General features: G+C 37.5%; 2 protein-coding genes across 3 annotated transcripts; one reads left to right on the top strand and one right to left on the bottom strand.

Moving 5' to 3' along the window:
- Nucleotides 1-19,216: 19,216 nt before the first annotated feature.
- plppr2a (phospholipid phosphatase related 2a) lies at nt 19,217-59,368 on the bottom strand. 2 transcript variants are annotated; one of them, XM_083565940.1, is made up of 8 exons: nt 58,860-59,368; nt 56,573-56,702; nt 37,213-37,401; nt 25,403-25,523; nt 24,185-24,435; nt 23,701-23,877; nt 23,441-23,584; nt 19,217-22,629 (listed from the first exon to the last, which is right to left on the bottom strand). In XM_083565940.1, the coding sequence occupies exons 1-8, from the start codon at nt 58,862-58,864 to the stop codon at nt 22,594-22,596; spliced, it is 1,053 nt and encodes a 350-aa protein (XP_083422066.1). In that variant the 5' UTR covers nt 58,865-59,368; the 3' UTR covers nt 19,217-22,593. The 2 variants fall into 2 exon arrangements, with proteins under 2 accessions (XP_083422066.1, XP_083422065.1); XM_083565939.1 differs by having other exon boundaries at nt 23,457-23,584; nt 58,860-59,343.
- Nucleotides 59,369-63,818: 4,450 nt separating this feature from the next.
- Nucleotides 63,819-88,238, top strand: LOC310739719 (uncharacterized protein). The gene is made up of 8 exons (XM_083565921.1): nt 63,819-63,859; nt 63,899-63,956; nt 79,820-79,871; nt 80,599-80,679; nt 83,554-83,666; nt 84,748-84,868; nt 85,424-85,451; nt 86,432-88,238. Exons 3-8 carry the CDS (start codon nt 79,827-79,829, stop codon nt 87,331-87,333), a joined length of 1,290 nt encoding a protein of 429 aa, XP_083422047.1. The 5' UTR covers nt 63,819-63,859; nt 63,899-63,956; nt 79,820-79,826; the 3' UTR covers nt 87,334-88,238.
- Nucleotides 88,239-102,217: the final 13,979 nt, after the last annotated feature.

Raw genomic sequence — 102,217 nt, 5'->3', positions numbered from 1 at the left:
ATCTGATCTCATTAGTAAAATATTCACTGTTTTACTGTAAAAAACTGTAAAAAAGTTAGTTATATTGTCATATTACATTATTATTAGATTAGATTAAATTAGATTCAACTCTGTTGTCATAGTGCACAATACAAGTACAGAAAATGAAGTGTAGTAAGCATCTAACCAGAAGTGCAAATAGTAATATTTAAAAGAATATCTAATATATAATCATACAAATGTATATACAATAACATGTTATATGAGTGCAAAGTACGAGGTACAGGTGCAGAGACCCGTTTAATGCTGTTGTTAAAAAATAAGGTACAAGGTGCAATATGCATTACAAATACATATAATACAAAAATATATATAAGTTTAAAATAGAGAGGTTGTTTTTTTTCTTACTATTGGAAAATGTATATAAATTATAATAGGCTCAATATTACAATAAATTACAATAGGCTCATATGCTGCTGATGCTTACGGATATTAATGTGGATAGATATGACATAAAAAATGGAGTATTAAAAACAGACGATCTGTTTCCACTTTAAGTGTAAACCTTTTAAGCATTTGGTGATAATAATAGCAAAGAAAATGTGGACATCACACAACCAGGACATTACACTTTAAAATTATATATGTATATTAATATATTTTTTTGGGAAATTAAAGGACATGTATTTTTGCTTTATTACTTAAGTACATTTAAATATGATAAGAACGACTTTGTTGCATAAATTCTATATAAAGCAGTTTCAGTTGGACGTCTACACTTCAGGTGCCAAATGCTTATTCAGCAGCAGTGTCCGAGACAGTGGAGACAGATGAGCATTCCTTGCACAATTTATCAGGTCTCTTCTATTCTACTTCTCAGAAAAAGCCATCTGCAAATTATGCCAGTCTAAACTCATGAAGATATTGGCATTTCACAGATCAACATCCGACCTGCAGGAACTTTCAACAGGTAAACCATTAGCTAACTGAGCAAACTAGACTTAACAAATGTGTGTTTACCGAATTAAAGTTTTGCATTAAATATAAGATATCATTTTAAATGTAGTAGTAGAATTTCATACAAAAGGAGCTAGCTAACTCTTGAAAACCCATGAGGGTAAGTTACACTATATGGACTAAAGTTTGTGGATCTGTCCATACAATTCGTCGGTGGTTTTTGAACATTTTATTCAACATGAATATCTCTTCTCTTAAGATGTTTCACTAGATTCTGGAGTGTGTTTTCAGAGATTTGTGCTCATTCAGCCACAAGGGCTTATAGAAGAGTCAGCTACTGATGTAGGGTGAGGAGGCCTGGGGTGCATTTAGCATTCCAATTCATCCCAAAAGGTGTTCAGTGGGGTTGAGGTCAGAGCTCTGTAGCAGGTTTCTCCACCCCATGTAAACCATATCTTCATGGAGCTTGCATTGTGCACAGGGACACTGCCATGCTTGAACAGTTTTGGATCTCCTAGCTCAATAGAAAGAAAAAATTCAATACTGCTGCATCCAAAGGACACCTTATACAATTGTGTGTTTCCAGGTTTGTGGTAACAGTTTACGGAAGAACCACATACGGCTGGAAAAGTCAGGTGTCCCAATACATTTATACATCCTAGCGAGATATTTAGCAATATGTTTTTTCACCTCAGCTAAAAGCTCATGTGTTTAGTTAATAGTACAGTTAAAAAAATGTGTTGCTTTTTTATGTATGTTTATGTATGCACACTATGTCACTGAACTCAGAGTGTTTTGTACACTTATCACCCCTGACGCCAAATAATTCAAAATTGCTTTAGTGGCTGCCTGACATCATTTTTCCTCTCACACAGCAAAGCATTTGGAAACAGTATAATTACCAGTGTTCAGTGGAGACATAAGTGTGCAACATCCAGCTGAGAACATGTATAAATAATATATACAGAGATTGTAGAAATAATGTGATGATGCTCTTAGTAGCAAGCAGTTTATAGCTTTTATACAGCATCTTGTTATCTATGTGCAGAGAAGACCGATTAGGTTCACTGTAAATATATATTATGAGCTTAAAAGACAGAAGATTGTTGGTCCTTTTTTATTATTGAATTGTTGAATTCATTATTATGCATTATTGAATGTACATAAATGAAACCAGTATCTGCGTATTTGTGTGTCTGTGGCCACATGGACCACATATATTTACTAAGAAGAAACAAGCTTTATTCAGACTGCAGAAGGAATGGACAGTTATGCTATTATTTTCCAGCCATGGATGGACGGGAGTCCCAATTGGGAGAAACTACTTTCTTCCACACTCGTGGTATGTTGATAGTATGACTTTAACATTCCACCTAATCTTGTCATGACTTCAAATTGTGAAATAGTTGACCATATATTGCTAATGCAGTTTTCATGGCAATGCAGCACTCAAATGATGAGCGATTGTCAACACCCAATCGCTCGGTTTTTCGACCCTAATGTCAAAGCTGAAAGGACTGAACCGTAAGGACAAACCCATGGCTCTTTTGTCTTGGTAATTTTTCAATCAGGGCATGTCTTAAACGTTTCCTGTGTCCTTTATTTATTTTTTTTTTTTTTACAATCCTACATAATTGTTCGCCATTGTAAAATAGTCTTTGAGTTTTCGTTGCATGAAGGGGGATAATTCCTCTATAAACATGACATGACATTCGTGACATTTCACGTCAGTGCCTGACAAACTGGCTGCAAACATCTCCCTCAGTGAGAGCATGATGCAAGCTGGGCATCACATACTGCAACAGAGTGAGAGAGAGAGAGAGAGAGAGAGAGAGAAAGAGAAAAAGATAGAGAGAATAAGTGAGCTAGAGACAGAAAGAAAGAGAGAGAGAAAGGGAGAGAGAGAGGGGGGGTGGACTAATATTTCCATTATTAACTAAATATTTGAGATATGACTTTATAATAGAAGAAATTCGAAATCAATTTAGAATAAATCTCCCAGATTATTTCCGGATTATTTCATTTCCTACCTGCCACTTTGTGAGGTTTCAACCTTCCTGAACTGTGATAGTTTTGTCTGCATAATATAATGTTACAGGTGCCTTCATGGATTATCATTATATGTTACGAGCAGGCTTTATTCTTCTGCTTTTTTCATGTGTGCACTCACACACATTATATGTATATATATGTGTGTGTGTGTGTGTGTGTGTGTGTGTGTGTGTGTGTGTGTGTGTGTGTGTGTGTGTGTGTGTGTGTGTGTGTGTGTTAAGGGCAGGATGACTCAAGTGTGTGACAATGGCTGATATTCAAACAGAATAATGATGATGATAATGAAGAGGATGATGATAATGAAGAAGACGATGATGATGACAATGACTGATTTGCAGAAGGAAAAGAGACAGACAGTGAGAGGTCGTTAAAGTGAAAGATCAAGTGAGGTTATTGCATGAGAAAATGATATTTTGCATCAGTCAGAATTCTACACAAGTGACAAAGTCAGAAGCAAAGGTGACAGCAAGTAAAATGAAAGTGTGTACGTACACACAAATTTCTCTCTCTCTCTCTCTCTCTCTCTCTCTCTCTCTCTCTCTCTCTCTCTCTCTCTCTCTCTCTCTCTCTCTCTCTCTCTTTCTCCTTTTTTTTCCTCTGTGGCCTTTGTGTCCACCCATCTTACTTTTTGTAACCCGTCCAAGCTCCGAGATGTAGGATGTCCATCTGGAAGTTTGGCCCTAACAATTCGGTTTCTCTCAGTCTTTGCCTCTACAAATGTCTGTGTGTGTGTGTGTGTGTGCGTGCATGCATGTATGTGTGTGCGCGTGTGTGTGTGTGTGTGTGTGTACTGTACTGTACACAATACTGGATGGCTGTCTGTTTGCTCTGATCTCATCCAAAGTACTGATGCCTTTTTTTTAATCACGATCTGTCAGTGAATATGTGAAAACTGTTTGCTTTCTTTGATTATCAAGGAGTTATGTTATGCTTCTCCTTTTTTCTTGTCCTCTAGTTTTTTTTCTTCTTCTGTTCTGCCCTTTCCTGCTTGGGTGTGTCCTGTCCTTTCCCATACTGTTCTGTCTTGTCCTGTCCTCTCCTGTCATTTCCTCCCTCCCTCTAATTTCTGTCAAATCTACTCCACTTCTCTCCTTTATACTTTGCTCCTCTGTTTTTTTTTCTTTCACATACTCTTGTCTTGTCTTAGCTCATCTCATCTGCCTTTTCTTCACATACTTCCCTCTACTCTAAGCCTAACTCACTCTCCTCTCCTCTTCTCTTCTCTCCTCTCCTCTCCTCTCCTCTCCTCTTCTCTTCTCTCCTCTCCTCTCCTCTCCTCTCCTCTCCTCTCCTTCTTCTCTTCTCTTCTCTTCTCTTCTCTTCTCTTCTCTTCTCTTCTCTTCTCTTCTCTTCTATTATCTTCTCTTCTCCTCTTTTCTCCTCTCCTCTATAATATTTGCTTCTCTCTCCTCTTTTCTCCATTATAGGGAGGGCGGCCGGAGTCCAGGGGCCTGCTGGAGATCAGGGTAATGGTCAATGTTGAGGAGGGCTAATAACATTACAGAGGCTTTAAAGAAAGAGGGAGGACTGATGGGGGAAGAAGTGTAGGGTTGTTGGATAATGGGGGAGGGGCAGGTGGAGCTCTAATGGCTTTTTAAAAAGGTTACAGCATGTCTCTCTGCTCTCATAATGGGGCCCTGCCTGTGCTGGAAATGCAATTTCCGGGAAAGATAATGTTGGAGTGAGAGGTGGGTCCTGAGTATTGAGAGAGAGATAAAGCAAGAGAGAGAGAGAGAGAGAGAGATGGTGGAAAGAACATGATAACTGACATGATAAGTAAGTAGAGATTTTAGACATTAAAGACATTTTGTCTATCTATTTTCCTAATTGTGACATGCCTACCAAGTGCCACAACCCTGGCTGAAAGTGGTGAGCTCATGGCTAATTGCTATAACGTCACTCGGGTTTAGGGGAAAAGCAAGTGGGACGTGAGTCATCTACATTGCATCTGCTTGAAAAAAACACTTGTCTTTCTGCATGGTTACAGTACTTTGGCTGTGCCCTGATGCAACCGAGCCCTCCTGCTCACCCCCTACTCACTTCCTTTTAAAACGATTTATGCCGCAGGTGTACTCACACTCAAGTTCATCGCTGGAGGTAGCAAATCTATTTAGCCAGAATTAAGGGCTGCAGATGATGTTTGTATAAATAGCTCCTGAAGTACTTTGTTTAAACATTGATTGAGATATAAAAGGGAGAATTACATGCTGTGTTGCACATGTAAAACTGAGCACCTGGTCTCTATGAATATTGCAAACATGTCGTAATCACGGGAGCTAAAGGAAGTCCTGGAAATGAAATCTTTGAAATGGTGCGACTGACTGCGACACATTTGATTACCGTGAATCTAGTTATCAATTTAATTAATAAAAAACAAATCCATACCTGTCTCAGAATACCCCTGACAGAAAGATTTCATAGCTTTCTAGATAGTTCTCACTTTTCTTTTTTCTTTTCTTTTTTTTTCACAGAAGCAAGTGCTTTATTATAAATGACAGGAACAAAAAAAAAAATTAAATAGAAAAAACTAAAAGGCCATTTCATGTAAGTGATTGCATCAGTGCTTCTTAAAAATGGATGAAAAATATAATTATATTACAGTTCTGTCATAAACGGGTAGGAGGATAACGACTATGTGTGTGTGTGCGCGCGTGTGTGCATACGTGTGTGTGTGTCTGTGAGTGTCAGTGGTGCTGTGATGTTGTTTAGACGTTTAGGTGCAGGGGTCAAAGATAATAAGTCATTAACTATTAAAAGCAGCTCTGCTCTGAGCACGTGGCTGGGAATTTTAATTAGCACTGAGATTGCAGTATCCCAGTAATACACACCGCTATATTTCAGCCAACTAAATAAAGGACAACGTATTTTTTTACCAGACTTTATATATTAAATTAAAATATAATCCTGCCACTTGTCACTGTAATACATTTAATATAAAAATTAAATTCCATTGTAAAAACCATTGTATCACATGTAGAGCAGATGAGTGATAAATACACTTATGAGGTTGGAATGGTGTAGCTTGTACTCATCTTTAGATGCTTTATATTAATAAGCAATAATTTTGATTAGTAGGCAGCCAAGGCCAAAGTTTACTGTTTATGGTTAGTTATGGATTGAAAGACTAGCTCCCTCCCGTGGCAGCTTTCCAAACAGCATGATAAACTGTGTGCCATTGAACCTCTTTCTGGTAATGCTTAGTTACTGTATTGGAAAGGTTTTCATCATTGTGTCTTTAAGAAGCCAATAAACAATAACACAAACTATAATAAGACTAGAATAATAATTGCCATTTTTTTTTACCTGCACTCTAACATTTAAACCAGCTAGGTAGACCAACATAATCAGTAGAGTTGCTAACACAGTGTAATCTATTTATGAACTACAGAGTAAAAACGGTTTTAAATTTATATGTTACTGATATATAGTTATATGATATAATATGTAAATATATATATATAAATATTATTACGTTAAATATTATGTAAATGGAAGTTGTAAATAAGATACAGGGCTATATCTCCCACCAGCCTTTGCATGTCACAATGAAATAGTCACACGAGACTTATCCTTCAGACGTGTGCTTCACCCTTATTTAGCCCTATTTATGTACAAACCCTAATTCCAAAAATGTTTGGGGGGAAAAATGCATAATGTAAATTAAACACAAATTAAATTATTTGCAAGTCTCTTAAATATATCAAGTATATACAATTATCAAATGTACAATTTGAGGGAAAAATGTTTTCTATGATCAATTGTGAATAATATATGGGTCTACCTTTTGCTTGAGGATGCCCCACAGGTGCTCAATAGCATTCAGGACTGGAGTTATACTTGGCCACTCCATCACCTTCACCTATCGCTTCCTCAGCAAGGCAGTTGTCATTTTGTAATAATATCTGGCAACAAAAGTGAGTACACCCTAAGTAAAAACAGCTGTACATTGTTTACCCATGCAAAGCCACATGTCGTTTTCATCATGTTCAAGTTTTTGTCTGCTTGACAGGACCATACAAATTTGTGTATCATTTATTAGATACAAATTAGTGGGTATATTCACTTTTGTTGCCAGTTATTTAGACAATAATGGCTGTATGTTGAGCTATTTTTAGAGGACAGTAAATCTCTCCCTCTATACAAACTGCACATTGATTACTCTAAAATATATCCAAGTGTCATTTCTATAGTATTGTCCCTTGAGAAGATATATTAAAATAATTGCTGAAATGTCAGGGGTGTACTCACTTTCGTGAGACACTGTATATGAATTTTAAAGAAAAATGTTAAATATAAATATATAACATATGTGCTCAATGCATTTAACTATTTAAGCCAGCATATAGAACTAGAATTTGCACTAGCTTGGTAACTCAGGCTTTTTACAAGCTCGAAAAGGCCCCATATAATTCCCTGGGTGTCAACAAATTCATACCTTGTGTGTATCTGCAAATTGGATCTTTCGATGTCCCTATCAGATTAGAAAGCATATGTTTTTTTTTCAGGTCTCCACCCATGTCATGTGTATTGTCATTTAAATCGTCTGTAACACTCTACCAGGCCAAGGCATTAAATTATGTGAAGCCAAAAATAACTGAGAAGGCTAGCTACTTCAAACTTGTCAATCAGTTTCAGCCAGGTTTCTATGGGTAGGACATCAATGTGTTTAACATCATTTACTGCTGCAGTAGTTCCCTTGGGCTTAACAAATACCACAGACAGAAATGTATCCTCTTATCAGTAAGACTTATTTGCTGCCATAATGACAGAGAATGACAGAGAGTGATGCACACAAATTTAAATCGTCAGAGGTGCATGAAATCAATGTAGCAGTGGGACAAGATAAATGTGTAGTTACTGAGCAAACTCACTTTTAAGTTAATAGCTAGCATGGTAATTTATGTACAGTCATCAAAATGACTTGCAAGATTTCTGTATTTATGAATATAAGTTTTATATCTCCTCATTTGTCAAACATTCCAATGTTAGCTAATTACAATACTTGCCATTTGCACTGAAATAAATGAAAATGAAATGAAAATTGGTTAATTCATTCCTGAAGGACCAGGTAAATGCTTTGCATAAACAATTAAAGCTAACTGAACTAATGATAAGCTAAAGAATTCCAACTCCAATTATTCAGATTTGTTTAGAATTTTATGTTTGCATTTATATTTATAATTACATTTAAATAATTTAATTTATTTTAACATTAAACATTTAACAGTTAACAGACCCAGGTAGCAGAATTACTGAGGCCCAGATCAGACCCACTCCTGACACACCAGATCCAACATCTTGTTCCGGCCCACATAACACATGGGATGATAGCACTTGGGCGGTCCACTCCTGTTTGCCAGGTTTGGGCCACAAGTAAACCAAAGGATGACTGGATGTCAGCCATTAATAAAACAAACCAACCAGAACTCTGTACTGAATGATGGCATTTTTAGGGCCTGCTCATGTTTGCCAAATTTGGGCTAAATGTAAGCCAAAGGACTGCCGACTGTCAGCCATAAATAAAACAAACCAACCAGAACTAGCCCAAATCTGGTCCAAATTAATACAATTTTGGCCCAGATGCATCCCAGATTCAATAACTTGTTCCGTCTCACATACCCTAAGGATTGATGGCATTGGGTGGTCCGCTCTGTTTGCCAGATTTGGGCCACAAGTAAGCCAAAGGACGGCCAACTGTCAGCAATGAATAAAACAAACAATCCAGAACTGGCCCAAATATGGCACACATTTATTTTAATTCTAGCCCAGATTTGGCCCCGATCCAACACATTGTTCTGGCGCACATACCACATGGAATGATCACACTTGGGGCAGTCCGCTCCAGTTTGCCAGATTTGCCCACAAGTAAGGCCAAATGACGGCCAACTGTCAGCCATGAATAAAGCAAATAAACCAGAACTGGCCCAAATCTGGCATACATTTTTTTTCATTTTGGCCCAGATCCAACGTCTTGTTCCAGCCCACATACTGCGTGGAATGTTGACATTTGGGTGGTTCAGTCCCCAGATTTGGGCCACAAGTAAACCTTTGCATTGCCACATGTAAGCAAATAAAGTTTTACAACTGGTGATCCATTAATATTTAAATATAAATGTTGTAATTTACATATTGATTAATATTCTCAATGAAAATCCAGTACATTATAACATTTCAAAACATTTCTTTATTACATTACATTACCAAGCCAAAAATGGCAGCAAAAAAACCGAATAAAAGACCATGTTTACTTAGCTATGCAAAGGTCCAAAAGAAATAAACTCATCTAACAAATTGAACACCACTGTCAGGCGTAAGTGAGCGAGGCGGAAGCCGAGGCACAGCAAACAGACTTTAATGCACACTAAACAAAAAGCAAACGTAGAGAACATAGAGCACACTCAGAGTCCAAACACAAGCGGTGTGAGTGAGCCGTTTAAATAGCTTCGAGGGTGATGAGGAACAGGTGTGTGGAATCAGTATGATGGCGAAGCGCTCCGGGCGGGCGGGGCGCGCACCGGAGAAGAAGCAGGGTGAACCCTGACACCACCCCCTCCCCCAGGGGCGGCACCAGACGCCCTGAACCGGCGGCGCGGCCTGCCCCTCGGCCGAGGCGCCGGGCAGCGAGGATGAGCCGCGTGGAACTCCGCCAGCAACGCCGGGTCCAGAATGTCCTGCCGGGCCACCCAAGACCGTTCCTCCGGGCCAAACCCCTCCCAGTCCACCAGATACTCGAGGCGACCCCGGCGCCGTCTGGACTCCAGGATCTCCCTGACCACGTAGACCCCGGGCTGGTCCACGATCTCCGGCTGGTCGGGCGCTACGGGGCCACCTGGAGGGCGAGAGACAGAAGAGGCACACGGTTTCAACAGGGACACGTGGGATGTGGGATGGATACGATACCTCGGCGGCAGTGCGAGCCGGTAGGACACTGCGCTGATCTGGTCGGTGATCCGGAAGGGCCCTATGAACCGGGGGCTCGGTTTGCGACAGGGCAGCTTGAGTTTCAGGTCCTTGGTGGACAGCCACACCAGGTCCCCAGGACGGTAGCGGGGGGCGTCCAGCCGCCGTGTGTCAGCGTGTCGGCGGGTGTTGAGGAGGGCTCGACGCAGCTGGGTGTGCGCTGACTCCCAGATCCGACTGCTCTCCCGGAACCAGTAGTCGACGAAGGGTACGCTGCTGGGCTCGTCCGACCAAGGGAACAGGGGTGGCTGAAACCCCAGCACGCACTGGAACGGGGTGAGCCCCGTGGAGTCCTGACGTAGCGAGTTCTGGGCGTATTCGGCCCAGGGCAGGAACCTACTCCAGTCCTCTTGATCCTGGCCGCAATAGGTTCTCAGGTAGCGACTCAACTCCTGGATCTTTCGCTCCGCCAGGCCGTTGGATTAGGGGGTGGTATCCTGAAGTGAGGTTTACCGAGATGCCCAGGAGTCGGAAGAAAGCCCTCCAAAACGTGAACTGTGGGCCCCGGTCCGACACGACCTCCTCCGGGAGACCGAAGTTCCGGAAGACGTGATGGAACAAAGCCTCCGCTGTCTCGAGTGCAGTGGGGAGCCCCTTCATGGGGATGAATCGGCAGGCCTTAGAGAAGCGATCTACCACCACCAGAATGCAGGTGTGGCCCTCTGACCGGGGGAGATCCGTCACGAAGTCAATCCCCAGGTGCGACCAGGGACGCTGAGGGACGGGGAGTGGCATCAGCTTTCCCACCGGCAGGTGGCGTGGGACCTTGGACATTGCGCAGGTCGGACATTCCTCCACGAGGCGCCTTACTTCTCGGGTCAGGCCGGGCCACCAGTACTTAGTCTGGAGGATCTGGATGGTCCGCTTCTCCCCTGGATGGCCGGTGCCTGGTCCCTCGTGAACAGATCTAAAGAGACGGTGCCGGCACGAGGCAGGAACGAAGGTGCGTCCAGCTGGGCACCCGGCCGGAACCGCCGCCCGGCGAGCAGCGGAGGCGATCTCTTGGTCGACCTCCCAGACGATTGGCCCCAGGATGAGTGCGGGGGGGAGGATGGGCTCAGGCTCGCCAGGCTCGTCCGGCCCGTATATCCGGGAAAGGGCGTCGGCCTTGCCGTTCAGGGTCCCGGCTCGATAGGTGATCTGGAAGCGGAACCGTGTGAAGAATAGCGCCCAGCGTGCCTGTCGGGGGTTTAGCCTCCGAGCCTCCCATAGGTATTGGAGGTTTTTGTGGTCGGTAACCACCGTGAACGGGTGTTCGGCTCCCTCAAGCCAGTGTCTCCATTCCTCTAGGGCCAGCTTGATGCCCAGGAGCTCGCGTTTCCCGATATCGTAGTTCTGCTCGGTGGTGGATAGCTTGTGCGAAAAGAACGCGCACGGGTGGAGCTGGGGGGGAGATCCGGATCTTTGTGACAGGGTGGCCCATACCCCGGTCGAGGAGGCATCCACTTCGACCACGAAAGGCTTCCGGGGATCGGGGTGACGCAGGACCGGGGCGCAACAGAAACGGCGGCGAAGCTTGTCAAAGGCCTCCTGAGCCTCGTGGCTCCACCTCAAGGTGCGGGCCTTTCCCCTGAGGAGCGAGGTGAGTGGGGCAGTGATCCTGCTGTAGCCCTGGATGAACCGGCGATAGAAGTTGGCGAACCCTAGAAAGCGCTGGAGCTCCCTGATAGATTCCGGAACCGGCCACTCCTTCACTGCCCTTACCTTTCGACTCTCCATCTGGATACCCTCCGCACTGATGATGTAGCCCAAGAAGTGGATGGTAGGGTGGTGGAACTCGCACTTCGAGAGGTTCAGGTAGAGATGCTGGGAACGAAGTACTTCAAGCACCGCTCGCACGTGCCGCCGGTGTTCCTCCAGATCCCGGGAATAGATCAGTATATCGTCGATGTAGACCATGACGAATCTCTGGAGGAAAGGCCGAAATACTTCGTTCATGAACCCCTGGAAGACGGCGGGAGAGATGGAGAGGCCGTATGGCATGACCCGGTACTCATAGTGGCCCGAGGGGGTGATGAAGGCTGTTTTCCACTCATCCCCCTTCCTGATGCGCACCAGGTTGTAGGCGCTCCGGAGGTCAAGCTTGGAGAACACCCGCGCCTCCCTTAAGTACTCCAGAGCTGCGGGCACGAGTGGGAGGGGGTAAGGAAGAGGTGCGATCTGCGAGTTTAGCTGGCGGTAGTCAATGCAGGGCCGCAGACCTCCATCCTTCTTTCCCACGAAGAAAAAGCTCGACGCAGCAGGGGAGGAAGAGTGCGTGTTGAACCCCTGACGAAGCGCCTGTTGCACGTACTCCTCCATGGCTTGGCGCTCAGGAACGGACAGGGGATACACACGACCCTTGGGTAGCTTTGCCCCGGGCAGCAGGTCGATACAGCAGTCCCAAGGTCGGTGAGGAGGGAGACGGGTGGCGGCCTGCGCGCTGAACACATCACCATACGACCTATACTCTCTCGGGATCTCCACAGGGGTTGCGGTTGTGGCTTCCTCCACACGAGTGGCTCCGATCACGGCTCCAGGGGTTCGCGTGGGGAGATGTGAGAGGCAGTGGGCCTTACAGCGGGGACTCCACTCCAGGATGTCACAGGGGTCCCAAGAGCATCTAGGCCGGTGTTTCTGCAGCCATGGCCTCCCCAGGATCACACTGACTGTGGATCTTTCCAAGACCAGGAACCGGATCACCTCTCGATGGAATAGCCCCACTTGTAAAGTCATCTCCGGCGTGCAGTACTTCACCCACCCCTCACCCAGCGGCCTTCCCTGGATGGTTTGGATAGCTAGATCCTGGGAGCTCCGTTCTCGGCGGAGGCGGAGGCGTAGTCGGTCGAGGCTGGCCTGGGAGATGAAGTTCCCCGCTGAGCCGGAATCGACTAGGGCATGCACAGAGATGGAGAGAGTGGGGGTTATGAGAGACACTGCGAGTTTAGGGAGAGAGGAGATGTCGGTTGGTAACTCGATAGTACTCACCGCGGCACGAGCAGGGCGTGTGGGGCACTGCGAGATGGAATGCCCCGAGGTTCTGCAGTACAAGCATCCTCCGGCTGCGAGCCGGCGATTCCTCTCCCTTCTGGACAGCCTTTGTGATCCTAGCTGCATCGGCTCGCCCTCCGGGGCAGCAGATGTACCTTGTGGAGAGCTCGGTGGGTGTGGAGTGAGATCCTCCACCGCTAGGCGCTGAGAGAGCCCGATCGATTTCTGGATGAAGCTTTCCAACCCCACCGAATCCTCATGAATGGCCATTGCCTGCCGTATCTCCGGTTTCAAACCCATCCGATACACTCCCAGTAGCGCTGACTCGTTCCAGCCACTAGATGCCGCCAGGGTGCGAAAACGGAGGCTGTAATCGGTGATGCTTTCGTTTCCCTGACGTAACCTGAGCAGCTGGTCGGCTGTGGTGAAAGTCCCGGAGGCGGCGCAGAAGACTTCCAGGAAGTGTTTGGTGAACCGGGCGTATGAGTGCGTCACCGGGCCGGCCGCTTCCCAAAGCGATTGTGCCCATGCCAGCGCTCTCCCGGAGAGGAGGGAGATGAAAAACGCCACCTTCGATCGCTCCGTAGGAAAACGCTGTGGTTGCATCTCGATGTAGAGATTCACCTGTAACAGGAAGCCGCGGCATTTTGATGCCTTTCCGGAAAACGCAGCCGGAAGCGCCATGGGGCTGCTGGTGAGCGCGGGGGGGTTTTGCTGAGCCGCCGCGGATGGGAAGGCGGCTTGGAGCGCGGCGATGAGATCTTGTATCGGCGAAGACTCGGCGACTGCCTGATCCTCCATCGCGAGGTAAGCGCGGGGCAAAGATCTCGAGGTTCTCCTTCCTTTTCTCTCCTTCTTTCTTTCGGTCCGTTATTCTGTCAGGCGTAAGTGAGCGAGGCGAAAGCCGAGGCACAGCAAACAGACTTTAATGCACACTAAACAAAAAGCAAACGTAGAGAACATAGAGCACACTCAGAGTCCAAACACAAACAATAACGGACAACGGAGCGGTGTGAGTGAGGCGTTTAAATAGCTTCGAGGGTGATGAGGAACAGGTGTGTGGAATCAGTATGATGGCGAAGCGCTCCGGGCGGGCGGGGCGCGCACCGGAGAAGAAGCAGGGTGAACACTGACAACCACAGCAGCCTCCTTGACCCATCAACGTCATGGCCATCCTGCACACCTGTAAAGAACCCACAACTTAATTAAATAACATCACATGACTTCCCCTTTTTAAATGATTCCTTTATATAACCAATAAACAATCCCTGCCACTTTTGCCTCTTTTTCTGTAATTCTGCTTACAATTTGCTGCAGGAAGTGTCAGAAATGTTTAAATAAAAGAAATAAATGCTTGCTAAATTAAAAAAAAAATTATGTTCCCTACTTTTTCTGTTTTGGGTTTTGAGCATTTGCTTACAGACATTGCTTTGTTTTGGGACTTGCACATGTGTGCACTAAAAATCTATGTTGTTTCAAGCATTGTAATTTTGTTCTCACAGATGCTACCAAATAAGTTTTTTGTTTGTTTGCACTTCAAGGAACAGGAAGTTAAGGGTACAGTTCATCCCAATTACAGAAGAAATTCATTTGCCCCTAATTTTCCCGAATTGCCCCAAATTTCTTTTTGACATATGTATCACAGTATACTGTATTATACATGGATAAATCATGGTTATGTACAATACATTTTATTGCACAATATAGATCCAAAGAACCACCTAACGTAAAGTGGAGTGCATTGAAATTTGTGGGACAGCACTGATAAGGTCCTGTTAACCTGAATGTTTCTGTGCTCAAGTGAGGTGTGTGTTTTGTGTGTGAGTGCGCATGTACTTTAGTAAAAGCATCGCATTAATACAAAATGGTGATAAAACTACCTTTGCTATTAGAGGTCGACCGATATGGGTTTATCTGGCCGATGCCAGATGTAAAAGAGATGAATCTACAATAGTGATGTATTACACTGTTGTGTTGTGTAATATTGTTACATTTCAATAAAAAGATTGTTAAAAAAAAGGAAAAAAAAGTTTTAATAGGCACCTTCCAGACTATCAGGAATGTGTATTCAGAAAAACCATGACAAAATAGTTACAAACATCGCAAAAATGATGTAACTGACTTACCGTATGTCTTTGTTCTCTCTTACTCTTCACCCTCCGTCTCTGTCACTTGCCAGATGAAGCCATCTTTTTATGTAGGCTTCCACCTTTTAGGTCTGTGGTATTTGCTGTCAGCCTGCTGTTTAAGAAAGTCCCTAAAAATTGAAAACATTTTAAAGCCATCAATAAACTACACAATTTAAGTAAAATAATAGTAATAATTTGAGTTTGTTAAACTGAAAATCAATATAAATTAAGGATAGTAAGAACCACAGATTTGCTTCGTTGCACCGGCATAAAAGTAACGATGTATTGCAAAGATTTAAAAAAGTGTGCATTGGATACAAGGTGACTTTACAAGATAATTTTAAACTATAATTGCATAGGTAAAATATGATTTATTTATATATTATTATTATTAGTAGATGTGCTATACTTTTATTATTTACAAAGTGGTCAATTATTTGTTATTTTATATGTAGATTGATTTCTCCTCCCTAAACTGTTTCTTAAGTGCGTTCTGTAAACAGCAAGGTAATCTGAAACAGAAATAAGATTCAATATTTTAAATTAATACCCTATTTTACATAAGTATTTAATGCATCAACAGCTTACCTTAATGGAAATAGTGAACTTCCCACTTTGCAATTTTAGCTCTCCAAGCAAATATGTTACATATCACATACAAAACATTACACCATAAAAGCGTAATGCAGGGCAATTTTATAATTCACAATTCAGCAAATTGTATGTATAAATAAATTTAATCTAGAACCAACTATATGTATGTGGAAATACATTATAATTATATAAATAATGTTTTAATAAGACATTAGTTAAACACCTATAGACTAGAATGGATTTTAGAGTATCAGGAAATCACTGAATATCTGAGACTTATGAACAAAGTTCTGTATCCTATACAGAACAGGCTGTTCATGTTAGATGACAAATAATAAATGAAAGAAACTTGTAGCAGAAGACTCCAAGATCAAAGAAAAATTGTTGATCCAAGAATACGTCCAACTTGGGAAAAATCATTGTGACCCAAGTTTTGCACAAGCAGCAATTCAACTGTTTCAGATAAATATTTAAAGACACATTCCAAAACTTTAAAAGCCGTTCTTACCTACACAGCAAGTCTGTAAGTGCTATCCACCTAATGCACATCTGTGTTTATGTTGCACAGTACACATATAAAAAAACTCCCGCATGAAATGCTTTTTTCAACAACAACAAAGAAAAAACTGCTGGGTATGTAGCCTTCTTCAGACTAACGTCCAGATCAGCCTCCATTAGTTAATTATGTTGCATACTACCAAAAGTAGTTAGCAGTTATAATTCTTTTACAAATATTCAGGCCATATTTACAATTTCAAACTTAAATTTCAATTAGCCAGTGTCAAAGGGCATTTGGTACCCGGGCCTTCAGTGTGGACTTACCTGACTTAACCACTTTCACGTCATGATTATCGAAACCATCAATACAATACAAAAACGCAATATAACAATGCGTGCATTACAGAGAGAGAGAGGCATCTCACTGTGGAGGGTGAATACCATTTTACTAAAGCAAGTAACCCAGTTAAGACAACTCCAAACCTCTACACTACCACCACAACTGTGCCAGCTACATCATCTGGCACAGTTCAGAATCAATATTTGTCTGATAACATAACAAAAACATGACAAAATTAAAAAAAAAAAAAAAATCTCTCGTCCTCCGTAGGCATAAAAAAGTCTAACTCTGATGTATTCATGTGTGCAGCGCACTACAGACATGGTTTGTCAGTCGAACTTGGCTGTAACAGTTTCCCTCTGACCAACCAATAAGAGGATGGAAAAATCTTTACACTATTTTGGGCCAGCTAGCTGCCCTGTGAGGCGAGTATTAAATCTGATTGGTTAAAGAAACAGACAAATCGGTAATATTCTCAATGGTAAAAGGGCCAGCAGGACCGATTTTGAAGGCCCTGGGCAGATTAGATTGACATGGCAGCACATAGAGGCTGAAATCTGATTGGACGAAAAATCTGAAAATGAAATGAAGAGAATAGACTGATGGGAATAAATTAATACATTTTCATGAAACAAATATTAGAATTTAGGTTGTATATTGTAGGTCAGTGCTTCTGATAGTGTTTAGGCCAGCAGAGAAGGCTTTGCTGGCCCTGACTGCCCGCCATTGTCCAAACCAGAAGTGGCCCTCATGCGTTTAATGATATATGGGGCATATTCCCCATGTCAAATATGGGACAAGTTTTACCATGATTATTCGATGCTGACTATGCCGTATATTTGCCATTAGTGTCCCAAATAGTTATTAATTATTTGGACAATATTTATATTTGTGCCACTTTCGGCTCACTCTTACATTAGCTGATGCTCACTGTGCCATATCTTTGCCAAAACTGGACCAGGTACGTTTTAGAATAACTGGGCCACATTTCTGTCATTATATGTGGGCCACTTTAGGTTTACTTCCACATTAGCTGGTGCCCATTGTGCCATATCTTTGCCAAAACTGGCCCAGATATGTTTTAGGATAACTGGGCTACATTTGCAGCCTCATATGTTTGCCAATTCTGGCTCACGCCCACATTAGACAGTGCTCACTGTGCTATATATTTGCCAAAACTGGCCCAGATATGTTTTTTTGCCAAATGTGGCCAACATTTGTTTGGGACTATTTGGCCCATATTCACTATTTACCACATGGGAAACATTAGGGTCACATTCGGATTACACATTGCCATGAACACCGTGGCTCACATATGATTTTATAAATTTGGGCTATTTTTGCTATTTTACTAATTTTTTAATTTGGGCCACTTCAGGCACACATCCATTCTATCCGGGCCATAAGAAAGCCAACAGTGCCGTATCATTGCCTTAAGTGGCCCACATCCGGATGCTATCTGGGGAGGAGAAATGTATATGTTCTGTAGCAAAACATATTCATATTCATAATGTAATATCTGATAATATGTAGTCAGAGGTGGAAAGTAACAAAGTACATATGTTGTTACTGTACTTACTGGTATCAGTATTTTACCATTTACTATTTCACTATTATCACTTCACATTTTTTACTTTCACTCATTACATTTTTACACAAATATCTGTACTTTCTACATCTTACATTTTCAAAACAGATTTGTTACTTTAGTTTTAATGTATTTGGTAAAATGTCAATATTTTTTCTTCTCATTTTTTCAATCTTCCACTGTTGTATAATTTCCTGGCTCTCACACACCACAGATGTAGACTGGTTTATGAACCTCACAATGAGCAGTGAGTTCTATATAGTAGATGTTCAGCCTGGATACAATCATTAGGTTACAAAATTTGTAATTAGTTTTGTATTTATATATAAATAAATAAATAAATAAATAAATAGTATGTATATATATATATATATATATATATATATATATATATATATATATATATATATATATATATATATACACAGTGAGGAAAAGCAGCTTTACACAAAGCTGCTTTGAGCTTTACCTCTCAAAGCAGCTTTACACAAATAATGTGGATATCCTCATCTGGGTTGCACCAAATGTCCATTTATTACAGATATACGATGTTGCGGGATACAGTAATAGTAATCAGAAGCAAACTGTAGTCCTTAGTCAGTGTAGCAGACTGTTGACATTAACTACAGATCAAATCCACAAAACCACTGATGTAGGTGCTGAGGAGGCCTGGGGAGCTCCAATTCATCCCAAAGGTGTTCAGTAGTGTTGAGGTCAGTGCTCTATAGCAGGCCACTCAAGATCTTCTACTCTGACCCATGTAAAGCAAATCTTAATAAAGCTTGCTTTGTAAATGTATAAATATAACAATAAAGCTAAATCCAGCCGTATTACCCACTGCATCTGTTATACTGTACATGAGCACTTTGTGCTTTTTATAATGCCAGAAATGTTGTATTTGCATATGGTATAAGCATGTCAGTTTATTGATTTCCACATGGTGGAGCTGTGTCTTGAGCAAACTCAATTTTGAACAAAAAAGACATTTAGTGAGCCAGGAAAAGGCATTGAGCATGTTAATGTTTTCTAGGAAAAAGACATTCAATAGGACTGATTAGCCATAAAAGAATTACTAGAATTTTTTTTTTTTAAAGATCAGGAACATATTGGTTCTCACACAAATGAGAGCAATACGAAAAAAAAAGCCAATGCATTGAAATATCCATTTATTGTGTTCTTCAGACAGACGTTTACAAAATGGTGCACACATTGTAACAGCATGGATGTGAAACCTTCAGAACACCCCAGCTAACCTTAAAATCACACCTGATCTCCTTTATTCAGAGAAATTGCTATATACTACGAGATTCTCTAAACCAGTACAAAACTGTGGCTATATCTTCTAGTGTTGAGTGTCTTCTTGACTGCATGTCAAATTCTGGTTAACTATTCAAATCATAATGTTATTTTGTATTTTTAATAGTATAATAATTCAACTAATTAATGTTCGATGTAAGGAATTCAGGTCAATTTATTATTCAATAAACCTCACATGTTTAAATAGCAAGGCAGTTGAAGCACTCTGGGTAATAAATTGACCCGCTGGGTAAGATGAGCCACTCAAATCTCACAAAAGCTCAAATGGAGAACATTGCAAGTGATTTATGTTAGAAAACAAGATGTTTCCATGCTGCTGAATTTTACTCACAATGAGTGTTATTTTCAGATACATTGAAGGTTAATTGTTGCTTGAATATGATGTGATGTGAAAGTACAACGAGCCAAATGATCTATATGCTGCTGTGTAGATCAGTTTAGTCATCATGTTGTGATAAAATGAGCAACCAACCTTGGAGCAAATTGATTTATTGACACTTCACACAGCATGTTATGCTTATTGTACAAATTAACAGCATACATACCAGTTACTTTATGTGCCAAACCTGTTTTCCTATTTAAATGTAGAATAAATGCCAAATGGAAAGCTGTATTAAGTCGACATATGGAATCACATTTATTGTTAAATTTTTTTCCTCAGTCTACTAAGTTAAGTGGTAAGAATGCAGTTACAGATTAGTGAGTTATTGTATATAAAAATACAGATTCATTGCATGTTAGGTGCTGTTAACCTATAAATTGTGGAATGTAAAATCATTTGTTTTGTACCTAGATTTGTATAGAATACAGTAATTCCTCCGGTTCGCACACGGTTTATCGTGGAATTGCATTTGTTTAGACCAAAAAACATATAGGGAATTATTTTTCCATTTATATGGAGTTTTATATTGAAATAATGAAATTTATTCATAGTAATATAATTATTAATTATAAAATGAAGTTAAATGTTAATACAGTACAGAACTGTATACATAAAATAGCATTTTTGGGGTGGCGTCTCGTGTTGATCACGGTTTTTCTTTTATCGCAGGCGGGTTTGGAATGTAACCTACATCAATAACGCTGTGTGCCCTTGTTATAGTATGTACAATGATTCAACGCTTTCCCCTCGTTTTGGCTTGGGTAAATTATTCAAACAAAAGAAAAAAACATATTACAACATATTTAGATACAAATGCCTATTTAAGTAATATTTTTTTTAATGGCTCATCTTACCCACCTCTCTCAGAATATTATTTAAGTTTGTTAGTTGTACTTCACAGGTTATTGGTCAGGTGCTACCATATACAGTACAGTATATAGGCTTTGGGAATGGCTTCACTGTCCAAGCACGCTAAACTAGCCTGTTCCATTTTTATTTCCCTAAATATGGACAATGAGTAGTTTCATGTTTAACTAGTATACTACTGTAACAACTATGGGTGCACGTAGGTGCCAGTGTAAACACAACATTTTTTTCTTCCTCTTATTTATTATTTTTTTTGTACCAAAAAAGATATATTCACAAACTGTACAATTGTTATATGTAAGAAAGGAGGACAGTCGAATAAAGTATCAGAATAAAGGCTGTGTGCAAAGAGTGTGCAGCTGTGTCTGCAAGCATGGTGATAGTGTTGGTCCAGCAGATACAGTGTTACCTTACACAGCACAGTGAAAAAAATGTACGTAGCCAAAAACAGAGCAAATACAAAGATGTTGGAAAGGTATTCAATAAAATACATTAATACAGGTGCATGAAGCTTTGTGCAAATTAAAAGCAGCAAAACTGTCACTCTAAGTGAAGACAAGTGCTGTTCATAACACTTATTGTACAAAAACAAAAAAATAATGTATCCAACCTGATAATTAACCAAAGCCATCATGATCATCTTCTACACAAAGTAGAAATGCTTACCAGCTGCAGTAATGTCCATTCCATCCATCCCATTTTTATTTCATTCAAAATTGGCCACGTCATATCATGTGTGAGTGACAGCTCAAGTCATGTTAACCACAGCAAATTAAACTAACACCATTGCCTTGTTGGTCCTGTGTTTTTTTTTTTTTTTTTTGAGGAACAGACATGTGTTGGATTTGATCTCTCAAATTGTGGTGGGTGTTGAATTTGACAGAGCACTGTTTTGTCTGAGACAAGCTTTTCCTGGGAACAAGGGTGCAGAAAATGCCATTGCGTCAGAATGGTGTCATCACTGTTAACAAGCTAAATCTGCCATGCTCTGGGGTCTGGTGGGAAAAAAAGTCCTCTGAGAAAAACCAAGTATCAAGCATTTACTGTGACTGAAAGAATTCTAAAACAGCTGTCCAGATGCTGAGGTTTGTCACATTAATGAAAGTGAATATACGTTTTTAAACTGCCTATTACTGATGATGGAAAGGACTTTGGCACTGATTCAGAAACTGAAATGAGCTGAATCGAAACATAATGATTTTTGAATTGTAAAAATTGAAAAACTGTATAGTCCACCTGAATAGAATTCAGTTTTTCACATTGTACATACTGTTGACTGAGAAAGACAGTGGGTAATCATCAGATTTCAGTTAGATTTGCTGGTATGGTTGTTGAAATCCAAACGTTAAATACATTATGTACATCAAATGTTTTACATGAACACTATTTAAAACATGCCTCTTTAAAAACACAACAATATAACAAAAAGAGGCCTATCAGACACTATACTTTTAGTCTTTTGTTTCGTTTTGTTTTGTTTTGTTCTTAGAAGTCCAGCACATGGACTCCATATCGGTTCCCCTGGGAATAGGTTGGATGGATTTAATGTCATTAGGTCCAAAGGTTACTACAAACTGCTCAAACAAAGTGTAAAAAGCACAAAGATCTTGCCAGTGTCAATCCTGAACGTCTGGAAATTTTTTTCATATTTCAGGCTGTCACTGGATTCAGTTTCCATAGCTGAGCTTTCTGAAGCAAAAAAAAATCTCTTCTTGTTTGTTTGAGAAGTGTGCCAGAGACCTGAGGGCAGCATGGAGGGACATGGAGATGAAGAGTGAAGCAAAGAGGAAAATGTCTAGACCTGCGTTGAATAGGAGCGGTAGAGGGTGGTGTAACGTCCAGTGATGTGGGCTGCGGTGCATTGCTGAGCGTGCTCAGATGGCTGGTCTAGACTTCGCTGGAAATGGAGCGAGACGGTATGAGGACATCGGGGGTGGCGGGGAACCGATAGGGCTGATGGTCATGTGATCTCAGTAAATGAAGATCCCCTTGGAGTCTGTAAGGATGGAGAGAGAAAGTGTGTGAGAAAAGACGAGGTGGAAAGAGAGAAAGACAGACAGATCAAGAGAAGAGTACCAAATAGTAGAGGTGGTAGGCAGACAGGAAAAAAGATCTGTGAGGAAGAGGTGTTGGTGTTGCACTATGGAAAAGGATGGTGTTGCAAAATGGTGTGGCAATATGATCAGAACAGTGGTAAAGGTGTACGGTAAAGAGACAATGATGAAAACATGGGCAGGTAATGGTGGAGAATAAGTAATGAACAGATGAACATAAGAGATGGTGTCGACAGACTATGGGAGACACTTCTTATATCTTTTGTATTTGAAGCAGGTGTGCTCCAGGTGCACACTACTGCCTGATTCTGCCTGAATAATAAAACCAGTCATCAAAACATTGGTTTTCTAACAAAAAAAATAAAGACTCCATCTTCAAAGTCCACTCATTCCTCAGGTTGCTACAGTATGGGGATTCAAGGTATAGAATTAGAGCCTCAGAGGTCGGTGTGGAGGACGTATGCAGTGAAAGTCATAATTAGGGCTCAGTGTTGGCCTCAAACTGTTCACTTTATAAATCACTACAGGCAAAAGTCATTTAAGGCTTAGAAAACCAATTGTCAACAAGGGATAGTCCAGGGTGTACTACAGTTTGGTGCTGGGGTTTGGGGTATGGTGGTGGTCAGGCAGGGGCACTGCTGTGCAGGAAGGGATAACAGGTCACTTTGGAGGTCCACTGGGTCACGAACAGAGGGACAGGTGTGTGCCACGCTATGTGTGCAGCCCTGCCTCTCACCTGCCCCCACCCCTTACCTGAGTGCCACTTAACTTTTCGAGTGGACTCTCCACACAAGGCAGAGCCACCATGGGCATGCCCAGCATGGATTCAGGACGCTGTGGTCGCATGGCTGGAGAAGGGGGCTTTGTTTGCTGGAAGTTGTTGATCACGCAGGTCACCTAAAGATTGGAAAGGGTGTGTGAGTTAGAGGAAAATAGATACTTTTACATGCAGCCTAAATCCACATCCCCTATTTCCCAACTTAATGTATTGTCATGTTTGCAACCACTCTCACCAAAAACACAGCAATGGCTCCTCCAGTGAAGTACCCAGCAAGGACATCAGCCCAGTGATTGCGGTACTCAGCCACTCTCACTACTCCTACCAGCATGGCCAGACACAGCAGTGTGAGACTGACTGTTGGCTTTGTCAGACGTGTTCCCTTTGTCCTGAACACTAGTGTCACGTACATCTAAGACAACAGGCACACAGATGTAGACATGTGCATCAGATATTAATGTTTAACACATTTTCCTTTGGCCTCCACACATTATAAATAAAAACATTTAATTTAAGGTACACTTTTAGGCCCAGGGGACCAAAACATACCTAGAAGAAGGACAATTCACTAACATATCACATATCACAAGGATATAATATTAACTTTTCATGAGGTCAGCACTTCCAATTAGTGCCCTGAAAGCAACTAACCTTTCTACTGGTTTAACTTTCTTACATTTACTGCTTGTATATATCATAAAATCACACATAGCACTCACCACGGTGTAGACAGCAGAGTAGACACTGAGAGCTGCATCCTTTGAGGGGAAGGATTTACGGGCAGTTGCCACTATAAGCGGGTTCCCTGTGCAAGCTCGACGCTCTGTTATGTACTGAAGATTGGAGTGACAGCCCAAAGCTGTATAGTTAGGCCTACATGCTGACAGGAAGTGAGGGGTCTGGTTTCCAGTGACAACCTGTCCAGCATTGGCAAAAATAGTGGTGGTGAACAGGCCAAAGGAGAAGACACCTGGAAAAAGTCAAGAGCCCAATGAGCTTAAGAGGTTAACTGAACCATTTATTGGAGCACCTATTACTCTGAAGACAGTAGTCCACTAGTTCAAATAATAATGTAAGCAGCCATTTTGGTTTTACTGCTTTATGTAATTGATCTTAATCATTTTCCATGATCATCAATCAGTGATACCAACACTATACCCAAACAACAACACTTCACCCACACCCATATTTGCTTCTTCCCTAAGCTGTTACATTACACATTTCCTTCACTGGAATTAAGAACCCACAGCTTCTGTGCACAAAGTGTGGTCCATGAACAAAAACGTTTGCCAATCTAAGAGCAGAAACGCGTGAGCAATCTGCACAGAATACCTTTCAGATGCACAGAAGTGCTAACTACACCCTAAGACTTCCTCAACATTAGTGCTCACTAATGTTCTTGTAGTTAAACAAATAGTAAATGGCCATAGCCACACACCAAAATTGGAGGATATTATAACAGTAAACAAGGACACTAAATTTGGAATGGGATGTTAAAAAAGCACAAGATTGGTTAGGTGTCCAAAAATCATCATATAGTGTATCTTAATCCATAAGTGATACTAGAATAGAGTATATATTAGATCATTCTACATGTATTCTGCAGTATTTTAAAGGACCTTGACTTAGACACTACAAGTACTTGAATCACACATCAAAATGACATGTCAAATAGTAACAAAAAAAAAAATGAAACTCACTCTAAATTTTTTCACAAGGAGCAAAGTGAACCCCAAGACAGGCCTTTTATTTTATTTTATTTTATTTTTTATGTTTGTGCATAAATTATTCAATAAAAGGAATAGAAGAGTCCTTTTGATTAAACAATACATGTAATTATGCACATCCCCAAAAATCACTCAGTCATAATTTACAGAACAGCTAATACCTTTCCTCATAAAACATTCCTCTCTTATGTATTCTTTATGGTTCATTACCTAGGAAGCGTATGATGCGTCTCAGCAAAGGACTGAAGTAACAGCAGTCTGCTGTAACAATAGTCTTCTCTTGTGTTATCTCTGACTTCATGAAGAATGCCATCAACTCTCCAGCCAATATCTACAAATAAGCAAAAAAATTCCAGAAACAAACAACCAAAGCATAATCAGACATATGATTTCACACACACACACACACACACACACACACACACACACACACACACACACACACACACACACACACACACACACACACACAGATAAGCAAGAAAGAAGTTCTTGGCAGGTGACCACACAAATACACCGTCCTTACATGCTAATAACATACTGGAAATGGCTAGAAATCTCAATGATGCATGGCAACTCATTAATGGGACTAAAATGGGTGGAATAATGTAGAGGATGTGTCTGTTTGGTCAGTAAAGCTTGGCTAACAGGGGTGTTGTCATAGTAGATGGTACACACCCTGTAGATGGCTGGAACATTTTGTTGTGTTGCTAGGATCTGTCTCACACAACTCTACAGTTTCATAAGCACATTTTCATTGAACTGTTTAAAATTAATTTCTAGGCATGAATGCTATTTGGTGTATTCAGCAGAATGTAGGCTGAAATTCAGAATTATAAAGTTTTTACAATTTTGTATAAAGCTGCAGGGTGCAAATATAATTCTGTTAAAAGAAAGGATAGGGGAAAAACAATAAAAAACAAAACTGTAGAAAAACACCTAATAACACCTTCTATGAAAGGGGTATTTAACAAAACTATGTTATAATTGGATTATACATACGGTTATTATTTTTCATGAAAATGCTTCATACAATAAGTACAGCCTATGGCCAAATGTATTTTGGCACCTGATCTCCACACATATGGGTTTTTCCAAACTGATGTCTTTATATGATGCAAAATTATGATTTTCTTTCAGTGAATTGTAATGCTCCCTCGCACAATGTGAAGTCCATAAACACATGATTTACCAAGGTTGCATGGAAGAACTTGAGCGACCTGCACCTAGATTTTTACCTCAACCCCATTGAACACTTTTGAGATTATTTGAAAAGCCAACATTTTGGCTTTCATCACCTGCTTGTAAAACTGCCTATCCCCCCCAACTCTTTATCGATTAATTTATGTATATGACATCTTATTTGCAGCTCTGTCACCAGGAATATAGACTGATCACTGACTGGACTGACAAGCTAGACAAGGTATAAAGTGAGTGACAGATGGAGAGATGGCTATTGTTCCTTAGACACAGTTAGACTAAGTAATCAGGATGAAGTGTGTGACACTGCGTCCCACTTATGTAAGACTGAGTTTTGGTTGTTCTTTCAAGGACCTCTCAGACTCAGTGTCTATGTGTTTGCATGTCTCAAATTTAATATATTTATTATTATTATTATGATTTATTTATTATTATAATATATTATAATATATCTCTGTCTCTCTTTCTCTATCTCTCTCTCTCTCTCTCTCTCTCTCTCTCTCTCTCTCTCTATATATATATATATATATATATATATATATATATATATATATATATATATATATATATATATATATATATATATTAAAATGCCATTGTCTTAAAACAATGACAAGTATGAATACAATAGCAAACAGATGCTGAATTCAGAATATGAATATAAAAATATGTTTTATTTACAGCCTGTGAAATCTGAAAGTTACTGTCAGGTTTTTTTTACGAATGAAGTACAAATGAATTAAACTTAATCATATGAATCACGGTTATTATTAGAAGTGGCATATGCTGTTGTATAAGTGCCTGAAGAAAAAAAAGGAAAAGAAAGGTGCTTTATACTTTTGTACCTTACAGCACACTGAAAATTTATTCTTCACATATCCCAGCAATGCTAGGAAGCTGAGGCCAAAGCTCAGGGTCAGCAATCTTACAGTGCCCCTGGAGCACAGAGGGTTTAAGGCCTTGTTTTAGGGCCCAAGAGTGGCAGCTTAGTGATACTGGGGCTTGCACCATCAATTCAGTAATGCAGAGCCTTAACCATTGGGCACAGTAGTTCATACATATATAAGTGTGTCTGTGAATAATATATGTAATATATAGGCAATGCCGGGCAAATATAACTATGAACACTATTTACTAATAAAATCTACATACTGCAAATGCTCAGATGACACAAACGTGAATATATTATACAATTATTATACTATATTATACAAGTATATTATTATTAATATTTTATACAATTATATGGTCATGAATTAGCCATCACACCTTTATAGCTTCATAACAGTATTATCATAGTGCCAACTGATTGCATAATGAAGAAAAAAATAAAATTCACACTTCACTGAAAATATGTTGTAGGCCCCCTTTAAGCAGTCAGTGTGAGCGGCAACACTGACTCACTTACATTGCACACATCTACCATTAGGGTGCAAAGTGTGCTGTAACCTGTTTTGTATCTTTTTTCACAAACAGAAATTATTGTTTTTCTCTGCAATATGCCCATCTATTTTGCTTAGCTGTTTAGGCTTAAACCATTTGTCAATTTTATATAATTCTGCATAGCAAATGCAACAGAAGTACTACTGTATATATGAATAAGGCTTCTGTCTTGGTGCAACACCACCCAACATGGCTTCAGTTGCCTGTAAAGCACTTTTAGGTGTTTGTTCATGTTCAAAGGCAACTTGCTTATGACCTTCAGCCAGCGAACAAAAGAAGTAGTACATACCAAGCCACTGCTTTTTTTTTTTTTTTTTTTTTTTAGTATCTTCTGCAGAAAGGAGTCATGGAAAAAATCAATATCCACAATATTCAGTGTCCACCCCCTCAGCTCTATGAGAAAGGAAATGAGCTAAAGTCAAACTATCACAAAAATATACAGCAAACTCTATATAATAGGAAAAGTGTATCTGGAATTTAATAAATGATTATACTGTCCTGTAACACTAACACTTACATCATATCTAATTTAAACATCAACATACAGGTTTTAGTAACAGTAATAAATATAAACATTGTCCAGATTCCACCGATACTTTAAATTCCCTAGTCTTGTTCCTAAATCCAGAAGCTGACTTCAAAGAACAGATGCATGAGTGCTGCCAGCATTGCAGAAGGTTGCAGAAGCGGAAGGTCCACTTGTCAGTGCTCACTGAAACAAGTCGGTGGGAAGCCTTTTCTGAAACTGGCTCACAGAAAGCCCACAAACAGTTTTCTGAAGACAAGCTGTCCAAGAGCATGAATTACTGGAACCATGTCCTGTGGCCTGATGAGACTAAGATGAACTTGTTTGGCTTAGATGGTGTCTAGCATGTGTTTGGTGACACCCTGGTGAGGAGTTCCAAGAACTAAGTTTCTAATAAAAACAGAACAGAACTCTCCCACACCAGCAGGTAGCAGTAATCTGTATTCTGCATCCAAACATGAAAACCGGAAGAGCTAGAACTGTAACTATGTAAAGCCAACAGCGTTTACACCTGTCACCATCATTACCAACGGATTTATGTAGTTTTTTTTTTGCAATCATGTCTCTTAAGTTGCAAAGACAAGAGCAAGAATGACAACAAGCATGTTCCATTTTTTTTCTCGTGTAGTCATTTGCTAAGCTAAATAGTTAATTGGAGTTTTCTATCTCGCTGACGATCTCCCCAAATGATTAACATGCAGAATCGGCGAAAAAAGATGATACCATCCGACTCGAGCCAACGGTTCGGAAAAAAATCTAAAGCCGATCTTCAGCTTGGTGTGTCCTGGGCTTTACGTTCTTATCACTCGTTCTTAGTTTATCCTCTTATATTTTATTGGTTAAATATCCTCCTGCTTATGTAGGGAGAATTATAGTAAGTTTTTGGAACTGTCTTCAACCAGCTGCAGTGTAGGTTACAAGTAGGCACAGGGGACCAAAACCTGCTAACAGGTGCACTGATTAAAGTTATTCAATAAATGTTTAATTTAAGCAGTTTTCATGTATCATGACTTATTTATTAATAATTAGATTTTATGAGATGACACGGAGTTTATGAGAATTTTGGCCAAAAAAAATTGCCATCATACAGTATATCGGCGGATATATACTTAGAAATATTACAAAATATAGATATACACATAGTGTGTGTGTGTGTGTGTGTATATATATATATATATATATATATATATATATATATATATATATATATATATATATATATATATATATATATATATATATATATATATATATATGCTGTAAAAATGTATGCCTTAACGTGTAATTCATTTTAATAGGACAAATATAAATAAATACATTTTAAAGAGGCGATATTAAAACCATGCAACACACATTTATTTACAAAGTCTTTACTCAGATATAAAAAAAAAATAATAAACTACACTGAAAAATAATTTGTAAACACTAATTTGTATACCCAAAAAGTCCTGATAAGACCAAGTCTTATATACAGTATAGATTTTTGCTCCAAAAGACGTGCTAGAGCTTATTTTCGGAGGATGTCTTATATTTTCACGTACAGCAATTTATCAATTTTATTATTCAATACATTATTGTGTGTTGCCGCCCGTGAATGCCAACTGATGATTTTAACTAGGGCTTTCATATATATATATATAAGGGAGGGAGCATGGATATAGAGTGTTTGGTGAACTGGTATATTTGTATGCTGTCGTCCCCTCACATTCACACGTTCACTCGGGTTTGTTGATGGTGGTGTGGTGGGTCGTCTCTTATCCCAGAGATCTCTCATGTCTGTGTTACCTTCTGGTTCTCCCTTTTAGTTATGCTGCCATAGCGAGTCTTGCCAGAGTCCAAACTGCACAGTGATATTAACTTTCATACACCAATAGGGACACTTAATAATCCATATCCTTCTCTTCCCGTCACCCTCTTCTCTCTCTCTCTCTCTCTCTCTCTCTCTCTCTCTCTCTCTCTCTCTCTCTCTCTCTCTCTCTCTCTCTCTCTCTCTTTCTCTCTCTCTCTCTCTCTCTCTCTCTCTTGGTCGAGTTAAACATGCTCCTGAGGCTCCAGTGACCACTGTTCCTGCCCCTCTCCCCTCCGTGGATCTTCACACTTCTGTGCAGCTTGGGACGGTCTCTTATCAACACCTTGGGTGGTTCCATGTAATTCCGGAGTAGAACGGGTGCTTTGAGGATGGATTGGACTGTAGTTAATGTCAACAGTCTGCTACACTGACTCAGGAATACAGTTTGCTTCTGATCATCATCACTGTATCCCGCAACATGGTATATCTGCTTCAAATGGACATTTGGTGCAACCCAGATGAGGATGGGTTCCCTCTTAAGTCTGGTTCCTCTCAAGGTTTCTTCCTTATGCCATTTTGGGGAGTTTTTCCTTGCCACAGTTGCTCATCAGGGACAAACATACTTACAAAGAACATATTTACGTTTAATCACCACATTATCTGTGTAAAGCTGATTTGAGACAATGTTCATTGTTAAAAGCGCTATACAAATAAAAATGAATTGAATTGAATATATATATATATATATATATATATATATATATATATATATATATATATATATATATATATATATATATATATATATATATATATATATATATATTGGACAGCTCTTTGGTCTTGGCCATGTTAGTAGTTGGATTCTTACTGATTGTATGGGGTGGACAGGTGTCTTTATGCAGCTAACAACCTCAAACAGGTGCATCTAATTTAGGATAATAAATGTAGTGGAGGTGGACATTTTAAAGGCAGACTAACAGGTCTTTGAGGGTCAGAATTCTAGCTGATAGACAGGTGTTTAAATACTTATTTGCAGCTGTATCATACAAATAAATACTTTCAAAATCATATATTGTGATTTCTGGATTTTTCTTTTTTTTTAGATTATGTCTCTCACAGTGGACATGCACCTACGATGGCAATTTCAGACGCCTCCATGATTTCTAAGTGGGAGAACTTGCAAAATAGCAGGGTGTTCAAATACTTATTTTCCTCACTGTATATATAAAAGCCCTAGTTAAAATTATCATGTGTATATATATATTATATATATATATATATATATATATATATATATATATATATATATATATATATATATATATATATATATAGATCCAAAGTGACATACAGTTAAGATGGAACACAATGAGCAGTTAAAATAAAATCTTGGAAAAACTACAATTGATTTGCTTTGAATAATTTCTCAATCAGTAATTAAATTTTACAATCAGCCCTAATCAATATTTAATGAGGGCAGTTCATTGATAGAATCTGAACTCATGACCTCTGTGAGGTCAGTAGCCAAATACCTTAATCAATAAGCCCCAAGTACTATTAACCTTTGTTAAATTTCCTGTGTCTCAGTTGTGTTTCAATTGTTGAAAGCATCAAAGTTCCAATAGCATAATAATCCTTTAACAATATTCCAGACCTGGATGAGTAATGCATTTAGGATATAGATCTGTGAATGTTGTGTGTGTGTGTGTGTGTGTGTGTGTGTGTGTGTGTGTGTGTGTGTGTGTGTGTGTGTGTGTGTGTGTGTGTGTGTGAGTGTGTGTTTATGTTAGAATTAAAGGCTCTCTATAATGTATGTGTCCCTAATGGAAGTGTCAGGAGTGCTGTGCACATGTGTGTATGTGTGTGTGTGTGTGTGTGTGTGTGTGTGTGTGTGTGTGTGTGTGTGTGTGTGTGTGTGTGTGTGTGTGGGTGGGTATGTGCACGTGGTTGTGTGCTAATGTCATCATGAGTATGAAAAATGTGAAGGATCATCAGAAAGATCCATCATTTTGAGAAAGCTAATGGATGATCAAGGGTTTGTCTCCATTACAGAACTCGAAAGTAAGACCCTCTAAAGCTCAGGCCAGAACACAAACAGGGTATGAGCTCAAACCCCGCTAGCTCTGACAACAATTTAATCATGACACAAATGGTTTCAGGGCCTTCGAAGCTTTAAAACAAGGTCCACCATGTGGGAACCACATTAGTGGATATTGTGGTGTCTTTTTAATAATTGCTAAATTGAAATTAAATACTCCATGATTATTTGTTTATAGCTCTCCTTTTACTTACATTTTATTTGTTTGAGCTAAGGTCATGTAACCATCACATAAAATAACTGTTCAGATTGTGGATCATGATTTCTGTCTTAAAATATATTAAATATATTAAAAATATACCTTTTGGCTGCTGAACCTTTTTTTTAATTGCAGCAATATCAAACGCTTGATGATGAATAAAAGTGAATGGAGCCTGGGGTTAAATAGAAACTAAAAAGAGGATAATATTTCTTAGGGTAAGATTTATGTCTTGACAAAAATAAAACCCTTTATATAGTAATGTTACTGAGCCTGGGATGTTTTTAAGTGTGTTAAACAGTAAATTCAAATTCAGTAACAGAATGAATTGGCACCTTCACTTCAGCCTAAACCTTCTTTATTTTTAGACTAGACACAGTTTTTATGACTTATATGACTGTCACTTTCTGGGCTCTGATCGAGGGATCGAGGGTATGTGTGTGTGGCGTGAAGACTGTGGACACAACAGCAAAAAGATGCCTAATGCAGAAGAGAGGGAATTATAACAAATGCAACAACAAGTTCTGTAGATAAAAGAGTTTCTTCTGCCTGATATTTCCAGAGCCACTCACAGTGGATAGCATTGCTGCCTCATAGCTTTAGTGATCCAGGATTGATTCTGATCTTGGGTTACTGCCTAATTCCACATAGCTTTTTTAGTTTTCTTTGTTTTTTTTTATGGTTTTCCCCCACTTCCCCAAAACATTCTGGTGTAAATAAATAAGTGAGTAGATGGATCTTGATATTGGCTACTAAAAACTAAAGGTGCCTCTATCTATCTATCTATCTATCTATCTATCTATCTATCTATCTATCTATCTATCTATCTATCTATCTATCTATCTATCTATCTATCTATCTATCTATCTATCTATCTATCTATCTATCTATCTATCTATCTATCTATCTATCAGTCTGTCTGTCTGTCTGTCTGTCTGTCTGTCTGTCTGTCTGTCTGCCTGCTGTCCGTCCGTCCGTCCGTTCGTCCGTCCGTCTGTCTGTCTGACTGTCTGTCTGCCTGTCTGTAATATGAAAAAATTTAAATTAAATTTTCTTGTATTCTTTCAATAAGACTTCAGATCTGTAAACTTTAGATTACTTTCTTTTTTCTCCTCCTCCTACACTCCTCTCTCTCTCTCTCTCTCTCTCTCTCTCTCTCTCTCTCTCTCTCTCTCTCTCTCTCTCTCTCTCTCTCCCTCTCCCTCTCTCTCTCTCTCTCTCTCTCTCTCTCTCTCTCCCCCTCTCTCTCTCTCTCTCCCTCTCCCTCTCCCTCTCTCTATCTCTCTCTCTCTCTCTCTCTCTCTGTCTGTCTCTTTCCTACACACTTTTTTTCTATTGCATTTCATGCTCTTTTGTCTCCCTCTCAGTTCTGCCTGTTAAAATCTACAATCCGTATTTTGGCACACAGTCACACAGCTGCATTATGAAAGTTGCTGAAAGAAGGAGTAATTTTCAGCCTGATTGCCCAAGCCTCCCTCGATTATTTCTTTTCTTCTCAAATTCAATTCCTCTCTGTCAGATCTGTGTCAAGAATAAAGCTGCTTTGCTTTCACGACATAGAGCAACAGCTATCGTGAGTCAGTCGAGAACACGCACACACATCACTCAGTGGATATTCTGTTCCGTAGTTGTGAAGACAGTGTGAGTGGGGAATTGCGAAGTAATAAAGTAATTTTGATGACCTTTTGTACTGCTTACTGAAGTGGCGTTATCTCTGTGTCACTAACCTGATGTATATTATATAGTCTTCAATTTAAATATTGTTATACTATAGCTATTTCTGTACTTAAGAATATAATGTTTTAGACATTTGTTAATGGTATCTTTGAATAAATGGTTTGATAATTAGTTAAAATAAAGTGTGAAAAAAAAACCTGAATGTAATGAATGTACTGAATCAAAAAACAAAAACAAACTAAAAGACTACAGATACAGTTAAACACAGACACAGTTACTGTTAAATTTTTTTGCCATGTTATACTAATGTTCACCCTGGGGAGAAACAAAAAAGCCTTACTCAATCAATGAGCCACCCCAGGTACCATTACCCTTTGTGAAATTTCTTGTAGTGTGTCTCAGTTGTGTTTCATTTTTAATTTTGATTAACAGCTTACATATATACATTAATGTGAGTTTTAGCCCTGGGTTTAGAAAGTTGCAGTATAGCTATTAGCACATAAAAATGTGTGAAGAACACTGGATTGTTAGTAAAAGAAAGAAAAAACTAAAGAGTATATTTGCCTATTTGGGTTTTGCAGTGTTGCAATTTAAAAGGACCTAGGATTTCTTTCATCAACAGTCCATGATAATGCTCTTCCTGCCTGTCTGTTGATCCACTTTTATCAGCATATCAGTGTACACACATGACTGCTAGCAGACCTTTAGTACTGCTAAATACACTGTATATTACATAAACATTTAAAAGATTTTTTATACTACCTAATTCTTATTCTTCTCTCAATCATCCTTAGCATTATGTCAGATCTGCTCTGTGTTATTATTTTAGACAGTCATTAATAATTGTTTGCTTGTTAAGATCTTCCAGTCATTATTTTTTTCTCCTCTGAAAAGTCTGAAGATTAAGATAATGACTTAATCTGAATCCTCAATGATGTGCAACACTTGAGTCTTTTTGTGCTTATATTTGATGTCCTTTGAATAAGTGTATTGGTATAAAATAGCAAATATTAGATTTCCAAGCATGTATTCTGCACCAAGAATGTAAATCACCATTTTTTCAGATGAACTGGGGAAGGCATGGCAGTTTAGAACCACTTAGTCAAAAAACAGAAAGAGCTGCACTAGAGTGTAATAAAGGGGATGTGGTTTTATAGATAAACCCTGAGTCACACCTATAATGTATTTTGGTTTGATTTCATTGTTATCACCTGTTTCTTTCTATAGAGTATGTTTAGTTAGAAAGTTCCTAAGACGTTGAACAGAAATCATTATTGCAAACTTTCACAGAATTCAGCACAACGTCTTTCTCTTACCGAAAACGCAGTCGAATCAAGCAATCACTGAGTATGAGGATGAAAGCAAAGAATCAAATATGTAGAAATTGCTTTTTTTGCAGCAATTTATTTTGCATTAAGCAACATCAAGGATATACAATGATGGAACAATATGGACTGATTGCCTGTTTTCATCTATAGTCTACCTACACACTCTTTAAAATACAGCTATTGTGTTCAAGTTGCTGCCATTGTACATCATTTGTTTTTGTTTTTGTGATCAGTGCATTTTATGCTTTTGTGTTATGACATACATTTGTTTTCAGTAATCACTTTGGGACACAGAGGATCCAGGGCATATCCCAGGAAGACTGTGTGTTAGGCAGGAATACACCTTGAGTTGGATACCAGTACATCACAGGGCATTATCCAGACATACAATACAGTAACACACTCACAAAAAGAATAATTGTATATAACCTAAAAATTTTCTGGGGGAACAGAGGAAACTGAGTAACCCTGAGGAAACCCTCATGGGCAAGAGGAGTACATGTGACACACCTTGGAATTATTATAGAGCTATTCTACACACGGTTCCACCATGCTTGCCAATAGTTTTCATTGTCATATAATTAGGTGTTTGGGTAAGTGATTAAAGTGTGTTTTGCTTTCTCTGGTGGTTATAAATGCTTGGTTTTATACTCTTGCACCCTCTACAGACTTTCACACCAAAGGAGCTCAAGGTTTATGATGCCTTTTAATAGCATTTAGAGCCAAAGAATCTCAGCCTTCAAAGAATGAAAGCTATAGATTTAATTAATTATTGTGAAAGAGTTGCATTAAAGGTTGAGCTGCCACAGAGTGAAGTGAAGTGAAGTGGGGCATCATTGGAGTGAAGTGGAGCATCATTGGCGCTCACTGAGCCATGGTAGAGCATCAGTACCAAACTGAGAGCATTTTGTGAAGAACTTGTTTTTTCAAAGGACATATTTGTCCGTAGTTTCCAGGAGTGCTTAAGCGTTTTGAGATTAGCAGGTTGCAGTTGTGTTTTGGGTTTGAATGGTTCAATCTCAAGTTCAATCCAGGCTGCTGTTCTGTTGTGTGTCAGGTTTGAATTGTGCTATGCTTGTATACTTGAGATTGATATATGTATGCTTGTGCACTGACTTTGATTTTGACTCTAAACAGGTACTTTTGTGTCTTTCAGGCCAGGGCTGTGCTTTGCTTTAATGCATTTTGAAAAAATAAATACCAACAAAACTCCTGAGTATTTTTTGGCTTTTTCAGAACAGTAGGTGCATTTTAGATATTAACTCTGGCAGTATATTTTGCATATACAGTAGTCAAGTAACAGTCTCTGCATAGGGGCGGTGGAATCCATGTTGTTCTGCAATCTGTTCCCTTTGGTTTTCTATTCAAGAGAATACCAACATACACACCAATTCTCAAGCACAACCATATCATTGTATCCTTAGTTTCATTTGTACATTTCCATCATCCTGGTGCATGTGTAAGTAATAAACCAAGCACAGAGTGAAAACTTACCCTCCCTCTCTGAAACATCCCTCCCACACACACACTTATCTATGCTCAACGACTTGCACTCTTGCACAAATTCATTCGCATACACATACACATAGCTCACAACAAGAGAGAGAGAGAGAGAGAGAGAGAGAGAGAGAGAGAGAGAGAGAGACAGAGAGAGAGAGAGAGAGAGAGACAGAGAGAGAGAGAGAGAGAGAGAGAGAGAGAGAGAGAGAGAGAGAGAGAGAGAGAGAGAGAAAGAGAAGGAAAAACCCTGGACTCACTGTTATGGTAGGGATAGCAGTAACCAGCGAGTACACAAGGACCGGCGGCACTTTGCTGTTCTCCTCCGGACCTGGGTAAGGTTTGGAAAACGTCTTGTCGTAGCAGAAGAAACCTTGGATGTGCACAGGGAAGGTGTCCGTGTACTCAAAGTAGTACGCCAAGAGAACCGTTCCTGCCATGATCACCAGCTGGAAATAGAACATGGTCCTTAGAAGCGAGAAAAAGGAAGAATACTCCAACTGTGCACTCTTACAATCACACAAACCGGCATAGAAGGGAGAGAATGAGAGAAATTTTAAGAGAGAGAAAGATAAAGGGAAATTAAAGAGAAGGTCTTATAGAAGAGGAATTATTTTTGTATCTGTAAAGCACAGAGTGTAAGAGAAAAAAAAAAACGAACGACTGAAAGGAGAAAATCGTGTGATGAGAAACAGACAAGGTGGGAATATCTGCCAGGGAAAAAAGAGAGAGGAGGATGAGCCAAAAAGAGGAGGGATTGAGTGAGGGAGGGAGGATGGGTGTGAGAGAGGGAATGTGTGTTAGCTGCCACAGATTACTCTGGCATTGTGAACCCTGTGGATGTGTGTGCATGTGTATGTGTGTAAATTTGGCTGTGTGTAAAATGCAAAGTGAGTAGAAGCCATGTGCGAACGAATTCATTAACACATTTCAAATTGAGGCTCAGCTTCTGATTAGAGCGACACACTTGCTGAGTTTCGACTGCCGAAAAAATGTGAAGCAAGATTTGCCATGCAGAGGCCATTTATAACTCTGTGTGTGTTTGAGTATGTGTATGCAATATGTGTTTGTTGCAGATGAGGGAAACCCTGAGGAGCTTTTGTTCACTCACAGAAAGCTGATATGACAATCAATTTTACCTGAAATGTCCTTCTCAACTATGCATGGTCATGGATGACTGTTTTCCGACATGTTGCTGTATAAAAGTTGGGATTGTGATTAATAGACAACTATTATGTTTAAAAAAAAACTGTATTATATGTGCTTTTTTGGTATCTTTATTTATGCTTATTACAGTTTATTTCTCATAACACTTACCACATCATCCTAATATCTTTTTTAAAACAAATCCATCCAGTTTTGCCATGTTAACTCAGAGCATCTTCAGATTTTAACACCATATGTTATTTTTGTAATGATACAGCTGAACCATATATGAACCTGTCAGAAAGATTGCTGAACTTTCTAATAACATTCATTAGGTTAACTGGGTAATAAGGCAGCTGAAGACACACATATTTATTCTGCTTAGCATAAAAAAATCACTCTTTCCTAATCACAGCATGAATCATCAGCATGATAAAGGCATATGCTGAGCCTGAAGCCACAGGCTTCTGCAAAGAGATGCAGCGTTCTTAATGTTTAAGGTTTTTCTGAAGGTTTCTGAACCATACAAAAAGCAAGACAAGATGACTGAGATGAACAACACACACAAAAGTTCCGTTTCTCTCAACCTGGGAAGTAAAATTTAGATTTTTTTGACTGGTCAATTTCCTACAATGCCTTGAAGAACAAAACCGATGGGATATAATACATCTTCCAATAATAATGTATTACCAGAATACAATATTGTGCAGTGAATTTGAAGAAATGCAACAGAATAATCAATATTATATTATGTTTATACATAAACAATATGCACATTGTTCAGGTATTAGGCCAGGAAATGCATGAACAGACTTCAGTTAAGGAGGAGGCACTCAAGCATACTGTATATATTTGGCAGGCATGCAAGGCCCAAATGGTCCTGTATCCCATGGGACCAGGATCATGATGTGGGTCTCTGCTTACTCAGAAAGGATGGGTGGTGATTCCATATGGCACCATGTCTATTTTCTGCACCCTTCTTTTGCATCAAAGGGCTATATTAGTCTAGAGGGTTTATTATTGTTCATTCTGGTCATATTAGATATTTATGAGTTGTTGTTTTTTCTACCTTGCATTATATAGAAAGAAGCCTGATATGTCTAACCTGTAGTATAACTACAGTATGTTCACCCCTCAAGGGACATTACTATAGAAAGGAAACTTGGATGTATTTTAGAGTAGTCAATGTGCAGCTTGTATAGCAGTACAGATTTACTGTCCTCTGAAAATAACTCAACATACAGCCAATATTGTCAAAATAGCTGGTTTCCTGTAGAATTTCTCCATCATGAAAAAAGCCACATTAATGTATAACTTGCTTTAGCTCAGATACTGGAAAACTAACATTTTTGCTTGTCTGAGTCTTTTTTTTTTTTTTTTTGCTGATGCTGCGCAGATTAATAGTGTTGTGTTGCAGTATCCTCCATCTTCACTGTCCTCATATAATATGTCTGGTTCATCTCTTGCCATAAACACTTCCCCAATGGTAGCAGGCTCTCTGTTAATGCTTAAGGCTGTAGAGTAAATCCATATTGATGTAAAAATCTAAACACTTTCCACCAAATTTAAAATGACAGCCCAGAATTTGTATTAATATTTTAGACCTTCCAAAGTGACTGGAGCATTTTTATAGACCAAATAATGTTGCTCTTTTTATTTTTGATTAATACAATAACATATACGATAAGATAAGAAAATATATACCTTCATTTGTTCCACAGTGGGGAGATTTCTGTGCTAAAGCAACAAAGAAAAGAAATATGTAGATACAGATACAGTACTCATAGTAACAATTAACAATTGTAAAAGTTTTGCAGAACTCTTTTATTAGACTAAGAAATGGGTGTGCGATGTTAAATCCAATTATTTCACACTTCCTACATTCTGTAACTAAAGAAAGCAATAGTTTTCATGTCACAAAGGATATACAGTATTTTATTTATGTATGAAATCGGTTGTGCCATGATGGAGGATATAGGGAGAACCACAGGCGATGGCTATAAAGACACGAACAGGTCTATTTGGGGTTTACCAAATTACTCCCAAATCTGCTCCACCACCTGAGCGTGGTGGCGCCACTCCCCGGGCTTGGACCCCTGTCTTGACAGTGTGTCTGCTGCTTTGTTCAAACTGCCTGGGATATAAGCTGCTCTAAAGGGAAAGGAGCTTCCCCTGGGCCCACAGGAGGATCTGGCGTGCCAGCCTGTACAGGGGGAAAGAGCACAGCCACCCCTGGTGGTTGATATATGAGACCACTGAGGTGTTGTCCGAGAAAGCACACTCTTCCCACCATTCATCCGTGAGAACGTCATCTCGATGCCGGACCGCTAACTGCTCTGAATTGCGGATAACAATGACCTAAATCTTGTGGGGGCCAGAGCCGCATCAACACACTTTGTAAAGGTGTGGGCTGACAAGGCGAGGCTGAATAGAAGGACCAATACTGGTACACTTTGACCCTAAAGGCGAACCTCAGGAACTTCCTGTGAGAAGGGAGGATGGGTACATGAAAGTATGCATCCTTCAGATCTACTGTGACAAACCAGTCCTCGGATCTGATCTGAGACACGACCTGCTTGAGGGCATTTTGAACGGGAGCCTCATCGAAGAGCAGTTTAACTGATGCAAATCTAGGATAGGATGCAACCCACCATCCTTTCTGGGAACTATGAAGTACCGGCTGTAGAACCCGGACTCTCTGTCTGACGGAGGGACCAACTCGATGGCCTCCTTCCTCAGGAGAGTGTCTACTTCTCATCACAGGAAAAGAGCCTAAATCGCATCTCACCAGAGTGGAAGAGAGCCTGTTAAACCGAGGCGGGAAAGACCCGAACTGAATCGCATAGCCTCGCTCTACAGTATGCAGGATCCACCAGGACACGTCTGGCAAAGCCATCCAGGCTGCCAGGTGCTCCCTTAGGGTATCAGTCTCTCAGACTGAACTCTGGTGTGTCTAGAGCCGGGGCAGTGCCCAGACGTGCCTCTAGAGACGAGACCTCCTGGTCCGCAACAACACCAGGCAGAACCCAAGGAGCGACCTCGTTGAAGCTGGCCGTGCACTAAAACACATTTCATGGCAGGGTTAATGAACCAGCATCCGGAAGGGGCCGGAGGGAAATGGGCACCGAAAAAAGTGGGTCGGGTCAGGACCTTTTGGCCAAAGCCATCTTCCTGAAGATGACAGTCCTCAGATGTCACCTCATGGGACTTTGACCCAGGGCGCCAGGTGGGATCCCACACAGGGGGAGAGCACATTGCGACGCTCTGTCTCTGCACTTGGCTGTGCGAAGTGCTGGGTTGGGGTTGGCTGGCTTGATATGCCTGTAGCAACAAAATGGTGTGCAGACATCCAGCGGCCTAACCTGCAAAGGTGTAAGCCTTACCCACCAGCGCCGAGGTAGTGCGCAGGGACTTGGTGGGTAATGTTGGGGGTTTAAGGGAAGATGCTACACCCGGGGAGAGATAGCACGCCAGTGTCTCTTCAACCCATGACACCATAGCCATTATCCCACATTGGAATAAACCGCGGCCCTGGGGCTGAAGGGGCGGGGGACAAGAAATGCCATGCCCCAGGACCATGACACCTCAGTGTGCAGATCAGGGAAAAATGGAAGCTCCTCGTTATTGGGTTTGCAAGGGCCTGCACCCCCCTCTCCTCAAAGGAAGAGAGGCAGAGCCGCACTCTCTCGTGACCGTGGGAAGACATTGCCGAGAGGCATGCCTCCGAAGCAAAAATGAGAGCTGGACCAAGCAGAGGAGGAAGGAGAAAGGGGCAAACCCGTCTCCAAACCTTCTGCGAGATCCATGAGCGAACCCCAGGAACCGGAGCTCTGAGAGGGACCGGGACTGTGAAGAGTGGGGAGGGGCGCCCTCAAAAAGCACCCGCCGGGAGTGGAGCAGCCGCATAGACATGCGAGCGCAGTGCTCTCTTGAGAGCCAAAATAGCATGCTCCGCTCCCAAACAAGCCACACACATGCTGTGTGTATCCCTTCCTGTAATAAAACTGGGGCAGAAAGAAGCACATGGCCGAAAAGTGTGCTTGGTTTTTTCTAGATGCCTTCATTTTTACTTTTGACAAACAGACAGACAAAACATTCCATTTCACACAGAGTGCTTCATAAACAAACAAGCTGAAGCTGGCTTCTCTCCATGGGTGTTTTATACTTCCTAGTCATTACGTAACCTTGCCGGTGACAGCCTGCCTTCAATTTTAACTGATTAGACTCTTTATTTAGAGCATGGACAAGTCACGTTCCCAAAGCGTTCTAATGCAGCTCGAGTTCCTGAAAGGGAACTGAGGAGAGAGCTGCTTAAGCTTTGGGAGAGGAATGTTGTCTTATATGTGTCTGATACAGGATTCTAGCTGCTCAACAGATCTGGGGGTCTTTTGTTGTATTTTTTGTTTCATGGTGCACCAAATTTTTTCAAGTGGTGAAAGGTGTAGAGTGCAGGCAGGCCAGTTCAGCACCTGGATGCTTCTACTGCGTAGTCATTCTATTGTAATAGATGCAGTATGCATTTAGCATTGTCTTTTTTAAATATGCAAGACCTTGCCTGAAAAAATACGCTTTCTGGATGGAAGCATTTGTTTCTTTTTTTTTACCTATGGAAAATTATTTATTACTTTTTTTTTTTTTCTTAAAATGTACCATTTCCTAAGTTTAAACAATTTGTGTTTTCTATGTTCTATTATAAATAAAATATGGGTTTATGAGATTTGCAAATCATTGCATTCTGTTTTTATGTACATTTTACACAGTGTCCCAACTTCCTTTCAATTCGCGTTGTATCAGATGTATCTATACTATACTAACATGAGACAATTGTTTTAAATTATAATCTTATTAATAGTTTAAAGCTACAAATAGTATTATTATTATTATCTTTGCTTGAAGGTTGACATATACTTTGAAGACTTCTTAAAAATCTCTCCCCCACATGTATCCCAAGCTGTATTCAGCAACCATTTCAGAGCAAACCACAGCCAGTGTCCATGGTAGCTTATGCAATAATTTGACTGACTGGCTTTTTCATTTATAAAACACAGATCTACATTTAAGTTTTAAGCTCTGCGTGTCAGTTAGAATGAAGGATTTCAATAAGCTGTGAAATAAGCACATAAAATGAGCTCATTGAAATCCTTCATTCTAACTGACACACAGCGCTGAAAATTTAAACATAGATCTGTGTTTTGTAAAAAAACGATGAGTGAATATAGATGTATGGGTGATACATGGGTCTCTGTGAGTGTCAAATTATTTTTGAACTAAGGAATCTATTTCTGGCCAAAGGAAAAAGGATAACAGTAATACTGACATTGACATGATCATTTCAAAAATTGTGGCAATATACATCACATTTGTGCTACAGTTTAATGTGCATGCCATGCAGGCAACACACATCCAAAACTGTTTGTAATGCAGTTAAATGAATAAGGAATGACTATTGAGAAATGACTAGGAATGACAACAATGTGCAGCACCATACCACTAACAGAGCAATCAGTAAGGCCTGTTGGAAACTGCAGGAAGTGTCCTGAAACAGCTTGTGGATCACCTTAAAAATAGCTCTTAATAAAATGCCAAGATCTACTTGAGTCTTACTGTTTAAAGAAAGTGCTTGAAGGGGGAAAAAAGCTAATCTGTAGTTGTTTTGTTTCTTAGAAAATTAGAACTGTTACTCAAAGAAAAATTTTTTTTACCTGGACTGACAAATAATGAGGTAGCAATTTTTTTACTGAAATGGTCCTACAGTTATTATTATTATTATATTAGTTAAAAAAAAAAGCTGTATGTAACATTATGCTTTCATTGCTTCACTCTAGAGAACACATTTTATAAACAACCAGGGTATACTGCGTATTAGGATCTCAGGTACATTGGGTGCTTTCTGAAATGCAAGCACAAGTGCTACCTGATGAAATCAATCATTTTGAGCCCGTTTTAAGATCATTTGGTGCAAAAAATAATGCATAGTGGTTTTCTATATTAAAGAAATTTTGAAAGTATACACAAAAATAAGCTGAATTATTATTTTTTACCTTTATTGTTTATGTAAAAGCAAGGGATACTTAAACAGTGGAGTCACAGGGAAAGTGTCTTGAGGCTGCAGCAAAGAAAAAACTGCAGTAGCTTGGTTTTATAGAATGTTACATAATTAATCACTATGGCTATGTTTTTTTTTTTATCCTTTTTTTTTTAAGAATACTACACTAGACCTAATGTAGCATTCTGCATCTACGCTTGCATTGTCAGAAATCATTAGTTGTACACTTAGTAGTGAAAATAGAGCAGCACTATTTTTGAGCTGACTCACCTAAACTGCTGTTTCCATGTTCCATCTCCTTTGTCTATTTTTTTTTTTTTTTATCTAAACACGCTTTCTGTTTCTGCAATGGGTTTTAGCTTTGCTGAATATTTCATGGAGCTGCCATTGTTAATTTTTCCACATGACTCGCATTCACACGGTTGTATGGTTGTTCAATTGAATCATATAAATCTGTTTTGTAGAGAAAAAAAAAAAACCTTTTGTGTCAAAAAAGAGCTCAGATTACAGTTCTTATGCATTACATAAATTAAATATCAAACTTTACTTCTATATTATGCTGAATGCTGAATGTTGAATGCTCATGCCAATAACAATGAATAATCTCACCGGGTTGCTATTATTTAATAAACGTTATAACAATATTTCATGTAAAAAGAGGCAATGGCAGTGCAGAGTTTTATTTATAATGCAGATGTAATACACAAAGAAACAAAGCACAATAACCAGACAAAGTAACAATAACCATAACCTGAATCATAGACAGCAATGGACAACAGCAACAACCATGAAAGACAAAGATTAGATAAAGTGTGAGGTGCGAGGTGAGTCACTGATAGACAATCTGTTCATTGATAGACAATGTCACATACTTTACTGTAAGTGCTAAAATTATCAACAGACATGATTAATTAAAGTGCAGTTTCTTATGGGAAATGTAGTCCAGTTGCATAACCCTGACACTCTCCAAGTAAGGAATAATTTTCAATCAGTAAGAGAGAGAGACTTGAAGAACTAATCAATTACATTTAGTTAATAATCATTAGAGAGTATTGAATTAAGAATTAAGCATTGTGAGTTTATACATATATAGAAGGAGTAATGATTGGCAAAACGTTTGTCACAAAACCTGAACATTTTTACGCACACTATATGATTTTCCATATGATTTGATATAAAAAAAAAGGTAATGGCATTAGTGATGCATTTAAGTCGCTAAAATATGAGGCATGTATTCACTTTTTGTGAGATCATGCCTCATATTTCAGCAACCATTTTAGTATAACCTTCAGAAACGACAATACTATAGAATTGAAACTTTAATATACTTTAGAGTAGTCAATGTGCAGCTTGTATAGCATTATAGATTTACTGTCCTCTGAAAATAACTCAACATACAGCCTTTATTGTCAAAATAGCTGGCAACAAAAGTGAGTACACCCTAAGTGAAAACAGCTGTATGTCACATAACCATGCAACCATTCATGATGTTCATGTTTTTGTTAGCTTGACAGGACCATACAAATTTGTGAATCTTTATTACAGCCATTAGAATTTGGTGCTTTGTGTACAATTCTCTCATACTGACCATTGGATGTTCAACATGGCACCTCATGGTAAAGAACTCTCCAAAGATTTGAAAATTAAAATTTGTTGCTCTCCACAAAGACATTTTTGGCTACTTTACAGTTTTACTGAGTATCCATTATATAAGCAACTATTACTCTCTACTCAACTACGTTTATGATTCACTATCGGTACGTTTTACGCCACTATATTTTAATTGACATTACCAATTTCATTTTACATGGCACATAATGCTGACATAGCATATTCATTCTGCAGAAGAGGCAATATTCTTGTTGAAGAGGCTTTTGTGCTGATCTAGGTAAATTCAGATGTGTTGAGGTGTACAATTTGATTTGTATTTTGGGAAATAAAACCTCACAAATCAACTGTTCTTAACCTTTTAATAATATGTGTCTTAAGGACTATTGCATCTTTGAGCCTATTTCAATATCAGTAAAATACTCAAGTACTGTTAAAATCAAATACTCAGAATTTTACTCATCAGTGACTTTTTACTTCATTTATATGTTTAATCAAGTTTGTTTTTCAGGCACTCTTTACAATTCTGCACACACACACACACACACACACACACACACACACACACACACACACACACACACACACACACACACACACACACACACACACACACACACACACACACACACACACACTGCCCTTTGACATCAATGCTCCATTTATTACTATATCATACCATAGCTAGACTTGGCCTGACCAAATCTGAAAATCAGAATCTTTGACAGTTGATCTCATGTCAGTTTGGATTTTTATCACCTTCTTCAACACCATGACAGTGAGACCCGATAGGTTTTGTGTATTTTTTGTATTTTTCTGTATAATGACAAAGGGAGGAGTAGGAGACAATGAATTCAGAAATAAGTTGTATGCCAGATAAGAAATGTAAAAAATTAGCTCAGTCTCATTTTTGGCAAGCAGGAAGCCTGAGCAAATGGTGTTCTGTCTGGAGCATTTGTTATTTACTAGCGGTAAATAGGTGGTATTAAAATGCAAGTGTGTGATGTAATGAGCGGCAACCACCCTATACAGTATCTATACAGTATCCACTCTATCTGACAGACTGACACAAGCATGTATTTTAACACATCGGATCACTGTATTTAGCTTTTTTGGACTTAACATAAATATGCTCTAATATAGATTAGGAAAGTAAAAGTGTTTGTCTAGACTGGCTTAGACTAGAGATAAAATACTATTACTATTAATTACATCAATGTTTTTTAATAATATAACTATTTCTAATGTATATATTTTTTTATATTTAAATTGAATTTGAATTTCTAACATAATACTATTGAACTTACAATGAAAAAAATAAGTAATTTTTCCCCCAATCCCTGACTGAAACTTCTTCTGGAAAAAAATATTTTAAAAGCTTGAAACAGATTTCGGGAAGTATTATGCTGGGGCTTGGACTGCTGTCTTTGACTGTGTGGTGAACAGGGCCCTTTCGTGGGAGGAAGACAGAGAGAGTGTGAGGGAGGTGGAGGATGAGAAGGAGGAGGAACGCTGCTCTAGTAGTGAAAAGCAAAGAATTGAAAACCAGTGCATTGAAAGAGAAAGGAACTGAAGAAGAGTGGGATGCTGGCATATGAAGGCCTTAATTTTGCTAGTATTGGAGCGTGGTGAATTTGTGTGGAGGATTTGTGTGTGTGTGTGTGTCTTTGTGCATTCGTTACCTTAAAAAAAATACAAAATTAGCCAAAGGATTGAAACTGATGTGATCCTAAGATGAGTCTTTTGTACAGTGTTACAGTGTGTGGACATTCACATGCAAGAATATGGGGTGTGTGCTTCAGTTCTTTCTTTATTATCTCTGAGTCAGAGTAGGAAATTGTCTCTCCCAATCTGCACTTATAAAGGTACATCACAATGGCCTGGCTGATTACACAGCAGGTGGTTTTATGTGAGTTTTCAATTAAAAGAGTCTCTTTGACAGGGAACACGTGTTCTCTTATACACAATATAGATATATTTTCAGAGACGAGGACGATAGCCAGATACACATGGTGCAAGGTGTGTGATCCTACAGTATGGTACTAATAAGCTTGTGGTTGTTTGTGGGTGTGTGTTAATGAGAATGCATTTCTCTGTAATCAAGCTAGACTTAACACACCACAGTGGACATACGTAGTATTGAACCAATAATATACAGTATAATATAATAGTTTAGTAATAGTTATAATATAGAAGCAAGGCCAAGGGGGAGGTTTATGGATGCGGTGATGGAAGACATGCAGGTAGTTGGTTTGAAATATGTATAGGACAGGGGCATACGGAGACAGATGGTCCTCTGTGGCGACCCCTAACGGGAGCAGCCGAAAGAAGAAGCTGTATGTATAAAAAACCCATAATATTCCAACAGTGCCCCCCATTGGTTTTTGCAAGAATCAGACCTTCTTCTAGTATGGTAAATAAATAATGGATATTATGAATAATACATATGAGAATTTTTTTTATGCTTCAAAGACTAAAATCTTATGAGCTCTAAAATTCATGCATCCTAGTACATTTCAGTTGAATAATAAGCACAGGGTATACCATTTAAGTGACCAAAAAACACAAACTTGATTTCGCACACACACACACACACACACACACACACACACACACAGAGAGAGAGAACAGCAAAGATACGGCTGCCAAAACAAATAAATTCTATGTGTTATGAAAATACCGAGCACACAGAATAGCATTTTGCACTGAGAGACCTTTAGAGACTAATAAGAGACTAATAAAAAATAAATAAATAAAACAAGAATGAGAAAGATGTAAACAACACACAATGGACAAAGAAAAATACAGCCAACTGGTCTCCATAGTAACAGCAGCAGAAATTTCTGTGTGTTTGTGTGTGTGTGTGTGTGTGTGTGTGTGTGTGTGTGTGTGTGTGTGTGTGTGTGTGTGTGTGTGTGTGTAAGTGCAGTGCTCGCAGTAGTGCGTGTCAGTCTGTCAGTTTCTGTGTCAATGGGTTTGGGGAAATCCTCATTTCATAACAATTACATAAAATACACAAGAATAGAGAGATACTTGGCAACTTCCCTAAATGAAAATAAATACAAAATGGCTTTATGTTTTATGTATTTATCATGTACTGCTCCTTTTCTATATTTGAACTTCAGACTTTCTCTGCTGAACTATTTCCAGCACAGTTACTCATTTATCTATTTCTATTTACTTAAGCAACATCATAACTTGATGGTATAATGATAAATGATATAACACTGATGATGCACAGTATCTCACAAAATTGAGTGTACCCCTCACATTTTAGCAACCATTTTAGTAAAATGTTCTCAAGTAACAATACTATAGTAATGAAACTTGGATATATTTTAGAGTAGTTAATCTGCAGCTTGTATAGCAGTACAGATTTACTGTCATCTGAAAATAACTTACACATACAGCCATTACTATCAAAATAGCTGGCAACAAAAGTGAGTACACCCTAAGTGATAACAGCTTATCCATGCTTAACCATGCAATTCCACATGTACTATTCATCACTCAGGGTTCCAGAACAGGCTTTGCTAAGGTTAATTAAAGAAGCTGCTTCAAAAAAACAGGCGCATGAGTGCTGCTAGTATTGCTTTAGAGGTTGCAGAAGCGGAAGGTCCGCTTGTAAGTGCTCAGACCATATACCGCACACTGCTACAAGTCAGTTTGCATGGCCGTCGTCTCAGAAGCAAGCCGCTTCTAAAGCTGGCTCAAAAGAAAGTCGGCAAACAGCTTGCCGAAGCTAACCTGTACTGTGGTCTGATAAGACTAAGATAAACTTGTTTGGTTTAGATGAAGTCCAGCATGTGTCACGATGCACTGGTGGGAATTACTATGAAAATTGGAATTGCTCACATTCAAGCATGGTGGTGGTAGCATCGGGGTCTGAGGCTCCATGAGTGCGGCTGGTACTATGGAGCTGTGGTTAATTGAGGGAAACATGGATTCCAACATATATTAGCGGTGTCAAGCTAATAAAATATTTAATCGTGACTAATCGCATGACTGGCATGACAATTAATCAATCGCATCTTAATCGCACATTTTTTATCTGTTGTAAATGTAAAGTTGAATCTGTTTTAAAAACATAATTTAATATTTTTTAATTAGTTAGTTAATTATCTAATCAACATGGGCATCAACAAATATGGATGCTTTATTCAAATGTATGTTTATTATTATTGAAACCATACTCATCATATAGCAGGAAGAAAAAAGATTTCTTTGTTTTAAAGTAAAGGTTTTACTTTAATTAAAAAAGTAATTATGGTGTTTTAATTTACATAAATGGTTAGGACACTGAACTTTTGCTATGTTTCCAAATGCACAGTTTTAATTGGCAGATGTGTGCATCATGGCGGATTTTGGTGCTTGATTAAAAATTTGGCACATCAGTAAAACAAATGTTTACTGATTCAAAATAATTTTTCTGTGGAGTTTATTTTCTTTAATATCTGAGTAAAGAAAGGACTTTGTAAATAAATGTGTTGCATTAAAGGTTTTAATTTCATCTCTTTTATATTTATTTATTTATATCTTTATAAAAATGGTCAAACAGAAATGCGAGATGTAATCACACATTAATAAAAATTAGTGCTGTTAAAATGAATTTGCATTAACATGTAATTAACGTGTGTGTGTGTGTGTGTGTGTGTGTGTGTGTGTGTGTGTGTGTGTGTGTGTGTGTGTGTGTGTGTGTGTGTGTGTGTGTGTTTGCTTGTGAATGTATTTATATATTTATCTACACATTGTGTTTATGTATTCAAGTGAATAATTATAGTTAAAAATACATCTTAAAAGTACACTGCCAACTGCTTGTGTCTGAGGTTTAAAGCATCCAGATCAGAGCAAATGGAGCTGGGAGATGATTTAAAATTTGTGATGCATTGTAGAAAAAAGTCTATAATTCTGATGTGCTCTTAAACTCTTAAAGTGTTTTGATTTGATTTGATTTGATTTTGATGTACATTTGCAGCATACTCACACAGACATTTAATAATTTCACAGTTGGCATAAATACATATATACACATATACACCCACATTCATACATACACACATACATACATATAAAACAAATTAATTACCACTAGAGGAAAAAAGTTCAAAAATATAATTGCTTCGGGAATAAAAGATAATTTTGACCTATTTTTTAAACATCTAAGAACACAGTAGCGTCAGCGTGATGAAAGCAATTTAAAGGTGTAAGACAAAGGATGCCTCTCATCATCCACAATGATGTAAACCTTATTCAATACTCTCTCTTTATATATACTTTCTATACTCTGTAACCTTATCCCTAACAGTTTACTTGCTATTATTACTACCTTCCATAGTGACTTCTCCTGAGCTTCAGAAACATTTTCATACCAACAAATCACACAAAATGTCATAATGCTTTCAATGAAAGCCACATAAAACATTAAAAGTAATTTCTTTACGAAATGCATTCTCTGTTGAAGCTTCTTACTTACATAATCAGTCCATGCATCCCACCTGAGTTTGTGGTCCAGCATTATACCTAGGTATTTATAGCTTGTTACTGATTGTATTTGCTCCCTTTTGATTTTGTTGTACAGCTTGCCTTAACTGCAGACTACTTTCTTTACTCTGAACTGCTTTAAGCATGTATTGTAAGACACTGTGTCCACCCAATACATATACATGGTAAGCTGTTGAGCCCATGACAAGAGTAAAAATGTGACCTGGCAAATGCTACTCATGTAGTGTACAAAATCAATAAATGTTCCTACCTTGGCCAGATTATTAAGCATGGAATGAATTTCTATTACCTTGCCTTTTTCTATTTATTCATACCGTTACTATGAATACACAAAGAAATCACATTATTTAATCTGCCATGAACAAGCTAGATATTTGTCTGAACATGTTCTGTAATAAGAAAGACTTATGTAATTATTACACTCCAGTTCTTCCTTCAGCCCCCAAACATCTTAGTGCTCAAGGCTTGTAATTTTAAGGCCCAGAGGTTTACATCTTTGAAACAGGTCAAGCCCAATGGGGTTTCTTGTGGTGCATGCAGGCTGCCTTGTTGCATCTGATGCCCAGAGGATCATTCTATACTTAAAGAACTAGCTTCTCCTTGGCCCCATCAAAAAAGCAGTCTTTCTGTGAGGGTGCTTACTGCAGCACAAGGTCTTAGAAAAGTGTCTTTTTAACAACGAAACCCCCACAAGTAGGTGCAGCAATGAGTAGCCACACAGTGAAACCAGTTTTAAAGCAGTGCATATATGTTTAGGAGAATGTAGCTGTACCCAGTATCTTATCTGTGAAAAAGATTCAACCAGGCACAAGAGCTTTTTGCTGATGCACAGTCAAACTATTGTCAAGTATGGATATTTCTAGAAGAGCTGTCTAGGCCCCAATAACCTTTTTAACTAGCATATTTTTTTTTTTACTTTATCATTTTAATAATTCTTCCCTTTAAACAATTTACTCTTCTCAAGCTTAAGAGGTTTAGAGGATGGCTATGCAGCCTTTATGTTTAAAGGGCTACTCCTCAGCTAGAATGCTTGAGTTGGAAAACCTGGACTATGTAAGGTTGAAAGAGGATGTTTGTTTGTTTGTTTTTGCTAAATGCACAATTTGTGACATAAGTGCACTTTTTATGCTAACTGTCGAAAACAAATGCTAGGGGAAATTTAATCTTTTTTTAAAATTCTCAGGGTGCTTAGTGAACCTGTTTTGTTTCCTGACTTCCTACAGCTTTTGAAATGATACACTCCACCAACAAACTGTAGTCAATTATCTTGGCGTGCTTATTGCCAATGACTCAATGTTCCACCTGGGGTAAATCCTTTTTACTGCATTTTCAGCTATGCAAGCGAAAATAGTTTACAAGCTAAGACTTTATCATGCATGCATAAAACTCATGCTGGAAAGAAAGCAAACTGTTTATTAACCATAACCACCACTATTTAAAAAAGTCTGACCTGCATTAAACTCTTACTGTTTATAACAGTTAATTTTGTCCACACTTCTTTTACAGTACGCACTGTTTAAAATGTATTTAATTCAACATGTCATCATCACGACATCATCATCGACATCATCATGTGCATATAAAAAATATTTTTAAGTCAATTCACAATTTACTGGACTTAATGGGTGCAAACCACATTTTAGTCAGACTTTGCCTTTGTGCACAGAGTGCGGTCCATAGAGAGACATGATTTTGGAAGAACTCGACTGGCCTGTATAAAAGCTTCAACCCCAATGAACACCTTTAGAATGTACTGCAACATTAGTGACATCTTACTAAGAGTCTTCAACAAGAAGGATTCCAAAATCCAGTGGTTCGCCCTCCCAGAAGAGTGTAGGCAGCAATGATTGGCACAAAGATTTCAATAGATGTCCATATATTTCTGCCATATAGTTTAGTGACCTTTAAACACCAGAATCAAGTCATAGCAAATCATTGTTTGATTCTGCAATAAGTATAACTGCATTAAAACACCATAGATAAATCAAAATAGTTTCATGGTACCATTATGTATTGAAGCTCAACTAGAGTGTTATCATAGTGGCATCATACTACATCATAAATCCAAGCTCAACCATAAGAAATTTTGCACTGTGCTATTGTCATGGATAGACAGAATGTCTATCATGGATAGTCAGAAACCGGGAGTAATACAGAATGTCTTTATTTGTCTTCAAAATACAAACACAGGTGAGCTTGGGAAGAGACTGTAGCAAATAGGCACACTTAACTGAATGCTTCCTTAGAAGCGTAGCCAGGAGCATAGAAGCATGTAAGCATGAAAGCACAGGAAGCATGGAAGCACAGGGCACCCATGAGGTAATAAGTCCAGGTGATCTATGGTCGTAACTGGTAGATCAGACCAGACACACACACACACACACACACACACACACACACACACACACACACACACACACACTTTTTTTTTTTTTTTTACCCAGTAAAATGAATCACATTGGATCAAAATATCTTGTATTGTTTATTGCTGTTCTCTAGTCTATCTAGTCAAAAACACATCACTACATAATATATCTATTAGATTATTTGTGTACTGATTAAGCTGTATTAACAATAACATATCACTTTTATGCAGTGGCGGGCGGTCAGGGCCAGCAAAGCCTTCTCTGCTGGCCTAAACACTATCAGAAGCACTGATCTACATTTACAACCTAAATTCTAATATTTGTTTCATGGAATTGTACTGCTGGTTGCACTGCTTCCAGTACGTGTATGTGGATGTTAGATTTTCTGTCAGATTTTAGCATCTCTGTGCTGCCATGTCATTCTAATCTGCCCAGGGCCTTCAAAGTCAGTACTGCTGGCCTTTTTACCTTATTCTTTATTTGCTACGAGTTTTTTTTTTTTTAACCAATCAGATTTCATATTCACCTCACAGGGTCAGCTAGCTGGCCCAGAATAGCGTCAGCATTTTTCCATCCTCTGATTGATTGGTCAAAAGGAAACTGTTACAGCCAAGTTTGACTGGCAAACCACGTCTGTAGTGCGCTGCACACATGAATACATCTGAGTTAGACTTTTTTATGCCTATGGAGAAAGAGAAATTAAATAAAAGCTGGAGCTAGCTAGCTTGTCTCAACCTAGTTAAGCACCACTTTCAGACAAGTGCCTACGAGCGGTACCACTGGCTTACAGCCTCTGAGGAGCGGTGCAAATTATGAGTATGCATCTCTGGTGAGTAAGTTGTATTTTATTAAAATTTTTAATGTTTTTGTCATGTTATTAGACAAATATTGATTTTGAACTGCTCCAGATGATGTAGGTGGCACAGTTGCGGTTGTAGTGTAGAGGGTTGAAGCTTGCTTTAGTAAAATGGTATTCACCCTCCATATGCGAAATGCCGCTCGCTCTGTAATGACGCGTTGTTATATTGCGTTTTTGTATTGTATTGATGGTTTCTATAATGCGACTTGATGGTGGTGGTATTAAGAGGTGGATTAAGTTGGGTACGTCCCTACTAAAGGCCCAGGTACCAAACGCATGGCCTGTCTCTGCTTTTATGATATCTGTGAAACATTTTCCAAAAGCTCTTCAGGTACACAGATCGATTTATTGTGATATATTGACATATGGTTATGACCCCGCCCGTGACTTTGCACTTTTCAATTACACACGTGGTTCAGAGTGTGGTCACGCAGAGGCATTCCCAAAGCGCTGTCGACGCAGCTCGAGTTCCCGAAGGTGAACATGAATAAATGTTGAAAAGTCTGGAAACACCTGCTAGATTTTTATTCAACATATTACTTGAATTACTTACATTACAGTGTAGACCTGAAATAATATTAACCATATATTAAAATATTTTAAAGGGCAATTTGATCACATGCTTAATAAATCTGTTTATCTTAACCTAAATTGTTCAGAGTTAGATTTCTGTCAATGAAGTTAACAAGTCTGTTACATCTATTGATTGATTGTCTTCTATTTATAAAGGTATGTGGCAACTGTGTAGCATATATTTTACACCCCAGGAAACAAATCGAATTTGCTGTGTGGATTGGAGTGAGCTCATACAAGTAGAAAACCTGACAAACAAGGAACTAAAAAAACAGGCAAAAATAAATATAGAAAACTTTTTTTTGTATCACATTTTCATGATTCATTATCAGTTTTCACAGGAATTGTTGACACAAATGACAGAAGAATAGTGCTCCCTACAGAAATGTACCCTCTAACTCTTATAAGTGGTGTTTGCAATTGTGTGTTTTGTGTTGCAGCCACATCCTCCTCTGACTAATATATATCTATGAATTTGTGTGTGTGTGTGTGTGTATGTATGTATGTATGTATATATATATATATATATATATATATATATATATATATATATATATATATATATATATATATATATATATATATATATGAGGCAAAGGAGATATGACACACCAGCACAGCTCAGTTTTCACAGTCACGCTTCCTACTTACTGCCCTGAATTATGTACCCGAACTGCCTTTTGTACTTCTGGGGGTACATAATTAGTCAGTGGTTAAATTTTTGTAAATCAAGACAGGAAACAAATAATTGGTAATTACAGCCCATGAATAGCTCCAGTGAGTAAACAAAGCAAATATAGGGACATTCAATCAGGCAGAGAAACAACATGAGTTAAATGAGCACTTTGTGCTTCCTGGGTAATAATAGAGTAGCCCCTTTAATTGTTTTTTTTTTCTTTCCCACAGTACTTTATAGTGATGAGTTTTCACAGTAGCCACACAGAAGGCATTTGAGTAATAGTAAGCAATGCAGGGATCAAATTAAACACTAAGATGGCTTGGGGCTCCGGGAAATGAAACTGCTTTCTCATTTAAAGTGAATAACTAATAGATCACTTTTACACCTACCTAAGCTTGACCAAGTATTGATTTTATTTGTTACAGTCATTTAACTAAGATTCTTTTACCTCATGCATGTTTAGACAAATGTTTTAAAGCAACAATCAAAAGCGCAAAAGCCTTGCACCCCGTATTGACCCCTAGTGAACCTCAGATTATGCTCACAAACCCATGACCACTTTCTCATAATCTAAGAAACTTAATTGACACCACACATCACTTGTGGTGTCAATTAATGAGCCTAAACATGCATTCCTGGACAATGGAATCCAGTTTATGGTTTTTGTCCCATTAACTCATGACCAAACCACACTTCTGAGAATCCAGCTCTTGTTAACTGTTCCTATTAAGTCTATTTCTGGCCATGGTGCCATATTTGTTCCACAACAAACGATAAACACATTTGCCACAACAGAGGTGTAAATAAAAAGTGATTTTCAGGTCCATGGCTGCTGACTCACCTCTACAAACAGGAAGCATGGCACAATGGAGGTACTTCTCTTAACAACTGGCTTTTCCTCAGGTGCCATGTTGTATCGTTTTTTTACTCTTCCTCTGTACAGATTTTGCTTTCTCTCCAACGTCTCACACCTAAAGAAGAAGAAAAACAGTGTTAGCCTCAGATCGACATGTAATAAAAACCATACAATACAAACAGTGTATGACATATGCAGTATAATTGCTAAGTATGCCACTTCTACTTGTGTGTCAAATGTCCTGGAAAATCTCATGCAAAATTCATTACATAAAAAAATCTCTAGTGAGACATTTATTGATTGGAATGAAGTGCTTGGCTGTAGAGTAGAATATAAATCACTAAACCCTGACTTATATTTATAGACTGTTCCTTAGACTAGGAAATTTTAAAACAATTGTTAGATCATGTAAAAATATTAACACAATTTAAAGATAATGTAAATGGAATGAAAATGTGATGGAATTTTACTAAATAAATAATAAACACATTGTGTTGATTTCAGTAAATACTAAGGCTATTTGTTCCAAAGAAGGCATAGGAGGTATTATGGATACATGGATAATATTCCTAGATCAGAAATGTGTCTACACAATGAAAAATCTAGTAAAAAGAAAAAAGAAGTGTCTGCCTTTTCCAATTCATAATGAAATATAATTTACATGGTTTTCAGGGTGGACATTTTGCTGATACCAGGCAAACGTGGTTAATGATATTAGCTCTTTGGCAAGCACACTCGCTGAATCTAAAACTGCTCTAAACGAGCTATTAAACGGCATGGAAGATGATGACTCTCAAGTGCCTATGACAGGGTTAGTTTAAAAATGCACAAGATTGTATCTTATATCATAAGTGTGTTTTTCATGTTGCTATGTTATTATGCTATTTTTATTAATAATTCCTGACCAAAACTTATGCTGAATAAATTAAGAATGCAAGTGCTAAATGGGCATTTCCCATTTCAATATGATTCACTTATTCATACTGTATACTCTATCCATACACGAGGTGACATAGTCAAGGTAGATTTTAAAGGGTTGTCTGCACATGCTTCCCTTAGATTTTTAAAGGCAGCATGCTAGAATATTTGCAAAACATTCATTCTCTATATAATGTTTGTAAAAGAAAAATGAAAAACAAACAGAAAGTAAAATAAGGAGATTGTACAGTGTGGAGAAAATCTGAGCAAATCAGTGCTTGAAATCTCTGATGGAGGATTTAAGTTTCTAAGAGCAGCCGGAGTGGAGTAGCAATAGATGAAAAGAACAAGAAAATGATCTTAAAACCAGTTTCCACCTAAATCAGTTTTACCTAAGGCTGGATTTACATTCTTGTAACTAAAGATTTGACTACAACAGTGTGTGTTCAGCTGTCCCTTTTATTAAGTTTTAGCCTAAGTAGAGGTGCCACTAATCTAATTGATCGCCCCATCCATCAGGACCTACAACACAGACAGAGCGCATACAGCCACATTAACAAACCACATCAACACCACATTAACATCACTAGCAATAAGGATACATTTATAAGAAAAATGAAGTGAGACTATGTATTTTGTAATCTGCTAAAATATGCATTTATTAAAAAAATCTTATATTGAAAAAGATCCTGTACTATTACATTAATATAATTTTGGCATGATATCCAATCCATGTTTTAGCTCATACAGACAAGCATGTAGCATGACCAGCACTCATGTAGTCTCTTTCATCTTTCTATCTTTTGCTCAACTCTTCTCCTAATTTTCATTTACCCATGTCCCTCTCCTTTTCAAACACAATGTGTGAGGTGCCAGATGGAGCTTGTAATTTCCTTGGCTGCAGCCTCTGGATTGGATGATGAATTGTCTGTTGTACTATTACTTTAGCATTTGATTGGAGAATGGTGTGGCTGTCATATTGTTGTAAATTCACATTTATCAGGCAGTCCCTAGCAACACACACACATACATGCTTGCAGCCTATTCTCCAAATTGCCCTAATTACTATCTGTTAATAGTTATCTTGGAAGAAAGAAAAAAAAAATAGGATTTTACCAAGTAGGGTAATTAGAACTGGCATATAGGGAATACTGTGTCCTGTCTCTCCATCTTTCTGTCTCCCTGTCTTTCCTTGGCTTTTTCACGGATAGAAATGTAGGTTATGCACAGACATAGTAAAGAAATGCATTGGACAATAGTAAACAAAGTGCTGCAGGTAGACACAATGAATTATGCACAGATGCACATGCAGACAGATGAATGCACACATGCTTGCTCAGACAGCCCCCCTCACCTCATGCAAACGGATGCCGTGGTGATGGATTCCTATGCAGCAGCCATGGTGGAGGAGGGTCTCACGACAGAAGCATTTCTGGCTCTCCTCTTGCTCTTTTTTCTTCTTCTTCTTTCCCTTGCTGCTCTCTTTCTCCGCTCTGCCCACACAGGCTGGCTCTGAATGATGGGTGCTCCTGTGGCAAAAAGACGAGCACAAGCACTCTTCTCTTGCTCAGAGGCGACATGCACACTAGTATGTGGCATGCAAGCTTGTTCTTCGCTAATGAGGTTGACCAGACAACGACAGATGAACAGGGAAGCCACGGGCTCTGCTGCAGATCTCCAGCACAGCTGCAGAGAGGTGGGGAATGTGAGTGTTAGTGCATGTGTGTCTGTGTATGAAAGTGAGAGCGGGTGAGATGCTGAGGGCAGGGCATGGGAGGATCTCATTTGTGTTTAAAGCAAGCACAGCCCCCTCTCTCCCCACCCCTCCCTCCATCTACGGTCTCTGGAGATGCAGGTATGACCACATTCACTGTAGTGAAACTGGATTTATTGATCTGCAGCTTTCACAAATCCAACCCTGCGAAAAAAAAAAATATTTGCCAAAAAGACTATTACGCAGTGTGTACATCACTAAATCATTATCATTAAACCACTGAAGAAGCTTGTAGAAATCTGGATGCCTTAATGGTCCATATTGGTATCCAGTTACCAACATGTGATCTGATGTGATGTGATATATAAATACATAGCTATTCCTCATTGTGTCATCCTGAACACAGAAAAAATATAGTAAAATGTGTGTAATGTACATTAATATAAAATGCATATAAATATTGCAATAATAAAAGTGTTTTTAATAATACCTTAAGTCAAGTATGCATATGAAGGCTTATATTTAACATTATATCAACACACCCTGTATATAAATATATTTTCATTGCATATTTGGCAGGAGTTGTACATCAGGACATCTCGTCAACAAACTGATAAACAAGAACTCCATAATCACTCATATTTTGACAAATTCACACCTTTTGTGCTATGATCATTCCCACCGCCTGTGCTAGTCAAACACTCTGAGAATTTAACAAGTAAAAAGAGTTTTTGTTTTTAGGAATAAAACAGGGGACAGAGGGGAAAAAGATAAAGGTCTGGTAACACTTTACACTAGTGTTACCAGACACACTTTATGTGTCATTATTGAACCATTACATTGTATAAATCTGCATACAGACTTCCTACATTAGTGTAAAATAAATTATTTGCTTAATTTATTTACTAATTGAAAAATTAAATTATTACATAACACACACACACACACACACACACACACACACACACACACACACACACACACACACACACACACACACGTGTTTGCTTGTATAATTACTTACATTTATCTATTATATATTGTAACACTCTTCCCTGTTGTTCTTGTTGCTTTTGATGCTTTTGATGCCAGTACATGTTTACTGTCTCAAACATTTTACAATCAAGCCCTGTGTGGAAGAAGATTGCTAGTCAGGCTGTGATCCGTTTTTTGTCTGTGCATTATCATTTCCAGTAACCAGTAGGAGGCTATATTGCCATCAGCACAAGAAGGCTGGCTGTCTAGTCTACTTGACCCGCTTAAGGGATATATTTGTTCATGACTGTTGACTAATACTACAGAGGTCTCTAATGTTGAAGACCAGAAAATGTCTATTGCAGAAATAGCTGGCAAATTCTTTACATTTATTCTTTAATAAATACAGCTAATGCCAAAGACCTGGTAATTGTCCATTAAGGAGCCCTATTGTATAATAACCCATGTGACCTTAGGGCTTTATACAACAGATGTGTGTTTGTGTGTGTATGTGTGTGTGTGTGTGTGTGTGTGTGTGTGTGTGTGTGTGTGTGTGTGTGTGTGTGTGTGTGTGTGTGTGTGTGTGTGTGTGTGTACAAATTTATTCCCCAGAGCATCTCTCTGCTTTGAGACAGCTTGAGCAGTACTGAAATACAATGATAGAGGGGGGGGGGGGGGGGGGGGGGGTGTTGAGGATGCAGTGTAGAATGGGTTTTTATGTTACTACGGCAACCTTGCATCCTCTGTGGCTGATGCAAGCTTTAGGTTACATGGATACAAATGACATTACAATGGGAAACCTCACATACAATCATGAAAATACAAATGATGGACACATTCACAACCAGGTTTTTATCTCAACACTTGCCTGTGGGCTATGTACAGCATTCAGAACAGATTCATAAGACTAATAGCATATGAATGTGCACACATACAGCTCTATGGTCTAGACATGCCCAGATTTGTAAGCCTATCAAAGCATATTAATTTTAGTTATAAATATTCTAGACAGACAACTTTAGTAAAATAAACAGAAAATGCATAGGATGCTTTCAACTGTTTTTGCATTAAATATCATCTAAAATAAAGGTTTTAGATTTGTTTTTTTTTGTTTTGTTTTTTAACACTGGTGCTCCTTTTCCCTTTTTTTATGATTTCTCAAGATTTATTTTTGCACTTGCAATTTTTGTGTTTCTCTTGCATATGATTCATAAAGGATACATAGCATGTATCAATAATTTAATATTAAAATGTGTAAGACATTTTTTTTATTTTCACCAAGATGCAAACCTTGTTTGGCCTTGTTTAATGCATTGCAAATGAAAACCTGAGTAGGTTACAACAGATTCTAAATTATTCACCCGCCTTTGAATCATTTGCACCTCGTTGAATTCAACCAGGAAACATGTGACCATTCCCCTCTTACAGTAGATCTCTCAAACACAACACTGGTCATAGCTACAGCAGTTCACATTTTGTATGAGTTTTTTGCAGTGACAGTGGATGAGGATTGACTATGACTATGAAGTATTGAGGGATTTGCTTTCACCAAAATTCCAGGTATTTTGCCAACATGGGGATAAATGTACACTTATATGATAGTCCTCTTATGAATTCAGAATAGGTGTACTGCCTTTATTAATGTAATCCTTTTAGTTTTAAATCTTTGCAGGGAATTTGTTAATTTTACCAGTGAGTTATTTGAGTGGAAATCACAATAGATTTGCTCCACATCTACTGTACAGTAGATGTAAAAATACTTCAAATAAAACTGCATAATTTGTCTGAAATAAAAAAAGAAAAAAAAGAATTGGTCTCAGAACCAAAGTTAATCAGTCACAGGGAAATTGTTCCTTTTAGCACAGCCATTCTTAAGAAATAAGTCAAATGCTAAATTACAGAGACAAGTTATACAAGTTATAAGTTATACTATATTGAATAAGACTATATTGTGTGTGTGTGTGTGTGTGTGTATATATATATATATATATATATATATATATATATATATATATATATATATATATATATATATATATATATATATATATATATATATATATATATATATAGTGAAGTAAAGTGAAGTGAAGTGAAGTAAAGTGAAGTAAAGTGAAGTGAAGTAAAGTGAAGTGAAGTGAAGTGAAGTGAAGAAAAGAGTGCAGGCAGGGTGGAGTGGGTGGAGAAGAGTGGCAGGAGTGATTTGTGATAGTAGGGTATCTGTAAGAGTGAAAGGGAAAGTTTATAGGACTGTGGTGAGACCTGCAATGTTGTATGGTTTAGAGACAGTGGCATTGAGTAAAAGACAGGAGGTGGAGCTGGAGGTAGCAGAGCTAAAGATGTTGACGTTTTCGTTGGGAGTGATGAGGATGGACAGGAATAGAAATAAGTTTATTAGAGTGACAGTGCATGTAGGACATTTTGGAGACAAGGTAAGGGAGGCGAGATTGAGATTGGTTTGGACATCATGTGCAGAGGAGGGACATGGGGTACATCGGTAGGAGAATGCTGAGGATGGAGCCGCCACAAAAGAGGAAAAGAGAAAGGCCAAGGGGGAGGTTTATGGATGTGGTGAGGGACGACATGCAGGTAGTTGGTTGGTATATATATATAGACTCTATAATATGGTCTGCTATCCTGTCCAAATGAATAATAAACAAATGTGCATTCACAGAGTTGCCTATAATTACTGGGTGTTTTAAGAGTCATGGGCTTTTCAACACTGTTTGGATTTTCTTTAACACTATGCATTCTTACTAGTTACTACTGTACATTAGATGTCAGCCTCGTTAGTCCATGTTGTCTTTTTATATTTAGAAGCCACAGAGTAGTTTTTTTTTTTTTTTTTTTTTTTTGCATATAGTCTTTGCTAATTAAAGTCTATCATCAAGAAAACCCTGAAAGGCAGTGTGAATAAATATAAGTAAAATATAAAATATGCTTGCAGTTGTTGCAAAATGTTTTTTTTTTTCTTTTTTTCTTTTTGTAATCTAATTCTGAACAGTTATCTGTTTCCTGTCTTGAAGAATCTACATAATGGTAAAAGATGGCTGGCAGCTGGTAAAATTGCTTAAAAATAAATGACAAACATTTTCACTTCTATTATAGCACCAGACGGTTGTAAACACCTTAGCATCACAGCTATTTGTGCTTATTGACTATCCCGTTGCAAATCTTTGCTTTTCATAATAATCGCCACTCATTTTGTATGGTTTCTAACTACATTTTGGAGCATGGTTGTAGGAATCTGTATCATTCGCACACTAAAGAATTATTGGTGTAAGGCCAAATAATTCCAAATTTGTTCCAGGTAAACACCAACCTTGGTTTTCATGGACCTTTTATTTTTTTTTGCACGAAGCATTGTGATGCTGAAAAACGATATGGCTATTCCAGGAATTGTATTCATACATGCAAAATTTGTGGGGAGACCCAGGTGTAATAATTTGGTACACATTCTTTTGGCCACACTGTGTAAATTTGTTATTACTGGTGATATAGGGAGTCAAGAGAGACGAGGTGCACGCGCCTGTTTCGAAAGTATAAGTGGGCGGGGCATATAGGCGGGGCAAATGGGCGTGGTCTCTAAATCCAGCCAATACTCTTAAAACATACGGACTCTGCGCGCTTCGCTCATTCAGGTGAAGGCAAGCGTTTCTATAGTTAATTTCAGCTCTAGAAGCATTAAAAGTGCTTTAGCTTTCCGGCATATACTACAGTGTTCAGACTGCACTATTTAGCCTTGGAGTTCTGAATCTATAGGTAAGATTAACGTAATTTTAAAGTTTCCTCTATTGCGTCTATATGAATAGCGTCTTAATATTCGCTTGTACTAGTGAATTATGCAATGAAATGTCACAGTGAATTGTGTTATAACTTGTTCGAAGTGGTCGTGTATTTCCTCATTAGTTGACACTGCAAACCTTGTCATGCACACTTTTACCTATGAGTTATTAATAGAAAAGGATAACCAGTTAAGCCTTTGAATAAATTAGAAAATACATTTGCAATGCTACCTTATATTTAGGGTTATTCATAGGTGTTTCTGTTAAGAGTTAGCCAAAAAATAGATCACACATTCCTGAGTTGCGTAAAAAACTTTAAATATAAGCAACTTCAATGCTAATAAATAACAGAGCTGGAGATCCAGGAATGCATTTTCTTTTCTGTTACCCATGCACAACTTAATGCATTTTACACATACAAGAATTCAGAATGGTCCTTTTATACAGTCCTCCTTCAGATTAAAATAAAAAGTATTTGGATTGGGTGCTGCTATTTCTTCAGGATTGACCCAACAGGGAATAGAAAAGGATTGAATGTGGTGAATCCAACCAAAACACCTATAACAACCAAATGAGCCAATTAGTAAATTGTTAAGCACTGCTGAACATTCACATTTGTATAATGAACCAATATACGTGAAGTTTGTTAGTTAAATAGCTATGTAGTGTAAATAAAATATGTATGATATGTGAAATGACTGACAAACATTCCTGCAAGCACTCTAAGGGGCTTTTCATTTGGGTTTCCTAATCGGTATGTCTTTAGACATCATTGTAAATTGTTAAAAAAAAATCGTTGAGAAATTTCTTTTTACACCAGTTTTGCAGTGTTGGTACATTTATCATGGATTACATTTACTTGCCATTTAATGTGTTTATCACACTCACGATAAAAAAAAAAAAAAAAAAGGCCAAGCCCAAAATGGCAAATATTAATCTTTTAACCATCTAAACACTAACAAGGAAATTTGCTAATAGTCTTCTTGTATGCAAAAGGCAAACTCATGACTAACACCTGTCACCTGGGATGTTTTTTTTTTGTGAAAACACATATGGCTGAAAAAGGCAGGTGTCCTAATACTTTTGTCCATAGAGTATACCTCATTAAGGGCCTGACATTTGGTTAATACTTTCTAATTTCTGAATACGTTATCTGTTGTAAAGACTATTACAAGCATAATATTGTACCGTTTTTTGGGCATGTCTCATTTTTTACACTGCATAGTAGCTAGTAGTGGTTTATTTGCACCTTGGACAGTTGAGGTTTTGTTTGAAGATTACATGTATGGTGAAGTGTGTAAATAGTGTGCTGTGTACATGGATAAACAGAGACTTTCAGGCTGAAATCTGGGAGAACTCTTTTCTCAGAACGTCTCTATGTGACTGTCATAGAGTAAGAAAATGTTGCCATGCCTTTATTTGAACAGCATATACCATTAAAACATTGATATTTAATTGGATATTTCATTTATTAAAGGTCAAATATTTCTTAATGGAAGGAGTTATTAGGTAATTAATGTTGACTGAAATATTTTGCAAAGAGATTCAAACATTCAAAATCCCAATAGTGGAAATTGCATTAAACATTTAATTCTAGGGCTGAAACAATTCCTCGAGTAACTCGATTAATTCAAATACAAAGAAAATTGAGGCAAATTGTTTGTTTAGCAAATTATTTCATGATTCTATTTAACTGTGTTTCCCAATGGACCATTATTACGGATGCACCACCACTAAACTTTGGAGCGCTCTGGACAGATAAACACTATGGAAGCCACATTAAAAAAAGTTTGCCATTTCCAACATTATTTCTCTCAATTACGCCTTTTTTTCAATTCCGAGTTTTTTTTTTTTTTTTGCCAGTCGGGCAGCGTCACCGCCTCTTTAGTGCCAGAAAGCTTTCTAAATCGAAAATGAAATAGAATCGCATGGTATCAAACTAAGCCTTTGATCTCTGGAGAGAACTCTGTCTAACAATCAGCTCCGGAGGAGACGGAACAAGACAGATGAAGCAGAGGAGCCTCATTCATACACCAACAGCTTCAAACTTCAGGTCGACAACATGCTTACCGGTGGATGAACCAGAAATGTTGGAATTGCGAGAGAAAAGTCGAAATTAGGCAAACTTTCTTTTTTATGTGGCGGAAACGGGCTTCCATACAACACAGAAAATGCTTCAGAATGAAAAATTGAGGAATGAAGAGAAAACAGCGAGTGGCAAGGAAAAGATTCAGGCAGAAAAGAACAGAAAGTTTCCAAAGTTTGGGATCATTTCAAACTAAAACATAAAGAAAACACCATACAGTTTTTTTTTTTTATTTTTTTTAAAGTCATTTGAAATAGATTTTCAGATTTTTATTTATCATTTTTATTTTGATGTAATACAGCAATTAAATATAAAAATGTTTATTCTTCTAAAAAGGGAACTTATTACTTGTTCATGTTAAGAGACCCGTCTTATTTTCTCTTGTATATTTAGTATATTTTATCGATGGTATAATTGGTAATACTCGATTACGAGTATTACCAATTACCGAAATAAATATTCGATAATGAGTGAGCCAGTGGTGACTGTTGCAAGCAAAAACTCCCTGAGATAGTATGAAGAAGAAACCTTGAGAGGAACCAGACTCAAAAGGGAACCCAACCTCATTGTGTGGCACTAAATGTCTATTCATCACAGTTTCATTAATGTTGAGGTGTGCTGTTTAATGATGGGAGCTTAAATGTTCAACTGTTCATGCAAACTGTGATACAAACCTTTGTAGCAGACTGCTGATATTAATTACAGTCCAAATCCATCTTCATAGTTCTTAATTAGCTCAGCAATTTCATGGATCTTTTGGCTCTTCATGTGGAAACTGTGGTCTCCAATTAAAGAGAACTCCATCCAGAGGTAGAGTGTCAAGAAAGGGACAGGAACACCGGTCACTGGATCCTCAGGATTTATTTTTATTAACTAATAATAATAGGCAAGCTATACATCCTTTCAGTTACGGCTTTTGTTTACAGCTTAAAGGGAAACTTAATTTTTTAAATAATGCTAATAATATAAAATGATCAGGTTTAATGAAAGGATTTCTTTATGGTATTCTTCATCCCTGTTCTACTGAACTAACATAAGGATAAGGTTTTAATAGGGACTGGTAAATGTGGTTCTGTATGTGGCTCTGGATAATAGTGTCTGATAAATGCTGTACGCAATTTAGTAAGCAGTTAAAAATTAAGATTTTGTTCCAGATACAAGTGCAGTAATTTGTCCAAATAATATAAAGTCAATCAAGTCATGGTGTACATTAGTTTGTCATTTGTATTTATACATTTGCACACACTCAGGAGCAGAAGTTTTTTCAAATTCACAAAATTATTAAATTTTTTTATTTTATAAATTAGCAAAATTTGTATTTTTTTTATAATATTATAGGTCAGTATAATATATATTCAGTATAGTTCATGTTTTCCAAAAAAGTGTAACTGAAAAAAAAAATTATTAACACCAAAACAATCTGTAATAAATGCATGTTTTGATAGGTATACATTGAATATTTAATTGTGAAAGATTATATCGGAAAGATGACGTCCTTCTTGCTTCACACAGATACGCAGGCTTTCCTCAAAGTTCTGCATCACACTTACCAACATTTCATTTGGCACAGTTGCAGGTTCTTTGCAAATGGCAACTTTCAGCTCGTCTACTGTATGAGGTTTTCGTACGTAGACTTACGATTTGAGGTAACCCCAAAGAAAGAAATCACAGACAGACAAATCTGAGCATGGGGGCCAAGGGACATCTCCGAAATTTTGGATAGTAACAGTAGAATCATTATTTCCAAAAAACAGCTCAATGGCAAAAATTGCAATTCTCCATGTTCCACTTGCTACTAAAACTACTCACAGGCTATGTGAGGTGGGCGCCAACCGCCCCCTTCCAAACTACTACTTATTTCAAAAACATGCGTTCTTTTTTAACCAACCTGTATAATAGTACAGTGATTTAATGCTTATATTCAAAACATGTCATTTGAAAGTGCATGTAGGTGCATTCCGAACAGGATGAAGCTGGTACTGAAATTTTGTGGGAATGTTTGCCTCTTAATGTGTCATTAATATGTGACTCATGACAGCATAACAATGACTATGTTCCTATGAAAGGTTAGCTGGAAGTCGTGTCATAGTAAAATCAGTGTGCTGTCTAAGTTCTGCTTATAGTTTGTTTATCACTTCTCTAAAGACACTGCATATTGCAATTTAATGTATATAGAGCCAAATACAAAAGTTTACATATACATTGCTCAAATACAGAAGACAAGAAACAAATACACACATTGTGTAGTGCACTTGGGTTCACAGTTAATGTTTTACAAACACAGTCAAACAGTGTTATATATTAATGTGAGTGGGATATTTTGAAATAATTTATAAGCAGTTTACCTAAAGAACTTCTTTCAATCGTGTTTTAGATTCTCTGTGTTCTAATTCAACATCAAAGCTATATTATTTTAGATTGTTTTACATTTATAGAGTGGATATGGGGGAAAAACAGATATGTGAAAGTGAGATAGATAGAAAGAGAGAGAGAGAGAGAGAGGGAGAGAGAGAGAGAGAGAGAGAGAGAGAGAGAGAGAGAGAGAGAGAGAGAGAGAGAAAGAGAGAAAAAGAGAGAAGGACAAGATGCAAGACAGTTCATGTAATAGACACTGAATATTTTTAGTCAGCTTGTAAATTGTATTATATACGTTTGTACTGACTATTATTATGATCATGATGTAAATGCTGTCGGAATGTTATTTGTACAGATGACCATTTTCTTTTAGTTCAAGCATTTTACCAATACATTTAGTGAATTATTCTGTAATGATCCTAATCTTGCATAGTATTTAGGACTGTAATAAAGTGACTTGACATTACACTAGTATAAGCATAATTAAGCAAATTTACAGTTGACTCAGCGTTTTCATCCAACAGTGGCCAGACATACGCTGGATGGATCGAATCTAAAATTACTGATATAGCTGCTTTTATAAAATACTGAATCTTGTTTCTAATCTACGTGAGATATTTCAGGTTTTATGATGGAAAAAATTTCATTGAGCCAATATGCAATTACATCTGAATACTGTCCAGATATTCTGAGTGAGTTTTAGAATACAGTATTAGTGACATTCCATAGAAACTATCATGCATGATGCCTGTTTTATTGGGCCAAAACACGAAAACGTAATGGAAAGGACATGTTATGGCTCTGCTCTAGAGATTCTGACCCCCTGTAGAGCAATGACACAGTAAAAATGGCTCATGTACAGTGTAAACACACTTATATAACAGCAACATGACAGGGGAATACAGTGTGTTTTAAATTAACACAACTTAACAGAACAGTAATAAAAAAGCCCAAGTAAGGGCAACGAATCGGGATAAAAACATTACCTGAAAGATATATTAAAATAACTCATAAAGTAAGACTAAACTGTGCATTATTTTTAAAGCATACATTTTATAGAACTCCATTTTCTCTAGTAGAATTGCATTTATTTTACAGCTCAGTTGTCAGTTCTTTTAATTTATGTGGTAGAGGTGTATAGAATAGTGCTGAAACAAAATGTCTTTTTTGGTTGGCATTTTGTGTGGTCAAGCTGAACTGTGTACACATACAGCAGAAAGACAATGCAAATTAGTACCTGATACAGTCAAATGACTTGATCTAAAAATACATAAGAATTGCTTTACATTAGAGTAATCCAGTAGCAACTTTCATTCAAGTTTAAATCTATGGGTTAATTTTCTCCAACAAATCATCTTAGAAACAACATAAAGGCAAAATGTTAAAATGCAGTTCATTTTACAATAATAATTATAATTATTGTTATTTTAGGTAGCAGTTGTTATTAAAGCAGGCATGTGGTTTATGGTTTGTGACTTTCCTATCAGCTCTTTTTGTATAACACTTTCTTTAGAATTGATTATAACTTTTTCTGTCTGTCTTTTTGTGTGTTTGTTACTGCAAGGCAGTGGAAAACATGGTCAATGATTAAACAGTAAAACAAAGTCACACGTCGTCCTGTGTCTGTTAACAAACATGAACTCCACTCCCCATATGAAGGTCATGCAAGTGTCCTTAGGGATTGTAGAGGGTGGAGGTTCAGTATTAGAATTTTGGGTCCCAAAAATCCTAGAAATCAGGCAGTTTACTGTGTCCAGTTGAAGAGGTGATGGAGCACTTTTGCTGCCATTTAAAGGCAGTATGCATTTTCATTTTCATTGCTTGATTCAGGTTCAGTGACCAGATGCACAAATGCAGTGACCTTGATATCTTCTTGAAGAGAAAGCCAGAATGCTGCCTGTATGCTGGCTATGTGATTGTGAAACCTGCCATATCCTATGAGGGCCTTGATTTCAGCAGGTCCAAAAAGTGATCCCAGCACACGAGGCAGATTATTCAGGGTTTTCTTGCATCCACCCGGCAGTGTAGATTGTGCCAATGATACTGGTGACATACATAAACTCAGTAAGCAGGGAGCTGGTCCATATTACAGCCAAGGTTTGAATGCATGTGCTCCAAGACCTCAAAACTCTCGAATAAGTACTTTCATTGTAACAAAGTAAGCCATGCTATAACAGGTGTCAAAAAAAGGTGCATTTAATGTCGGTGATTGCATTCTTTGGCCATAGCCAGTGAAATTATGTTTATTTACTCAGCCTTCGCAAAACATTCCACTTTGTTGTCTTGATAAAATAATGGGTTGCATTTAAAGTATGCTTTCTGTTATTGCCCATCATTACTATGAAACAACATAATAAGCAAGCAGAAATAAATAATATAGATCTATATAATTCCAAATTTATCCTGACGCATTTGTCAGTAATGGCATCAACAATAAATACAAGAGCGCCAGTTCTTTTGGCAGCTACACATGCCCACACCATGATGAGGTGATGTGCCGCAGATCATGAGCAAATCCTTTTCTTCCTCATATGCATCTCTTTCCATCATTCTGGTTCAATTTAATCCTTGTCTCATCTGTCTATTAGATGTGGTTCCAAAGTTGGTTTTAGTTGGTTTTGGCTAACTCTAATCTGGTCTGTATTTCCTGGAGGGTATTTTTGAGATGTCCAACTGTTAAAAATGAGTTTTACTTCACCAGTGAAAGAATCCTCTCATCTACTACAGTTGTTTTACTAAGTTTTGTGTTCCTAAGTTCCGGTGTTCCTGAGCTCACTGTTGTGTAATTTCTTTTTAAAGTTGTACAAACAGTGATTTGGCCATAACTAAAACTTTTAAATCCCTCTGATGGGATTGCTAAATTCTTGAGCCTGATGTTGGCTTGCTTCACTGGCAGGAACAGTTCACAGAAAGAATGCTGAGAATTAACATCAACAGATTCCAAACGAAAATATCAAACCTAATATTAACACTAAATCTTGCATCTGCTTAACTTAAAATGCAATATTATGGAATAACACACCACAAATGATGCCCTGTCATGTATACATTGATTTGTCATATGCTTTGTTATTTCTTTTTTTTTTTTTTATTTTTTTTTTTTTTATAGGATTTTCTTGTTTTTCAAAGTTGGAATCTATCTAAGAAATTTTGTCCTTCAAGTTGTAAATTTTCAGCTGAGCTTTCTCTGTCGCCAAGTCATTGATTCTTCCACAGAGAAATTCAGACTGTTTTCTGGGTTTCTTGTTGTGTTTGCTGGGCCTGGGTGTTTGTGACTAGCAAGCTGTTCAGACTCAGGGGTTTGGGCCAGATTTGACTGAGCCAGTATTAAAATCTGCAAGCCATGAGTGCCATATCAACATTGCCTAAAGTTCAGTTGAGGGAATTTCGTGATCAGACATTACACATCTGATGTGGTCAATTTCCAAGCAGTATGCTTATTTGTGGCTACCAAGACGCACAAACCAGGGGAAAGTTTTTACTTTATTTAGTAAATAGTGAGTTCTCACTTCAGATATCAACTATTCCAAGCTTCTAATAAGATGCTGAATTACTGCGTGAAATGTACGGTTAGTAGGGCTGAAACAATTCAAGTAACTTGACTAATTTAGTCAAGTCAAGTTTATTTCTATAGTGCTTTTTTTTCACAACAGACATTATCTCAAAGCAGCTTTACAGAAATCAACAGTCAAGGTGAATGGTGTGCATTTATACCTCATGAGCAAGCCGTGGCGACTGTGGCAAGGCAAAACTCCCTTAGATGTTATGAGGAAGAAACTTTGAGAGGAACCAGACTCAAAAGGGGAACCCATCCTCATTTGGGTGACATCAAGAGTGTGATTATAGTCTTTAAACAATACAGAACACTGAGGAGTGAGAACTAACATGAGCACTGGAGTGTAAGATTATAAGTAATGTTCTTTCTACAGTCTTATACAGTCATTGTGGTTATAAAACTAGGAGCTAGTGAGCAACTCATAAAATAGCTCAACATTTGTGATCATCACAGATCCAACACCAGCTTCTCCATGCCAGAGGCATTAAACACTCATTTTATGATGCAGAAGCCACTTTAGTTTTTGATTCTGAATATATTTTGTTATTTGACTTAAATAAAATAGTGTTTAAAAATTACTTTGTGTTTAAGTCAGTTTTGTGTTTGTATAGACCATAACGCATAAAAGGGCATTAATGGGAACATTAAAGAACGTTCTTTAAAAAAGTAACTAAAAAGTAACTTTTAACAGTAACGCATTACATTTTGGTGTAAGTTATCAACAAAGTAATTGAGTTACTTAAGTAATTAAGTAACTGTAACTAGTTACTATTTCTTAGTAACTAGCACAACACTGGACGTGACTGGAGCTGGCCAAACCTCAGGATGCCTCGGGATAGGTAGAGAAAGAGAAGCAATGGAGAGAAATTAGCGTAGCTGCTGTTCATGATATTAACAGCACAAGTTGATAATGTGTATTTGATCAGATGTTCTGGAGCACTAGTTTATGATATGTGACTTATGTTATGTGTAGACTTTGCTAAAAAAGATACGTTTTTAATCTGCACTTAAACTGGGAAAGTGTGTCTGAGCCCCGAACACTTTCAGGAAGACTATTCCAAAGTTTAGGAGCTAAATGTGAGAATGCTCTACCGCCTTTAGTGGACTTTGCTATTCTAGGAACTACTAGAAGTTTTGAGATCTCAAGGAGCGTGACGGATTGTAACGTGTTAAAAGACTGGATAGAAAAATGGGAGATAATCCATTTAGTGTTTTATAAGTAAGAAGCAGTAGTTTGTAGTCGATTCGAAACTTAACAGGTAGCCAGTGTAGGGACGATAAGATTGGGGATATATGATCATATTTTCTTGACTTTGTGAGAACTCTGGCTGCTGCATTCTGAACTAACTGAAGCTTGTTTATTAATGATGCAGGACATCCACCTAGTAATGCATTACAATAGTCTATTCTATCGCCTGGTTTTTATGAGATATATAGCTGGGTATCATCAGCATAACAGTGGAATAAAAATTAGAATACAAAAAAAATATTTAAGGCAAATTATTTACCTTGATGCTTCGTTTAGTTCATTTAACTACACACAGAGCATTGTGTTTCCCCACGGACCATTATTACTAACGCACCACCAGCTAAACACTGGAGCGTTCTGGACAGGTAAACACATGCTGCAGAATGAAAAATGGAGGAATGGACAGAAAACAGCGAGGGGCGAGTTAAAAATCAGGCCACTTATATAATTTTTTTTATTCTTGTATGCAATTTCAACAATAAAAATTCAATTTTTTCTAAAAAGGAAACAAATTACTTGTTCATGTTAAGAGACCCATCTTATTTTCTCTTGTATATTTAGTATTGCTCTTAAAAAAGAAACATTTCTTATATCTGATAACTCGATAATTAGTAGAATACTCGATCACTAAAATAATCAATAGCTGCAGCTCTAATGTATAGGCTTTTCCTGGTTTCCCTACCTACAAAACCTGTCAGTAAGTGGATTGGCTGCTGTAAATTGTCACTGAATGAAAATGTGTTTGTGTTTGCTCTTGTGTTGGGTCCTGGATGTATTTTTGCCTTGTAGCAAAGACAATGGTATGAAATTAATAATAGTTTTATAAATTAATAACATTATCTCATGGCAGTTTATGGAAAGTTGAAATTTCTCCCATATCTTAATTTCAAATCATTGTTGTTTCAAACAATAAAATGAGCATGGGGGAAATGTTCCTAGCTGTAAATGCTTGCTCATACTAGTTTGATAAGGAATTTATCTGCTGGTAGTGCTACAGAGCCTAAAACTGTAACCACCCACTCTTTGTTTATTTTTTGATCTGGTTGATTTTGTAGAACACATGCTCAGTGTTTACCAGTTTGTATTGTGTAACTTTTTAGAAATGGCAGGAAAACAGATCTTATCCTTGCAGTGCCCTGCTGTTAGCATTTGCACACCTTTAGCAGTTTGCATTGTAAAGCACTTGCTCACAGCAATTTTATGAATTGTAAAATCTACTGCGAAATCTGTCTTAATTAAATTAAATTAATTTTAATTTGTTTAGCGCTTTAAACAATGAGCATTGTCTCAAAGCAGCTTTACACGGATAATGCAGTGATAAAGAATGAATAAGAATGTTCTTTATAGGTGTAAGTTTGTCCCTAATGAGCGAGCCGGTGGCGACTGTGGCAAGGAAAAACTCCATAAGAAGGCATAAAGAAGAAACCTTGAGAGGAACCAGACTCAAGAGGGAACCCATCCTTATCTGGGTGGCACCAAATGTCCATTTATTACAGATAAACGATGTTGAGGTGTTCAGTGATGGTGATCAGATGCAAACTGTTGTCCTGTGTCAGTGTAGCAGACTGTTTACATTGACTACAGTCTAAATCCATCCTCAAAGCTCCTGTCTTACTCTGTAATTTCATGAATCCTCAGGCTGTTGATGAGAAACCTTCCCTAGCTGCAGAGAGTGGCCTTCAATCGAAGAGAGAACACCATCCAGAGGCAGGCTGGGACAAAGTGGGCAAATCCTAGGAGTAGGGCAGGAACAGTGGTCGCTGGTGCCTTTAGGAGCATGTTTAACTCGACAGAGAGAGAGAGAGAGAGAGAGAGAGAGAGAGAGGAAAATATGGATTATTATAAAAAAAAGGTTAGGACATTGTGCACTTGGGGACTCCGGCAAGACTCGCTGTGGCAGGATAACTAAAAGGAAGAGCCAGAAGGTAACACAGATTTTGGGATAAGTAACGAACCACCACACCACCTTCAACAAACCTAAATGAAAGCCTGAGAGTGAGGGGATGACAGCATACAAATATCACAGTTTACAGAACACTCTATATACATGATCCCTTCAGATCTGCTCCTTTACCTAAGAAAAATCTACAGATTAAAGACTTGACTAAATAAATATGTTTTCAGCCTCGACTTGAACACTGAGACTGTGTCTGTGTCCCAAACACTAATTGGAAGGCTGTTCCATAACTGTGGGGCTTTATAAGAAAAAGGGGGGGATCATAATGATGCAGAGGTTTACTCGGATACTGCTGCACGAGACCGTTAAGTGCTTTATACGTCACTAGTAGTATTTTATATTCAATGCGAGATTTGATTGGGACATGATATTTTTAATTTTAGCAATATTTATAAGCTAAAAAAGGCGATCATGGTATTTTTATTCACATGAGCCTCAAAGGACAGAATAGAGTCATCACACACATCTTTTTTAAATGCTGTACAGACTGAGACAGAAAGACCAACCAGAGATGCTACATAATCTAAAAGTTTAATTCTAGCTGCATGCTTCATGTCCTTTACACACTCCTCAACATTACTAAACTGATCTCTTTTATCGGGCTTTGTTGAAATATACAATTGTATATCATCCGCATAGCAATGAAAGCTAATAGTATAATTTCACACAGAGGCAGCATATACAAAGAGAAAAGCAGTGGGCCTAAGACAGATCCTTGTGGAACACAAACTTTACCTCAGAGAGTGTGAAGAACTATTTACATCAACAATAATTCACTTATAGTTAATTGTGTCCCTCTTTCAAAAGCTCTTATAAAACAGCAGTTATTTTTCAACAATAGAAAGATCTGAAGTGGAGAGGCGATGCATTATTAGTGGAAACTGGTTAAATATAAGGCAAAGATTCTCTTAGCTCTTTCTGCAGTAATTCCTACCTTACTTACATACTAGATGATAATTAGGGTGGACAAAAGGCAGGGCATGTTTGTTTCAATAATTTGTGTTCGCTATAAAGGCAAGGAGCTGGTTATGCAAAATCACAAATACCACACACACACACACACACACACACACACAATTCACATCCTCGGTCTCTTAAATGCTAAACTCAATATTGAAAACCAGTGGTGATCTCTAGCAATGAATTAAAATCAGACGGAGAGAGAACACGTATATTATTCAAGTACGTACATTGTTTTCTCTGAGATATGAGTTATGGGACAAAGGAAAATTACTCCAGTGTGGCCTACATATTTGTGCAGCTTGGCAGCATCTGCACAGCTGACATGGCGGAGTGGAGGAGGTGAAGAGATGTTTGCTCTGTGATTTGCATCTCCTTCTGGGCATTTCCCTTTCATTCTCTGTATCATCTTTCTCTCTCTCTCTCTCTCTCTCTCTCTCTCTCTCTCTCTCTCTCTCTCTCTCTCTCTTTCTTTCACACATACACACACACACACACACACACACACACAAACACACACACACACACACACACACACACACACACACACACACACACACACACACACACACACACACACACAGAAACACATGGCTTAAGGGTATGAGGTCCTGAGTCAGTCTGATATATTTTTGTGTAGGATGCCAGCCGAGGACCCACATATCGCCTACTCTAAATCAGACTGCTATGAAACTGCTCTGTTACCATCTAAATAACGTTCTATGTTTACACATGCATAAACGCACCTTTCTATTTGTCCAGGATATGTTTCCTTATTTACATTGTTTTCATTGTGTATTTTTTTTTTTCAACAGTTTTACCTTTATGAAACATTCAGTGTTATGAGATGAAACTTTAATATAATTAATAGGGTGCCAATAGGGTGATTAATTTACTTAAGTGTATGTCTTTCCCAGGAGTATGTGTGATTCTCTCAGTCACCTTTTCACAAAGACACATCCTTCATGCATCACTGTTTACATGTCAGTTAAAAATACAGCAGTTCATTTTATGTCCATTTTTTATGGATATTTTTTGAGCTCATATAAAATAAAGTGCTAGGATTCACTATATGAGACATTCTCTGACATGAAAACTTTTGTCAAAAAAGGCCACTTTTACATTGGCCATACAGTAAGTGTAAGAAATGTTTGGCCTTTTTCCCCTATCAAAACATATACAAATTGATTTTTATAATTATTTCAATAAATAATTACATAGAAATAGAATTAATATGCTGGTTAATGTTGATTAAAACTATGCATCAATGTAAGAAATGATGCATTACTGTTGACAGTAGATGTGTTACACTTTTAGAGGACATTGCCAATGACTGGCAATGTGACTGGTTTTTGGCTGATGGAAATGACTTGTTTATGGTTCTCAGTGTTCTTGTATTCTGTAAGGAAACCAGGATTAGGATTGCAGAGAAATCACACACACTCCTTATTTTATAGATACTGAAAACAAAAAATATTGAGCAACTAGCAGATCCTTATACTAGCAGATACTTATCATGCTATTCGATATTTTGAATATTGTGAAAAGTAAAAAAAAAAAGTTAGCAGAAAACATGAACACTCACTTAATGTGCAGTGATTTGTGATGCACCATTGGCTCTGACTAACATAGCTGTGAGATGACTCTGCCTAAATCATCATGCCTTCATTTAGTATGGCAGATTATCCCCTGTCTTCATGTGCCGCTGCGTTTCCTTCTCTAGTCACATCAACCAATGCCACACAGTTGTGCCATAAAAACTGAACCTGAACACTGGGTATTAATTCTGCTTAACCTCAGTTGCACTGATGACCCAACCCTCATACTGATCTCAAATAGAGCAGCAGTTTAGATAAATGTTTATACACAGCAAATACGCTTTTTTGAGGGAGCTCCTTTAGCAAGGATGCAATGCTTAACAATGTGTGTATTTGTGTCCACACCACATTTAATCAACATGCTGGTGAGACATGTCTGCATCCTATTTGAATTTTGCATAAATTTTTGGGGCCTGCCAAATACCGCCATTAAGGGAAACACCGTGCAGACTCCCCATTGGTTGCAAAACTGTGTCCAATTCAGCCATTACAAACAATCCTTCAAATTTTCAATGGTCATTCCACTGTGTACAGCATTTGCTTTTCCATTTACTGGGGTTTTTGTCAATTTGGGTACAAATAGCTGCATTTTGACCTCAAAACTTTTTTTTTTCCTTTCCTTGGTTTATTAGATCTGCTTTGCCAAATAGTAACATTATAAAACACTTTTATAATTATGTACCGATTATGTAAAATTACGTAACTGATCACAATTTCTTTACATTTAAGCCATTTGTTTGATACCTTTAGTATACGTGACATGAGTGTTTTTAAGGTTCACAAGGTCACTGACTAACACAAGACTAACATCAATCTATAAAATAAAAACATTTTTATTTAAAGTGTTAATTTATGTACTTCATGATGTCTTAAGGCATAATTTGAAGACAATGAGTGATTTAGAAGTTCCTAGGGGAAGTTTATTCCACCATTTAGGTGCCAGAACAGAGATGAGTCTTGAGGTATATTGTATGCATTTCTTGTACCATGAGAGATGGTGGCATCAGTCAAGTAGTGCTAAAGGATTGGAGGATTCATTTGAAAATGACATAGCTTTAGAGGATTCTTTACAGTGACAAACAGTAAAACTATCATTCAGGGTGTCCATACATGTATCCTGACCAAATTTCATAGCATTAATGGCCTTTGTCTGACACCCTTATCCAGAGCAACTAACCTGTATCTTATTCATACAACTGAGCAGCTATGGGGATAAGGGCCTTGCTCAGCAGGGACAGCTTGGTGTGGCTGGGATTTGAACTCATAACCTTTAGAGCCAATATCCAATGCCTTAACCACTAAGCTACCATCCCCCTATAGCTGCTCCACTGGTGGATTTTATTCAATAGCTATTCAATGCAAGCAATATGCATATTTTTTTAGATAGTCCTATGACTTATGACACATTTATAGTCTTATCACTATTAAGCAGAACATACCACATCACCAGATTTTACTTTTTAGAAGATTAAAACATGCGTTTGTACTTTATGTTTTATACACTATAACACTTCATATTTTACCCAGTTCCCACTGAACAAAAAAGAATCTTGAAGACATCCTGCTGTGAAAACACTAAATTATGCATGAAAGTGTGTTACACAATTCTGGCTGCTTTCAAAGAGGTGGCTTTCTTTCTGCACTTCTTCTCTTCTTCTCTTCTACTCTAATACCCTCTTTTCTATAGTCAAATGTCTTTATAGCCAGACTTTCCAAAATAAATCTCCTGTTGTTTGCCTTTTGTCAAAGACACATTTGAGAGGGTGTGATAGCAGTTTTTTTTTTTTTTTTTTTTAAGAAAATGAGAGATGAAAAAATGCTCTTATTATTGCTGTAAGTTAGTGAAAATGAGAATCGCCATGGCAACAGCTGTGTCTGTAAACCTTGAGTATAAAACAAGTGTTTTTATCATTTCAACCAGCATTTGCTCTTTTGAGGGTGTATGAGAGTGTATAGATGGCAGCAGGTCACTTCACAGTAACTCTCAGTACAGCAAAGTGTTCATTCATGTGCTGTAGTTTTTACACCATGTAACAGCTTTTAACACCAGTAACCAATCACTCTGGTTTTTTATCATAGGCTTGGAATGGATGAGGCAGAAAAGTACCAGCAAAGACTGCAGACCATTGCAGTAAGTAATCAAATGAAACACTTTAGTGTCCTTACATACAGTCACAAAGGAGGTACTGAGGCATTTTTATGCCTTATATACACTGAATGTTAATCAAAATTTGTTTTGCTACTTTTTTACTACAATTTTTTACTACAGTTTGTAAGATTAACATGAGATTAATAGTGGCATTTCAGTTGATAAAAGTATCTGTAAAGTGGCGTATCCTTGTAAGAGAATGTTTCTATGTTAAATGTAACTGTGCAGCAGAAGGTTTGGCTTTCACATTTGGTTCCAAATAGAAGTTTTTACCAAAGTTAAAGCAATTTGCTATCCAAGAAACATTAGCTATCCAAAGATACTTAAGATTAATGTTGGATATCATTTTAAGATTGCAATAATTCATTCCAGAAGATGATTCAACTTTACTGTTTTCAAGAGAGGAAAATTGATCATGCTATCTCGGTGGGATCGATCTTTGTTACCACATGGAATGGAATTGGGATGTACCTAGTGTCAAAATGACACAAATTTTGAGAAAATTTTAATACAAAAATCTATTTAGAATAATGTTGCTAAAAGTTAAGCTAAATGCACTTTATATTGAACATTGAATTATATTGAAGAGAGGATACAGTTTTAGATGATATTGATCTTGAAGGTAACCTCTCTGTTTACCAGGTTTAAGATGTTTGACAAATAAAAGTCACTCCCCTGCCTTTTTTATTTATTTTTGTGTTACTCACAGGAGAAGAGGCGAATACAGGAAGAGCAAGAGAAAGTAAGGCGGAAGATGGAAGAAGAGCAGCTAAAGCTCGCTCAACACAAGGTCTGATCATGTCGCCTACTGCATACAGTACATACCCACACAAACTCACATGGTCTGCTGAACTGAGTGAATTTGTGTTCCAATGTAATTCCTAATTCTCAGGATCCTAGCAACAGTAACGTAGGTGTAAAATTATTGAAATTAAGGCAACTTTATTTGAAGTATCCAGAATTCTGTATGTAATAAGCAAACCTTTGCACGTATCACCCATTTTTATCTAGCTTTTATTTTTAGATCAATAAGACAATAAGGCAGCTCCCTTTAACAACATGTTGTCTATTTGTAGCACCTGTGTGCTGAAAATGTAACACATTGAAGAAATGGTGATAAATATGAAAACAGGAAAACTAAAGTAGCCATCAGAATCTCCTGTACTGAGCCTTTTTTGAGTATATTAAATACTAGGACTGGCAAAATTAACACGTTAATAGCACAATAACACAACTTTTACTATTAATGCATTTGTCCATGCCTATTACAGTATTAAAAACTTGAAAAGTATTCATTTAAGATACATTTAGAAAAGATACAAATGTGCTATTAAATTGTGATTAATCACGAGTTAACTAATGACGATAATACGATTAATCATGATTAAATATTTAAACCGATTGGCAGCCCTAGTAACTACTTATACTATACTCATTGTATATGAGCCTTGTTTTCCATACTGTATAGTATTGCATCCTGGGACTGAAATTGATCTCATTGCGATTTTTATGGATCAAAATATTGAAATGCAAGTAAGAGGAGCATTGTCATTTGCTAAATTATTAGCAAATTACAAATGTATTATATAATAAATATTTACCGTATTTTTCAGACTATAAGCCACTACTTTTTTCCCACATTTTGAACCCTGCGGCTTAAACAACGAAGCGGCTAATTTATTACATTTTCCTGGCTTTTTCCCGGGTTTCACAAACTTTAAGCCAAAACACTGAACCCCATTAAATTAGACCAATAAAATTTCCGAATGGAAACGAAAAAACGCACCTCACCTTGTCGAGAAATAATTTTAATCAACCTTATTTAGCGGGTGTTATAATCAAACTAACATTAATCCAACAAAAAGTAACCTAAATCAAATATAGAACTTATTAGATACAACAGAAGTAGTTTTGATAACACCTATTTAATCTATATGTTAATCAAGCCTTTATTTACACCAAGTATAAGTAAAATATACTTATACTTGTATATAAGTATAAAGTTGCAGGTGCAGGAAGACAAAATAGGCCGCAAAAATGGTGTTCACACTTGAAGGACTGAAACAACGTATGGTTGGATCCAGAGAAAATAAGGGCTTTAAACTCACTCATTTTTTTAATATAAAATTATTAAAAGGCCGAATATAAGGGGAATTGGAAAAAACAGGAACTCCAAATATGGTGTTGTTTGGAGGAATGAGCACCGAGGTCAAAGATAAGGGGAATTGAAAAAAAGAGGGCAAGATCGGAAAATAAGGGGAATTACTCAAGGTAAAGAAATTAGAAAAAAATAGAAAGATACGGTGGCTACAGGGTATAAATACAAGCGTGAAACAGACAGTAGATGTACTTCCTCACTTTGGCGTGCTCTATCATTTTTGATGTGCTGTTCATTTTGATGTGAGGTACCCATCTTCTATTAAGCTCATTGGAACATGTATGGAATAAAGAAGTTTGCTTTTACTCATCCGAGACTGAGGATCCTTCATTGGCAGTTTGTGTCTATTATATTAAAGTTTTTCTAGAGTTGGCTGAGCATTATTGGGAATCCTCTGAACAAAGAATCCACCCTCGATGTGTCGCCTCAGAGACGGGCTCTGAGTTCCGACAACCTGTGTTCTGAGCTGCACTGCATCAGGAGAAAAAACTTCTATCGGGTGATTTTTAAACGCACGACGATGCCAAAAGATAAACTTCCGAGAGAAATAGTTGTGAAAGGAAGGAGGAAGTCAGCAAACCATGACTTACTTTGTAGGCTATTGTTTAGATACAAGCCGTTGTAACGCGTTGAGTCTGGGTGAAGCACAGACAGGTTTCCAAAACTCGTGCTTTTTCATTTTTCTTGGCAACAGCTTTAAGGTTTAATCAAAGAAACTTAGAAATGAGCATCAGAAAATAATAAGGACATAATCCTCAGTCTTACACACACGCAGTAATAATGGAAAAATGCAGTGCCAGGCTATTCCCAAAATACCTATATGCTCCTAAAGGAAGCGCAACATATTTCACCCGTTACACTGTGTGTAACGTGTCTTTCGTTAAAGCCTGTGTAAAGTACATTAGTGTAGCGGCTTATAGGCAGGTGCGGCTGATTTATGTTAAAAATACAAATATTTGTCAAATTCAGTGGCTTATATATGGGTGCGCTTTATAGTCTGGAAATTACGGTTGTTTTAATTAGTTAGAATTAGTTCTGACTTTCACAATATATGAATAGATACTAACTATGTGCAGTTAGATGAAAGCCCACAAAGTTTGCTAGAGAACATACTTAGGAGTTAGTAATACAAATTGAGGACAAAGTTCTGTATGTTTTGCTTTGGCACAAGCTTTTGGCAGAAACCCTAGCCCGCTCATCATGCTGAGAACACCACAACTTTCTTCAGTTGTACTTCTTAAAATAAACAACAGGCTTTTGTACTTACTAATTAAATTGATTTGGAACACTGGAACTAGAGCAAAGGTTCCTGAGGAGTTTACTGATAAAGCACAAGTCTAAGAGCAGACCGTTTTGTGCTCATTTTGTTTGCAGCCAGATGGTGTTTGTCTAGAGACTCCCAGACACCAGAATGGTCCATAAACAGCATTATGTGCAGTGTCTGTGGAGTGATTAATGAAGCAGCATTATGGTGTGCAGTGGACATGTGTTCTGTCTTTGTGTTAGAGGAAGTCTCAGAGAGAGCAGTGGCTGATGGAAGTGACCCCTAGCAGTACCGAAGATCCTAAACGGAAGTCTGGGATTCCCACTCCTCAGACAAAAAAGCAAAGTGTTGAAGAGTAAGACAGAGATTAGTAGACTTAAATAAAGCCTATGGTTAACTCCATAATTATTGGCACCCCTTATTATTTTTTTTTTTATGCAATTAGAATTTGAACTTGAAAAAATATATTGTTGCACTGTATTTATTTTTTCCTTTAAACAGTTTTCCTGCATTCTGTTTTAGGCATAATAATAGTTTCACAAGTAATATTTTGCTTGCCAATAAAAATAATTATTATTTCTTAGCAAATAGAATAATAAGACTTCTTTTAAAGTCTTACACTGTATAGCTGTAGAGGGATTTTGTACCTTCCTCTATGCAGAACACCTTGCTATGCCTAAAATGTCACATACAGTATGCAATGGTGATTGTGAACTACATGCTACATCACTTGACCTGTTTTGGTTTATATTTTTATTCATAACCATTGGACATGTGGGAAACCTTAGCATGTGCTTGTAACAAATTAGAAATTCAACTATAAATAGCACAGGTTTAATACTGGATTTTCTTGCTGCTTGTATATTCTAGTGGTCTTGCTGATCGTGTTTGCTCTAAGTTATGTTATTCCTTCTCGGCAGGAACATTTGGTTATTTGTTCTGTCCATTTCCTGAACACTTTGTTGATCACCTGCTTTGTGGCTGTCAGTTTGCATTTTAAAACTTATCTTGTTTCAAATAAACCCTGCCTTGCTTGTATGTTTCTGACACTTTTGACACTTGATCATTTTGTTGATTGCTCTCAGGAAGGTTTTTTTTTTTAGTGCAACTGCTCATGTGTCCTTCATGTACCCTTTTCAGATATTTGAAACTTTTCATGACCTTATTTGTTCATGACCTTACTTGTTTCCATTGTGTTGCAAGCACTTTGGCTTTCTTTGCAGTTTGACAGATACATATTTTTTCTAAAGATATTATGTTATTTAAAACTTATTTGTTATTTAAAAAGGGGGTGCCAATAATATATTTTAATATTTTAAACAAAAATGCAATTAGTTAACAATGGATGCATGTTTACAGTGGCTATAACACTATTGTTTAATATACGAAGGATAAAACTATTCAAAAATTTTAAATTGGTGTGTCAGAACAAAAAGCTCAGAGATTCTGATGGAGAAAGAAATGGAAATAACTGAGAGCATGAAGGAAGAATCTACACAGATTGGGGAGAATGAGCTTTCAAGCCATTCTGCAGATGACACAGAGCAGCCTGCACAGGTAGGTAGAAAATCCCAAAGTATCTGCCTAAACATTACATTCAGTGCTATGCAGCCAAATGTGTCTTGCAAAGTTACACACCATTGCACCAGTTATTTTGGTGTTTAATGTCTGTGGTATAAATCTGAGTGCAATAATTCACAAGCATTTCTTCAGCACATAAAGGGAACTACTACCTACAAAGTGTATTGCTGTGCTGTTATAGTGCAAAGAAAAAAATGTAGTTCAGCATCATTATATCATATTACTTTATGAATTGACATGTTGCATCAACATCAAGCACACACATGTAAGTTTGGATTTGGAGCAATTTTCAAATTATTATCACTTTTCAGTGAGCCTCATGGCCGCAAATGTGTGTGTGTGTGTGTGTGTGTGTGTGTGTGTGTGTGTGTGTGTGTGTGTGTGTGTGTGTGTGTGTGTGTGTGTGTGTGTGTGTGTGTGTGTGAAAGATCATTCATGCACAGTGTTTAATGCTCAAGAAATTGATGAGTAGGACAGGCATATAATAATATATTGATTAATATTATTGATTGATATATTGTTTCTCTGTAGGCAAACCTGGGAGAGGAGGAGATAAACGGTCAGTAATATACAATTTACATATTTTATATTTCTCTTTTTTGTTACTGTTGTTTTATTTACATCACACATGGATATATTTTAGTCTAATGAGTTTTCTTTTTTGCAATACATGACCTGAATACATTTAGCGCATTTATGAGGACAATCAAATCAGACAAATTCTGTGATATTAATGATATTCATGGTCACTAATAATATAGATAAGCATATTTCAAGACCTTGTTGATAAATTGCTAGTAAATAGTCAGCAAAGCTGTCTAGCTTTTTACATTCAATTCAGTTTACACTAAGGCTCAAACAGGATCAGCCTTGCCCTAATGGATCCTGATCTGAAGTAGGCATCCGGTTGGTGTGTGTGTGTGTGTGTGTGTGTGTGTGTGTGTGTGTGTGTGTGTGTGTGTGTGTGTGTGTGTGTGTGTGTGTGTGTGTGTGTTTGTGTGTTGCCACTAATCTTTGAGACCAGGATAGCAACAACACATGATACCCTTATTCTGACTGTTTATGTAAAACATTGCCAAACAGTGTTGTTTTTGATGTTTTCATACATTTTGGGTAAAATACTATTTAAAATATATTTGTGAGAATAGCCAGAATATTAATGAACCATCAGAGGACATTTGGTAACATATTTGGTGGAAGAGCATAATGTTAATAGTGATTGATAAATGTTTTACATAATATATTGATAAATCATTTCAACATCAAATGCTATTTTATTTAGCATGTAGTCTAACCAGGCTGAATTATTATATATATTTTTTTTTAATGATGATGAATTTGACATTTTAAACAGTCCTTCATCACACCGCAATCAAGTAGTCCCCAGGTGGCTTTATTATTATTATTGGAAATTATATATGATTATTAATATTTCTTTATTAATAAAGAAAACATGCTTGTGACTCAAAAATATATTTGTACTGTGTATTTTACTATTGTCACTAGTTTCTAAACTAGGATTATACTCTATCATTGCAGTGCTTGAGGTGTTGGAGACTGAAGTGGAGCAAAACCTGCTTCCGAAAGCTTTACAGGAAGATACAGAGAAAGAAAGAAAGGCAGAAACAGAAGAGCTAAATCTCAATCAATTAGAGCATATTGATCAACCCCACCATGTTTTACTGCAAACACCAGACGAGGTCCATTTTTCTTTAGCCGATAGAAACACTGAGCTATTTATAGCAGAGGACAATACTGAAGTAGAGGAAGAAGAATGGGAGTTGGTGAATTGTAGTCCAGAAAAAGAGCTGGACCTGGTGCTGACATCTGACTTAACAGAAGCTCTGACAGACTCAGTTGTGGGTCATAAAGATGATGGCACAGTTCTAAAGGTGGAGCAGGTCTTTATCTCTGATGAAGAAGAAGGCATAGAGATTGGTGCATCTGAGGTGCTAAACATCGTTGTGGCTGAGAAGGTGTCAGTAAGAAGCAGAGAGGAAAGACCTTCTGAGGGTGCAATACAGACTCATGCAGGCACATCTGCACCTTTGCAGGATCTAAGTAATGTGTCAGGTATAATTTCCAAAGAGCCAGTATATTCAGTAGAATGTGAACTGGATCTTCCAGCACATGCAGCACACACTCCGAGAATTCTTGGAGTTAATACAGAATACAAAGGAGACCAAAGTGTATCTGCGAGCAGAATTGTAAATGTGGAATGTAAGGACGTACCACGTCCAGAAAGTGAAGTAATTCAGTATGTCTCATTAGATAGAAAAAGAGAGAAATCATCATCCTTGTTGAAAAAGGGAATGGTTGCACAAAGCACTGAGCAAGAATCAGAAATACAAGTACTTATGCCTTCCAGTGTAACCCCAAATAGAGCAGAAACAGTCACCTCCCCAAAAAAGAAAACTTGCCAGTGTTGCTCTGTCATGTAAGCAAGCATTTAAACAGACAGCTCAGGTTTATTCTTTCGTTCTTTCTTTTGATAGACATTCTGTCTTAGATCCTCTTGTTCATGCTGTATATATTATATAAGTATAGTTTTCTTCCATTTGCATCTATAGGACTAAAGGTTTGAGAGGAAAACATCTCAGAAATATAGGACTAGCCAAGATATGTGTGCCGAATGTTGCCTTAACACAGAGGTCCCCAACCACCAGGTTCTCACCAGGAAATCTGCGGAAAAATTGCTACCGGGTCACAAGAAACTTCTGGGAAAAAATGTCTAGATATGGCAGTTATTTACTGTGCATCATGCATTTTAAGATCCACAATCCAAATTTACATACAGCACGATCTGATATATATCTTACTCACGCCCCACCAGCCAATCTGCAAAACTGAACTGGGTGATGATTCAAATCTCCTGTCTTAGTAGTTATCGTTGGTGCCCCCTGCTGGACAGACTTTTGTATTGAAAAATATTTTATGAAGGAGAAAGAAGGTTTATTCTGCCTCATGCTCGTCGTTCCTGTAATCGACTGCATATCCAACGTCACCCTGCCAGTTACTGAAGATGAATGAATGACATTAATTGATTTTATGTCGTATCCTGTGATTTCTTTAGATCTAAAAAAAAAGATCTAGTATTATACAACATTATGAAATGTGATGTGAGTTAGATAAAGAATATGTGAAACGTTGCCTTGATTTATAATTTTTTTTTTTTACAAACATCAAACTTTAAAAAAGAATCATTATAGTGTTTAATGTAGTTAATTATGTCAAATACTTATAGTGTTTAATTGTAAATCATCTGGTTGTTTTTAAGCTGTTTAAAGTTGTCTGTACTTGCTAAACTCTATGCATGAATAAAATAGTTTGCTTTATTTATTAAAAATCCATTCAAGACATTGGACTACTGATTGACATTTTGTGAGTTCAAATCTCAGCACTACTCTGCTGCTATCGCTGGGCCCTTGAGCATGGCCATTCGCCTTTAACTGGGCAAATGATATAAGTATAAGTTCCTCTGTATCAGGGCATCTTCCAAATGCTGTAAATGTAGACTAGAAATATTCAATCTCAGCTCATTACAGTGACCTTTAGAAGCATATGATTAGTCAATAGTCATTATTAGGGGGTTAACTGGAAGGGCACATGTGACTATTAAATGACCTTCAATTAAATCCAGTGCAGTTTTGCCTTTGATAAAATGTTAAAGTTCAAACAGCTCAGTTAAGAACTTTTTGGGGAAAAAGTGTAAATCTCCACAATCTGGTTCCTCCAGTGTCCTCTGTCCCAGTGTTAGTTCCTGATGAACATTTTGTAATTTTAAATATATTTCACCCATGACAATGAATGGGAAACAAGACAAGCTCTTGTGGTGGCATTTTGTAGGCTGTACACATGAGATCTTGAGGGGGGATAAATTCAAGTAATGTTTGTTTTGGAAATATAAAAAACACATAACACCCGTTAAAAAAAACTCATGATAGTCCAGAACATAAAAAAGTAGAACTTATTTGCCCTTAGGAAAATTAGCATGCATAATATCATTTCATCAATTCATGATAAAAACTTTTTTTTTCTAACTAGTCATTTCCCATTTTAAGCAGTTTACAGTAGCAGTAAAACACAGCAAGTCGGACAGATATTGATTAATGATTATTTCTGTCCCAGAAATTTACATTAAACCTACATCTTTCCCAAGTTTCCAAAATCTAGGCTGAATCACATTATCAGCATTGATGCATGTTTGAATTGACATCACCTTCAATAATAAGAAATAAAGGCGTCCCAAAAGGGTGCAATTGCAAAAGTCTTCCATTAGGGTGAGCTGTTGTCTCATTGCATCAAATTCAAGCGACATTGTAACTACTAGAGGTGTTAGATGGCCTTTCACTTTAAAAAATAAATAAATAAAAAGTGGAATCCTAGCAACGACGAGTAAATCAACTAAAGATGATATTATTGTGCCAGGAACAGAAGCAAATGAGTAAGCTGTGTGGAGAAAAAAACACAGCTGACTTCCAAATAGGAAACCACACAAGTCATAAGTCTATACTGTGCAAAACATAGTGACAGTTTATGTCTGCTTATCATTCTAAATGTGTAATCCATCCTTTTGGGGTGGGTAGGAAAAATTTCTAGGACAAAGTTCAATGCTATCAGCAGCAACATCACAACATTCCCTCTGACTGAAAGACCTGATGAAGCACACAGCAGCACAACATTAACCAGTACATTTAAAATCAAGATGCAAAAATAAATCTCTATTTGTGTTCAGATGATAACTAAAAATAATAGCATTACTGTAATTAGCTTGTATTACTGTATAGCATTACTTTAATAGAATTTCTGTAATGCTGTATATTTGTAGGATTTATTTTAATAGATTAATATTTTACTGGATTGTACAGTACAGGATTTGGAAGTTAGAACAGTGCAATGATTTACAGTACATACTAGACAACAAAATGCATAGAAAAAGTTTTCAACAAAAATCACTAACTTTATATGTTCTGGTACCTCAGTGTAAAAGATATGACTTAAGCTCAAAAGTCTATGTGTTAAAGACCCTGTACCTCCAAGCTGTTATGGTTGAGTCCAAGACGCTACAACTTGATTCCAACATTGGCCTTATATGCAAAGTACTGTTTTTTATATAATCAGATGCTATAATTGAAATTTCAAGTATTTTACTAGCAGAATCTACAGCAATTTATTAAAAAGTGACTATATAGAAAAACACATACAGTAACACTAAATAATTTTATGTAAATGTTTTATGGTACATTACTATTATTTGCTGACAAACTAACTCTGCTGTTCTTTTATTTACTCTACATTTTACAGTAAATATTTTATAATGGTGTTATGGAGGTTTGGTATCTTGTTTCTAGAGTTGTGTTTTTGATTTGTGTGGGAAAAAAGTTTAAATGTAAATTCAGGGCAAGGATAGGGTTCTATTTTATTCTTCTTTGCCTTTAAATGGCAAGCTATTACTGTCACAGAACGTTACTGTAGTGAATTGGTCAACTTTGTTTGAATTTTCTGCCACTGTTTAATAGAAAATAACAATTGTGATGTGCTTTGCTATTTTAGCTTACCTTCTAAAGTTCACATAAAAAACATAAATGAAAATCCTTCACAGGAAACAGCATGTCGTCACTGAGAAACTGTAACGTGTAAAAAAAAACATTAATTACACAGTTAATCATCACTTTATTTGTAGCCTTAAATTATTCTAAATATTCATCTGGCAAAATACAAATCACTGGTATGAGCTGTTAATATTAAAATGACAAATAAAGTTATTTTTCTACTTCTTTATCTTCTTCTTTCAGCTGCTTCCGTTAGGGGTCGCCACAGCGGATCATCCGTCTCCATACCCCCCTGTCCTCTACATCTGCCTCTTTCACACCAACTACCTGCATGTCCTCCCTCACCACATCCATAAACCTCCTCCTTGGTCTTCCTCTTTTCCTCCTACCTGGTGGCTCCATCCTCAGCATTTTCCTACCAATATAACTCATGTCCCTCCTCTGCACATGTCCAAACCATCTCAATCTCGCCTCCCTCACCTTGTCACCAAAACATCCTACATGGGCTGTCCCTCTAATAAACTAATTTCTAATCTTGTCCATCCTCATCACTCCCAACGAAAACCTCAACAACTTCAGTTCTGCTACCTGCAGCTCCACCTCCTGTCTTTTACTCAATGCCACTGTCTCTAAACCATACAACATAGCAGGTCTCACCACAGTCCTATAAACTTTCCCTTTCACTCTTGCAGACACTCTTCTATCACCAATCACTCCTGTCACTCTTCTCCACCCACTCCACCCTGCCTGCACTCTTTTCTTCACTTCTCTAACACACTATCCATTACTTTGCACTGTTGACCCCCCAGTCCCCCCCGCCCCCAGGTACTTAAACTTCTCCACCTTCTCCACCTCTTCTCCCTGCAACCGCACCACTCCACCTCTTCAGGCTTTTTAAAATCTACTCCCTACTCTCCTCTGTCATACACTTTCTCTAAATCCACAAACACACAATGCGAACTCCTTCTGACCTTCTCTATACTTCTCTGTCAACATTCTCAAAGCAAATATTATGTCTGTGGTACTTCCTCGGCATTAAACCACACTGTTGCTCACAAAAGGTCACCTCTTCTCTCAGCCTGGCTTCCACTAGTCTTTCCCATAACTTCCTGGTTTGACTGATCAACTTTATTCACCCATATGCAGGTCTGCACATCTCCCTTATTCTTAAAAATTGTTACCGGCACACTCCTTCTCCATTCCTCAGGCATCCTCTCACCTCTCAGAATCTTGTTATACAATCTAGTTAAAAAATGACAGATAAGATAGATAAAGCACATTAATATTAACATCATTTACACAGAATTACTGTTAAAGCCACATCTGATTTTGAGAAATCAGTTGTGCTAAACTGCACTATAAGGACAAAAGTATTGAGACACCTGGCTTTTACAGCCATATGTGGCTCTTCCCCAAACTTTTACCACACGGTTAAAGGCTCACAATTATATAGGATGTCTTTGGATGTGCTAGCATAAAGCATAAGCTTCATTAAACTAGGACGCCTAAACCGTTTTAGCATGACAGTGCCACTGTGCACAAAGTCCTCTCCTTAAAGATATGGTTTACATGTTTGGAATGGAAGATCTTTAATGGCCTGCCATAGAGATCTGACCTAAAAGTTATAGAATATCTTCGGGATGAATTGAAATGCTGACTGCACTCTAGGACTCCTTACTCTACACCTGACTTTACTAATGCTCTTGTGGATGAATGAACACAAATCTCAACAAGTGCACTTCAAAATCTATCTACCTATCTTCAGAGTGGAGATAACAGCAAATGGGACCTAAATCTGGAATGAGATGTTTAAAAAGTATATACAAATTATATGGTCAGGTGTCCACAAACATTTTTTCCATATGGCATATGTCACTACATTACTGCACATCATAGCTCTTAACCTTTTCTGACAATGAAATTACAAGATGTTATGATGTCTAATGTTATTAATGTTTTGCAAATAATTCAAATTCAGCTGTTTTTAGTAATTATTTGTACATTCAGATTTTTAAATACCCCAAAACCTTATTTTGAATTAACTAGGAAATGTTTATAATCCAGCATAATATCAATGTGCCAAGCCATGTAAATCACATCACAAAGCTAAGTTCATATTTTCCAAACACATTCGTTACAAAACCGACACTGTTGGTAATCCTTGGCATTTTTCCCAGAAAAACAGTAAATCATCATGTTCAAGGAAATATTTTTCTCTGAACATGCTGATATTCAGAGAAAATCACTGAGAATGTGTGACTTTCTCAAAAAACAATAAAAAAGCACCATCTTATGTAATCTTTTCAAGTACTGTGGTTGAGTCATACATACCACATCTGGAGAGAGAGAGAGATGATTATCATGTTTGATTGGCCCGTTCTCTTACGCATATCGCATAGAGTAAAATTAGCAGCCGGCCGTCGTCAGGCCCTAGAAACGCATCAGGAGTCCTCCCCCCACTCTTAACCCCCCTATTATGAGGGAATTATGTAATGACCATCATGAGGACATCTATAAACCCATGAGTTTAATAGCTCTGACTGAAGAGCAATGTGGATATACAGCAAGCATGTTTGATACACTTATGAAGCAATTACTTCAAAATGCAAACTGCCTTAAATAGATTCATACCAAGGACTTTTCCTAATTGCCTAGTGACTACTCTTAAAAATATTGCTCAAATTCTCGATGAATCGAAATAAATATTCTCTTTTCCTTGTAATGACAGATTGGCATCTGTTAAAATCTTGAAGCATAACAAATACTTTAATCAAGATGTGCTTTCCTAAAGGAACAGTCAAACTCAATCTTCAAGTAATGAGACATTTAATGAGTAGGATACAGCTAAATAAAAAATAAAAAATGTGTTTAGAGCAGCAATCCTTCTGACCAGGTGAGATAAACTGTCAGCATTATGCGTAGGGACTACATTACCCAAAAGCCACTGCACTGTCCCTGATCACTCACATCTGTTCCTTATCACCTTGATAAGCACCTGTGTATATAGCTACTCTGCTCACAGCACTCATTGCCTCATGTTGGACTTCCGTGTTTGTTGACATTGACTTGACATTGATATTGATGACGTTGATTTTTCTTTTTCACTTTGTTTTCATGATTTTTGTTTGTAATTTTGCACCCTTTAAATATTATCAGCACTTGCATTCGCTTTACCCTCATGTTGCGTGATAAGTACGGCATTTGCAATTGCTTCCTTTTTTTTTCCTGACTAAATATTAGGTCAAGTGTCATTTATTTGAAATTGTCTATATAATATTAAATACTGTACATGCAAACATTTGGTATACAGTTAAAAGCATTAAAATGAAGTAATTAGGTAATTATGTAATCATATTAAAATGCATATTGCTCATTGATAGTAAAAATGTCTTGCACTACCTTTGCTCATCGTCACAAATAATCTTCTTTTAAAAACAATACAAACCAAAATACAAAATTTTATAAGGAATGGTAATTTCCACTGGTTAAAATATTTTGTGGCCTTATTAGCAATAGAACATCTGACTGGAATATTACTTTATGTACATATTAATGACAAGACATGACCTACGTATTATTAGATTATATGTGAATGTTATGAAAAAAGAGAGAACATTACTAATATTCACAAAGAAGTCACAAATAATAGTCACTAAAAGTTGGAATAATACTGTTATAATAAGTTATTAACTGCAATCATAAGCTTGCAAATGAGGAATATTTGTAAATGCTTCCAAGCAGTGTTGGGGGTAACGTGTTACAAGTAACGTGCGTTACGTAATAATTTAACTTTTCTGGAGTAACGAGTAAAGTAGCGCGTTACTTTATAAATTTACACATTAATATCTGAGTTACTTTTTTTTTTTAATTAATGCGAGTTACTTTTCAGTTAAATTATTTTGCATAAAAAAATAAATACTGACTTAAAATGAAGGTAGTCACGTAGAATCGCGCACTCCTACGTGCGAGCCGCGGTGACAAAAGCTGGTCAGAAGCGGAGATGGCAAACCAGAGCATTACATTACTGTGATGGAAGTATTCTTATTATTTTGAAATAGTGGAGGAAAAGGAGAAGGGAATAATGGTTAAGTGTAGATTATGTGTTGGTGAAAAGCTCTTGGCAACTGCAAAAAATACCACTTCAAAAAAAAAAAAAAACATCTGCATGCAAAGCACAGCACTACACTCATTTGCTCTTTGTGGGAAGATAAACTCAAGTCAAGAGGCTTTTATTGTCATTTCTACTATACACAGTGGTACACAGTACACAGTAAAAACGAGACAACGTTTCTCCAGAACTCCAGAACGTTTCTCCAAAACTGCCACGGTCACTGATAATAGCGCAAACTTTGTAAAAGCGTTCAGAATGTTTCAAGCTGATGATGAAGCAGAGAATGATGTAGACGAGGACGAGGTCATATTTTCGGAATTGCACAATGTTTTACGAGATGACAGCGAAAGGTATGTTTTTCCTCCACATCACCGGTGTGCAGCCCACACCCTTAACCTTAGATACACGAACGATAGTTACATTCCTGACGGCGAAGGCAGATTGCAAAGCAGTGTACAGAAGTGCGACTGGAAAGTGTTCAGCCTTGTGGTCAAAATTTAGTCAATCATCTTATCGTTCTCTAAGAAGTTATTAAGCATTTTAAATGTTTAAGACATGTCTTTTGCCCTAAAATAACTTATTTCTTATTGGCAATTATCTATATTACACCTGTTACACCTGTAAGGCGTGAAAGAGATACAAGTAACGCAAAAGTAATGCATTACTTTTAAAAGTAACGTTGCCCAACACTGCTTCCAAGTGGCAAAGTGTTTCCAAGCCATTCTCCCATGTATGGGAATGTAGGACAAGTAATGAGATGAGCAATCATTGTCCTACTTGGCCCTCATATAGTGGGTTTTCACTGGGCCACTGGGTGAAAGGTAAACTGAGAACCAACTGCTTTGCATATACAGCACAACATGTGCTATACTACCAGGGCAGGTACAAACATGTATATCATCCTTACACCTGCTTAGCAACTCCGGTCAAAGCCGGTGATTGCTAAAGCTATACTTTGCATGCAATCAATAGTTACAAAATATCATCCTTTTGTTGATGGCTACTATGCATGACCCTGTGCACTAAGGTTATTCAAGAGCACCTGTTCAATAGATCTCAGCGTGTTAACAAACATTAAGCCAAATAACCAGGTAAACAGTCCTCACCTGATCTCAGGGCAGTGGCCTTATTATACCTTCACCTCCTACAGCACACATGATGAACACAGTTCAACAAAACAAGTTCCCAATTAACCTTTTGAGAAATCGTTCCATCTCTCAGAAGGTCAAACCCAAGTGTTTGCTCAGAGCTAAATTGTTTTGTATCCTATCACATCTTATTCTTAACCAACTGTATTCCAGACTCTTTCTGGATTGTCTGATCAACTTTATTCCCCCCTTATTCTTAAAAATTGTTACCAGCACACTCCTTCTCCATTCCTCAGTCAATAGGTCACACTGCTACCTCATCGCTCACAGATATTATTGGTTGTAAAGATCTGTATTCTACCTCATTACTTCTCCTGCAGAGTGTCGAAGGAGCAGAGCAAAACAGGCTGGGTAATGTGAGGTAAGGTAAGTCTCTCAGAGCAGGGAGCATTCTGGAATTACTGGCTGATCAGAGTGTGACTTGGCTTGAAAGCTCCAGCATCTTGAATGGCTAAATCAGGCTGAAGAGTCCCTTTGAATTAAATTCTGTAAGCTTCTGTTCAGGGACAGCTTCACTCTCCTTTCTGCCTGCACAGAGATAGAAATGTACATGGTGACATATTTTGTTAATGGAAAATACCTTAGTGAACCTTACAAACATGAAATGTAAATACACAGTGGTGTATATACAGACAGATGAAGATGTTTAATTTTGCAATTAATTTATTTAACTTTGCATTTCTTTTCTCCCTAGAGCTAACACTTTTACATGCCAACATATGCCACTCTATTGGCTCTTATCTAGACTGTGAGAGACGGGTACAGCATGTTCCGGCATTTGTAAAAGGCTGGTTTTGTTCTCAGTGTGAGATATGCCAGTTAGTTCTGGATTTCCTCTGGCACAGGATTTTGCCAGACAATGGATGCAAAGATACCCTCATTTTATTCAACTGTTGTCATAAACACCACTTCAAAAAGCTCTCTGGCACAGGCCACAGAAAGAACAGGGTTATGACTATAACCGAAGCTTTAAATGGCAAACAAAAATATATTCTTTAGAAATATTCTGTTAGTGTGCAGCATAGAATACACTATTATTCCTTTAGTATCATAACATAAATGGGTGCATTTCAAAAAAACCTGGAACCCTTAACCTTGATCATGTGTATCCTCTTTTCTTTGGCAATATTAGATTATAATTGAGTGAACATTTAAGGGGGGAAAAAATCTAAAAAGAAATCTTTCTCTCCAGTGTGTTCAGTGCACTGCTGAAAAGAAATGATGGATTGAGATAAAAATCAACAAATTAAAGCACTTAGGGGAAAGAACAGACTGCTCTATGCTGTTTCTGAGAACTATGGGAACAACAGCCAAACAGGGAGGGACACGAACTCATGTTACAGTCAGGCTAAGTATGTTTAATTTGCTAAATAGAATAACAGAAGTATTAGAGGCCTGCATCCTGCATGTCTATCTGTCTACCCTTGCGAAAGAAAAAAAAAGATTAGTACAATAATCATAATGTACTTACAACCACACTAATGATTAGTACATTTTACTGATGTTTTCCAGTGCAACAGGAATGTTTTATGTATTAATATTAGATGCATGTAACCATGGTAACAGGGAACTATATTAGGCATATGTAAGTTAACTGTGTTGTACATATTGTAATCAACAATGTACATAGATACAAAACAAAATGAATTTACGTCACATATTTTTCAGCCAAATTGCTAGTGCACTTTGAGGATATTAGGAATGTACTGTACATTTATTAATATAAATGTAGTAGTATTATCAATGTATAGTTTAAAATGTTGAAATACACACAAGTTGTGTCAAATAATAAAATAATTGAGATAAAAAAAAATGCTGTTCAACATTATAGTATAGCTAACATTCAGGTGTTTTATAAAATGTAAAAAAAATAAAAAATAAAATGTATAATGAAAATGTTTAAGTGGACAATTACAGGAGCAGACAGAATTAAATAGATTCTCATTTTTAAGAACATTTTAATTCATTTTCCAAAATGCATTTTAAATACAATTAAAATAGGTGCATTTTTTTTTTTTTTGGAGAAAATCTGTTTACTTTGTTTAACATTATTTATATCCTTGATTTCATTAGTCAAAATACTCTGCTGCTTTATTCACCTTCCTCACTTATTGAGGTCAGTTCAAAAGAGCCTGGCTTAGAGGATGTAAACTATTACGCTGTGTGAGGTACAGTAATGCAAGCCTATAATCAAATTGACTTCCCCATTCAGGTAATTCAATATAAACAGAGTCCATCTGGCAAAAGGTTCTAGCGATTTTAAAGTATTTGGCCTTTGGTTGCTTCTTAAGGTTAGAAATGACTGTTAAGTTTGATGTTTTTCAGAAATGAAGATATTATGCTCTGCTTTTTAGAACGCTTCAGCCAAAAATAGCAATGCTCATTTTGCACGCCAGATTATGCAACACGGTGTTTATAAGAGTTCTTTGAGCATTTTTAATCTCAATGATCTCAAGATTGTGAGCTGTTAGCTGCATGTGTTGTGTTGAAATGTCACAAAGCACTAAAAAATCATAAAAATCTGTCCTTTTCTATCCCACCTTATCCCAACTTTTCTTTTGATTGAATTCTTATTAAACTATTTTTTTATTCCAAGTGTGGCTATAAATTCTCTGGTAAAACACACCGTCTGCTTCCAAGCACCATTCAGAGATGTGAAATGTTCTGACACTAAACCCCAAACACATACAGACTGGAGAAGTAGGTCATCTATATCCGTCCCGTCCCAAAGATTATGAACGCATTACACAAGCTACACAGTTTAGGTTATGTAACCCTAGGCATGCACACTGTCTCTGTTTCACCATTTTTCTTTCACACAAACAGGCATTTGTCTCTCTGTCATTGTGAGGAGTGTCTGTTGACAAAATAATTAATACTTTGCCTGAATATCCACCAAAATATAAATGTAACTATAACCTCAGCAACTATATGGATACATCCTAGCTGTCCTTTTAGTAAATTAGTAAAATAGTGAGGAAAATTTCAAAGCAGTTTTACTAAGGACCAGTCAAATGTTCCAACAAGGTCAGAACTATCAGATACAGTATTTCTTTTCAAGTCAGAACATTTGATCTCCACTATGATATAAAAACATGTCCGGCATACACGTTGCTAAAGGATGAGTGTTCTCCTCACACATGAACCACACAAATGACACCCTCTCTACCTTAAGCCACTGAGTAAAGAAGCCTGCCATGTGAGGACAAACAGAGAGTAATGACTGTAGTCAGATTGTACCTCATTTTGCGTAATGCAAAGTCAAACTGGGTCTTGCTTGCTGTGCTTTGTTATTAAAACTAAAATAAAACTGTGTTTAAGAAAGATAAATGATTCATCTAACTCAATCCAGACAGATGTTAACCAATGAAAATGCGAAATCCGTGAGCTAAACAATTTTCAGCAGTGCACATCTGGCGAGTGTGAAGTGTTAATTACCTTAAACAGCAAAAATTCATCGTGATTTCATGTTCATGTCGGAACAGTCTGTTCCACATCATCTCCAACTTACACAATAATGTATTTTACCTACGCTTAACTAAAGAGAACTCTCAGGTATGCATGTCAAAGCCTTTAACAAAAAATTTTGTTTATGAGAACAAACAAACCTTTTGCTTGCTTGTATTTCATTCTTTCTTATTTTTATTTTTTTAATGATCCAGAGTAGTTTCAATCTTTTTTAGAACTTCTCTGCTCAGAACCAGAAATGATTATTGTTGATGTCCCTTTTGAGTGCTTTATGATTATTTCATAATGCTCCATGCAACCAGTTCCTAGCAACTGGCAGCGGTTGCCTTAGCAACATGTTGACGTACTTTCAGATCCAGGAATAGAAAGATGAGGAAGGAAGAGGTGTCCTAGGTCTTATGTTCCTAACAGCTGCAAACACTTTTTTTTCTTTTCTTAATTGTCAGTGTAAGTCAACACTATTGGAATATGATTGCCATGGTTAAAGGAATGATAATTAATGTTCATAGTGAGCTGGTGTGTGTGTGTGTGTGTGTGTGTGTGTGTGTGTGTGTGTGTGTGTGTGTGTGTGTGTGTGTGTGTGTGTGTCTAAGAGATCTGTGGGTCTTGTTATGCAGGCTGGACTCGAGATTTCACTATGTGAGTCATACACTATTTATATCCAGATATAATATCACTTCAATGCCTATAGATATAAACATACAATATAATGGCAGATCCCACCCAGCACATCTGTGCACATCCTCTAACATATGACCACTCAAAGACACTGAGAATATTTTATAATAAAGAATAAATGCAAATATCCACGAAAGGGGTTTATATAAATTAATTGAGATAGCTATTACAAAAAACAAGTTATTCATTCATTAAAATGAGTTTCAATAGCAAAAAAAGGTTCACTACATGTTGTTCTGCTTCAACTGTGATCTAACTCTCATTTCATTTGACACTACACAAATTATTACCTCTTCCACTTCAGGTCAAAAATTTGCATTTTGTTTATTTTATCACATAATGATCACATTTTGTTTACAGAAGGTGGACAGAAAGAGAGAGAGAGAGAGAGAGAGAGAGAGAGAGAGAGAGAGAGAGAGAGAGAGAGAGAGAGAGAGAGAGAGAGAGAGAGATTGAGAGAGAGAGTGTTAAAGCGACAGGTAAAAAAGACATGAGTGGGAAAGCATGAGTGCCTGTAGGCCTATTGACAACAGATGTATATATTGATGTGTGTGGAAAGGCAAAACACAATGAATAAAGTAATACTGTAAAGGGTTTTGGAACCTTAGGGATGGTGAAGGAGAGTGGCGAGGCTTATAAGGATTATCTGTTTTCCCACATGAACTGGTAAACCCTTTCTAGAGGGCAGATAGGGACGCACTGCTATTCTAACTGCTTTACCAGAGCAGAGGGCTAGGAAAACATTCACAGGCACAGCAGAATGTGTGACACAGGGTAAGAAAACAACATATTAATGGTTAAATGTGTTGGTTAGATATGTGTTGGTTTTTCAATGTTCTTGAAAAGAAAATGTTTAAAGCATCAGTGGCTTTTAAATCTGTAATTTAATAGATGAAGCAAACCTTTGTGGTGCCACATTTCTCCTTAATTAACTTAATTACACTTAAACTGTTAATACATAATTGAGTTAATATTTGAGTTTTATTTTTTGTATTTATTTTAATGTATAGTGGTATAGTGCTTTAACAGTGCCCCGAAGCAGCTTTACAAAAATAACAAATCATTTGTTAATTTGTCCACCGAGCTTAAGTGTCTAAGCATGTTAAGAGAGTGTGGTGAGTAAGGATTATCATAGTTAGCACACCGACCTTAACCCTAATGAACAACTTTGGGATAAATTGGAATTCTGACTGCACCCCAGTGCTCATCACATCACCTACATCAGTACAGTTGTGGCTGAATGAGTACAAATCTCCACAATCTCTCCAAACTCACAAAACACAAACTTCAAAATCTAGTGCAACATCTTCACAGAAAAGTGGAGGTTATTACAATAGCTAATGTGAACTTGGAATGACATGTTAAAAAATCACACAAAAGTGTCTACAAACTTTTGCCCATATAGTTTATATTAGCATGAATATATGACTATGACTAATATATTAATCTAAATTATTATAATGATTTTCAATCTTTACATTTAACATTGAGCATATTACACATCATTGTTATAAATACATGAATAAGATACACAATGTATCTTATCACGGATTTGTGGGTGTAATCAAGTATTATGTAAGATAAGCTATTTTGATATGTGGAACAGCTTGTACTGGAATGATTAGGAAACTTGACAGATGTGTAATAAGTTATGAAATTAATACAGCCATATTCGTGACTAAATCGAATGTTAGCCAATACCATGGTTTCGTCTATCCAGTCCATGTTCAAGCACACCCATTGGCCTCAGGAAATAAAGTAATGCACTCATAATCTCAGTCACAAAGTAATTAAGAACGCTTTTAATGGCATATAATGACAGTTATAGTCTGTCAGAAGTTTTATGGCATAAACTGTAATACAATACGTTTTTGCACTCTTTTATATATATATATATATATGATGTCAGAATAATAATATATTAACATATATAATAATAATATAATATTATATATATATATATAAAGAGAGAGAGAGAGAGAGAGAGAGAGAGAGAGAGAGAGAGAGAGAGAGAGAGAAAGAGTGAGTTGAAATTAAAACCTTCAACACATTTTTTTATGACATCAGTTTTTTGGGCAGATATAATTTTTTTTTAATTAACTATAAAAACCAATTTTTAATCATTAAATCATTTGTTTAACTGATTTGCCAAGTCTTAAATCAAGCACCAAAATCCCCTGTGTGGAAACATCGCAAGAGTTTCGTTTGGTGTCCTGGTAATGTTAAAGTATAAAAAAACCTAAAAAGTATTAATTAACCTAGGTACGATTGACAGCCATTATATATATATATATTTTATTATTATATATATATATATTGGCTGTCAATCGTATATGTATAGAGTAACACAATTTTGACAATTTGTTAT

The sequence above is a fragment of the Silurus aristotelis genome, assembly GCF_946808225.1.
Source record: "Silurus aristotelis genome assembly, chromosome: 17".
Taxonomy (NCBI): domain Eukaryota; kingdom Metazoa; phylum Chordata; class Actinopteri; order Siluriformes; family Siluridae; genus Silurus; species Silurus aristotelis.
This window is presented reverse-complemented; position numbering and strand designations above follow the sequence as displayed.

Excerpts from the sequence above, each read along its gene's own strand:
- plppr2a (XM_083565939.1), bottom strand. Across the intron at positions 37,402-56,572 it reads CATGCTTCCTGTTTGTAGAG|CTGGTGATCATGGCAGGAAC; the intron begins GTGAGTCAGCAG and ends TTCTATTTCCAG. Across the intron at positions 23,878-24,184 it reads ACTCTGCTGTCTACACCGTG|ATGTACGTGACACTAGTGTT; the intron begins GTGAGTGCTATG and ends CTGTTGTCTTAG.
- LOC310739719 (XM_083565921.1), top strand. The coding sequence starts at position 79,827 with ATGGATGAGGCAGAAAAGTACCAGCAAAGACTGCAGACCATTGCA. Across the intron at positions 80,680-83,553 it reads TAAAGCTCGCTCAACACAAG|AGGAAGTCTCAGAGAGAGCA; the intron begins GTCTGATCATGT and ends TCTTTGTGTTAG. Across the intron at positions 83,667-84,747 it reads AAAAAGCAAAGTGTTGAAGA|CTCAGAGATTCTGATGGAGA; the intron begins GTAAGACAGAGA and ends CAGAACAAAAAG.